The sequence below is a fragment of the Ixodes scapularis genome, unplaced genomic scaffold (assembly GCF_016920785.2).
Source record: "Ixodes scapularis isolate PalLabHiFi unplaced genomic scaffold, ASM1692078v2 PGA_scaffold0__279_contigs__length_252992795, whole genome shotgun sequence".
Taxonomy (NCBI): Eukaryota; Metazoa; Arthropoda; class Arachnida; order Ixodida; family Ixodidae; genus Ixodes; species Ixodes scapularis.
In genome coordinates this window covers 3,360,769-3,504,947 of record NW_024609835.1, presented here as the reverse complement: position 1 = coordinate 3,504,947, position 144,179 = coordinate 3,360,769, and the positions used below count along the sequence as shown (strand labels likewise).

The following is a 144,179-nucleotide window of genomic DNA, read 5'->3' as shown; positions in this document are numbered from 1 at the left end:
TCGGCCGTTCGCCACACGTCGGTCTTCGGGGGTGCACGGACCTTCTGGCAGGAGTACTGGACCTGGTCGTCGTGGCGTCGCCCGTACTACAGCGCAGGAGGAGACTGATGTCGGGGCGGCGCGACATAAGGTCGAGGAGGAGGTGGTGGCCGTCGGGCCGTTCCGCCGTAGGTTAACGTGGGTACCTGTGTGGCTGCCACGCTGATGGGAGGCTCTGTTTGGATGGCTCTCTGGACTTCTTCCCGCACAACCTCGGCGATGGACAGCGAAGATGGTCGGTCAGCGGCGCGTAGCAGCTTTCGGAACTCTTCCCGAACGACGTCGCAGGTGATCTGCCAAACGTTGTACACACCGATGATGTTCAGGTCAACCCGCGATGATGTTATAGTTAAGGCAACAGGGGTGACGGCGAGCAGGTGGTAGTGGTTTTCTCGGGCCGACAGTGCACGCTCAATGTTTTGGCTCCCGCTACAAAGTCGTCAAGAGTCGTTGGGTGTTGTGGATGCTCAGTGGTCCATCCATCCATTACACGTTCATAGTGCTGAAGCCAGCTCTCCACATACTCGTGGGCCTCGCCATGGAAGGTCGTCGGGGTTCGTGAGCGACGGGTAGGCAGACGACGGGCGGAGCGACCTCGGTCTGCGCCGACTGTCTCTTCATCGTCCGGGTTGTTGACAGCTTGGCCTTGGCAGGAAGAGAGCCGAATTTCGGGGACAGGCCTTGAGTCCGGTGGCTTCCTAGGGTCTCGGTATTTTATGTGGCTGGCCCTCTTGAGCCGGTGATTGGGCTCGCGCTGTGAGGCCTTGAAAGGGTATGCGTCATGGGCTACGTTACCCCGCACCTGCACCAAAAATGTCAAGAATGGAAAAGACTTCCACAAATGTGAACTGATAATAAAGGTTTAATGGGCGATCTTATGCCAGAAAACAAAATAAAGGACGAACGTCGAGACAGCAGAAAAGCGGGCGCGATTTGGCGGCGTAACAGCAAGCGAGAGCGAGAGGGACTCGACAAAGTTCCGCGAAGATCCTTTTCTAGTGTGTCTGGGTATCTCGAAAGTTCGGCCCAGAGTATTCGAGCGTCGAGCGTTCGGGGTGAAAATAAACCGGAACTTTCGAGAACAAGAAAGTAGGACGGAATGATGAAAGTTACGTCCCGAGTAAGAATAAACATAAATCTTCTCGAAGTCCGTGACCGAACGGTGGTTGCTCGGCAAAATTATAGACTGCTAATCGGCGCGATCGTCGAATAATTAACTAAAACGTGTAATGCGCGTGGGAAGCACAATAGTGCAGTTACTCCTCCAGCAACAGGCAAAAGCCTGGGGTGAGAGCACGTGGACGATAAAACACGAAAAAACAGCACGGGCGCGTTATGGCGCCGGTAGCCTTGCTCTTGCTGCACGAGTGCGAACTTTGACGCTCCACCATGCTTCCCTCATGCTCCATGTCTTCTTAAGGTTTGTAGCTTGAGCTAAAAAAGTCACAAACTACCTTATTAATCTTTACTTCGTATTATACATTGAAAATTGTTCATGATTTGTTTTTTGCAATAACGAGAAAGTAACAAATCGTTGATAACTATCTTTTTTTTTTAGAGAGCAATTGATCGTATACCCCTCAAAACCTCATAGGGAACTTAAAAAAAAAAAAGATAAGCTTGTGTTATAGCATTGTGAAATTAAATCACAGTCAAACAATTTAAATTAGTGGATGCATATATGTTCTACCTTATATATAAGGGTCCGGCTGCGAGATATGATTTATGGGACCACTGTGTTTTTTTATTAATATCCATAAATAAAATAGCTACAGAGATACAAAAACGAACATAGCTAAAGCTTTTTGTAGGTTAGGTTCATCTATACTTTCCTTTAAACAATACTGATATTTATTTACATCTCAACATGAATCTCAATGTTTTAAGACAGTGGTGCGAGAATCGGAGAATACAGATTCATCTTGGTAAACCGCCATATAATCATAAAATAAGCAAAAATGTGTTCCAGAAATTTGTAGCAGAACAAGCATGAAATGTCAACTAGAAGTACTGGGACATTGCTGAGGTCAGGGAAATAAAAATAGTCTGAAAAATAAAAATCCCCTAGTCCGCTCCCGCTTTGAGGGCACCGCAGACTTGAAGTCAAGACCAAAATAAAGTAATATGATTGTAGGATCAAGTGGAATTTCATAAAAAGCCAATAGGCAACGGGAATAAAAACAATCAGGGCCACAGCCAACAGAACGGCTCAGCGGAAACCAACGGGAACAGAGGACCCCGCAGGACTCGACACCAGCTCAACCCCGCGAGGGCGCACAAGAGGGCGACACTCGTGGGTCGACGATGGTCGCAGGGCTACAAGTGAGCCAAGCAAACCCTGCCGCGGGGATATTTGATATCCCCTCCCCCTTCCCCTCCCTTGGAGGAGCCCCATTGAGGGGGCCTTTCTCCGGGGGTGAGGGGGAGAGCTGGTACAGGTTCGCAGTGTTAGATTTTGCTAAAATTTGCAATGACGGACACATATCAATAACGAGTTATCTTCCGCATTACAGAGTATGCATGCCTTGCACGTGACGTCATATGGCACCGGATTAGCCGCCATTGGTCCGTATCGTTCCTGTGCGCGCTCCGTCTGCAGTATACATTTTGCGCCATTGAATTTGTTCTTATCGGCAAGGCTTGCCGAGAAGAAAAAAATTGAGGGTGTCAAATGTATGCTGCAGGAGGTACGGGTACAGGAGCATGGTCTGGAGCATTGGTGGCTGATGTGACGTCAGTGCAGACCATGTATATGCTTCATAAGATGGATACTGAAAATGCTGTTAGTAGAGCCAAGAGGTGGTCAACCAAAAAATATACTTTTCCTTTTTAGGATGTCAATGTAATAAATTTTAACAAGAAGTGACAAAAAAAAACGAGTCATTTAATACTTTGCTTTTTGTATTCTTTCTAGTTACAAGCGAAATGTTCTGCGACTATATGATAGTGATCAAGTTTGGACTTTACTTATGAGAAACAAAACGCGAAAGAATTAAAGGAATTTTCATTGGGTGATGCTAGGGAATTGCGTTAGCATGGCCCTGATTGTTAGCGTTTCCCAAAGGGGGACGTGTGTGGCGTTTCCGAAGCGTCATGCTAGAGCTTTCCTTAAGGATCCACCAATGGATCTTGCTTTAGTTTTTTTATGGCGGAGTGGGCCCTCCGAGTCCGCTTGGCCCTCTGTCGCACGAAGACCCCGTCGGCGCCGCTTCTTGTGCCGCATTTCGGCCAGCCGAGCTAGGCGCTGCTTCCTCTGCTCTGTCTTTTTCGCCCGCCTTGCAGCTTTAGCAGCGTCATCCCCTGCCTGACGCTAATTTCGATGTTCACAGGTTACTCGTGTGCGCATTGGCTTGCTCCCCGTTACGTTGCTTCCCTCTCGCTTTGTCCCTCCCTCCTCTCCTCCTCTTTACTTGGCGCGTTTCCATTTCTACTGTTTTGACTGCAGACCACTCATCTCTATGACAATTGCTGGATCACGTTTGCCCACTCCGCGAATGCGGCCACTGAGGGCCATCTTTTTGGTAGAGTTATATTACCTCTAGCCAAGGTATACAGATGCTGCAGCCACTATCATCCATTCACGGCAGACAGCATTGAGGCAGTTGAGGTAGCAGGCTGCCATCAAAATAGCGTGCGTGATATTTCGTGCTTGATGGAACTTGTTTTACAATACATATTTTTGAAACCCGGCGTGAACGGTAGCCCGATCTTTGAGGACCCGATGAAAGTTTCGCGAAATCGTAGCACCGGGGGAAAGCAGCACAGCACGCATCGAAAGTCGCATCGAGAGAAGCATTGAATGCAGGCGCCGGTACGGAGTCTGCTTTCGATGCGAGCTGCGCTGTTTTTCCCCGGTGCTGCGCTTTCGTAGGACTATCACGTGGTCCACAAAGATGAGGCTACCGTTCACGCCGGGTTTCAAGAATCTGCTTCGTCGAACAACTCCGATCAAGCACGAGTACACTGCACCCATGGTGCAGTGTACTAGATCCACAGCTATTTTATGGCAGCCTGCCGTCATTGCGCTTTCCGCCATATTACTATGATGCCTAGAGATAATATAACTCTACCAAAAAGATGGCCGACCTTGGCCGCATTCCCGTTCATAGGCGGAGCTGGTCAAACGCGATACAGCAAACAGACATAGAGATCAGTGCTGCAGACAGACGGCGTCAGCTTTTCGCTGTCATGTAGGTACTAATGCTAACTCACTACTAACGCCGTTAAAGCTGTTATTTTTGTATTAATAACAGGAAATTCAAAGTTTTCCGAAACTTCTTTTATACAAACAATTGAAAAGTTTAAACGGCTTCCAGTATGGGTTGTTAACCCCAACACGTGTATCAGTTCGATTCTTCGGAGCAGTTGGTTCCCTAAAACGAAATGAAATATATATCACATGGCTGGCTCTATATTGGCGTTAGCTTGAACTTACTATATTCAGCTTACATGTGTAGATGTGCTTAGCAATTCTATAATACCTTTATCATGCGTATTTATATGTGTTAATTAGTTACAAGTTGTACCAGTGATTCGACTGTACTGCTGTTACTTTATATAATGTCCTGTCTTTATTTTTGTTTAAGTAAAAATATCTTTATTCTTAAGTAATAAAAAACAAAAAACACACAACTTGAATTCTATCACAGGTGGGTTCTACGTGGGTAGTGACGCAAGTCAAGGATTTGACTTCAAGTGTTATAACGCTGTTGAACCTAACGCTAGCAACAGTCTAGCTGACACTGATCGCCTTACAATGAAAAGATGTATCAGAGTAGCGCTAGCTGTTCTCTGCGTTATCACTTCATGTAACGCCGGAAGACAATGTAACTGTCATCCAGAAGAAATTCTAGAAACCATATCGGAAGTTTTGGATTATCGAGACGCATGGCCTGTAAGTAATATTCACGTGAAATTGAAACTCTTGTTCTCGTACTCAGTGCGATGTCATTCAGTATAGTAAATTATTCAGAAAGGCACGTTTCGAAATTATTTCAGAGACACGCTAATGTGAGGCCCGACATACCTACTACAAGTTGCTTATTATAGCGTAATTTAGGAGGGCACTTATACCGTGTAAGAAATAATAAATCTAGATAGATAAATATTATTTACGTGTAATTTACCCATCGTAACAATATGCACCTTAGATGGAAGTAAAAACCGTGCCACCACTGTCAGTTTGGCCATAGCTACATAACGCTAGTCACATTAAATTTTAAATTATTGTTTTTTTTTACGGCGCAATGCATTATCCCGCAGATAATCAAAGTATTTGTAATTTTATATATGTTATGTCGGTGTATACAACTCCTAATCAGCATTATAAATCAATACACAACATTTAATGGATATTGACAAAAGATATTCATTATATATTTATTTGTTTACGTATTGAATCCTTTGTTTATTTCAAATAAACATATTTTATAAGACCCTCCATAAGCCAGTAGGTTTCTATGTAGAATGCGGCCCTTGCTGTTAGCTGTTTAGACTTAATAAAACTAAGGAGCATTTACGTGGGAACTAGCACTGAAGTCAGACGCGAACTCCTCGTTTTTCTGTTATAATGTCTTTATATATTACAAAAAGGCACACGTCATTCATATTTAAAAAGAATTAAAAAAAACGTATTACTCCCTTTTATGACACTTGAAAAGAGTGAGTTCACGTGTTATTGTGTTGATTGTGCCGCCTAATCTACTTATTCGTTTGTGTCGAAGAAATAGATGAAGGTCATAAGTTGCGTGCATTGTTAACTTTATGTTATGCTTCAGGAGAGTCTAGAAACAGAACGCATGAAACAGATGTAACATCGAAATTGATATACTCGGGCGTTATTTATACTTAGTGGTGCCCGTTCCAATTGCTGAGAGCGGAAGTCTTGAGATGAGGTCACACACAAGAGATTTCAAATATGACGATTGTCACGGGGGTTGAACAAAAGCTACGATGCGGTGGCGGCCTCGCCGTGTGCTCTCCTTCTATGCTCAGCTTCACCTTCCGATGCAGCGGATTGTAGGAACGACCGGGGTCATTCCAATGCTGTGCGAGTGCCACGCGATCATCAGGAAGATCGCAGCCACGTGAGGCGCTTAGTCACCTAACAAATTCACAGCAGTGAATTGGCTCGGATGCCTTGACGTATCCGCGGCGGTTCATCGTGAGGTGAAACGTATTATAGACGTTTCTTTGCCTTACATGCTACTCGCCATAGGTTTTCTCCCTGGTGTGTGATATCGGCTCGAGATGTCGGCTCCCTGTAATTGAATCCGCACGTAACGAACAGAAATGAAAACACGATTAAAATTATTTTTTTACGACTGAATGTATCCTACCTTGTTTAGCATTATGCTCCACGCTGTGTGTAAATCAATAACTACAGGTCAAAGCTCTATGCGCCTGCCCGTAAATATTTTCCAGGATACAAGCTTTCTTGTATTTCAATGAGTAGTTCAGTGAACGTAGTGGGCACGCAGTACCTTCGTATAGCTTCTCGATATGCTGTAAAAATCCGGGATTTAAAATATTGTGTGTGTGTGTGTGTGTTTTTTCTAAATCATTTAATGTTATTCTTACGTGTGAATGGCAGTGCTATACGTCAAGGACATCATTTTAAACATCACTTTAAATAGACGAGAATGTTCCCCGAACTTACGAGAATGCCAACTTGAAAGAATAAATAAAAGGACATTCCGCTGGCTGGAATCGAACCTAGATTTTCCGCTTGAAGTCCAGCGCGCTAGCCATTCGGCCACGTACGCGCTCGCTCGTCCACGCGCGTGGCAATATTCCTTTGCCCCTGATTAAAGCAGATTCCACAATATTTCAGCGTCAGTTCCAGGGAAATAATTGAAGAAAGTAAGTTTATCAAGACGAGTCTCAATTCAAGCAAGGGGAAAACACATATCTTATTTCCTTTTAAGCGTTATTGGAATTAGACAGATCGGCCGCCCTACACGGTCAAAAGTGTAAACTTTGACTCAAAATTAACAATTTGTTTATCGGAGAACCGCTTTTCAATCTTAGAGGAAGTACGCTGGACGGTGGAGGCTTAACGTGCGAGTTTGTGGTTCAAAGCAGAACTGAAAAGCGCGAAAAACACGACGACACAAGTACAAAACTTGCTAAGAAATTTAAGACGGAATATACCAGAATTGTAATTCAGCTTCCATATTTGTCTCTTTTGTGCGTCTTTTTGTTGTGTTCTCAGTTTTTCGTGTTGTGGGTTTCCTACCTAGAGAGAATGTTCTGAGCGAGACTAAGGGAATTAAGGGTGACTATTTTCCGAGTTTCACTGGTTTCAACTAGGGCTAGTGATAAGTTAGACAAGCATATGCTTAAAGGCAATTAGAATAATAAAAGAAACCAAAAGATTAGAGGCAATTAACGGGTGCATAATATGCCAGTGAATGAGTGCAACGTGGATATCCGTAACCAGAATCTACAAAAAGGAAATGTTAAGTATTCATTTTGCATTATACATTGCGGTGCCTACTGTAGAAAAAGCTGCTCGATGCTAGTTTTACCTAATTTAGAACGCTTCTGTTAAGTTTTGACTTCATTCTTGAATCTGTCGGGAAAACTCAACAAAAGACGGAGATTACCTGTTTGTGCTCGGTCGGAAGATCTATAATCCTATCATGTGAACCTTCGTTTCTGCTCTGCCTGGCACGCCATCTAGGGCAATATTCTTTTGGTGCAAATGAATAATATTTGTTATATTGTTAAATATTACTCATAGTCTATGAATAATATTATTATATTGTTAAATTTTACTCGCAGTCTTATTCGTATTAAATACAACAAATCAAATGCAAGTTTAATAACTCAAACTCAACCTCTTTTTGCCGCAGTTTCTCACAAGTCCAGACACTCTGTATTTGATGCGTCTCCCATTGAATTATTTTATTGGCGCCATCCAGTGCGTCATCAGCACACTGGACAATAAAAACCCACCGGCGTTTCCAACGGTTCATCGATGGATAGAGTATATTGATCCAATTCAAGGCGAGATATGGTAATTAGATGTCGGCCTTCAGCGAAAACTCTTTCGTTCAAAGTTTGTCAGTTTTGGGTCATTCAGATGCCTTAAATTATCTGAATAGACTTAAGGTGACAAGTTGGTTATTTTTGAGGGTCTATAAACATTTAATACTTCAATTAAGTAGTAAAATCGCCTCGCACGCGATAGATGGCGCATCTAGGTGACAGTGTGTTTGATTCTGGGCGACTTTTAAGTGAGATAAACCGACCCTACTCTCTACCCGCTGTGGCGCTTGCATGTGCTAATCCTGACGGCAAATCTGCCAAAAATAATTATTGGGCCATATTAGAGACGTGCAGCTGCGATATGTTTTGTTTACAGCATTAGACGTAAATAACGTGAATTAAGATAGACAAATTTCTTTATAATAATTTTTTTTTTGCTTTGGTAAAACTTAATCTTTTCAGGGTTTCAGACACTGCACTAAAGCGATGTAGAAATATGTAAATAAGTGAAGAGAAGAATGTCAAAATTTTACAACAAATCCTTCCAGCTTCTTCATATTTCGCAAAGCACCAACATTTTTTGCAATTGAGCAGAACTATCTCATAAACAGTTTATTAATTCAGAAGTTACTCGCAGCCTAGCAGTTTTCATTCAACTTATGCATATAAATGTTTCTGGAGTACTAAGCCCTACAGGAAACTTGAAATTATTTCTGAATTCTAAAGCAAACGAAACTTCAGAAAATTTATAACAAATTGACTAAACATGTGTGTCCCTTTTGTACTTGATGTTGTAAACAATAAATACCATGATTTTAAATTTCGAACAACTCTTTGAATGAAGGAATGGGCTGAGCGAAACATTTTACAATAACTAAAATATTTCACTAGTTAAACATATTACAATCTTGGAAATTCTCGAAGTGTACTTTTTCTTGCTCGCGATAAACTAAATTTCAATGTAATTTTAAATTTTCACTTAACTCCTTTTGCTTTCATTCTTTATTTTCAACATCGAAACATTTTACTCGGTTTAGTCTGTGTCCACATAACTGCAGGGGAGGCTCCCTCACCAATTTCCCAGAAAGAAACCGCTTCACTGTCCCACTCAGTACAAATGTAAAATATTTCTGAAGCCACTCAGAGAAAGGACTATCCATCAGCGCCTATTTTTTTTTTTTAAGATTTGCGCTAATAAAAACAAAACTTCGTTTAATGCGCAATGTGACTAGAGGTAATAGGCATTGATAGGATTGTTTTGTGCGTGTGTGTGTGTTTGTGTGCTATAATCTTACAATAAACTACACTAACCATCCTTTTATACCTCGTGAGGTAATAATTATACTGAAAGTATAATTTTAATTTGAATAGATTTGTCTTCCTGAAAACCGTGAAAGGTAGACTATACGGCCTTTGCAGGTGAATTACACGGCCCGTTGGACGTAATATAAGGAAATAATCCTTACGATCAGTCGAATATATAAGTAAAATTTGTTAATTATTTTAATTGAAAAAAAAACTTTTTTTAATTAGTAACCTGCTGGGCACTATCTAAAACAACTAAATCAGTCAACTTCAAAAAGTGTTGAAGGACTTGTTAAACGCATAGATGAGCTGAAGTTCCCACTGGTGCAAGAGGCGTAACGTTGTCGGTGTGCAAACGCTAATGGAAATATTATCATTCGCGTTTTCGGACCGCCAGCATTGGTTCTGCTGCACAAGTGAAAACTTTAGCGCACACCGCGCCTATCACATTATTCATTGCTTTCTAAAAATGAGTGATTTAGTGATTTTTGATGGCGCTTAGCACGACTTTATAACCATGTGTCTATTTGAAACCAATAAAAAGCAAATTCGCTTTTTGATTTTGTGCACTGGTTATGTGCAATACCTTTTTGATGCCTTCTAGGAAAAAAAAATGGGTGACGCTGACAATGCAAAACAAAACCGCTTCAAAATTATCCTCATCATTCACAACCACTGGTAAGTTTCTGCAATAATATTCAAGCACCAAAAGTTAAATTGCAGTGACATATATCAAATTATGATCTTAAAATAACCCGTATTCTTCAATATAGTTGCCCACTGAGACATATCCTGAATATATTTCTAAATTGCAAATACTTATTATACAAACATGTTATTGGTAGTACGACGAAGAGGTTATAGAATCGAACGTTGAAGATTTAAATAAATATTTATAATACTTCAAAAGTCTTATTCACCTCCCAACAACTTTGGTTTAAAAAGTTTAAAATCTAACATTTTAAATAATTGCGTATGTTGCTATATGTTTAAAAAGTTTGCAGACAAAAATGTCCGCTGATGCTTGCAATGCAGAAAAATCAGTTTGTTTCCAGCTACGGTAGTTTCCTCTCTATATACAAACAAGTTGGCTGATTAAAATATACCCTATTGAAAATTCCATCAAGGTACGTAATTTGGGACACTGACTGCCAGTCAGCAGCCTTGGTGGAAAGAGATGGATTATCAGACGTCATCTGATGGTCCATCAGATGACGTCTGACTGCCACTGCCAAGGGAATTTCATCAACAAGGGCAGCATTTATATAAGAGTAGAGCTATAAGCACTCATAAATATCGCCAAATGCCTCAATAAAACAAAATGTTCAAAAGAAAAAAAAAAAAAAAAAAAAAAAAAAAAGCTGGTCCACTGCGCATCGAACCCGCGACCACTTGCATACAAATCGGGCATCTTAACCACCATGCTGTGTCTCCGCTTTGGAAACTTGATTTGACTATTCGATTTATACGAGATGCTTCGGCTACAAATGCAGTTAAGTTGTCAGCGTGTTATGCAAAGCACTCGTACATCACTCGCCGTACTTCAGTTCTACTCACCTGCCATCTAGAGTACTTTCGCGTCGTAGAGCGATCCTTTTGTTCGCGCGTCACCGGCCCAGTAGACCTGGTACACCTTGTCGTCTTCAACTACACCGCTAAAGTCCCTTACATCGTCGGAACTCACAACAGGCTGGGTCTTGTCGAGTAGAAATTCTACTAAAACATAAGACATTGTAGAGCCCGGGTAGGATCGACAGGTTAAAGCAAGCGGGCAAACAAAATGAGTCGAGAGCGATCGTTCATGAAAGCTCGGCGACGTCTCTATGGGCGAAGCGAAGTCGGCGAAGTGTCGTGTTCGGCGCTTCGGCGGGCTTCTGACCAACGTTGTTGGTCCGCTGCGTGTCATATCTCTAACGTCAGCGGTTTTATGGGCTCACGTCCCGAAATCGTTTTCTCGTGCATAGATTCCTTTTTGTATTCATAGATTTGACGAAATAGTGGTATCCGAACGAACTTTACGTCCTTTGAACGTACGTCTGTCTGCACGTCAAAGCTTTTTTACGTACAGTCAGAGACAATCAATGTACAGTCAGAATCGCCACCAAGACATCCTGATGGCATTTCGCGGCGGCCGACTGCCACCAGGAAACCATCAGAAAGCCGACAAGCGGAGTCTGACTGGAGTTTGACTGTCGGTCAGAGTAACTTGTTGGCCAATCAGACATGCTTGACGTACAGTCAGGCACAGTCAGCGGTCCACTAGAAAACATTGACTGCCAAACAGCGTTACATTGAAGGATTTTTCCTTCGGGTATTTAATTCAGACTCGAACGCGATGCTAACGGTTAAATCAGACATACCACACTTAATACTTCCCAACTTTGTTGCGGCAATAGAAGTAAAAAAAAACAATTAATTTCTATCTGGATGCAATATTCAATCTTCTACTTTTATATGAAAGATTTTTCTTTTATTGACTAGTCTCTACCTTGCGTTTACTATGTCTACGTTTTCACAAAAAAAATCAAAAACTGCTTTCTGATATGTCAACCGCACCCAGCATTTTTTTTCTTTATTTGTTTGGCGGGTTTTTCCGCCCATTCAAGGCAATTACTTCTTTATTTTATTATTAAATAATGTCAAGATGAAATAAACAATTTCTTGGGAACGTCGCAGAACAGTTGATTTTCGATATGCGTTTTATTATTCCTGAGAAAACTAACACTAGTACGCTAGTTTTCTATCTGTTGGCACAATGATGGAGCGTCGGGCTAAAATTCTTAGGGTCGTGAGTTGAATTCCGCTTGAAGGACTTTCAAAGCTTTGTTCCGTCTTAATTTATTCACATACCACTGCTCCTCACACGCGCATTCCTTTCGTGTAACAAAAACAAACCAAAATGTTCCCACGGGGAAGCCAAAATCATTGCTGTAGGATTTAATATCGTATTAAAAAAAACATTAAACCGCAGGGAATGCAACGTGACCTTCCACTTTTATTATACGTTTATCTATTTGTACAAATTTTAACATTTTTCTACGCACTGACCTACCCTGAAAGGAAATAAAGGAGTAGCTTTTATCTGACCGGATTTAGATTCTGGCCGCAAGTCTAGAACACATGCCACGACAGTCTGTTATTTGTTATTACGGCTTCCCTAAACAAGCAAGCAGATAATATATTTATTTATATTTTTATCACAACGTAACCAACTACGTCGTTGTCAAAAAACATCTCGCTCATCAGTCTGAGACTATTTTCATCTCGATAGTCGAGCGAACAGAAAAGCTCGTTTTTCTTGCGCTCGAGCGTGGATGAAGGCAGTCACAATTAAATTACTATTCTGCCAGCAGGTTTCCCCTAATCATCCCTACAACGTTTTTTTTAGACTTCCCGAGCTTTGGTTCCGAGTTCCCCGTGGTGTTTGCCGACTCGAAGTGCCTGATATATCGAATTTTAAGCCACAATTTCGGTATGTATCCGCAAACTCGTACAGTACATCCCTCCATACTATAAACATAATTTTGTTTTTGTAACTAAACTTTAGCAAAAAAATATATTTCTATTCCCAATTGTGGTCGGTTCTCCTCTCTGCATACCCGATCTGGAGGAATAACAGGGAGCCAGCGGTTTCAAAAACAACAATCTACATTTAATGGAACGAGGACGAGAGCGGTTAATATACTAACACTGTTTCTACCACTTGGCGATAACTGGCCGACAGTCCCTAGTGTCGCTTCTGCCTCGCCTTAAAGGGGCCCTACAATAACTCTTTTACTGGTTTTTAATTTGCACCGAACTTGAGCGCACTGAACGTAGTAACTTAATGAAACTTTTCTTTACTCAAATCTTGCTGTATTTTAAAAGTTATAGGCAAATTAAAATTACAAAAACAAGCAAAAAATAATCTCCTTCATGACGTCCTTGGTTGCTTGAGTGACCGTGAACTAGAGGAGGGGCAGTGAACTCAGCGAGCGGTCACGGCTGCAGCACTCCGTGTCGACGGCTCGAGAGGGCGCCAATTAAGCATGTTTTCGATAGGCTCGATGAAGCGGGCAGCCAAGGCGGCTCGAATTGCATTTGCTGCCTGATTATACAGTAATTCGGCATGACACTTCATTGGCCACAAACGACAACAAGCACGGGGTAACGATTAGTTCAGAACGGGAGCCACTTCACGCTGCCATATATACCGCCAAAAGGCCAAACCGCAAACCAAAGCTGCTCGCCGAAGGCCTTGGGAACGCTCGGAACCGGTCGGATCCTCCAGTCCGTATGATCGCAGCGCCGCCGCGTACATCCGGGACCTTTCTACGCTCGCCGCTTGTTGGCGCCTGATCCCACTACACCTTTCTAGCATGCGCCGCCTTTTCCGCCGCTTGGTGGCGGTCATGTCGACATGTCATTTCTTGTTTTCGTAGTTTCTAAACTGCATTTGGTTCTTTTCTAAACTAAAATAGTGAACAAAAACTACATTCATAAACAACTGAAACGGTTCGCGCCAATTATAAAGAAGCTTTTAGCGGCTCTAACCAGTAGTAAGCCCAGGACCAAAGACGTCAGATATCGCGCGCTTTCGGCACCGCGGGTCGACCCGTAGGTGGAGGAGGTTTCCGCGTCGTCCGGTTAAGATATTACGCACTGATATTTAGTTTCTCTCTCCGTGCCCGCTGACTTACCCGAACCCCGAGGGACGCAGAAACCGCAACAAAGGTAGATGATTAAATATGATTACAGGGCCCCTTTAAGTTATTTAGGCAAAGCTAGCGGCACGAGGCGCGCGAAGCCGGCTGCTTGCCTCCACCTTGAGGCCGAATAATGGCCGCGATGTTGGGGGACTAGGCAACCGTGTAGGACTGGGCCCCCACACACTATATGCATAAGATACTTGTCAGCCGATCTTTACTAAAACTGCAAATTAAGATTGGTCAACCGCCAGGGCAACACACTCCCATAGGCTAGCTGGGGCCAGGATTTGGCCTTGGCCCGAAGAGATTGGAATGGGCCCGCCCCGTGAATTCGGTCAACTGCCAGCAAGGCTTTTCACTGTATTTCCCGGGCCCCGGAATTTCAAGGAACTGCCAGGGAAGGCATTTCCTTGGCGTTCCCTGGTGTCTTGGTCCGAGCCGAATAGCGTAGGTAGGCGGACACCAACATTGAAGGTTTATTTGCGCTGCGCTGTATCTCACGAGCTCCGAAGTCCACGGAACGACCAAGCAATGCGTTTCCTTGGCGTTCCTTGTTTTCCCTTGGTACGAGCCGACCAGGGTCAGCTCACAAAAGATAAGGTCACCCGAGTAAAGCTCGTCCACTTTAGTGTGCGTCCGGAGAAAAGCTCACCAGTCTTTCGACATACCCGTAGAAAACCTCACCTTGAAATAAATTATTATTGAAGGCTAGTCTCACACTGACTATACACCGTGCAGCAAAGTTAGCGCGAAGCGAACTTTGTAGCGTGAGCTACACTGGCCGAGCTTGAGCAGTTTCTCGTGGCTGTCAAAGAGCCGCGCTTCGCAAGCGCGAGGAGCAGTGACGTCACATGGCGCACAGCTGGCGTGCCGGAGCCGCCGCGCGCGCCTCGCAGGTCTGCACATTCCAGAAGAGTGACGTCATAGCCGCGGCAGACGCACTGGTGCCGCCGCGTGCCCAGCTGTGCGCCTCCGTTGCGCAGTAGCCAAGTCTGACGCTGCACCGCAGCCGCTTGATAGCGCCTCTTATTTTGAGCGCATAAGCTTACGGTACGTATATCCTGGCATAGCCGAGCTAAGCCACCGCAATTTTTTCGCATTTTACTTAGAGAAGGGGTCAATCAGCGTTAAACGTCTATCCCATAAGCTCGCGCCCCGGTTAAGCAATTTTCACACTTCTAATAGTTTTAATAAAAACAACTAAAATGAAAAAAACAACTTCGTTTGTTTATGTTGACAGTGTCACACAGTGTACACACTTCACATCAGGTCGCTCTGCTGTAAAAAGGATTTTAAAAATACTTAAAAGTACAGTTTTTTTATTCAGGTTAGATTTATTTTATTTACATCAGACTAATATCAATGTAGCTAGAAAATATTGATTATTTATCACTACATGCCCATTTGCACACAGGAGGTTGTTTTATCAATTCTTCCGATCAGCGAAAACAGAACGGGAAAAGGAATTACTACACTATTAAAACTTTGTGTTCATGAAAACCCCGCAAAACAACATAGAATTTTGTGAACAAAACAGGTTGTATTAGATTTGTTTTAGCGATCTCATTTTCTTGCAATACAAAACTTTGCCTATCTTCGTTTTTCATCTTTTGCGTTTTAATGTGATTGCAAAAAATAAATGCGACGTAAGTGACGAACGAAGCCGGAGGCAGAAGGGTCATCGCATCGATTTGCTCCGACGACCGCTGCTTTTTGCTCGCGTTCAGTCTGATTTTAAATCCTTCTTGTCTGATGCTTTTTTTTTAATTTAAATATGCATATCCGCATATGGAAAGCATCAAATAATACCAACGGTAAATAAAAAAATGTGTTCTACTAATTTTTGAGGGAAAGGTTTGATATGAATCATCCAAGTCAAACCGATCTCATTTAAATCACACTATAAATTGTCTTGATTTTTAGTCTCTACCATGGCTTCAGCCCTGGTTCCATTTTTATGCCAACTGATTTCGCGTGAGTGTTACTATATTTAAATGTGACGAAGGCGGAATAGAGGAAATACGACATTTATCTTTATTTTCCGTTCGAATGAGGTAAGAATTGAAATCACTGTATCTTAAACAAATTGTGAAACCTGAAGGTTTAACACTGCGGTGTCGGTATACTACATAAAAGGTTATTTGATAAATAAATATCCAAAAACTACTGAAGCTGCAGCCCTCAACACTGGTTATACTCCCCCGCCCCCGCCACCCCTTCCCCCCCCCCCCCCCCCTTCCCTCCCCGGGTTCATGTTTTAGTTAGCGTTCTCGTACAATTACTTATTTTATTTTTGTAGGGCAACGCGTGACGTGTTACAGGAAGTTTTTATATTTTAAGATAAATTTTGCGAGTGAAGTGCAGGATGAGCGCATACGCATAAGGCACCCCAGCATGCTTCAGTTGAGTGATCGTATTTCAGAGAACGCTCGATTCTTAGATTCGTAGGTGAGCTGGTCTCCCCATCTGCCGAAAAACCGGTCAGCTTTCCTCTTCTCCGTATTGGACAGTTTGTGATGAGCTTTTCTTCGGTAAGCCTTTCTCGGATGGTCTTATCTTCGGTGAGCTTTTCTCCGGTGACCTTTTCTCCACCGCCCGTTTATTTCGAAGGAAATGAACCAATCGCCATCCGTCAGTGCTGCAACAAAATCACGTGAAAAAATATGCTGCTCGAAAAAAATTTGCATATCTTGCAGCGGTGGTGAACACGCGTGCTTCCTTCGCCGTTTGCGCAGACCCTGCCTTCATTGCAGACTAATGCCTTGTTCAAACTTGCGAACCGCCGGCCGGATTCGCGAGAATTCTGGTGCCGGGCGGCGAAAGCAGGCAGAATTTCCGGCGGAGAGCGAGATCGCTCTGGGACCAATTTTAAACGCCGGAAAAAAACTTTCGCTCGCCGCAAGTCAATCAGAACGCACGGGGGAAGTGGCGCTTGCTAACGTCGGATCCCCGCTGACGAGCTGGCGACGATGCCGACGAGACGCGCGCGGGCAAGGAGGAGGTTTGGGAGCTCTCGTCAGCTCTCGTCTGTTCGGGAAACTGCGAGACGCTGGCGCCGTGCACTCCGCAGACCGCAAAGGATGTGAACGGCCCGATTTCTTTTCGGCGAGCGAATCCAGTCGGAGGAAAGTGCGTATTTCGCAAGTATGAACGAGCCATTAGGCTGTGGGATCGTTCGCCGGATGACAATTCGTCTCACGTCAACTGGTAGGAGCGCTATTCTTCTCATAAGGAAACTCGTCATAGGGCAGTTCGTCACTATGACAATTCGTCAACTTATTACAGATATTTCTTATTTTTGTGGCATTTCTGATGTTTATCGGGCATAGTTCTTCCAGGTATATGCAATCACCAGGGACCCCCTTCCTTGATTTAATTATCGTTTTCTCAACGTAACAAGTTAAATTTTTACTCATTTCGAATATGCAATGTCCAATTATGTATTATCCACCACAATCTGGGAACCTCTCTATCACTAATGCAAAAACTGAATGGCAGACGTTTCGGTCACGCATACCTGGTCTGTGTCTTTCGCGCACGTGGTCGAGCTACATTGTTTTTTGTGTCGCTCATGCGCAGTTTGTGGCTGTGCCCTGCTTGCGCAGATGTCTCTCTTGTGCAGGCACAATCTGTTCTTTCGAACGTGGACAAGATACATTATTTCCGCATTGCACTGGCGCGGCATCTATCTGTGTCGCACATGCGCTGAAAAAACTTGGAGGTCAATTACAAGGAAGTCCTCGAAGTTTTATATTCCATGGTTCCAAGGTTAACCAAAATGTTTATCAACTTGAAAGAAAACGAAAGACCAAGCTCTGTAAACAGGACACCACACGGAAGCTAAACAGCAAAAACGACATAAAGCTAAACAAAATCTAGCGCGCAGGCCACAAGATCTTCAAACATTATCTTAGGTTTTTCGAAAAGTGGTCCCAGTGACGAATCGCCCTATGACGAACTGTTCTGTGATATGAATTGCCCTGCTACGAGTTGCGAGGGAACGTCTAGCCCTGCTACGAGCTACGGCCTTCCTGAAACTTGGGAGGCCAATTTTGCTATCCCAAGAGCTAAAACAACTCATAACGTTCACTGCGTATACGCAGCGGAACCAGCTGATCACAACTGCAATGACAACTAATATATAGCGCGCACAGGGAAAAATATATTAACTAATTAAGCTGTTCAACGCTATTCAGAAACTAGAGTACCTTGGTCAGCCTTTGTGAAGACAAAATAAGGATTTTGTCCATTTGAACCAGGTTGTAAACATTTACTCTTCATGTGCTAAACGCGACGCCGTAGTCCTGCTAAGCTTCTTAACTTTAAGGTCAGATCAAGTACGGTTCTTTCATCCTCACATTTTCGAGCATTTCCTCCTTGGAGACCTCGTAACATTATGCAAGAGCCCCGTGATATATTTAACGTAGATCTTGACTCTCGCAGACGGTACAATGTTTCTTAAGTTCATAAACAAGAAACTATATATCTACACGTAACGGCACAAGAAGTGAGAGGAATTGTGGAGCACAACGAGCACGTATCACGTGCCAGCAAACGTCGTCGCGTTTTACGCGGCGGCGTGGGCTTCGAGAACAGCTCTGATTGGATACATTTCGTTTCGGCACATTAATAAAACAGTAAAAAAAAAATCCGAAAACATAAAGCGACGTAATGTAGTACTCAATAAGAAATAAAAAAAAGGCTGTTTGGTGTAGTGGCTAGCATACCCTGCGGCTATTTGGAGACCCGGTGTTCAAAATCCGGTGCCAGCTAAAATTTAGTTTTTTTTTTTTTTTTTTTTTTTTTGGCTTTGTAACCTTTGTTACAATCTAAGAAGTACGGTTCCTTCATCGGCATATTTTTAGTAATGACAAAATGATGCACGAACATCAAAATCACATTGTCGGTAGTTACGTGTTAGTCAGCTCAGTGGATATCGCTTGCTAGTAGAAGCCGACCTGCAGCAGACATGCCGATAAAGGGACACGCCCGCACTGCTTTACAACACAACAAAAGAGAAAGACAAACAAATTACCGCGCAAGTACTTAGTAAACTTGCATCTCTCCGAGAGGATCGCAACTGAAAGCAGATGAGACATTTGGAGGGTCTCAATTCCAGACAAAAATAAGTTTTTCTCGTGCACAAAACAAAGGTTCGCAGAAAACAAAATATTTTATATTTGAGCGAAATTAAAAAAACCGGGTAGGCGTAGCGTAGCAGAGGAAATTATGTCAATAAACGTCGATGTCGTCAAAACAACGCAACAATAAAAGAAAACTCAAGATAAATGTACGTTTGTGTTAACAATAAACAAAAAAGCCAAGAAAAAAGACAAACAAAACGCAGCTAAATGAAATGACGCAAAGGCATAGCGGATTAAAACGAGAAATAAAATTAGAAAGATATAACAAGTTACGAGACCGTCCACCGTGGGCAGGCATTTATATTAGAACAAAACACGTGAAATAAGCTAACCCAGTAATAAAAATCAGAATTGGCACGTATTCATTGCAACTGATAATCATCGTTATTCGCGCTACAACGCAGCTTTCTTTTTTCGCACACAAGAGAAGACAGCGCTCCTACCCGCGCAAGCTGGTATAGTAATATACGAATTTAGCAAGATAAGCCAGTTTGCATATTCTAAAAGACAAAAGTAAAACATTAATAGAAAAGAATGATCTAAGCAACAAAAGTGAGACATTATTAAGAGAAATGATGTAATGCTCGGGGAAGCAGCGTCTATGGGTTGTTCCTTGACTGAGGTAGTCTAGTAACGTTAAAGCGTATATTAACTGGTGTAGATTGTAGTGTCAACTGTTTAGGTTTCAATAACACACGAGGGGTGATCAATTACGTTTGCCTTCTACGCAGTAAAATTTTTATTCAGTGATGGAATCGAAAGATAAGAAACGCAACCATGGTCACCTACAGCTTAAGAAAAGCAAGGCGTGGCTTATTATGTTCAGCCTTCGGGTCTTGTAATTTGTTATCTCCTAATGCCGCAATCTCATTGGATGCAGACCAAAAATCAGATGCTTCCACGTCACCACGCCCCTCGTTTCTTAAGTTGTCAGTGAAAACAGGTATACGCTCCCTCGATGTCTGCTTGTTTCACGACATGCACTCTTGCAGCGAACTGTAGGCTCGTAAATTGCCATTGTCTATAATGACCATCCTCGCACATGGTCATTTTCAGTGGGATGACATCGGACATCCTATGCATATTGGGCTTATTTTAAAACTTTTTGATGTCATAATCGGGCATTTGTTTCTATATTTTAATCAGCCTATTTAGACAAAAATTTTACTTGGCTGTTTTAAGGCCTCTAGTAATAAACGTAGATATCTCGTTGACGGGATTTTGTCCGGAGCAAAGACGGGCTGACCGCTGCATTACTGTGCATGGTTTGTATTAGCCCTCTATGACTTTTGGATCCGTGTTAAGCAGCAATTGGTTTGTCTTGCTTTCTTTGACAGGTGGGCGAACAGGTTGTGCTTGGTGGGTGAAAGAAAGCGCCAAAGACAACCCTCTGTGGCATTGTAGATTGATTTTCGATTTTTTCTGTAAAATAAGTTACAAAGAAATTTACAACAAAAAGGCATGTGATCATTTAACGAAGCAAGGAAAACTCAGTAACAGACTTTTGGGAAAACTTTAGTCATTGCTCGCCATAGCATAATGTGCCCCGCGGGCGTACTTTCTATGCCCCGCCGTAAACAGGAAGGTAGCATTCTTTCTATATACTTCTGTGTTTGTTTCATAGTACTCTGCTTTTTCCAAAAATATTATAGCTCTGTCTGCAGTTCCTTGAATAAGCGAACATAAATGTTTGAGTGAAATAATAAAGAACATGGCTCAAAAATCATGCTGTGTGTCAGTAGTATTTTTGTTTTCGCCGGTGCGGGTAAAAATCACTTGTTTTATACAAAGGCTTTTATAGAAAGTCAATGTTTAACTAATAGTCAACCTGTATATATTTCATATTTGGAGTTAGATATAATGTACATCATGAGTGAGGTAGCTGTAATTAGAAACAAAAGAATCAGATTGGGCGCCGCTGATATTTATACATTGAGAGGTTTTTCCCCCTTTGAGCTCCATTTGGGTTCCAAACTCATATATTTCGACTTCGGAATACATGGACGTACGCCGGCATGTATTAGCGACAGATGTATTTTCATTCACGATAATTTTGTGAGAGCGACTATAATTATTTGTTTTATAATTAGATTGGAATTTTTTTTATACGTTGCGCTAATGGCGTTGATGACAACCAATGTCACAGACACGTCCCGGCCGATCGCTGCCACGGTCAGGGTAATGAGCTCCTAGATTTCATCAGAGTACTCATGGTGAAAAATTGATACTGTGAATACATACTTATTTCTTTTATGACTCTTTTGAAAATATGTGCTCTACGAACAACTATAGTATTGACGAATTGTGGCTCTTCGTCAAGGACACTATTCATCACTGTCTGCATACCTTTGTGCCGACTCGTAGGGTTGTGTCTGGAAAACGTAACCCGTGGATTGACCGCGAAATCTTGCACTTGACTAGACAAATTAAACGATTAAAAAAGAAGTCGGCGCCTGTTGCAGACTTGAATGACAGACTGAAATTCATGATATCAAACGCAAAAGATAAATTTTTCAGCGTTACTTTGCACAACTTCCTCAAGTCATCACCAGCAAAATTTTGGAGATACCTATCGCCGAAGAAACACTCTGTCAGCTCTCTTTCCATATCTCATAGCACCGTCAGTGAACCCGGCGTAATCGCGGAATGCTTTAATGATTACTTCTCGACTGTTTTTACCATTGACAACGATGATTCCCCCTGTATGACAGATGCCGTCAGCTTTGACCCCCTGCCAGATATTAACATTTCGTACGAAGGCGTCTGATCTTATCTTCTAAACCTTGATACTAAGAAGGCTCCTGGGGTCGACGGCATTCCCAATGCTTTTTTTGTCCTCTATGCTGAGTGGTGTGCAAAGTCTTTACATGAACTTTTTGTAGAATCATTGTCCTCAGGAAAGTTGCCACATGTCTGGAAGTCAGCCAAGGTCATTCCCAATCATAAAGATGGACCTCGCCAACTAGTTAGCAATTACAGGCCAATTTCTATTTTATGTTCGTGTTCGAAGCTTATGGAACACATTATCTTTAAACACATCATAAGCCACTTGGAGTTCAACCGGTTTTTTAGTCCCAACCAACATGGCTTTCGTAAAGGTCTGTCCACCACGACCCAGCTTATTGAAACGATTCATGAATTTAGTGCCTCTCTTAACCATACCGGGCAAATTGATGTAATATTTCTTGATCTATCTAAAGCATTTGACAAGGTCTCTCACATTAAGTTGCTTGTAAAACTGCAGTCCATCTTAAGTAATGATAATATAATTAACTGGTTACGAGGCTACCTAGAATCACGATCCCAGTTTGTTGAAATTAGCGGTTCTCGATCTTCATATGCTTCGGTAATATCAGGCGTTCCGCAAGGGTCCGTCCTTGGACCTCTCTTATTCCTGATTTTCATTAATGACATTACTCGTAACATCCCTGTGAAATTACGCTTGTTTGCTGATGACGCCATATTGTACACTGAAGTCCGTGATGTAAATGACCAAGTTCAACTTAATACTTGACTTTGCAAAATTCAGGCATGGTGCTCGACCTGGCAAATGTCACTAAATCCCATAAAAAGTGTCTACATGCACATCACTCGCAAACGCAACCTCCTAACTTATCAGTACGCATTGCAGAGTCATATCTTTTCAGAAGTCTCGTCCTATAAGTACCTTGGAGTTCTAATTAGTAACGATTTACGTTGGAATGCTCATGTTAACTACATAGTGCGTAAGGCGCTGTCGAAACTGTGGTACTTGCGTCGAAATTTCAAACAAGCTAGTGTGGATATTAAACTGACCGCTTACAAGACATTTATTCGTTCTACTCTCGAATATGCTGCAATCGTATGGGATCCCTACACTGCACAAAATATTTCCTTACTTGAAAGTGTACAGAAAAGAGCACTCCGTTTTATTTTTAACAAATATGGTCGTCTTGACTCAGTCTCAGCCCTTTATGACCTTGCAGGCTTGCCTACATTGCAGCATAGACGTAAGGTGGACAGATTGAAGTTTATGTTCAGTCTAAGTTCCGGTCATGTAAACCTGGATAAAACTTTGTACATAACACCACTTGGGGTTCCTAGATATCCTTCCAGAAATCGAAATATCAGAGCCTTCGCCGAGTTCAGCTGCAGAATAGATGCTTTTAAGTACTCATTTTTTCTGCGAACGGTGAATGAGTGGAACAAGTTACCCGAGGAAATTGTTAATTCTTGCAGCTCGCCAGAATTAGTTAAACGCTTAAACAACTACCTTTAATTTTATTTTTCCACTGCTCAGTGTGTGTTATGTTTAGGAGCTGTGATTGTGATATGTAGGCCCTATTCTTTTGTTTCTTTCTTGTGTACCTTGTTGCTCTATTATATGATTGGCGTGGTTGATCTTTGTATTTATGCATTGAGCTGTATCTACATGAAAACCCATTGTTCATTCTTTTTTTTTTTTTTTTAGGCACTGTCGGCTGTTGGACTGTTGTTTTCTGTATATTTGAAGTGTTTCACTCCTACCATGTCTCCAAATTGGAGTATGTAGTATTTATAAATAAATAAATAAATAAAATTTTGTAGTTTCGTGACACGAGAAAATGCACTTAATGTATATTTTGCAGAATATTGAAATATCTAGGGGGGCCCAATTCATCCAACCCACTTCCCACTAACCGCGAAATTCGGTCACTGAATGTAACGTGCTGCGATTTAGGAAGGCTGGCTGGCTAAGTGGTAGATTTTGTGCAAGAATTTATTAATACATAAACTTACCTTATTCAAATAATGAAAAAAAAGCTTGCTGTAGTCAATTTATGGCGTCGTTTCGAAGACGTTGCTAGCCTGCTTGGATGTGCTTCGGAGGGGTGGCGCAACGGGAGACAAAAAACTATACGAACCCTAGACCGATCATCTTCATACCAGAAACAAAGGACTCTGAGGAGCATAAACACCTGCTTCTGTGATTATATATATATATATATATATATATATATATATATATATATATATATATATATATTATAAAAATAAATTACTTCACACAAGCTTTGGGAGGGACGAAAATACGTCCTCGACTATGGGTGTCGGGAAAGAACATCTTTGGCGACTTACGGTCATGTTGAATATTGCGATCGAATGACTGAAAACTCAGGTAGCAGCATTCTTTGGGGAAGGCGATAAAAATTTGTGCCACATCATAATAACTGCCGGCATCTGTGTGATGATTAGGTGCAAAAGTAGCAAGGGTAGCTATCTGCAGGAAGCTGTGCGTTTCGGTCACGTGAGGGGAACATCACTGGCGCAAAGATACGCTCCGATAGGAAACCTAAGCCTAAACGCGTTCGAAATAATTGTTTCTATATTGTTTTCATTTTTATTTTTTTGGAGAGCGCAGCGCTGAGGTGTTTGTTTCCGGGTTGAGCGGCGTCGACATCGGCGTAGCCGCTCGTTGCGTTATAGGACGTTTCCCATAATGACGTTACATGTGATTTTTCACGTAAGGTGTCCCGTGACGTCACGTGTAACGTCAGACGTAACGTCACACGTGAAATTGACGCGTGATGCCACACGTGACGTCACACGTCAATTTCGCGGGAAACTTTCTATCGCGAAAAATTTCCTGCTAAGTTTAGCACTAAACCTTCCCGCGATATTTGCCGGAAAAATTTTCGCGCTTAATTTAGCGGGAAATTTAGCGAGACGTTTCCGCTAAATGGGAGGGAGCATGAGAGGTGGATGGGAAGGTACGGAGGGGCATACCTTCACCTTCGAACCCTCCCCTCCTCCTCCTCAAGTGTTGCGCTCAAATTCGGCATTACAGAGAATCGTAAACATCTTCATTTTATTAATTTTTTTTTCAGATCGCCGCAAATCCTTTCACGTGCCGTATATATTGTTAACATGAGTCGTTGAAGTGGTTTTCAATAATGCTTAGCATTTTTCTATTGGAGCCATATGCTTATTTTTTCTAATTGGAAAGAGAACTACCAAATATATTTAGTTATTTAGCTAATTATTATAATAGTGCAATCACTTACGTCGGTGACGGCTGGCAGTTTTTGTCCGTGGAGATTTTTTTAAACTCTTTTAGTCCGGGTTTTTTGTTTTAAGTTCTTCGTTGAAACAGCTAGTCCGTAGGTGGCAATTAAGTTCAAGGAAATCAAAATACGTAATTTATTTATCAGCAAAAAAAAAGTGACCTCCCATAAAAAAAAATGGAAAACTCAAATCTGGAACAAGTGAGCAAGCAAACGTTTCTTGTTGTATTCTTCGGTGAATAATCGTCATAGATTAGCAGAGATAAAAAAACTAACTTGTGTAATACGATTGCAAAAATATGCAAACTAACATATTTTATTCCGCGCTGGCTGGGAACTAATGTGTATTGAGTGTCAGCTATTTATTTAATTATTTATTTCGAACGCGTTTAGGTTTAGGTTTCCATAAGGTGTTAGAGAGGGGAGTTAGTGTTATGTACAATTAGGAAAACTGTGTCTCGAAATTTTATGGGGTCCTGGATGGTGACGATGTCTTCGGGAAGTTAATTAGTCCATAATATACCTTATCCGTAAAGTCCCTAGATAAGAGTATCAAGAGACTTTACTTATGCGAAATGAGCTGCGCCATCTGGTGAACGCGAAAAAAAAGAAAAGTTCCTGCGCCTTTTTAACGCTGCGAGAGGCGGAGTTTGTTGGGTCCGCGTGCGTATGCGACCGTTCCGTTTGTTGCCTGTAAAAGGCTTGGCCACTGCTGCATTCCGTTGTGCAAACAACGCGGAATCACAGACTGCAATGGGCGCGTTCAGTAGCGGCTCCAAAAGTCAAGGAGTCAGCGCTCCTTCCACTAGACGGCAGAAACAGACTTCTGGTGCACGTTATTCCGAGTTTTCGGAGTCAGGCTCTCGTGCACCGTCTCCGGAGCATGAGGAGTGAAAGGAGCGCAGCATGACGTCATTCCAGATCGTGACAAAGTTTTGGCGCTAAAAGAGAAAACAAAATGGCGGGATAAGCTGCGGCAGTTCTGACGCTGGTGTGGTTTCCTCGCTTTTGTTAATGAAAAGGGCTCAAGGTAAGACGAAGAACGCGTTCGAATTTCTTTTCCAGGTAAGGCTCTTTTAGGAAAATGCATTTGACCGTATTTCATTTGGTTTATATATGCTAATAAACAACGTAAACGTTCATTCGACGCCGTGTCTTGATCGCCGTCGCACGGAAACTCGGTGAATAGCGACGATTGTCCTGTCCGCGCTGAACAGAGCAAGGCAGGGTATGAACGCGACTTTGGTAGCCGGTTGGACACTCACGCAGAGCCTCATCCCGATTGATGTTTTTTTTGCGTAGAAAAATCGGAGTGCACGTTGGCTGACGCTCGCTTAGGCCAAAACCTTGATCGCCGAGCGCGGCGAACTTCCCGTGTGTGCACAATACATTTTATAGGAAGTTCGTTACGAAGGGCAGGACAAACGTATGGACGTATCAAAGTATCGCAACCGGCGGCGGAGATTCGCCGAGCTCCATATTTTGCGTGTGCTGACGACGTTTTTGTCGGTTTTTATAACAGCAGCTGCCTTTGCACAGCCAAGCGAAGGGCTTGATTGCGTTGGATCGCTTCGAACAGCAGCGCTGATGTGTACAATCACCCTCTTTTTCTTCAACGACCTTGTAAAGACTTCTTCAATACCGGCGTCAAATAAAAGCGATCGTGCTCGCCATTGTCTGCTTCCAGTCTATTCGAAGATCGTCTGGCACAGGGGAGGAAGCGGAAATTGCGTAGAAGCGGGTTAGGAGCCGTGGTTTTTTTTATTTTATCCGTTCAGTAGGCGCTCCGAGGACTCCGCCTCGAGTGACCCCGCTCAGAGCTGAGGGAGCCGCTACTGAACGCGCCCAATGGAAACAAGGTAAGTGGCACGAAGTCCGCTTTCTTAGCAGTAAACGAAGAACATGAGAGTGCCGAACAAGCGGTTTCGTAAAGTCCCTTAATGCTGGTCGTCCGCCGGTCCGAGTGTTCGCAGTCACGCTGATGTAGGGTTTCTAACGGTGCGCGGGGCATTGTGCTTGCAAGGTTAGATGGAGTCTCTCTAACTGGATGAACGTACAGGCGGACTAGCGGCTCTTACTGCAATGTAAGTCCACAAACAATAGTTTATATTTTCTTCGTGCTGGAGGATTTCGCAGCTGAGTTAGATGCATGCTTTCGAGAGACTAGCCCCCGCTCTTGTCAAAGCAGATGCACTCTCACGGTCTGGTGGGGAACGCTCCGAGTCTTTATAACTTCGTGTTCCACACATGCAAACTACTGCTACGTCGTATATTCGGTGGCAGGAGCGATTTGGATGTGATCGCACAGGCCGACGGTCGTGAAGTCGACGCGGAATGCTTACGCTGAGCGAGTAGAATGTGTCGTTGTTTCCTCGCTGTTTTCTGCCCCGGACTTAGAGAAATAAATGCGTGCCGTAAGCCCTCGGCTACCGAGGAAATATGTATCGACCAACGCTGGCGACCGAACCGCGCGATCGCGTTCAAACCGCACTCGACTGCACTATCGCGGACAACATGAGCTGAAACGGCCCTTCGTGTTTCTTTTGACTACATTCCAGTTTTTGAGACAGCAGATCGGTGCCTGCACGTGAAGGCGATCTGCTGGCCGGCCTCAAAAAATAATTTAAAAAACCGAGAAAGGCAATGAAAAGAAATTAGAATGTGGCATCTGTCACTAGTGTGTCAGCAGTGCGCCTCCAAACACCTCCAACGCAGCAACTCGTCTAAACGTGCCACGAAACGCATGCAGAGCGCCTATAATGTGAATACACAGTGTTTAAAGTGTTCGTCAACATTTCAGGGTCAGAAAGCGGAAAACACAGCTGCCGCGTCGTGGCACACTGCCCTCACGGTAGTCTCGGATGCCTCCACAGTGCTTCGGCACCGACGACACTTGCCAACATTAAAATGGCGACGCTCTCAGTGTGGTCAGACCACCGAGCAATTTCGCAAAAGGTCTATTGCGTCAGGAAGAGGAGTATGCTGGTTAGCTGTTGAAGGACACTGCGGCCGGGAAATTTTATTACAATGATCGAGCCTGGAAGAAAATGAGCCGGAGATGAAAGAAGGGACTGATTTAGAGATGGCGAATAAAACTCTTTATCCCGAAGGCACAGATTGAAGAATTTTCGACGTGAAAAAAAGTGATGGGAGAGAAATATCCACTTTTATTTGGGGAGATACCAGAAAAACTTCATCCCCCAAATTCCTGTGTGCAATTTTCGTTTGGAAAAAGATAACCCCCGCATATTATGGAAATGATAATATCTGTTACAGGTGGTGTCGTGCCTTTTGCGGAGAGAAGTGATGTGAAGAAGGGTTCTCTTTCCTTCCTTCTTTTTTCAACCCTATGTAAAGGGGTTTTACCTAAATAAAGGTTTATGTGTGTTTGAGACGTCCTCTGTCATTACCGCAGTCTCGGGTTTTTCACTAAAATGTTACAAGAAGTTCGCTCTTTCGGAAAACTGGATGAGGATACTAGAAATCTTGAGCACAAAATGCGCAACGCTTCTTTGAATAATAAAAAAAAATTATTCCTACGTGAGTCCCAGAATGAACACTAACGCAAGTGGGTAATAGATGGTAAAACTGTGCAGGCGCAGGAGAGCTGGTGTAAGTTTACCGTTTTTGTTAAAACGCCTTATACTGTGTGTGAAAAAACTTGAAACAACCAAAAGTAGAAGAGACAGCGAGAGACGCCAGTCAGTCGACGTCTCAAACGGAGCTAATACGTTTATTCAGTAAACCCCTTTAATAAAATCATTTCCCTTTCCTATCTTTTCTACAAACTTTGCAGCCACCAATGTACACACTTTTGACACGCCATGACCTTGCACGGTCACTCTAAAGCTGGAAGGCAGAGTCACAGCGCAAGGTCATGGGGTGTCATAAGTGTATAAATTGTTGGCTATCAAGCTTGTAGAAAAGATAGGGCAGGGAAATAATTTTTGTGCACGGACGTAAACCTGCACTGACTCCGGCAGCACAGACGCCCAGTGCAAAAGTCAGTGAATGTGTCCTGCGGATTTTCGACGGTCAGGGCGTCGACCCTTATTTCATTAATGAAACTCTTACTGTTAATAACCAACCGAGCACGTTCTCAAGGGAGTCGTGACGGAGTTCATAGCAGAGCTTCCCCTGGACAGTCTGAGGTCGATGTCCTTTCAGCGTGAGGCAGCACCACCACGGGTATCTTCGCAAGCTACCCGCTTCCTGACATTTTCCTGAACAATGGATTGAACCGGCGGACCAGCCGCTTCACCTTTAAAGTCGGCAGACTTATCTTCACTGGACCACTTGCTTTGGGGCTACATCAAGTTAAACGTGCATGCCACTGAGCCGACCAGCGTCGATGACTAGAAAGGGAGCATAGCGATCGCCTGTGCAAATGTTTCGACAGAAATGCTCGCCCGAGCAGTAACTGGGTTGAAAGAACACTTTTATATATGCATTGCAACCAGGGTGAACATATAAGCAGTTTCTTTACGATTCCTTATGCACTTAGTGAACTCAAATCCAAAATAAATCTGTGCACACATAAAATAATATTTTTTTAAGTGTTAGGAACATTGGAAAAAAAATAGTATTTATAATGGCATGACTAATATTCCACATTAGGCAAATTAAGCCAACCCTTATTGAAGTAACATAAAATAGCATAAGGTACAAAATGCAAGTGTGACTCACTACAATGTTGTAGGTTTCAGGCACAATAAATGGAAGGTTAAATTTTAAATTTGATTTCACTATAATAAGCAGATTGTGATGTCACGGGCACACTGATATTCGCTAATATTTAAATATAAATGGATACAAAAAAAAAACTCAGTGTTTTATTCGCAATAGACGAAATGCATATTGTATTTTATGCCATTATACTGTTTTATGTGCTTGAGTATAAGCTGTAGAATAGGCAGTATTTGTAGAACTCGAAATAAAAAGGAAATAGCAGAGAAACGCGGAAACTCCCAGGCGCGTTGTGCCGTCCACAATGAAGCGGAGACGGCTTGCATCAATATTCCCAAGAGATAGGCTTAAGCCTTCAATTCAGTTTTTTTCTTCTCTTTTTTTTTTTTCGTTGTACTGACGTGTACAAAACTGCCTCATTCTAAAGAATATAAAAGAGAGTTATGCTAGATGTTCAACACAAAATTAACGTTATTTTACTATTTTTCCTGAAACCTCAAGGGCCCATTGTTAAAGCTTTAAATAGTAAAGTTCATTGCTACCTTGCATAAGTGCACCACAAAAAGAAGCTATCGGCATAGGTAATAGGCAAAGGTGGTTCGTATACACATAGAAAATGGCGTTTTAGGCAGCAACGTGCCACAGCTGACGCACAAATTCTTGAACGAAATCAATAATTTTCAGCGCGTTTCAGAGCGCTGGTAATATCCAACGCCCAGAATGAATGTTTAGTTTTACATACGATAGCGAGGCCGTCGCGGTAGCAAGCTGCGAGCCGATCACGCAAGGCTTAAGCATTTTTAGTCACGTATTAACAGCAACACTCGTCACATTCACGCGGCAAACCACTCCTCCTTCGGGGGCGGTCTTGTTCGGGCTCGGTGCGCTCTTGTCGTCTGGGTTTCCATTTCTCTCTACTGCAGCTGTCAAAGTTTGCCACTACAAAACTCGAACTCGATTTTCATTTTCTAGAATCTAGAGTCTTATTAGGCCTATATTAACGAATGGCTGCAAACTTCAATAAAATATGAAAAGTTAAAGTTACTTGGCAGGTTTTCCTCAATTAAACGACAAACTGTTTGTTTCTACAAGAGTTCTGGCGTCCACCACGGTAAATAACATTATTTTGCAAGAATATCTTTGGTACCAGTCTTATTTTTGTTCTGTCCTGCTGCTGCGTGTAGTGGTGTCCTGCTGCTGCGTGAAACGCCAGACAACTACTCTAATAAAAAAGTGTTGCCAAAAACCGATAGGCCCAGCTAAATTCCTTCAAATAACCCTGGACACCAAAGCTGATTCCACTGCTCGTCGCAGATTGCGCAGCCTTACCTGAACTACAGCGCGTAAAAAAGGGTCTCTCTGGTCTCGAAGAAAAAGAAGCCTGTTGACCAGCAGTCTTATAAACAAATGCGAAAGACCGAGACCGCCGGACTTAACACGACGAAAACGATTCGGTCGACTTGATCTTTCCCACGCCGAACACCGAATAAAAACAGCGATATGCTGTTTTTATAAATCAATATGCATTCACTGCATATTGATTTCTGAACAATGCAAAGCCTGCAAGACATACGACGGCTTTGCATCGGAAAAAAATGTTGCACACAGTTGCACGTGAACAAAATGGACAAGCACTTCCCTCCCCATTTCATAGTCTTTGCACGGAGAGATTCAGTTTCAACGTGTCAGTACTAGTCGCCGGTGCGATAATGTTCCAAGGCACTCCGAGAAAACGCACTGGCATGGAAAACCATACAATGCCTTCAAACACAGTCGGTCAATTGCCGTGCCAAAAACTGGTAGACTTGTGCCTTTCTACCCCGCCAAACGTGTGCTAACAAAAACACTTGGTTAACTCAACTGCTCTTCGAACACGTTCTTCGTCAACACAAAAAATAACTACGTCATCTGCGTAAGAAAGAATAGGAACTTCGGTAGCTTGCAGCCTAAACACACGCAGATGACTTCGTTGTTAATGCTTAAGGAAAAAGGTTCAAGAAAAATACAAAAAGTAACGCCGAAAGTATAACCCTGTCTCACTGACGAAAAAGGCCTAATACGCTCACTGACACACTTGTTCACAACAAGGCTGGTGGCACAGTTTTGATATGCAATCCGCACACCATTACATAAAACGGAACTCAGATTCACATGCTTTAAAGGGCAACTCCGCTCAATTCCGAAAAATTTAGGCTTCCATGTGATTCACATCCAAAAAGCACTACTAAACAACTTCGGATTTGCGAAATGTGGACTATTATTTGTGTAATCCTAATTTAAACATCAGCAGATACCGAAACCAAAACTTCGTTTGCGTCAGGCAACATTGGTCTCGGGTCGTCAGAGTCATCGCCACGTCACCTCGAACCACTTGGTCTTGACGTTCGGGAGGGAGCGAGAAACAGGACACGCGACGCGGGCAGGAACTTTTCCTTCTTTTTTTTCTTTTTTTTTTTTTATTGGACGCGGGCAGGTCGCTTTGCATGGCGTGGATGGTGATGGCCCGGGGGAGAGGGGGAAGGGGAGAAGACGAAAGAGGAGAAGGTGAGCGGAGAAACCGACCGATAAGCGCGCAGGGCAGCGCAAACTAGCGCATCCGTGTTACGGTGATCACGTGAACGCCCGGTCAGCCAACACCGGGAGGAGAAACTCATGACGTCATCGTTCCATTTCACTCTGAGAAGTAAAAACAAGCAAAACGTGAGAATGACGTAGTCATGCCTCTGACGTAGTGGTTCAACGTTGGCCGCTCCAACTCCGTGGCATTGACTGCGCTGATTGCGCCTCGCGCCACACGCTAGAGTTGGCAGATTTCGGCGACTTGGCTCGCTTGAAGGTTTGCTGGCCAGTTTATTAAATATATAAACGGAATTAGATCGTAATTTTTGACATGGGGGTCTTCCTATATGATACTGAAGAGGGCTACATAGTTTTCTAGATATCAAAAATGAAGCGGAGTTGCCCTTTAAGATAGAAAAAAGATTTTCGTGAGTACACGGCCAAAAGCTTTCTCTAAGTCGATCTGCAACAGTGCCATCTAACGGTCCAAACATCGGCCATGTACGCGCTCGCTCGGCGACTCTCGTGGCAGTAAGTACAGCAGTGTGAACGGTGCTTTTTGTGTTTGGTGTAATCTTTGTTCAGCTGACCGATCGAAAGACTTCATGTATACATTCAACCAGCTCGCCTGCACCCTTGCTTTAACTTCATTTTGCGTTCTTTATCGTCTGAATGTGCATTTACCTTTTCCGTTTTCTGACTGTTCTATACCTACTTGTACTTTTTTTAAACGGAGTGGGACGATTTCCGCGGCCGAAAGCTGGCAAAGTCAGGTTTCTCGTCGATCAGCTTCCCTCCGCGCCAGGAACAATACTGATCAGCGTAATCAGCAGCTTTTTGAATAGACTTGACCTCAGGTCTGGCCTGAATCCACTCCCTGATAGTTGAAGGAATAAAACTGAAAAACTGCTCAAGAGCTATTTGCTCTATATATTTTTTTTTTGCTCTAGTTTTTTTCGTGCCAAAACGACGACTGGAACTCAGACGTTCTCACAATATTTCATTTCATTTCTTCATTTCATTTTTTTTTTCATTTCATTTGTTTATCTCAAGGGCGCCTTTGAGGACGTATTACATGAGAGGGGTAGGCGGCGCGTGCATTTGTAACAACCTAATCACACAATTTTCAAAACACAGTCAATGATATAACAAAATAATCGGGATCAGCCAAACACAGTTTACAAAAAAAGAAGTGATATCGTACGTACGTAATAGGAATTTTAAACTGGACGTAACTTTGTATAAAACAAAAGTTTCAATGTGGGGAAAAAGAAAGCAACTATGAAAACAACAAATAAGCATGTACGTGTACTATTCATACCATAGGCGCTCGCACATTGCTTTAAATTCAACGGGATTTCCGTTAGCAACCATTTGGCCTGGCAAGTTATTCCATTGTGTAATCAATATTATTAAGGGGGAAAACAGAAAGGAATTAGTGTTTGACTGGTATTGCTGTACCTTACAGGAATTATTGGTTCGAGGAGAAATATAATGTGCAGAATGACAATAGGTGATATTTAAAGGACGAGTTACTGTAGTATAAGTCATGAAAGAAACATATGCGGTTAATTTTGTGCCGGGTCGACAATGAAGTGAGACCCAAATTTTGTTTTTAAAGCTGACACACTAGTTTGAGGCGAAAAGTCATTTGATATGAACCGGACTGGTTTACTTTGGACAGATTCTAATTTGAAAGAAAGATCATTTTGATTTGGATGCCACATGATACTTGCATATTCTAGTTTTGGGAGAATAACTGTTCTATGTGCTAGCAGTTTTGTTGAAGTGGGGGCTAGGTGTAGGGTGCGCCTTAAGAAACCTAGAGATTTAAATGAGTTTGTGACTAAGCTGTCGATATGTTGTTTCCATGAGAGAGTTTCAGAGATGTGAACTCCCAAGTATTTGTGTAGTGAAACATATTCAAGTTTCTGCGTGAGTAATGTATATTGGCTGTTTGGTTTGTTCGAATTCGTAGTAACGGTCATTTGTTTACATTTGTCAGGGTTAACGGTCATCTGCCATTCTGAACACCAGGACGATATGGCATCAAGGTCATTTTTTAGGACGTAATGGTCTGTAGATTTTCCTATGAATAACACAATCATCTGCGAATAGGCGGAGAGTTGAGGTAATCGAAAAGGGATGATCGTTAATATAAATGAGAAAAAGAAGGGGGCCGAGAACGCTACCTTGGGGGACGCCTGAAGATACTGGGACTGAGTTAGATGAAGAACCATTCACTGAGACTGACTGTTGTCTGCTTGTTAGAAACGAGGCTGTCCATTTGATTACTACAGGGTCAATCTGGAGGAAAGAAATCTTCAGGAGTAGTCGTTGACAGGGTATGGTAATGAATGCTTTGGCAAAGTTTCTTTTGTAGTTAGGAATGACTATTAACATGAAGATCCTTGACAAACTCAAGCAGTTGACTAGTACATGAGTGGCGCTTTCTAAAACCGTGCTGGTTCGGAAAAAAAAGTTGCGTTCATCCAGGTATGACATAATATTAGAATAAATACCATGTTCCATGAGCCTACATGGCACACTGGTGAGAGAGATAGGTCTGTAGTTGGATGGATTTGATTTGTTGAACTCGGGCGAACCGCCAGTCAGCTGGTACATCAGCAGAATTTAGACTTTATTGAAAAAAGGGCGCTAAGTATTTTTGATGCTGAGTGCTGTGTGATTTTTAGTAGTTTAGCCGAGATACCATCGTTTCCAGGGGCGCTATTAGAAGACAGATTTTTAATTGCCCTGTGGATTCCTTCTGGGGTGAATAAGATTGAAGGCATGCATACTTGCATACTTCCTGATAAGATAGAGAGTGAGATGGCAATGGAAATATTTCACGTGTAGAGACGCTAAAAAAGAATGAATCTAACAAATTGGCCCTCTGGTCATCACCAAGTGCTTCCCACTGGTCATTTAGAAACGAAGGGCTATTTTTGGTTTCTTTTGGATTAACTATTTTTCAAAACTTCTTGGGGTCCGCGGAAAGAAGTTTAGGTAGGGTGACGGAAAAAAATGTTTATTTCACTTTTTTTACTTCGCGTTTACACAACTTTGAATGGGAGTGATATGATGACCAAGCAGGCGAAGTCATCTTTCTTTTTGTTCTTGAGAATAGCCTTCCTTTTTTTAACATACGTTTTAGACTGTTGGTAAACCAAGGAGATGCCAAGTCAGATGGAACAGCAGTTTTGGGCACAAAAGCATGGAGTAATTCTATAAACATGTTTTTAATAAGGAGCCAGTTTTCACTTGCGGTTCTCTTATCATGACATGACATGTAATATCTTTCAAAGTTTAGTATGGCTGCCGTCATCCCATAGATATTAGCACGCGAAAACACGAATATTTGCTTAGGAACATTTTCGAAGCAGTTAACTTTTTGTGAAGATTGAATGTAAATTAGAGCTTGGTCACTTATAGTTTCCATAGTACTGATTGACGTTACAGATCTTGGATTAGTGGCAAGAAATAAATCTTGTATAGCATCATTACGGGTTGCTGTGGTTATCATCTGGTGAAGTTCGAGCACACTGATTATCAAAAGGAACTCTGTACACTGAGTAGAATTTGGATTGTTGGGAAGGGGCAGTAATGTAGACCAGTTCATTTCGAGATAGTTAAATTTCTAATATCTCCTCTCCTGTTATATAGGCAACCTGCAATGATGTTTGGTTTGGCATTATCTAGCGACTGGAGCAAGAAACATTGGGTATGCCTGGGAGTGGCGGCTGCAGTGTTCAATCGTGAGCTATTAGTCTGGTGGCGATGCTTAGCAATGTTAGCATAGCGTCCGAAGCAAGCAATACTGGGTAGGCTAGGAAGCCGTGATCACATAACATGCCAGCTACGGCACTGGCGGGCCAATCGGAATGCGACTACGTATCATTGTAGTGCGCTTTTACTGCGAAGAACTATCAGGACTTTCGCTGCGTCGTACTCCAATATGTGTGTTTTGCGCTCGTATAGGCCTTTCCATCACTTATCACCCGAGCGAAAAATGCTGAGTCACTGAGCTGTGGACGCATGCGCAGCGCCAGGTATACCGCACAACAGAGCAATAGCGTATGCTCAAAAGGCATTCGACAGCCCAGTACACAAAGGTGGCAGCGTGCAGAAGGCGATTTTTTGCAAAGGTCTGTACGTAGCGCATATCAAAGCCGTCGACGTGATGTGATGCTTATCGTTCAGCCTTAACCAAGTTACACCGAGACAGGGTATAACCGTGGGCTCTCACTCTGCTGGCGCCGCCTGGCTCTTGCCGGCTGGCTGCCTTCTATGACTCGCTAAATTTATCCCTAAGATTTTAATTTCCAAATGATGCATTAATTTTTTTCTCCACGAAATGGCAGATGCAGAAAAATAAATATAGCAAAACGAACAGGCTTCCCACCCTCAACTCGGAGCCAAAACAAGCGGCCAGATAATCTGGTGTAGACTTGAGGTCGCCAATGTACAGTCTCCGGCGATATGAAAGACCCACTGGGAGCGCGTGGCCGAGGCAGTGGCTGGCGGGGGCGCTACGAGCGCTCCGGGCAATTCCAGTCTGCTTCGAGGGGAGGACGCTCACTCGGGGCTCAGCACAACCTGATAAGCGCGCGCTTTAGCTGAGCCCCGAGTCAGCGTCCTCCCCTCGAAGCAGAACGGAACTGCCCGGAGCGCTCGCAGCGCCCCCGCCAGCCACTGCCTCGGCCGCGCGCTCCCAGTGGGTCTTTCATACCGCCGGAGACTGTACATCAAAGCCCCGCCACGGTGCCCCGTGCCGGGGTCAGCAAAGAGCGCGGTGCACGTGATTAGATCCGCACATTGTAAGGATCCGGCGATTTCCGCCATTTCAGCGATTGAAGGCGAGCCACTACCCGAAACTTCGTTGAGTCTTTGATTGTCACGAGCCCAAATCGAGTGCTCACGAGCTGCTCGTGTCCAAACTGTGAGCCTCATTTAAGTATCGTCACATAGTGAAAATGTGTGCGCGGAAAGAGGGCGGGAGATTGGTGGCCGAGTGGGCTAGCGCACACCAGCTCGGATTACGTGAAGCGAAAGCTGGCGCTGTAGAACCCATGGATCCTTGGCTGAATCCCCACTCACTGCCCCATTTTCTAAGGTTAAGTTACGTTACAAAATATTACATTGTAGTCACCGGGACCTCTGTACTTCATACGAAGCGAGGCTATACCAGTTCAAGGAGAAGCATGACACGCGACATTCGAGACACGAATGTTTCGGTGACTTGTACGTAACGTAGCTCAACGTAAATGGGGCAGTGTGAATGAGCCTTTAGGGGTTTTCGGCTCATCCGTAATTTGCAACAACAAAAAAAGGTTATTTTAAGCACCTCCTAAAAGGGTTTGTTAGTAAAAAACCTATAGGGATTCTTTTGAGCTCCTTTTCTGATACAAAGGTATTGGGAGCGAAGCTTCTTAGGGTTTAGCCTCTCCGTCCGGCGTCCGTGCTATATCGATCGCCATCCCATCTGCCTTCTTAAAAAAAAGAAAAAATGTTTGCGCAGTCCACAGGATTCGAACCTGTGCGGGGAGACCCCAATTGATTTCTAGTCCATCGCCTTAACCACTCGGCTACGACTGCGGGACGAGCAGGGGGCTCTGAGATGTGGTAGTAACTCAAGAGCTGGGGATGTCATGGATGAAACGTTGCATGTAGCCGCTCAACGTCTATACAGGAGAGGGCGCTGCGGTCAAATGCGTATATAATCGCGTTAAACTTTGCATGCATCGGCTCAACTTTTATACACGTTTGCAAGTCCGGTCTCAGGGCGCCGCCATCTTCCTCAGTGGGGTGCGCTCTTGGGCGCGGCCGTAATCCAATTACGACGCCTTAGCAAGGCTTCGTAATCGGATTATGACTCGACCAAGCGCACCCCAGCTAGGCAAGATGGCAGCGCCCTGAAGCCGGACTTGCAAACGTGTATAGACGAGAGGGGCTACGTTCAAATGCTCAAATGCGTATATAACCACGTTCCATATCACGCATTCTCTCTCTGACATGGATGAAAACGAACGAAAAGCTCGGTGTGCTGCGGCTCAGCGTATCAACATTACCAGAGCTTCTCCCCAATCAACATCTTTTACCACGTGGAGATGTCCCGTAAGCCTGCAGCGGCTGACTTGACTGTCATCAGCTCACTAGACCTGCGTGCGCGAAGGCCTGATCAGAGGTGGCTGCCACTGCGAGCTTCGTAGAAACGGCAGCGAGGACGTTGGAAAGCGGGAGAAAATTCGAACCTAAGCGTTTTAGCAGCATTTTTTGTTGATGTTTTGGTGCAACTTCGTCACAGTGCATGAGCGGTGGAGGGAAGGCGCTGTGCAATGTGTTCTTTTATTTAAGTGTCACCTCAAAAATTGTTTTTGTTGCATAACAGTTTTCTTTTTCTTTTTTTTTTTCTCGCTTACACCATTTCGGTTTTGTGCATGTCACCTCAAAGTGAGTTCACCCCGAGGGCGTCGAATTATTTTTCGATATCTACACCAATATATTTTAAAATAAGAGATATACCCAAGCGCAATAATGTTGCCTGTTTTCTTAGCTGAATACAAACACAAATTTTACATTATTGGGGCTTACAGGTCATACATGCAAAATATTACATTTATAAACTATGATGCTCGGTAGAAAGCTATATTTCCTACGCGGACAATTAACTTAAGTTAAAAAAATATGATTCATTTTTTTTTTTAGAAAATTAACTTCAAACTTGCAACTTTCTCACACTTTACGATATTTAAGTGATGATATCGCAGGAAATAATGCTCACAACTGACGGATCCCTATATATCTTTAAATAACTCCTTTAGGGCTTTCGACGGACTGCAAAATTAGAAATACAACTTCAGCACGTCGCATATAGCAGCCCGTCAAATTTAATTTAAAAAATCGACCTGGAGGTTCGTTTGGTGATTCCTTTCAAGAAACATGAAACGACAAAAACTTTAAATAAATTACAACCTATTCATAGTGCCTACAACATTATAGGGTCATTACATGTCAAACGTCTCAGACGTTGCGCTCGACCACCTTCGATTTCTAAAAAAAAAAGTTCATGGCCTTTTGCCGCATTGTCCGTAGCCATGTCATAAATATTTTTGACAAAAAACAATTCTTGATGGCTTGAGCGCGGTTTTATCTTTTAAAAATTGTGTGAAACAATACTCCATAATCTATGAAAAATCTATTTTTTATGAAACACCCAACAATATTTTTTCTTAAATCTGTATGGCTTTTGACTTGCAATGTAGTTGGGCTTGTGCAGTTTTGTTCCATTTAAATATATTTTTTAAACAACTTTTATTTTGAAAATTTTAACATTTTTTATTTTAATAAAAAAAAATATTTAATTGCTCCGGGGACTCAATAAACCTTTTTACCGGCTGCCCTGCAGGTACATAATCTATAAAAAAAATGTTTAAACCGCTCAATTAAACATCTCGCAGTAAAAAAAATCCTGAAGTTGCCAAAAAGTGCGTTTTGACGCATAAACAGCCGTTTATTTCACCCTGAGGTGGTGCAAGTAAAAATACAAAATATGGTGGGTTTGGAAGAATAATCTATTGTCTTTTGATTATGAAAGTTTGATCAAAGTAATTTTTGTTTAAAGCGAGAAAACAATTATTGAAGTTGAACTCTCGCACCACAACCCGGCGTCGCTTCTTAAAGGCCGACGTACACTTCGCGCTTTCCACTCTTGCCCGCATTCTCCTTTCCCATATCCTCTCGACTTTTGACCCTGCCTCGAATTGGCTCCCCTCGCAGCTTAGGAGAGGGTAACGCCAACAAGATTATCTTCCCTGGAGAAAACTGAGGTTGTACGGCGGCCTTTAACGCCTCTTCGCCGCACAGCACGCCACCGGCGACAATAGCTGACACGATTAGGTCCAAAGAAAGAACGGAGTTTACTACCCCTTGCCCTAGTGCGTCTTTTCAGCCGCAAGGGTAGAAACGGCGGGCATCGTGTTGATAATCGGAGGTGCCGCCACTGCGTAGCCATAGCTGGCCCGTTGTGCCCGTTGTATCCGAGGGTGGCTCTTCAAACTCCGAAACGAGATGCCTAATCGATCGGCGGCATCAGCTGACGTGGACTTCTCAATGCGTCCATAAATATATCACCTCTCCGTGAGAAGTAAGATATGTTTATGGAAAGGTGGTATATTTTTGCCTGAGAACCACACGGTATTTGGACTGCTATGTAATAAGCATCATGAATATTGACTTGAAGCATTTAAAAAAAAATAAGGAATATGTAAGAATATTGCATTTTTGATAGTTTTGTTACAGACTATCTCGTTGCTGCAGGTGACTGTAAAAATTCTTATTCACAGCCATGTAGGTATACTGCACAAAACAAAAAGGCTTTCAGGCCGTACTATTAAATATCATGCAGAAAAGCAACTAAATTTGTGCAAAATTGCCAGACTTGTACGTAGTTCAACTACTCTACTCAAGTTACTGTAGTTTCACTACTTTCCTGAGTAGTTCAGTAACTTTCAATTACATTTTTATTTCGGTAATTAGTAGTTTACTTTAATTACTTTTTTCACGTAACTTCTACTCAAGTTACAAATTACTTTCGAATTTTACTGATTATTTTGTTTATCAACAAACATTCCTGCACAAAAGGAGATAAGGTGTTGGAAGGCAGCTGATATTTCCAAAGAGGGGGAAGCGTGTGGTGTAGGAAGGAGAGGGAGGGGGAGAAAATAGTTTGGAGGGTCCAAACCACCCCCCCCTCAAAAAAACAAAAAAAACAAAAAAAAAAGAACATACGACGCAAGAGAGGCCGAGTAACTGTGCGATTAGCGCCAAAGAAATGGCGTTTCTCTGTGTCCCGAAGCTCAAGGAGACTTGACCCATTTGAAGAAAGGGTTGGTCCCCGCTTCTCCCCAACGTAGAAACTCTCGCCCACTACAGAGGATTCATTGTGTGCACCACACAGTGAATCCTCACTCAAAGGAGGCAAAAAAATGCAGCACTTGCTCTGAAACTCATCTGGTGCTCCCATAGTTTGTACGGTACACGAAGATTCGACCTCTTGGCGAATATGTGCTGCCACCTAGACACGCGACTGGGTTCGAGGCAAAGTTGCAAGAAAACAACGCGCGCACAAGGCCCCTCCCACCCGTTCCACCCCCAAAACGTCAGCTACGTCCTGTTCACCCATTGAGGCGCTGTGACCTATAATACGGCTCCTCCAAACTCGCCTTTGTCCCCATCATGCGTAATTTTCCGCCCCGAAGTCGACACAACGATACCATCTTCCCTCTCTGCTCGGCCAGAAGGAAGAGAGAGAAGGTACTGGAACCATTTACTCTCGAACCGATGTTTCTACAAAAGGTAAGGGCAGCGCAAGGATACCTTTTTGCGTTGCCTTTGCTCCCAAAACTCAGAATATGCAGATTTGGAAGATTCAAAGATCGTTCGAGAAACCTGTAGTAATTCCCCCAAAGTTTTTATAAAAAAAAATTATAAACAACCAGTGTTGGGGAGTACTTCATGTACGTTGCACTTTAAGTACTACTGTTTAGAAAAATCAGACTTGGACGTAGTTCAACTAATCTACTCAAACTACTGTAGTTTAACTACTTTTCCGAGTAACTTGGTAACTTTCAATTACAACTTTATTTGGGTAATTAGTAGTTTAATTTAACTACGTTTCTTCAGGTAACTTCTACTCAAATTACTAACTACCTTCGAAAATAAATCCTTTTTTTTATAACAAGAATTTGAGCGCAGAAGTAAATAAGACGTCAGCAGATAAAGTGGGCATTCCCAAACAAGGGGCCCCCTCACATTCCGCCCCCACGCACTTATAGACCATTCCATTTAGCGCTCTCTGGGCGGCACCATTTTGTTCGACAGCAGCGCCCTCTCCACACATCCTGGAAATTCAGCGGGTTCGGCGGGGTAAAACGAGAGAGAGGGCAGGCGCCCGACTCCGCTAGCAGACGACAAACCGAGAGGTTGCCGTTCTCCATCTTTGGGCTGTACCGGCGGGCTGTACGGAACATCGAACTCTCGCTGGTGGCTGCCGTTGTGAAGTGGTTCGCGTTCTTAGAATAGTTATGGCTACTCCAAAATCAGCCTAGAGCTCTCTGTTGTTCTACTTCGGTAAATGATCAACTGACATATCTTGTTTCCTTTACTTAAATGGCAGTTGAGTCAGACGGCAGTACTACCCTCAACTACTCCGTGTAATGCGGCAGGAGAGCACGCTTTTATTTATTATTTCAGACATCCACTCATGGTCGCTAAAGGCCTACGCCAGTACGAATTTTGTATAGTAAAAAAGGTACAGCCACCGGATTCACTTTTCGCCGGAGAGACTGGCCAGTCTGACACAGTTTTCCCTATTTTTTTTTTTATTTGCAAGCAGATAACAGCGCAATTAGACTCTGTTAGTCTTTTTTATCTAGCATAGTAATACACGATAACTGGCATACCAAAATCCGCGCATCCGCGCTTGAAATTCCCAAAATGACGCGATTTTAAACGGAGCTTGTACGCCAGCAGGATGCTAGGTACTGCCCACTCGGCGGAGCAGGCGACATCCGGGCGAGAGGGGGAGGGCATTTTTTTCTCTTTCTACCCTCTCTGCTATGACCCTAATGGAACGGTATAGACCTTTCCAGCGGCAGTCTCGAACGAAGCGATTTACAGCGGGCGCGCCTGGTTTTGAGAGGGTACGTCAGTGTTGCCCGACTGCGCTGAGCTGTGGGTTTTCTAGTCAGGGGGCTGTGGCAGCCTGCGTAGGCGCACTTCCGGGCGCTGGTGGAGGCTAAATTGCCGCGTTCTATTTTTTATTTCGTGTTCTATCGCGAATAGAATTTCTCTGGGTTTTTAAGAATGCACTGTACTATTTTTTGGAAACAAAAATGAAGAAATGAAAGCTGTTTTGGTGAGCCCGTGCGCGACAGAACAAATGCAACTGGAAAACTTGTTTCATTTTATGTTGATTTTTTTACGGCACCGTACACTCAGCTGCGTCAATTTACAAAGGTCTAGCCGTCGAAAATATATGAACACACAAGATACCCGAACTGCATGGATATTCCTCGCCCACGACATGAAATTCAACGAGTATCATCAATCGAACAACATAGATATATTGTACGTACCCCACGGTGCCGCGTTATCCGAACAGGATTTGAGAAAGGTGTCAAATAACACAGCATATCCAATATACAGTGTCGACGATGGTCTCTTCACGACGATCGGACGGAATCCGGCGTGCTTTGGGGAACATGTAGAAGAGGGCTCCTTCTTTTCACAGCTTCAAAGCAAATGAACGAACGTGTCGTCCCCACACCCCGGACCCGACTCTATCAGCTATTTTACGCGAAAACCCGGAACACAGCCGGGAAGGCTTTTTGGAGATTATCTCAACGGAAATAATCCTCCAAGAACGTCGAACGGCCTGCGTCGCGGGCTGCTTGACGTTCGCTCTCTTCGTTCGTTTCCTGCGAAGGCCGAGTAGGCTACGAGCCCTGGTATTCTCTGGTTCTCACAGTGGAAGATAACATACAAAGGGTAAGCATCCTAAACAGGCGGATAGAGCAAAAACTTCCAAGAAAAGCCGGCAAATTCCGAATGCAAAATGCAGGGGGGGGGGGGGGGGGTCACGCTGACCGGGTTTCCACAGCTCAGGCGGGTGCCAGAAATTTCTGGCTGATAGGGGTCGCTCGATTCGCAAAATGGCGGCGGCCAGAGCGCTCGTTTTGGAAAGGTCTATAAGACCATTCCATTTAGCGCTCTCTGGGCGGCACCATTTTGTTCGACCGCAGCGCCCTCTCCACACATCCGGCAAGTTCAGCGGGTTCGGCGGGGTAAAACGAGGGAGAGGGCACGCGCACGACTCCGCTAGCAGACGACAAACCGGGAGGTTGCCGTTCTCCATCTTTGGGCTGTATCGGCGGGCTCTACCGAACACCGAACTCTCGCTCGTGGCTGCCGTTGTGAAGTGGTTCGCGTTCTTAGAATAGTTGTGGCTACTCCAAAATCAGCCAATAGCTCTCTGTTGTTCTGTTTTGCTAAATGATCAACTAGCATATCGTTTTTCCGTTACTTAAATAGCAGTTGAGTCAGCCGGCAGTACTACCCTCAACTACTGCTTGTATTGCGGCAGGAGAGCACGTTTTATTTATTATTTCAGACTTCCACTCATGGTCGCTAAAGGCCTACACCAGTACGAACTTTTGTACAATAAGAAAGGTGCAGCAACCGGATTTACTTTTCGCCAAAGAAACCGGCCAATCTGACACAGTTTTTCCTTTTTTTTTTTTCTTTTTGCACGCAAGTAACAGCGCAATTGGACCCTGTGAGTCTTTTTATCTAGTATAATATTACACGACAACTGGCATACCAAAATCTGCGCATCTGCGCTTGAAAGTTCCAAAATGACGCGATTTTAAACAGAGTTTGCACGCCAGCCGGACGCTAAATACAGCCCACTCGGCGGAGCGGACGACATGCGGGGTGAGAGGGGGAGTGCATTTTTTTTAACTTTTACCCTCTCTGCTATGACCCTAATGGAACGGTCTATACTCGGCAGCCGTAGAAACTGCATCACAGGCAGTCATGGGCACGTTACCAGTAAAAAGTAACAGTGTTACAGTTACAGTTACCTAGGAGGAAAAAGTAACTCTGTTACAGTTACAGTTACCGGTTTCAAAAAGTAACGTGTTACAGTTACAGTTACTGCAAAAACAGTAACGCCGTTACTTTCGCGTTACTTGCAAACGTGTATAGTGAGAAGAAAGGTAAACTGAGAAATTAGAAAATTTTAAACCCGAAGGGTGTTTCTTTTTTGCGCCATTCGCCGTTTCAGCATTTTGATGCGCAAAATTTATTTGCAATAATTGTTATAACTTAGAATCAACGGTTTTTAAAAATTGCCATCGACACGCGCCAGTGAGCGTTTTCGTTCATTTTTCACTCCGAAACGAATGAGGACAGATAATGTCACATAATAACCTTATGGAATATACTCGGTCGGAAGCAGGCCTAAACATAGCAGGTCAAACAGCTTCGGGAGAATAAAGGGGGAAAGGAGACAATTAGCTTCTGGTGCACTACATGTACGACGACCACCGCGGCGTCTTTGTCCGAAACGCCAACTGTAGAAGTCATATTTACTCGAGCGGCTCAGAAGAGAATACAAGCGCCGGCTTTCTGCACAATATGGGGACGGCTTCCTTGAAAACTTATAGGGGTGAGGAAACGGCGATCGGCTGGGTGTAAAAACGACAGTCCGAACATGCCCCAGACACAGCCCAGATGGAGCGCTCGGAGACATCGCGCGACCATGACACCCACAGACGGTCCCCACAAGAGAAGAGTGAGCCAAAGTCGATGAAACAGACATTGTTTGCCGCCCCTACAACCGCGGGCGCCGCTTCCTTTATTTCCCGGTTTCGTGCTGACTCGTCTCTCGTCCATTCTCGGTCGTGGGCTAAACCAGGCAATTTTTTGTTTCTTTAATGCGTGGCCACGCTTCTTTTTTTTCTTTTTGTCAGCGAGGAGTTTTGAGAAAATGCTTCAAGATGGCAATTTCACAATGTCCTGGGCAGTAGGTTCTAATTTATATAGTAAAACAAAAGTAACTGTAACGGCCTAAACAGTTACAGTTACCCAATAAAAAAGTAACACTGTTACAGTTACAAGTTACCAGTTTTAAAAAGTAACGCGTTACAGGTAAAAGTTACCGAAAAAAGTAACTAGTTATCGGTAACGCGTTACTAGTAACTAGTTACTGCCCAAGACTGATCACAGGCGTCCTTGGGCCGAGGTGGTGACGAGCAGCCAAAACATAACACCGGCTCGCACGGACGCAGGGGGAGAAGCTTAAAGGAGTCATGAAACGCTTTTTCAACATTTTTTCTGTTTAGCTTTCCTCCTCAACTCACAAATCGCGCATTGTACCAAACAGTTCAAGAAGTCGGAAAGGTCGGAGTCCCCTCTTGCTCCGAATCTCGCTTGTGTAGCCGGACACAGCCATTGTCCCCCTAGAAGATTAGCCCGTCGCTCAAAATTCCGACTAGTTGCTTTCCCCAACCCGTTCACCCCGAAGCTGACAGTGCTGTGGAAGCTACGTGCTCGTTGGGCCAGCCACACATTTTCCACGTGATCACGCTCTCTCGCGCATACCGACCCGCAGAGAGTGAGGTCAGGTGATGAAAGGGAGGCGGCTGATTGGTCCGGCAAGCGCGTAGCTTCCGCCGCAATGTCAGCTTAGGGGTAAAGGGATTAAGCGAGGTCCGGTGTCGTGTGACGTGCGCTTGGGTCCTGGTGGCGCGCTGCGGGGGCCCGGTTAAGCGCGAAACACATGTACGACGAAACCGTCCGATTCGACGTCCGACCGCGCAATACGACTGTCGGAGGCGAGGGTTTTCAACGCTCTCCGATGCTACGACAACCCTCTCCCCCAAGGTCATTCCGGCAGTCCGCACGTCGGATCGGAAGGTTTCGTCGTACATGTGTTTCCCGCTTTATGGTGGCTAGTAGCCCGGTGACGTGCTGCGGGGTCCGCGGATGTATCACAGTGAAAAGGCGGAGAGTTTACGAAGGGAAGGAGGTGAGAAATAGTCCGCTATGTTTTGCAAACTTTCGTATCGAAAGTCAGGCTTCTGACTTTCTACCTTTGTTCTTTTGGCCCACTGAACGATGTGCTATTAGTAAAATCCCAATATAAATTGATTTACTCCAGCCCAAAATTCGTTTCATGGGTCCTTTAACAAGCCTTGGTCAGGTATTGACCTAATCCGGTAATGCACGCAGGCGCCACGCCTCCAGCTGCAACCGTAAAAGACGGGGACACTCCGAGGGTTGTTGTTGTTTTCATGTTACGTGCCTTTAGTGAGTTCTGACTCAAGTGGTAGGCTCCACGGTAGGCGCCACTGGAATGACCTCGCCGCTGGGCGCCTGTTCTCATGGTCGCCTCGTCGTCAGCGCATACTCCTTCCGAAGCCGCACTCCCCCGCGCACAAACGCAGACACGGATAATCCGTTCATGGGAGGACGTTCCTGCTTCCCGCTTTTTCACGTAATCCTTCGCGTCCTTCCGACCTTCCACGCCAGGGAGACCTCCTCTTTGTTGAAAACGTTGTCCTTGTCACCCTTGGGAAATCCTCTTGTTGGACCTAGGGAGCCTTCATGTGCGCGTTGCTGAAGCGCACATGAAGGCACCTTAGTTGGACCCTAGTGTCAGCGGCGAAAAGCATTTTTTTTCTTCAGTGGCGTAGCATTAACATTGCAACGAGACGCGCAGTCGTCCGGATGATCTCATCGTCGCGGCGTGAGACTTGACCCCATGACGGTCAGGTGCACTCGCTCGGCGAACCCTCCCAACGTCGTGAGAATAAAGAGGGGCCAGTCATAACAATCTCAACGTGCCGAAGAAAAAAACGAAGAAGGAGGAGAGTTTGTTATAAAAGACCCTCTAGGCCGAGGCAAGCCTCATATGTTTCGTCATGAACACCGAAGACGCCGACACTCGCTTACCCGACCCTGCACAGCCTGCTTCTGAAATGCAACGCTGCCTTTGCATCCAGCGCCATGGTGGAACGTCTGTTTAGCTTGACTGAGGACGTCATAAGAAGGAAAAGGGGAAAACTCTCCGATAACAACTTTGAAAGACAATTGCTTCTGCGAGCGAATAAACTATTTTGGAATTCATAAAATTACTGCGTTTATTTCAGGCTCGCAGGGTTTTTCAGGGATGAAAACTGCTGTTCATTGTGCAACCACAAAAATATAAAAAGTAACTTCGAAAGTAACTTCAAAGTAACTCGCTACTTTTTTGCAGTAGTTAGTAGTTTACTCAATTACTATTACAAATGCCTAATTTCTACTCTACTCCAACTACTTTTGGCGTCGATACTCAGTAACTTAACTTAAGTACCTTTTTTGAGTAATGTGTACATGTCTGAAAAAAATTGTACTTTACTCGAAGTACATTTTCTGAACACGTATTTGTATTTTTCGAAGAAAGTAAATCTCCCGACTTTAATGTACATTCCCCGAATTTGAAAACAAAAATGGCAGTATCCTCCTGTGAAAACGCGCTCTTTCGAGACGTCATCTGGTCATTTGTCCGAGTGAAGTAATGGCGGCTGTAAGACTAATGGAAATAAGTGCCTTATAAGTTGATTGTGTCAAATAGGTCGTCAGCGAGAGTAAAACAACTACGCTGCGGCGACTTGACCTTATGCAATATTTGCTGCCATTCCCGTAAAAAAAAAAAACTGATGTGCCACCGATTACCCCTGGAGCAATGCCTACCAGTTCAAAAAAATACTGTACAGGGAATGAAAGGGAACCATGAAAGCTTGTGTTAACAGTGGTTGTACTTTACCTTGAAATGTATTGTATTTATATGCATTACTTCAAGTACATTGCACCCGGTTACTTACTGCTTTACTTGAAATAGATAACCTCTCATTTACTTTGTACTTTAGTTCAAGTACTTTTTAGATGTACTTTACACAGAACTGTAAACAAGCAAACGCTGTCTAAAAAAATCAAGCTTAGACAGTGCTAAACCTCAAAGTAGAAATGACCCATTCGCTGTACATCATTGACCCAACAAACAAGAAAGTACAAAACAAATAAGTATGCAGAAGCAGAACAAGCAATTAAAGCATTTCTTTGAAAAAACAAGCCGATTTATATTTGGCTAGCACAATTTCGCTAACAGATCAAAACCTCTGTCCTTTCTTTTTACCATAAAAAACATAAAATTAACCTCAAAAGTAATTCGCTACTTATTTACAATAATTAGTAATTTTCTCAATTACTTTTTATTTGAGTAATTTCTACTCTACTCAAATTACTTTTGACGTCAATACTCAGTAACTTAACTTAATTACTTTTCTTGAGTAACAATTGTACATGTCTGAAAATTGCGTTTTGTCGTTTCAAGAGCCGTCAATTCTGCCTTGAGGTGGCTCAAAGAAAACTACGAAACATGGTGACTTTTACAGAAGAGTTTATTTTCTTTCGTTCTTGAAAGTTTTAATAAAATAATATTGTTATAAAAAGGAAAAAAATATACATTTTGGGGTTGAGCTCTCGCGCCGCAACCAGGCGTAGTTTCTTGCGCCACTTCTCTGCACAGCACGCTACCGTCGAGCCTGGCAAAGCGTGCGACGGTGTCACGGTTTGCGCACGCAGGTAGACAGCAGTACTTCGAGTTGTCGGGTACATCTTGGTGGGAAGAAGCTTTTTTTCATTCTTGTTGCTTCATGGATTTTCCTATTTCGACTGGTTTGCGCGGCGGTGTCCTCCTGTGGTCTTCTACTGTCTTGATATCAGCAGATGCTTAGCGCTGCCGGGTCAGAGCATCCACTAGTAAGCTTGCTGTTTCTTACGTACAGATCGCAATCACCCTCTATAGTCAACGTCAGGACACTATTTAAACAGCAACAGAAAAGCCCAGTGAGCGGGCAATCTTAAACGACGAGGCGATGTGGTGTTGACGAATGCGCGCCGTCGGAGGCTCACGCCTCGTTGCCGTTTAAATCGGCTTTGAAAGGGCAAATTCTTGCGTCGCTGAATAGTTCCGCTTTTAACTGCAGTATGCGTGACGGCTAGATTTCGCGGCGATATTGTCGCGTTCACCTTTTAGGAGAAGTCCACGTCAGCTGATGCCGCACGTCGATTAGGCATCGCGTTTAGGAGTGTGAAGAGCCGCCCTCGGGTACAAAGCGCACAACGGGTCTGCTATCGCACTGGCGGCACCTCCGATTATCAATCCGATGCCCGCCGTTTCTTCCCTTGCAGCTGAAAAGGAGGACAAGGGGAAGTGGCAGTAAATTCCGATCATAAAGGGCAACTCCACTCCATTTTTACAATTTTTGGGTTTTGATCTGTTTAGTCGAACTCGGCGACCCTGAATCACGAGATATAATATGTTTTTCGGTTGTGTGCATAGTTTTATAAATATCGCGAATCCAAGTATCGTTCCGGCGGCACGGCGAAACCGAAACTACCGGCTGAGGCAGCCTGGCAACACTGATATAGTGGTGCGTCGTCGGCATGACCTAGTTCTCGTTCCGCGCTCCCGAGCCGACGCACCGACAATGTCAGCTCAGTCGCACGCGTAGCTTCAAAACTGAAGGTAAGTTGCATATTTTTTTTCCCCGCTTCACTTTGTTAATATGCACCAAATGTAGTAAGTTTTAGTGTGTATTTATAAATTTCCCGGCCAAAAAATGAATCCGACTGCTATAAATATGACGGGGTCAGTGCCGCCGCAGCGTGACTGTATTTATTTTTTGCTCGCGGACCGAGAGAAAAAGAAATAATGGGAGATATATGGACAGACGTATCCACAAGCGGTCTAAGCTGTTATAGCTAAGATGCCTTTATGTGCAGGCTAGTTAGATCAGCCGCGACCTGCTACGTTCGGCCGATCGTGCTGCAGAGCAACCGGGGGACGGTACGCGATCAACGACGGCACCGCATTGTTCTTCAAAGACGCGTGTTTCGTGGAGAAACAAGCAGCAGTCAGCAGCCGCAGATCCCGTGTGTAGGTGTCTGACGTAAAGTGCTGGGAGCAGAGCTTCGCGTTGGAGCTCGGAGTCAACGGTCTTCCGAAGTCTATCCGGCGAACGGCAGCGACCCACATTTTGTACTTCTTCCGGTCTCTTGGGAAGTTGTGGAACCGCAGCTCCGGGTTGCGCATCAGATTGTTGGTGCAACTCACAGCACTACAAGTCGTGCTCGACATTGCCCAACACGAGCCCGGCGAGTCTCTCCGGCTCCACGACACGCGCGTGAGCGAGCAGCACCGCTTCGCTCTCTTCCGCGCTGTCGCGGAAGCAATGCTGGAGTTAAATGAGCCGCCTGGACGCTAATAAAAATAGGAGAACGGAGGATAACGTGGTAAGCACCTCATGCCGTCAGCAGAGACGCAGAATGCCACGGGAAGCGAAGCGTCCGCGGCGTCCGTACGAGAGCGTAGGACTAAACCGACGTCATTGCCCAGTGTTGCTTCACTAGCTCACCCGGTGCCAGCGTTACTCACCCTTTTTGGGGTCGCTAACCGAGCGGGGAGAACATTTTTAATATTGGTTTTAATCGTTCATGCGGCGTCGGTTTGACGTGATATTTTGGGTATGACCGTATTTTGTCCCCCTAAAGCGTTATCAGTCATTTCATAGGGTCGACTTTTTGAGTGGAGTTTCCCTTTAAGGGATTCGCCGCACAGCACGCCGGTGTGCGCCGCACAGCACGCGGACCGCAGCTGTGCGGCCTCACAGCACGCCGCACAGCACCCCACCGGCGTGCTGTGCGGCGAAGATGCGTTAAGAAGCGACGCCGGGTTGTGGAGCGGGAGTTCAACTTCAATAATTGTTTTCTCTCTTTAAACAAAAATTACTTTGATCAAACTTTCAGAATCAAAAGACAATCAATTTTGCGTCCAAACCCGATATATCTTATATTTTTACTTGAAACACCTCAGGGTAAAATAAACGGCTGTTTATGCGTCAAAACGCACTTTTTGGCAACTTCAGGATTTGTTTTACTACAAAATATTTATTTGGGCGGTTTATATTTTTTTATAGATTATATACCTGCAAGGCCGTCGGTAAAACGTTCTATTAAGTCCCCGAAGCAATTAGGTATATTTAATAAAATAAGAAATATGTTAAAATTTTAAAGAGGTTGTGTTTAAAACAATATTTAAATTAAACAAAACTGCGCAAGCCCAACCACAGTGCAAGTCGAAAGCCGTGCAGATTAAAAAACATAATGTTGGATGTTTTATAAAAAGCAGATTTTTCATAAAATATGGAGTGATACCTTTTCACGCTATTTTTAAAAGTTAAAACCGCGCTCACACCATCAAAAAAATGTTTTTTTCGTCAAAAATATTTTAGGGTTTTGCTGCGGACGATGCGGCAAGAGGCCATGAACTCTTTTTTTTTTTAGAAATCGAAGATGGTCGAGCGCAACGCCTTGGACGTTGGACATAGAATGACCCTATAGTCAAAAATACAATTTAATGCAAAGGCGAAAACCACGGGAGGAGAGTCAAACATATATGCTACCTCGACAGTCGGGAAAAACACTCGTTTCCACCGTGGCCACTTCTGCGCTTCATAACTCGATAAAAACAATATCTCGAACACCACTTTTCACCTTTATTTTGCGAATAACATTTCCTACAACATGCACGTTTTTCTACAAAATTTAGAATTTTACTTTCTGCCTGCACGATATGTGAGGAAATCACCCTTTTATTTCTGCCGTTATCGTACCGCTTACACCTAGTTTCAGTTACGTCAGAATCCGTCAAGCTGACAACCAGCAGCTTTGGTTTTTAACCACCACGTCACAATTGTACCCTTAGCGCCTTAGCGCCGAAACAAATTGAAGTATCCATCGACCGTTTTCCGAAGCATGATAGCGTATAGAGCTTTACACACTCGCCATATTACAGGCGCATTGCTTACCTTCTCTTATTTTGTCGAGGTGCCGACCCACTGAAGAGGGTGTTGGCGAGCCTCTACAAAGGTTTATGGTGGGAATAAGAACAAAGTAAGGTTAACGTAATTTATGGCAGCGCCCAAGTTGCCATACCAGAAATGTACGTAACGCGTTAGTAGTAACGAGTTAGGTCTACCTAGTTACTTTTTCCGGTAACAATTAACATATTTAGTTACTTTTTGAAAAAGGAACGAGTAGCGTACTCAGCCATGCACTTTTAAGATCAAGTAACGAGTAAAGCTATTGCGTTACTTATTTGCGAGTAACGCGTACAAAACCGTTTAAACAGCCTCGTTTTAATCCTAAGCTCAGTATGCGTTTCTTGCGCCATAGGCAGATGGGCAATCTGAAAAACAGCTACGCAGTATGAGTATTGGAAACGTTTATCGCTGAACACGTAGTCGAACTCTACAGCTGGGAATGTCCTTCACCCAGCGAAAACAATAGGCAGCTTTAGAATAGCGCACGCTAAAGCAAAAAAAACAAAAAAAAAAACAAAAAAAAACGTTATCCTTACTGCGCATGCGCCTGACGCTAACACGTCTTTCACTCCGTGTGCGCTATTTTAGGGTCCGCTACTTTTCGGAAATTGCGCGCGTACGCAAAGTCTTTGCTCTCCTCGAAGGAGGATTTATGGTGAGAACTTCACTAAAGCCACGACGAGCACAGTGAAAAAATGGAGGCTCCCAGGAGGGCGACGTCGGCGGCATCCTCTCTACTGCGATGTTCAACGCAGGGCGAAATTGGACTCCTACTGGAGGTGCACGTCAGAAACGTTTTGGAAGACCCAGCAAGGTGGGGAACGCTTGCCGGCAACTTGCAGCCTTTGACGCTCGAACGGTTCTCGGCGAAGGTAGTACCGGTACTACGGTGCGTTGAGGTCAGTACACTAACTTCTCTTGCCGAGGCGACGCAAGCAAACACGACCGGTCGACCGCTCCCATCGCATTCACATATTTGAAAACATCTCAAAAGTGACTATGACGCAATAAACTTTTTTTTAATTTTTTTTTTTCTCAAGTTACAGCACTTCGTATGTGAAATAAAAAGTCTCATTGTATATTTGTGGCGTTGCAAGCGGGAGGTGCTTGGGCATTTCCGTCGCAGCGAAGAAACGCTCTTCTAAAACACTCCTGCTCAGCGTGCGCTAACGCAAGTGCGAAATTTAGCGCTAGCGTGCATAAAATTGCGTGCGTTATTCTAGAACTCCCTAATAAGGTTCGTTGATTGAACCTTCTAAACTCGTGTGCAGACCGAATGTAAACCCGAAGGTTGTCAACACGGGAAGGCATAGAACCCAATGTCAACTCGGAACTTCAGAAGCAGAGATAACAAGAGAGAGATGGGAATCCCAGATTCACCAGCTCTTCCTGAAGCGCAACACTGCCTTTCCTTCGAGCGCGTCAGTAGATCGACTCTTCATCGTCGCCGGAGATGTACTCTCAAGGAAGGGGCGATACATAACTGATAGAAACTTCGAGAGGCAGCTACTGCTTAAGTGCAACGAAAGCTGAAAAGAAATCAATAAAGCTGAAACAAACGCAGTTGTGCATTTGGTGCTCAAAGTAACCCGAAAGCTAACTCCTTACATCTAAGGCCAAGTAACGCGTCACTCATGAGAATCAGTAACGACTAACGTATTTAGTTACTTTTTGAGCGGAGTAACGGTATTTATTTAATTTCGGGTGTCACATGTACATATCCGGCGTCTATACATCCCAAGCAAGAAAGCATTCTAGGTATTCAACAATAGAGAAATTAAATATCTCCTACATTCAATTTGAGCTCGCAAATCGGGAAGCCTGAAACACAACAAAGTATTATAAACGCTAATTTTAAATTCTGTTGCAGTAGTCAGCATCTTAAAATATGATTAAAGACTACTTTCGAAATTGTAAAACGGCCCTAAAACCGATAACTGGTAAGAAACCAAATAAATTTAACTTAATTAGCCAATTTATTGTGATATTTACGTGACTAATAAAGGTCGCCAAGTCTATATGTTCAAATTGAAGACGGAATTCATCATTTTTAATGGGAAAGCATTATCTGTCCCATGGAGAAACCCGCTGTTCTCAGATCTTGAAGCTGCGCCGAATGGCACCTAAAATCCCCTAGTTAACGGAGCGAAGCCTGTAGTCTGTAGCAGCGAACTGATAGTTGAATTCCTATTCGCTCGGTATCACGCGTGCCCCCTGGCTCGCGCTCGGCCGCCGCTCTCCTGTCACGGGTTGCCGTGGCCGCGTCCGCTTCTGCTCCTCTCGGCGCCGAGGAACATGGCGGCGCCTGAGGCATCTATGTGGTCTGCGGCCGCAACCTCGGCAGTAGCGAAATGTGGCCGTACACCCCGGCACACGAACTAAGGGAGCCGAAGAACAACATTCGTGTTTTTGCATTCACAATCATAAAAAAGTGCGTAGGTGTCCTTGGAAATTTGTTTTTGTTTTTTTGCTAATGAACACAAACACTATACGCGTCGAAATCCCAAGCTGGTACGAGACTACAATTTCACACGTCAGTCTACCTCAAAAATATTGTAATGTCAAGACCCTCACTCAAGCTTTTGCGTGTTTTAGACGTAATTTCGATGACGCACTTCACATATATATATTTGAGGCTATTGTCGCAATATCAGCAATATCAACTCCTCTGGCTTCAATGCAGACGCACCTTTCAGATTGAATCTGCTGACATTGATGGGCCCAAAATGAAAACATTTTTTAGCCTCATAATAGCGGTTCTATACCCGTCTGTTAAATGCTCTTCGGAATGCAGCTGTCCTTCCCTTCAAAGCATGCTACTGCAGGATACCGAATTCAATATATTCCGAGATCCATGGCCTGTAAGTAATATTTTGATTTATTGAAAACCAGATTTTCGTTGCAGTATATGGCGTCTTCCTTAGATGCAACATATTATTTTATTTGGCAAACAACTTTCAAACTATCACGTTATGTAGCACCTATTGTCCTTCAAGCTTGGCATTAAATTACACATTGCGCTTTCGCTGTATTCGACTGTTATCTCCCCACGTGTTAGTATTTGGGAATGAATGTTTTCTTTAATACAGCGTTTATATACCAAAGATATACGGACGCGCGTCGGTAGGAAAGCAGTCGTACCGTTGATGTACTTCTATAAAATACAGCACTAAATCCAATATTGTTTTGTATTTTCTTGAATACATTGAAATTTTAAAAAGTCGGAAGACACCTAAGCACATCTTATGAGTTGTGAGTGCGTAAGCATGACTGTCCGACGATGTGGTGGCTGGAGGCGGCGCCATGTTCGTCGGCGTCGAGACAAGCAGAAGCACCGCCGACGATGTGGATGATGCAGGCGGCGCCATGTTGGTCGGCGGCGAGACGAGCAGAAGCCTCCGAGCGCGCGCCAACGTGTCCGTTCTAACCGGCGCGGGGACCGTAGTGGTATGGGGTTGCGGCGGTTAGTTTTATCAGCGCCCTGGCGGCACCAGAGCCGTATATGGGGAGAGTTTGGTCAGTCTATGATCTCGCCGCGGCAACGCTCTCCTCCCAAGTGAGCCAATGAGCACGTGGCGTAGAGGGAGAGGCATGAGCGCATGCTCGTGAACTCCCGGCTGCTCCCACCTGAGTGGGGAGGGCCGCCATCTTCGATCATTCTTCCGGCGGAATGCGTGGGATCGGCATCTAAATCTCGATTATTGCCTTTTATATTGCTGGCTCTGGCAAGAAAATGACATTCTGTTATTCCTCGGTGGGTTAAAAAGCTAATAAATGAAGATTTTTCGGCTTATGGCCCACAAACTTAAATTCAGGCGAAAAAGAAGTCTGCCCGTAGCAGACGACGCGTAGCCTCAGCAGTGCTCTTCTCCGACCAGTCTCCGACAGCGTTGCTCAAATATGGCGGTCATCTCGTCTCCGCTCCCTTCCTTCGCTCTCGCTCCTTCGGCGCTCTCCTCCCTTTCATTTCCTTTTCTCCTCTCCGGCGCCTTCGTCGCCACACCCACTGGCCAAACTCTCCCAATAGACGGCTCTGGGCGGCACGAACACGCAGCACCATCTGGTGGCGGTGGTTGAAACTGACGCGCGTAGCGGCCAATAGGAGCCTCGTTGCCGCGCGCCAGCCAATGGGACCCTTGGAAGCAAACTAGGTGTCGTTTTCGCGCTTCAAGCTGATGACGTTGGCTCGCTCCATGGAACAGTTAAAGCTTTCGCATCAATAAAACACTTTCTCAAAAATCTCGCAAGAAAGTTGTAGGTGAGAGCGCTTAATGTGGCCGCTCATTGGTTTTGTCATGGTTATAAACATAATACCTATTCATCAAGGTTGCTTCATTTGTGTTTTCAAGTTAAAATAACATTATTACATATTAGTCGCCTAAATAATTATTTGGTCGTGGACCTGAATGCTTCGAAATTGATTAACATTTTACCATACTCCACACCATACCATACTCAGGTTCTCGTGGTGGGGATGATCCGCATCCCGTGAGCTTGACGAATGACGGCTTCACAGAGGTCAAGCCTTGACGACGTGGCAAGCCTTCTTCTGGCACTGCTAAATCAGACACTGTGCAGGCTGTTGCTAGGCCCCAGCGCCGAATGGCACTCTTTGTATCTCGACTTTGACCGGATACGTCGGTTGCCGATGTCCAGGCGCTTGTCGAGCCGTTCCTAGACGGGAAGTCAATTGTCTGTTCCAAATTCCCCTCGTATTCTTCCTTTCATTTGTCTTGTGAGCAGGCCGTGTTTGACGCCATTAACAAACCGGAAGTTTGGCCGAAGGGCAGCATTTTCCACCAGTTTTTTGGCCAGCTTGACCATGCACGTACTTATCCCCTCGGAACGACATCAGATGTAAATGTCGGAAGTGCTTAGCATTTTTTACCAAAATGTTCGAGAACTGCGCACAAAGGCTGATGAGCTTATGTCTAATCTTATTACTTCCGACTTTGACGTTATTTGTTTATCGGAAACGTGGCTCTGCGATGGCATTCCGAATTCGAATTACTTCACACCTAACTACAATGTCTACCGCCGTGACAGAGACTACATAAACACGGGGCAAAAGCTAGGTGGGGCTGTATTAATTGCGGTTCACTCTTCGCTTTAGTCACAATGAAGGTTCGACCTAGAATCGTATTCAGAATGCTTATGGGTAGAAATTAAAATTGCCGATGGTTTTAATTACCTTATTGGAAACTACTATTTTACACCGCTATGCGATCCTTCAATTTTATCAAACATCTTGAAACGCTGGAACAACAAGTAAACTTCAATAGGTACAGAGGTCAAATTTACGGGGACTTTAACCTTTTGGAAATAGATTGGTCATTGGACGTTATAAACGGTGGCGACTTAATCACATCAAATAACGCAGCTGGGTTGTTATGTTTTATACATTTTTGTGGGCTGAATCAGCTTAACAGTTTCGAAACCTCCCTTGGTAACGTTCTTGACCTAGTGTTATCAAATATTCCAAGCGAATCAATTAGTACAGTTTCGGTCCCTCTAGTACAAATGGATGTATATCATCCAGCACTAAATGTTCAAATACGGCTGCCAAGAAAGTTGCAAGCATTGAGCAGACCCTGCGCCTACTGTTACCCCAAAGGAGATTATTTGGGAATGTATAAATACCTTCATAATTATAACTGGAGCGCTGTTCTAGCAATGGATGACACAAATCTCGCAACAGAAGCCTTTACGTCAGTTGTGCAGGACGCGATTAGCATTTTTGTTCCAAAACGCAATTCGCAACTTTCCAATTACCCGGACTGGTTTTCCAATGATTTAAAAATGTACCTTAAGAAAAAATATCATTTTCATAGACTTTTAAAAAAAACAGGCTCTAGCTTCTGGTACACTCAATTTAGTATTTATCGTTCTCTCGTCAAAAAATTGTACTCGCGCGATAAACAGTTACATCTTGATGATGTCGAGCGCAGTCTGAACCGCCGCCCCGAAATTTTCTGGAAGTTTGCAAAGCAGCACACTCGTAACAATTCACATGAAATTTCACTGCGGGATTGTTCTACTGGAAACACTAAGTATTTTTCGTCCCCACCAGAGGTGGCAGACCGTTTTGCAGATTTTTTAGTCAATGCTATACAGTTGGTCAGTCACCTATTCAGTTTATTGACATAGAAGTAAACTGCCAGGATGTTTTATCGGGCTTCAGAGTCGATACGGATGAAATTGAGGAAGGTATCAGAAAACTTAAACCGAAGTTATCTACTGGAGTAGATTGTATTCCGAGCTTTATAATCAAAGGTTGTGGTGACTTGTTCGCACCGATTTTAAACACAGTTTAAACTTGTCACATCGCTCTGGCTTATTCCCATTGTCATGGAAGAAAGCGGTTGTCGTGCCAATATTAAAGGGGGGCGATTCATCGGTTGTCAGTAATTATCGGCCTGTTTCTTTATTCTGCGGCTTTTCTAAGGTGTTTGAGAAAGTTATTTATCAACGAATAACTCATTACTTTCATCAAAAATTAACGACTTCGCAGCACGGGTTCATTACGGGACTGTCAGCTGAAACAAACTTGTGCTCCTTTTTATATTTCGCTGTACCTGTTTTAACCAACAGGGGACAGGTAGATGCCATTTATTTTGATATGTCTAAAGCATTCGATATAGTTGACCATGAGCTATTGCTCCACAAATTATCGTTACACGGTTGTTGTTCTGAAGTACTTCGCTGGTTTCAAAGCTACTTGTCATGTCGTACGGATCATGTTCGAATTTCTAGTGTCCCTTCTAAACTATTTTACTCAACTTCAGGTGTCCCCCAGGGGTCTATTCTTGGGCCTCTTTTGTTTCTGATGTTTGTTAATGATATAGCCTCATGTGTAAAAAAAGCTGAGCTTCTACTCTTTACGGGTGATATTGAGATATTTATGGGCGTTGCTACTCCTCTTGATTGTAATGCTCTTCAGCACGAAGTGAACAACATACTGCAATGGTCTTGGCGAATAATTTACTCTTAAATCCTACCAAAACTAAGGTTCTTCCTTTGAGCGGACGACGCACTGTTATGCATTTTACCTACTCTTTGGGAGGAACTCCAATCGAACGCGCGACTGTGATGAAAGATCTCGGTGTGTGCCTTGATAGCGCGTTGTCATTTAAAGGGGCCATGAAACGAATTTTGGGTTGGGATGAAGGATTTTAAATTGGGACTTTACTAATCGCATATCGTTTAGCTGGCCAAAAGAAAGAGGCTAGAAAGTCAAAAGCCAGCTTTTCGGTACGAACATTTGAAAATATAGCGGACTATTTTGTACCGTCTTGCCTTCGAAAGCTCTCCGCCTTTTCACTATGATACATCCGCGGTTCCAAAAGCGCGTCACCGGCGTCAAACTGACGTCAGCAGAGCCCAGCTCACGCATTGGACACGAGAACTGCGTCATTCGGACGTGTGCGCTCGTCAACAATCAATCCGTCGACGAATATTTGGATTCGCGCTCGTGGCCAATGAGTGCCCTGACGGAACTTATTGTCACTGGGGAATGACAAGTTCTATGGTGTGCATAAAAAGCACGGTGGAAGCTAGGAGTCATCGCACCGGTGCCGAAGGAATCTCACGACCATGTGATTTCACAATTCGCATTTGAGTTGAGGATTAAAGCTAAAAAGGAAGAAGTAGGAAAATCGTTTCATGACCCCTTTAATGCTCATGTTTCCTTTATTGTTGGCCGTGCGATGAAAACTCTTGGTATCATATATCGTATAACTAAAAAGTTCAGACGCCCTGCTTGTATGATTCGTTTATTTTGTGCTTTAGTTCGTTCACGGCTTGAATTTGCCTCTATTGTTTGGAATTCTCTAACAAGTACACAGTATTTAAGTATTGAATCAATGCAAAAAAGAATGATACGCATTTTATATGATAGACACTTTCAGCGTCGCTTTTATTATGATTATGAATTTCTTCTTAAGTGCGTTTTACTTAAGTTTTTGTCAAATAGGAGATTCGAGCGTGATCTGATTTTTTTGCCCAGGGTGATAAATGGTTGGACTGATGCTAACCAACTTTTGAATTCTGTCGATTTTCATGTTCCTTGTCGCGTTACCCGAACTTTTACTGTCTTTTATACTAAATTCATGTCTAAACTCTCACCACTCTCTCGTATGCAAATTTCATTTAATACAATCGCATCGTCTAGCTTGGACATCTTCACAGATCTCCTAGTTCTTCGCCGGAACTTGGCAAGTCTAGTTAAAAGTTGAAACTATTACATTTTGTGTGAAGTGTGCGACCTATTTGTTGTCATGCTAATTTGTACATTTTAAGCTGTGCGTGTGCTGTGTTTCTTCCTTTTGTTTTCTGTGCGCCAATGTGAAGACCCGCGTGGTTGTTTTTGGGCACATTAAATCAACAAATAATTATTATTATTATTTGCGAACGCTGTGGCATCTCCGCAGCGAATGCTGCGGAGATGCCGCCTAGTACGGACGAATGCACAATCTGCTCCCGTGTCTTCTACGGAAGACAAAAGTTTCTGCGATGTTCTGAATGCAAACTTCGTGCGCACACAAAGTGCGTATACTCGCCGGACAACGTCGACACATTCATTCAGTCTGGGGTAAGCTCTTTTCTCTGTGAGAGCTGTGCGATTGTCGGCGGTGCTGCGAGGCCTAACAGCGATGGCGTCGTCCGCAATCACGACAGCAGCGCTGCGGACTTTTCCCGTACCCCTTCGGCCCTCTCTCCGGCTCGACAACTTCCCGCGGGGCCACCCGCCTCTCCTCCCGTTGACCTTGGCGCCGGCGTCGAGTCCCTGCGGAGCCTGCTCCTCGATGCTATGGAGGAAATTTCTTTCCTGACTGACGAGGTCGCCGCCCTCAGGGACGAAAACGCACGCCTCCGACACGAGCAAAAGCGCGACGCCGAGCTACAGGCGGGTGCCATGGCCGTACTACGGTCTGAGGTCCGGGGTCTGCGTGACGCACTCGGCCAGCGACGACAGCCGGACGCGCCCGATCGCCGGCGGCAGCCCGTGGATGGGGCTGCGGGGGGTCTTTGGGAAAAGACACTTGTGCTGCCGCTCTACACAACTCTCTCCCCGAAGCTTCTCCTACGAAAACTGTGGCGGCAGCTCTCCCTTCGGATGGCCAGAGTGATGCTTCGCCGAAAGACGACATCCCTCCCAGTGGCATCAACTCTGCACGACCAAAAGCTAGTACCCAGGTGCTTATCTGGGCGTCGGAAACCTGCAAGTTGATCGTTGCCCCTCCATCAACTCGACGAAGAGCCCTGCTCGTCACCAAGCTGAACCCGGACACCAGCTGCGAAGACATCAGTTCTCATCTCTTTTCCGTCGGAGTTCAGGAAGTGGAGTGTCGGAAACTGAAGACGCGCTACGACTCTTACGCCTCCTTCCATGTGTCCGTGGCTGCCAAAGACTTCGACAAGCTTTCTGATCCCACAGTGTGGCCCAAATCCTGCCTTTTTAAGGCTTTTCGAGGCGCCCTTCGCGAAGACCTGCTCCATGCATCCGAGGCAGCCACCGCCGCCGCCCCTTGATCGTTGGAAAAACCAAGGATGAGTTTCATTGAGTTATTTTACCAAAACGTTTGCGGCCTGCGTACAAACACCGATTGCTTTTTCTTTAGTGTTACCTTATCCAATTGCTCTATATTTTGTGTAACTGAAACATGGTTGTGTTCTAGCATCGGCTCCTCCGATTACTTCCCTCCTTGTTTTGAGGTGCACCGTCGCGATCGTGATTCTACCCCGCGGAGCAGAACGGGAGGTGGAGTGTTGGTCGCAGTCGACAGGCGCTACCGCTCTAGGAGACGCGTAGACTTAGAGAAATTTCCCGAGAGCGTATGGGTCGAGGTTGAGGCTGCAAAGGGAGTACGCGTTTTAATCGGTTTATTTTACCTCTCTCCCCAGACACCGCCAGACGAATTTCATAGTTGTCTTGTTGGCATAGAAAATACAGTGAATGACTTACAGGGATGCGAAGTCTTAATCTTGGGGGATTTTAATGCTCCTGGAGTCAACTGGCCGCAGTTTGATGTTTTTACGGACAACTTTTACTGCAGGCAGAAAGGCACACAGCTCTTAAACTTTTCTTCTTTCTTAAATCTCACAAAACTCAATAATGCTATGAATCACCAGTTTAATGCTGTAGATTTATGCTTCTCAAATATGGACAGTGTGCGTGTAGCACGGGGTGAACTCCCATTAGTTCCTCAGGATACATATCATCCTGCACTTGATATAGTACTTTCTTCCGAAAATTCGTCTGTTCGTGCTCATTCTGGTGGCTCCCCGCCGCACACTTCATATAATCTGTCAGCAGGGGACTATGTCGGGATGCGTCATTACCTCACGAGTTTTGATTGGGCATTGATCTTGGAGTCGCCTGATGTAAATGACCAGGTAATGCTCTTCACGCGAACTGTTGGGGGGCAAGGGTAATTTTACTTCGTTAAGGACAGTTACTAAATCTCGCTTTCCTAACTGGTTTTCCAGTGAGCTAAAAACACTACTGAAAAGAAAGGACTTCTTTCACAGGAAGTTTAAGAAAAGTGGCCTTTTAAAGTGGGAAGTAGAATTCAAGAACTGCAGAAAGCAATGTAAGACGGTCCTAGATCGCGACGGCCAGGCTCATCGCTGCTCAGTGGAATCCGATCTTGTCAATAATCCGAAGAAATTCTGGAGGTACATTAATTCACGTTCTGGGAGGCATATCGAGTCGAAGATTGTCCTGGGTAATCACGAGAGCGATTTGAAATCCGTGCCTGAGTTATTCGCTGAGCAATTTAGGTCCGTCTACAGGGATAGTACGCAGCGTTCTGCACCTTCTCTGCCTCACTTAGATGGATTTGGTGATTTGTTAAGTTGCATTAATGTTGATGAGGAGCGTGTACGATCCTGTATTAAGAAAATGAGAGCAACATTATCAGTAGGGCCCGACGATTCTCAAAACGTATCAAAACATATTCACGCCGGTACTGTGCTCTATATTTAACAACTCGTTAAGGTTGGGAACCTTTCCTGAAACGTGGAAAGTCGCTGCTGTTGTTCCAGTCCTAAAGTCGGGGAAAAAGGTGATATTTGTAACTATAGACCTATTTCTCTTCTCTCTCCATTAACTAAGCTCTTTGAAATGGTCGTCCATAAATTCCTCTCTTTCAACTTTCGAAACTTAGTGATTCCCAATCAGCATGGTTTTATGAGCAGCAGATCAACAACTACTAATCTTGTTAGCTTTATGTCTGCCGCATCTCGTGTGATATGTAACAGAGGTCAGTTAGACGTTGTCTACTTTGACTTAAGTAAGGCTTTTGACCGTAGTCAATCACAATATTCTTCTATCCAAACTTTCCTCATATGGAGTATGTGGCTCAGTACATGACTGGTTAAAAAGCTACTAGTCAGAGAGAGAGGCGTATGTCCGGGTCAACAACATGAACTCTTCGTTATACAGGACTCGCTCTGGCGTTCCTCAGGGATGTGTTTTAGGACCCCTTCTGTTCACAATTTTCGTAAATGAAGTCTCTTTTGCTGTTTTAAATTCTTCATTTCTGCAATATGCTGGGGATATAAAAATTTATCGAGAAATAGTTACTGAACATGATTGTGCTAAGCTCCAGGAAGATGCATGTTCTTTCTGCGGATGGTGCTCTGAAAACGACCTTTTCTTGAACCCGTTCAAAACCAAGTTCATGACACTCTCTCTCGGAAAGCTCACAATATCTCTTTCGCATATAATATTCAAGGAGAGGCTTTGTCTCGAATAAGTGTAATGAAAGATCTCGGAGTCATAGTTGATTCTGCGTTGCGTTTCTCTGGTCACGTTGGTAGGCTGGTTAACTCGTCATTGCGAATGTTGGGTGTTGCCTCTCGCTTAACCAGGGAGTTCGAAAACCCGACGGCTTTTATCACTTTATACTGTTCGCTATCCAGGTAGCAGTTAGAATATGCCTCAGTTGCTTGGAATGGAATTTCTAAAAGTCACTCCTTGGAGATCGAGCGTGTGCAAAAAAACGTTTGTTTCTATCTTTAAACATCGCTACATAAAGGAGGATGTTCACTGTTTAACATATGAGTCTGCGTTAGAGCGTGTCGGTTTGCTTAGCTTGCACCGGCATCGGGAGAACGCAGACTTACTATTTTTGTTTAAAACGCGGCATGGACTCGTCAATTCTCCGAGCCTGTTTTCTGAGCTGTGCCTTGGGGTCCCACGTGTGCCGACTCGTCTTCTGGCACCTTTTTATGCTTGTAGAACGTTGAGTCCGGTAAACCCAATTGTGAGAATGGCCCAGCGTTTGAATCATTACTCGGAAAAACTTGATATTTTCCACCCTTGCTACAGGACGTTTGTCCTTTCTATTAAAAACTTGCCCGTGCAGGATGAGCATTGTTCAACGGCTCTGTTATGTCTGAATTTCGTCATCTCTATGGCGTGCTTTCTGGTGGTGCACTTGATATCCTACGGTCTTGTGTTCCGTGTCTACTGTTACTGCCTCGTTTTTTTTTTTCATTCTACTAATTACTCGTGCACTGGCTAGTATTATGCTTAAAAATGTATCTTATTTTCTGCGGAGACGTGTATAATGTTTTTTTTTTTATCCACCAGTGTACCAGCACCAAGACCTCAGGGTTGTTCCTGGGCACTGTATAATAAACATCGATTGATTGATTGATTGATTATTATATTATTATTATTATTATTATTATTATTATTATTATTACTATTATTATTATTATAACTCGCTCTATTGGCGACGAGATGTTTCACTGGCGCCCTCTTATGTTTCCTATCCCTAACGACACAACGGATATTAGAGAGTTTTAGAATAGGGGGCCCCAAAGCTTGGGTGCCCCAAAGAGATAGGGGCTCAACACTGCGCGTGCGCAGAACCCAAACTCCGTTTGGCGCTTTGGGTTGGCGCTTGGGGTCCGGTTGCGTCGGCAAACATGGCGGCGCGCTTTCCGCTCGCTTCGGAGCAAATACGTTATGGCCGCTGCAGTAATAGCCCATTTCATAGCCAATGAATAGTGCAACCGGCTTTCGCTTCGCTTTATCTCGCTCAAGTCACAAAGAATGAGCTTTGGGCTCGCCCCTTTTTAAAGATCGTCCCCGATTCTGGCCGTTTCTAAGCCTAAACATACGCGGTAACCGTTGACATGGCAACGTATGGCTAGTCCGTGGCTCCGAGTGGATTTCGTTCGTGGCACAATAGACCCTTTCCTAAATTCAGTGCCATCTGGTGGTTTGTATTGCAGTTTAGGTTTTGCCATATCAATGGCGGAAATGAAATTGTATCGGCACCGTCACTTTCGCAAGTCAACGGCAGGCGAAGAATTGTCCAGTGTGAGTTCTTTCTCGATCACTTTCACTTCGATGCTGATCAAGAACCTGCAGTCAGAACAAAGCTCCAACCCACACCGATGCCTCGAGAACATTCTATACACCAAAGGGCTTTAAAGCTGATTGTGTGCTGTCCACAGATTGACTGAATCTGAGTTATTATAAATGAACGCTTACGTAGCTATTGTGTTCCATTCCTACGTCCCGTCGTACAAATCCCCCGAATGTACAGGCCTCGCATCATCCGCTTAGGAGCATCTTCAACGTCTTTCTTTATCAGCAAGGAGGTTGTTTATCAGTCACTAGAAGGCCGCCATTGGTATGGCACAGATGCCGTTCCACAGATAATGATAGTGATCAAAGTGGCCAGACTGAATTTCGGGAAGGGTCTACACCTGCAGCTGGAAAACAAGTATTTCAAGGCTTCAAAGTCACTCCACCTCAGATCTAAATAGTACAGATGCTCGCAGAGTATGCACGCTCGTGTTCGTCTCAGCCTGGGCAGAGTTGAAGGCCTAAATCTTCGGCTGCAGATGGTCAAAGCGCACTCGAACACCCAAAAATTTGAGAACGAGCCATACCTCAAACAGCGCCCAAGCACAGGAGGAACAAAATAGAACACAGAAAAGAGCGCTGACTCCCAACTTATGCATTGTGAAAGAAAGAGAAAGAGGAACCTTCAGACATGAAGCCCACGCTCACCCACAAGGTAAAAAGAAGAAAGAATAAAAACAGATACATTACTAAGTTGCAGTAGAAAAGGAGAAAACTGACATTATAAGGTCACGACGAAAAAAAGATGAGAAAAAAGAAGAAAGAACAACAACGTGGGCTTCATATCTGAAGCTTCCTCTTTCTCTTTCTTTCACAATACATAATTGGGAACCTGGGAGTCAGCGCCCCTTCCTGTGTTTCCTTATCTTCCTCCTGTGCTTGTGCGATGTTTTAGGTATGTCTTCTAAGTACCAACTAGCTCAACTCTCTATGTTACTACGAGAACAAGCGCCAAGCTAGAGCGCTACGGATTGGATTGTTACGGCTACACCCGAAGCGGGATAACCGAACGATTCGAGGCCGATCCAAGGCCAGAAGAAAATGAGGGAAGAGAAGGCTTCCGCGCGCGCTCACTTCTCGATCGAGATGACATTTATGTGCTACGCGAAGTGTACTCCACTAACCCATTCCAGGATTCCAGGAGATGGGCTTCAATTGCCGAAATCTCCGAAGCAATCGGAAGAAATTTCTCCACGCGGACCATCCGCGACTGGGTCGACCTGCTGTTGGCATAGTTACGAAGCACAGATTTCCCGGTGACTTTTCGTAACGTTACGTAACAAAAGAAGAAAGAAAAAAAAAACGGGTCTGTGTGGACAAGCCTTTAGCCATAGAGTAGCAATACGTTACCATGTCAACAGTTACGACGTATGTTTAGGCTTAGGAAAGGCCAGAATCAGGTACGATCTTTAAAATGGGGCGAGCCCACCGCTCATTCTTCGTTAGTTGAGCGAGATAAAGCAAAGCGAAAGCCGGTTACAGTGTTCATTGGCAATGAAATTGGCTAATACTGCAGCGAACATGACAAATTTGGTCCGAAGCGAGCGGAAAGGGCGCCGCCATGTTTGCTGACACAACCCGGCCCCAAGCAATTGGGGGCCCCACGCTATTTCTTGAATTTCACGTTGGGGGCGCGCGCCAACCCAAAACCCCAAACGGAGTTTGGGTTCTGCGTATGCGCAGTGCTGAGCCCCTATTTCCTTGGGGCCCCAAAGCTTTGAGACCCCCGATTATAAAACTTTCTATAACTGTCGTGCTGCTTCAGCTACAGGACGGGCTAAAAGCAAGCTACACCTACCAGCGTCGTGACTGACCGGGGTATGGCCCGTCGAGTTCGCCGATAATTCCATTGGCGCACATGATAGCCCGGTATTTGAGGGCGTGCACTCTCTTGTGACCATAGTAGTAAATCGTCTGATTAAGAGACGGTCGGCAGATGGGTCTTGCTGTGCCGTTACAACTGGTGTTACCCTCCCTATTATTTGAACCTCAAGCCACAATAAAGTGCCGTTTCAGCGTATATGTTTTGTGTTTTAATAATTTTTCACTGTTAAGAAGTTCGTTCGTTGTCCACAATGGCGCTGCATGCGAAAAAGGCGAGCGTGCCACGTTGCGTCGTCACAAACCCTATTCTATAAGCACGCGGCGTGAGGTGTCGTGGCGTTGGGTACCCCAAAGCGTTTGGTTCCCCAAAGCGTTGGGGCCCCCTATTCTAAAACTCTCTATTATTAGTAGCGACTGACGATTTCGATGGTGGGTAAAAAACGCGGTGGAAGCCCGGCAATTGCGTTCCTAAATAAACCCCGCAAGAGTCTAGAGTTTGACGTTGCTCTTATTTCGGTCGACGGGAGCAGAAACAGTCCTACTCAAGACGTCAGAGTGAGCATATGACCAATCGCGGAAGGCCGATGACAGCGACGCTTTTGGTCGCGCACGCCGCCAATATACAATTACAAGCATGGCGCCTCACTGGTGCCCCATGCGTGCAAGCATGTGCAGCGTGCGCTAGACACTAGACAATTGCCCTGCTTGCAATCGTCTAGTGACACTAAGTAAGCTACGCTTCATAGTAACGACACTTACCGACCTTGGGGCTTAAAACGCCGGTTGTCAGTTATCTGAAGCTTTGTCTGAAATCACAGGAAACGCTTTTCCGCCCTCCACAACTGTTTTAACAGTTCGCGACAGAGCAAAGCCTTATTACGTGAACTTCCTAACTCCAGATCTAATGTTGAGGAAGTCGCACTCTTGAATCATGACGATCGGCAGTTGTGTTTGATTTGTACTAACCACCAAGATGGCGGCGCCCACAACAATGTCGGGGAACGAAGTGCCGACACTCTAAGCGCAGCTCATTTAGTGGCTCTACAATCTCTATACTCCGTCTCGACAAAAATTGGGATCTCTTTTCAATACGGAGTATGTAAGGAGACACTGAATGTTTTACGTGTTCGGAGCTGCGCTGGGTTGGAATGACAGATAGATAGATATATAACAACTTTAATGTTCCGCCAGTTGAGGAGACACCTAGTCCTCGTCCCCGGCACGCAGGCCTAGGATACGGGACCAGGGACCTCCGCGGTTAGAAGCAGGCAAAGAGGTCTTGGCTCTTCGCGGCTTCTTCCGCCAGGCGGATGGCTTGCTGCTGTGGAGCAGGGACCTCGCTCCGCAGCAGGGCTTCCCAGGCTTCTCCACAATTTATATTTGCTTTAGCCCCTGGGGAGCTAGCGCATTTCCAGATTATGTGGTCAAGGGTTCCTCTCGCCCCACAGTGCTTGCACTTATCGTGTTGTCTGTCATCTATCCGAACATGGTATGCCCAGACTGGGTTTATGAAGTTCCCAGCTTGCAGGAGCCGCCATGCGACTGCCTCCCTATTGCTTAGACTTTTGTCTGGTGGACGCACCTGTTTCCTTTGTAATCTATAATTTTCGACAATATCCGTATAAGTTTGCAGACGCTCGTCCATGTTCCGGCAGTCGGGCGGCTCCACAGTTACCCGGAAGTAGAGAGCTCGGGCTAACTCGTGGGCCGCCTCGTTGCCAGGAACGGACGTGTGTGCGGGGGTCCAAATTAGGCTAATTTTTCTGTTTAGCTGTCTACCGGTAAGATTCCTTGCCGCTTCCGGCGAGATCCTACCCTTCCCAAAATTCCAAATGGCCGTTTTGCTATCGCTAAAAATAAAATTGGCCTTCGTTCCAACGCAAGCGAGCGCTATCGCAACTTCTTCAGCCGTTTCTGCGTTGCGGCTTCTAATGGTAGCGGCCGATACGGGAGCACCTCGGCCGTCAACCACTGAGGCGACCGCCGCACCCGACTTGCCACTTGCCGCGTCCACATACGTAACCGACTTGCTGTCCATTAAATCGAAGCGTCTGGTTAGTGCTTCTGCTCTCTTCTCCCTCCTCTCCGTGTTGAATATGGGATGCATGTGACGAGGGAGGGGGGGAATGATTAGGTTTTCTCGGCAGTCCTGCGGAATGCTTGACTTGACTCGTAGTCCCCTATCTGTTTGTAGGCCTACCATCTCGAGGATAGCTCTTCCCGTGGTTGTTCGGCTAAGTCTTTCGAGCTGCGAAATTATGACAGCCTCCGCTATTTCGTCCCAGGTATTGTGCACTCCCATAGAGAGGAGCTTCACTGTGGAGGTGCTAATTGGAAAGCCCAGGGCCCTCTTTGTGCATCGTCGGATGAGCGAGTCTAGTTTCCTTCTCTCCTCCGACCTGATGTTTAAGAAAGGCGTGACATAGCTCACGCGGCTTATTACGTATGCTTGAATTAGTTTAAGCAAGCTTCTTTCCTTCAGGCCTCGTCCTTTCAGCGCGACCCTTTTAAATAGTCCAAGGGCTTGCGTGGCAAATCTTTCTAGCCTTTTGATTGCCCCATCATTATATCCACTCTCCTGAATGAATAGTCCCAAGATTCTGACCTGATCTACCTTTGGAACTGGTTTCTCCTCTACTTTAATGCTAAAATCCCCGCTGCGTTTGCATCGGAGAGACTTTGGGTTATAGACGAATAATTCAGATTTTTGCGGAGAGCATGAGAGACCCTTACTGGCAGCATAATTCACGACAGTGTCTGTCGCCGCCTGCAAGCGCTCCTCAATGCTCGCATCACTCCCCCGGTTAATCCAGAGGTTGATGTCGTCCGCGTAAATACTGAAATTCAGCCCCTCTATGTTCCTCCGAGCTACTGGGAGGCTCCTCATTGCCACGTTGAAAAGGAACGGGGAGAGAACCGAGCCCTGTGGCGTGCCCCTGCTCCCTAACTTTAGTGTGTGTGACTCAGTGTCTTGGAACATTATGCAGGCAGTTCTGTCTGACAAAAAGTCCTTGATGTAGTCGTACGTTCGCGTACCTACCCCGATTTCTTGGAGACCGCAAAAGATCGCTTCGTGTTTAACATTATCAAAAGCCTTTGTCAAGTCCAGGCCGAGAATTACTTTGGCGTCTCTAGATCGCGAATCGATTATGTCATGTTTCACTCGGAGCATCACGTCCTGCGTACTCAAGCCCGGCCGGAATCCGACCATCTCGCACGGCCACAGGTCGTTTTGCTCCATAAGGCGCCTCAATCTGGTCTGGACTACGCGCTCCATCAATTTCCCCATGCATGAGGTTAGGGAAATTGGTCTTAAATTTTCTAGTCTAGGGGGTTTGCCCGGCTTTGGCATTAGAATTACGTTTGCCAGCTTCCACTGCCGAGGCAAGTGGCCTTTAGTCCAAATATCTTCCATGTACTCCGTCAGAGCGCTGATGGAGTTATTGTCCAGGTTTCTTAATATTTTGTTAGTTATCTGGTCAGGGCCCGGGGCCGATTTTGTTTTTAGTCCCAATATTTCTGCCCTGACCTCCGCCTCCGTGATGGGTGCGTCGAGCTCCTCGTTGGGAGCTCCGTCGTACTCTAAGAGTGGGGTACTAGCGGTATCACCAATAGACATGTTGACTAGTTTGTCCATAAATTCCGCGTCTGTTCCCTCGAACGCGTGCCTGGCTTTTGATAATCTAATTCTTGATTGAGTTTTCGAATTGGTCGAATCGAATAGGTGTCTCAGCAGACCTTATGTTTTGGCAAGGCTCATGCCCCGTTCCATCTCGTCGCATCGGCTGCACCAATTTTGTTCGCACAATTTGATCGCATAATTTTCAATTTCTTTGTTATGTCTAGCAATCTTCCTTCTCAGATTGCGGTTCCATTTTTGCCTCTTTAGTCTGCGCTCCATACCGTGTTTTGCCTCCCACATGTGAAGCAGTTTGCTATCAGCTACCTCAGGGGCATTGTCCCCTTCAAGTGTCTTTGTGGCCTCCCCAACGTGACGTGACGGCTGAGGATCTCCGTCCATTTCTCTATGTTTGTGATCCTCACAGTGGCAGCTTTCTCTCGTTTATCCCTAAATAATTCCCATTCGGTAATCCTCGGTTTACGCGCACAACGCGTCTTCACTCCTTTTTTAATGATCGAGGCCAGAATAAAATGGTCGCTGCCGAAAGTTTGCTCCGAATTTTGCCACGTCAGGTCTGTCACTTTTTTGGAGAAGGTCAGGTCAGGGGAGGTGTCTGCGCACACGCTGTTACCCACCCTGGATGGACTACTAGGGTCGGGGTGTAGTGTGAGTCCCAGCTCATGCGCATCCTCCCATAATTGCCTGCCTTTAGGATCTTGTTTAGCGTAACCCCATTCCGGGTGCGCCGCATTAAAGTCGCCGACTATTAGCAAGGAGTTGGTGCCGGCTGCCTTAATCGCTTTGCGGAAGAGGGCCCTGAATGTCACCTTTCTCTGCTTTGGGGGACTATACAAATTTAAGAGGAAGACGCTCGGTTCCTCCTTTCGTCCCGTAAGTATTTCCAATAGCACTGCCTCAATTTCTTTCGAGTTTATTTCGTGCTCAATAGCTCCAAAATTCCTCTTAATCAACGTTGTGACGCGAAATTTCTCACCCCTGTCACTTGAAAAAGCTTGGTATCCTGAGAGTTTCGACATTTTGCCCGTCTCCTGCAGGGCTATCACTAGCGGTTTCTCATTTAATAGCGTCAGATATTGTTACACTAACGCCCTCTTGCGTTTGAAGCCGCGACAGTTCCACTGCCAGATTAACGACTCACTTTGTGCGCCTCTGGTCAGTTTGGAGCGGGTCGAGTTTTTCCTCAGCTTTTTGTTGCCGTTCTCCGATGGCAGCTAATTCTGCCCTTTGCTTTTGAACTTCACCCGTAAGGGCTTGTATCTGGCTTTGAGTTTGACTTATTGCTCGCATAATTTGGGCCATGAAAGAATCGAATTTGGCTTCGAATTTGGCTTCTAATTTTTTCTCCAGTGCCACCAACGGATCAGCGTCTTCCCCTTTGCGCTTCGGTGGAGGCCGTCTAGCCAATTCTAAAATCATCTTTTCCTCCTCTGGTGCCGCAGGCTGCGTGGAAGGCCCAGCCCTAAAGGCCGGGGGGGTTGGTTGCAGTACCAATTTTGGTTGAACTCTGGGGGGGGGGGGGGGAGGGGGGGGGGAGGAGGGGGACCCCGTACACTCCTGCAATCTTGGTTTCTGCAACTCTTGAGTGAGCTTATTAACGACCTCTTTAAGCTCCCCAACCTCTTTCCTTAATTTATCGATCTCCTCGTCCTTCTTATTTTTTGCCTGGGAAACATCACTGCCAAAGCTTACACCTTTTCGATCCCTGCTCGGGCTCCGCTTCTTCGTCCACGCGTTCGCCGGGACCCGGGAACTCGATCTCCCCCCCGGTCTGGATCCGGAGTGCGCCCTGGTGCGGGAGCTCGAGCGGTTGCGCTGCTGCCTCCCCCCGGTGGTCTCCCCCAACCTCGGGAAGGAGTCGCTTCTGGTGCGAAAGTCCTCGTTTCCGCGCCTGACCTTGGAACGACCTCGGAGATTCCCCTCGGTGGTTGCTCCGGCTTGCTGCTTTTTCTGAAGTTGCTGATGCTGTTGCATGTTGATCTTGCGTTCCCATATCTTCTTCTTCACCTCGTAAGGAACACGATAGAGTTCTCTACATTTTTTGTCACCGAGCGGGTGTCCTCTTCCGCACAGGTGGCACTTGGACTCGCATAAATGGTTTTGTGGCGGTTTCTCCATGCCACAGCCACGGCATTTCACATTTCCGGGGTCCGGGCAGACGTCTTCGCGGTGCCCGAGCCGGCCGCAGGTGTTACAAACCTCGTACTTCTTGCGGTAGAGTACGCAGCGTTGCGCCACGGGCGTGAGTCGCACCCAGCGCGGTACCTCTCTCTCTTCGAAGAGTATTAAAACTGTCCTCGATACTCTTCCGAGTCTTCGCACTCCTAGGACCGGAGGATTCCCGTAGATTTGCAGCCTGTTCAAAATATCCTCGTCCGAGAAGGACAAAGGGACTTCATGAACGACGCCTTTCCCGCAGTCCTCCGGCATAGCGATGTACGTAGTCATTTCTATCTTTACCCCTTCAAACATGAGGAGCTTCAAGTCGGCGTATTTTCTCTTCCTCTCTGCGCTGATGGTGGCGACGAGAATGGAATGTTGCTTCACGTTCATCAAGATGACGTCCTCCCCGGCCGCGTCTGGGCTGACACCAGCAGCCCTAAGTATTACGTCGGCCAAATACGCACTTCCGTATTTCATCATACGTGTGAGACCGCCGTGCGGCCTCATGACTATTTTGTCGGCGCCGTCCGGAACTCGGGCAAACTGCCTTTCAACCGACTTTGCCGCCAGCTTCCTCCCTGCGAGCTTCTCGGCGGCTCGCTGCCGTTCCATATGGCGTGCCTCGTTGTCTACTAGGGGGGCAGCTTTTCCTTTCTTTTTACTAACGTACCATTGTCCTGGCACGTTCAACTCTTCCGGATCAATCTCCGTACCTTCCACGGTCTCCATCATGGCTAAATCAGTCTCCGAGCGGAGCCTCAGCCGCCGCCGACGACTTCTGGCCGGTGGGTCTAAGCTTAAGCTTAGCTCACGACATGGCTCGTCGAACACTTCAGAGCCTCGAAATTCGTGAAAGACAAGGGCCCACCTTGACAAAATGATCATAGTCTAGGTGTCCGTTCGTCATGTGCTGTTGATTCCAGTTAAAATTTAAAAAAAATACCCGGTGTCCAAAATCAGAGGAGCATAAGCGAGACACGTCCACACTCCATCCAATCTTCTTCCTTTTTTTCTCTTGGAATGATAGGGACAAGGTACCACGTGACGCGGTGTCACATGACACCACAACCAACCACGTGACCATATCACGAGATGTCCACGATGTCAGGAGACTTTCCGTTTGTTTTTTATTCATACGCGGTCGTAGGTGTGTGCACAGTACAGCGAGTATTAAAAAGCTCTTGGAGACCCCGAGAAAAGAAAGCACGACCATGATAACTGATTATTTATCGTGGTGCGCCATGTCGTATAATGACATGAGAAAGAAGAAAGGTGGCAATCTCCTTCGTAGTCTCTTGTTTGAAGACACACGTTTCAAAGTAGCGCGAGAAATTACCGATGACACTAGACCCTTTTTAAGAAGCAATCAAGCAAAATTGACGGTGCCCATTTTTTTCGGTATAAAGCACTTGATAGGATGAGAGTACCGCTGAACGCTTACGCTGTACTCGACTTCAATACGAGCTCAGCGGAGCTCATGCTGAACGCTGACAAAGTCCTCGTGTCCAACACTTGCTCAGAGTAGGTGAGCAAAGCAAGGGTGGACAGGTGTTGGCGCGAACCTTTGAAAAGGCTCTGTTATCACCCATTACTCGAAAAAGTTGCATTAATGGGTCCGAGGGGGTCGATGCCCACTTGCTCAAAATGTAATGGGAAGAGGCAGCATTTGAACGCGACCAGACGGCGGTCGGGTAGAACTTTTGCGTCACTGGAATTTTTCGCCGGATGTGGCATATTTGAAGAAATCACTATACATGCCTTGCCAGTGAAACTGGTTGTGTGCACGCACGTACGTCCTGTAAAAGCCCATGTGGCCAGCGGTGCGGTCGTCATGTAAAGTTAAGAGAATATGCTTCAGAAGTTGCTTCGGGAAAACGAAGAAACCAGCTCCGTGTGGCTGCCAAGTTTCACGGATAAAGATGCTATTTTGGAATGCATAAAGTTTGGTTCCTCGCATTGAAAGAGTAGTAATTATATTGTGTAACTTGGAGGTCCTTCATATGTTCGGCCTCAGAAATGAAGGCTGGATGTGAGCGACGCGCCGTCGGTGACGAGAACTCAGTATAGTTTTCAGAGAAATAATCGACTGAAATTTTGGTCAGGGTTTATGCTTCTTGGCTAGTTTGTAAACGTGGTATTTCTTTCTTCTTTAAGGGAAACTCCGTCTAATCCTTAAGTTTCTGGATAAAGGTTGATATTGCTCGAAAAAGTCATAGTAAACGACAATACGTCATTTGCTTCGCGAAAACTGGTATATATACTTTTAAATCTAATTTTAAACACGAGCAGAAATCGAAACCGAAACTTCGGCTCCGTACGGCATCATCGGCGTCGGGCACCAATAACATGGCCATCACGTGGTACGACGTGTCACGTGATCCTCTACGGAACAACGGGCGGGATTGGGGCGGGCGTGTGCCAGGCGCAAGTGTTGTCTGCTCCACACTCTTCACCACGTTTTGGTGTCTACGACATTCTACGACGTCTGCACAACTGCGGCATAAGTCTGCGCACATAGTGTCCGTAGCGTGGATGAAACTCCGAGAGACAATAATCATGAACGGTGAGACGACGACGGCGGTAACGGCGATACGACTGCGGAGTGGCCGGCGGCTCCCAAGAAGCGCGCTGCGCAGGCGCGTTACGCCAATCATGTGGACGCCGCTGAGCGCCGAGAGGAAACGTTGCTTACGTCAAACGTTACACTTGCCCGGAGAAGTAGAACAAGAAAAGGGGGCAATGGTGATGGGAAATTCAACTCAATGTTGGCTACGCCCACGCCGTAGCCTTGGCTGCGCTGTTGGTTGCGCCTCAATTCGGGCGCTCAAGTCAGCTGATTTCGGCAACTTGGCGAGTTGCAAGTTTGCCGGACTGTTTAAGAAACATTTAGACAGAACTAAGTCGTAATATTTTACGTGTGGTCTTCCTAGGTGATACTGAAGAGGACTGCACTGTTTTTTTTTTTTTTTTTTTTTTTCTTAAATCAAAATTGAAGCGGAGTTGCAATGCCTTTAAAGCGCCAATCGTCTAGTGGTCCGCTAAGATTATTAGGGACGTCAACCAACATTATGGATAATAGTCGGTGATTACTCCAGATGTGCGTTCAAAAATGTAAGGTAGAAATTTTGTGACCGCCTAAAATACAGCTATACACTCCTTTTCTCACACAGCACAGTTCCTTCGGTCTTTTACAATGAGCGGCTAGCAAATGTGATTGCGAGCTCTTGACCCAGGAGTGTCTCAATTGAAAGAGCTCCAAGGCCGAAGCTATACTCGCGTCTGAATGTATTTCGGTATCAGCTACTGGATCAGAACGTGCTATTAGAGGCTTTGTTATAAATGCGGATTCTAAGTAATTCATTGCTTCCACTGGAATTTCATACCGCACCAACAGTATGCCCTTTCTAAGTGCCTAGTTCCGCGGCGCACAAATGTTGTCAAAACCAAAGCTAAAATTAGTAAAGCATAAAAAGGAACAATAATTTCGTGTTGGTCGAACGCGGAAGATTAGAGACGGTAGCCAGCTTATCGGAACTTGCTGTTATTCCGTGCATATACATAACAGAACCGAATAGTTTGAGCGTTTTAACGCACACCGGCCTTTTTGCAAACTTCACAGCATAGAAACATTTCGGAAACACGTCAGAACTGCGCGAAGTCGAGATAAACGCTCATCGAAGGAGGATCAGTATACTACCACGTTGTATAAGTAACACAAATATGCTGTCCACCTTGCGCAATGCAAGATGGTATAAATATTTTTTAATGCTTCGCAGCGTATTACGAAGTTCAAAATACATTACACGGAATTGGAAGGGACCATCAAACATTACGAAGGCTGTTTTTTTTTTTGTATTTCTTTATATACACTTTTTTTCTAGGGCTGGGTGCTGGGTAAAATTCTAACCCGCTAGACCGACTCCCTTTAGACGATTAATCAATAATTTAATCGGTCTCCTTTGTTTTCCTAAATAAAATTTATAAAAGTAAATTTTCTTTTTTATATGTCAGGTAATGATGGTATAAACAACGCAATATACAATTTCGATTATGAGTCAACCTCGATCTGTAGTTGAGATTGCTTCAAAGGCACTCACGCTCAGAGATTATTACTTCTGCCGCACGAGGCAAATATGTTCGTTGATACTCTATTGCAAAAGCGACCTCCTTTGAGTGTTCAGAATAGTCTCTGCTACGCTAAACTGACACTCGCACGGCGTTTAAATGGTCGGGATACGTGTAACTTTCTGCACATTTATGGAGCTACATGTCTTGCCGTTACAGTTTCCTTTAGGTTCATATTCACGCTGGTGTTTTAGTCCGCGTCTGCGTAATGGAAGCTTTTAGTTTTTACTTTCTTCTGGTTCGACTAAAATTTACCGTTAAAAAGATTAATCGCTATTAAATCGTTAATCGCCTAATCGGTAAGTTAATTGACCACTTGCACAGCCCTGCGAGTACTTTTCCAAAATTCAGACCACATGTCGATTGATCAAAAGTGCTCGGCCGCTTCCAATGGATCAAGGGCATCATCTTTACGCGGCAAATTATCAACATTTTGTTTTGTGGTGATGTTTATATCTACGTGGTCGTCACTGGATATCCAACTACCATCTTTCTATTTTACTGCAACCGGTAAAGATCCGGGACTGGATGGCCCTTCAATTAGGCTAATACGTATTGCCGTTAATGTAGGCTTGAATAACATGTCGTTCAGTTTGAGAAGCGTGATAGGAACGACTCCGTAGTGGGCGGTCATCTGAAGTGTCATTAGTGTGATGTACAATGGGGATACAGTATTATAACGTTCTCGAATGGATGCTGAATATATTCCTGAACTCATCAAATAGGTTAAATAAAGAATCACGCTTGGAAGCTCGAAAACAAGAATCAGTCATTGCATGGAGAGCATCGGTTTCGAGCTTCTAAAGTTTGGTATGTGAAGAACATGACGAGGCCGAGTAAAGGACGACACGTCTACTGGACGGCGGGGTTTAATTCGAACTTACCGCCGTGGGTGCGACCACTGTCGCTACCACGGCATCCGCCAGAGCCCGTCTTTCTCTTTCTCGTAGCAATGGTAATACTTATACAATTATTATCTATTTGTGTGCCTGCAATCAACAAAAAGTCCTAGCGAGATAGCCTAGTTCATAAATGATAATGGCATAAAATGCAAAGGTGCAAGCGAGCTGGACAAGAATGACGAAAATTTGTGCTTGTTCATGGTCCTTTTGTTCCCTTTCTCCAGGGATTATTTTCGTCGTTAGACAAATTCAGCATGTCTTTTTACGAAACCGATACCGACATTCCTCCACAAAAATATTTGCACAAAGTTTATGCAACGTGTGTGCAGATAACGACGGTCATAGGGGTGTCATGTGTAAACGCTAGGTCTGCTAGGCAAGTTTGTACTGGACATTCATATTAAAAATAGCGCAAAAAAGTCAGGACAAAAAGACGAAGAAGCACACAGGACAAGCCAGTTAGCGCTTGTCCTGTGTGCTTCTTCGTCTTTTTGTCCCGTCTTTTTTGCGCTATTTTTAATGTGAATGTCATGTGTATTTCTTCTTCTATTTTCAATCGAAATTTTATGAACTAGCGAAACGTGTACAACGAGAAAGAGCGCGCTTTTGTTCAAAATTTTTTTTCTATGAAAACAAAAAGCATACGACAATAGCTTGGAAAAATGACTTTCCTAATTGTGTGTTGACTCGTAATTAGGAAAAAAAAAAAACTTAGCTGCTGTAGAAAGAAATTTTATTTAGCTTTAAGTTTGTTATTTCATTTAGCTTTGAACACATGTTCAAATATAATAACTAATTCTAGTGTATTATTGTGTATGCGATCTACATAAAACATTTGACGGCGTTGAAAGTTTAATTCTCTATTCTTGTTGCCTTCAACTACTTTCAAAATCGATTTGTCTCACGAATACTCGGAAGTATATGTTGAATTCTCAGCAGCAAAACTAAAGTTGAAAAAAAAAAATTAGTCGTTTATACAGCAGGAGTTTAGTCTGCCAGAACATGGCGACAATGTTACCCACTGTAGATAAGCAATTTAGCCAGTGCAGTACGACTGCTAGCCTGAGGTCTTTAACGTGCACCACGCAGTAGTAATACACGACCGCACGCCGGTACGATGCTTATCCAGATCGAAACGGGCAGGGGTGAGGATTGAACCCAGGATCTCTGGGTTCTGCAGCGCGAGCTTTCGCTCCACGTGCTCCGAGCTGGTGTGCGCTAGACCACTCGACCACCGAGTGGTCTAGCTTTGTTAGAAAGTTGATGAAGAAGAGAACGAAGAGTCGAGCAGTGTTCAGTCGCAATTAAAACCACCAACTGTGTTAGTCTGCTTTCATGTTTTCTCTTGGTCATGCAGAAGGACTCCGATATTATTTAACAAAATTTTGCAAAAATAAGGTCCGTCCAGTTGTGTGAATTCGCTTTGCTGCCTCAAATAAAAATTTCATCGATTGTAGAAAACCTTACTTGACACTCCCTATGACTGTGCATATCTGGTTGCACCCTGCATTGTTTTGACTTTATCTCCTTCTGGATGTAGTGTGCTATAACGGTTGTTATAGCTAGTAAATAGGCCTATAGTTAAATAACATATTTTGATTAAAATATCGAACTCTCTATTAATTTAAAAGGACACTGCAAGGAAAATTGTTTTTTAGGGCGTAAATGGAAAACGTACCTTCTATAATAACATTTCCATGAAGAAACAAAATCGCAGTATATCTACGTTGTTAGACGTAATTTAGATGGAGAAGGTGGAGGTCGCAGCCCGGCTAAGCCCCGCCCCGTGCTTACAAGTGCTTACATCTTTCATTGGCTGGAAAGATGATTGACGTGTGAAAGGTTGGTTGTAAATATTTATCTCCGTCCCGTAATAGTATTTTAATCGATAATGTAATTTATGTTTCAGAAGCAAATAATCAAGATAGAGGCATTATTGTGTTTCAATGTATTCTGAGATTGCTTCTCCCACTTTGGCTTGCAACGTTAACAAATATGGCTGGCGGCGACTGTGGAGGGCTGAACGAACCAAACTCATTGAGGTCGTCATTTGTTATGTGTGCGAATGGTTTTGCGTTCACAGAGGTGTTTAGAGCAAGATCTCCTCAACCGACGTAGTTTGCAATAAACAAGTGCCGCAGGTACGCGCCTTCGGAAGCCATGTAAAGATGCTTGTGTTCGTAGAGGTACTGGTATGAGCCTTGCGTCCCAGATCAACTATTTTGATCGATCTAGATTGATATCTTTCTTTGCGCGTGTTGATGTTGAATAAAAACGTTGGTTCGCGTAAACGCGGCCCCACTCATCTGTAAATTGTGCAACCGTCGTAATAGACCTATTACTAAATTACCAAAGCACCAAGAATAACGCAGGGAATGGTCTTCCACGCGCCACACGCGCACACCTTCCCCGTATAAAAGATTTGAAGTATATAACCAAAATTAAGCGCTAGCAAACGCGCGTGCAAGATGCTGTTTGTTTTCGGCATTTGCTTTAAAGAAGTAACCACTGCTGATGCCAGCACGTGCGGCGCGTGGAACACCATTCTCTGCATTCTTCTTGATGCATGCGTAATTTAGCAAAAGGTCTGTAGGGAGTATTCACTGGCGGCCATAGTTGTGTGCGTGACAGCTCAGCGCGTGTTGACGGCGAGCTTCCACAGTTCTTTTGCAACGGGCATTCCGCACCATCAAGATTGCCGGTCTTAGCAGCCCATTAATGTGAGTTCGTTGTGAGCCTGCGCTCTAAACATCGCCTAAACTATGGTGTCTAATGAAAACTTCCTATTGCGACCATGGTTTTAATGTAGCGAAGATACCTACACAAGTAAAAATGTGCAAGCCATTTGGTTGGAGGCAATCGGGCGTTCGTCTCACATCAAGTTTGTCTAGGTATTTTCCCGTTGTTGCGCCTCGAAAGGCAAGCTTTTAAGTTTTGCAATGCACCTGGGTAGCTCAACTTCGCTCAACTTCGTTTGGCAGTGCACCTTGGCGCTCAACTTCGCAACCTTTGACGAAAAACCCCCGCGATCCCTAGGCGGTGCACGAGAGCACGAGTCAGCGCGGGGAGGCGAGCGTTCACGCCGCTCGCTGTACGTTCTCTTTGAGCTCTCTAGCGCCGACAATCCCGTCATGCCTCGCCCAGGCGAGGAGCGAGAGCAGACGACGAGAATCCGTCTGCTACGATGCGGCATTAGCACAGCGGAACTGAAAGAAAAAGTGAGTTTTCTGCTCGAAATCGCGTCCCGCGGGCCAAAAACTCAAACGCGAGCTTCAATTGTAAGCGCCTGATATTTCGCTATTTCGCGATGGGAGGAATGGACGACCCGTGTTTTATTTGCAAAATTTGAGTCGCATTGTTGCCGAACAGACGCTCAAACCTACCAGTGTGTAATGATAGGCCCAGGACAACCACAGAGGCCGCTAGATCTCGCATCATCTGTGTGCGGGTTAAAAGTGGAACATTTTTCGACAAAGCTCCCACAGCAGAAACCTGTGACGCATTCACTCAGCGTCCGGGAAGGCTAAACATGGAGACGTTGCCCGAGGCTCAAGCAAAGTCATATTTGATCGGCAGCTACTTTGCTCCGTCGTATTTTGTTTGAGAAAGCTCTCGTTCTCAATGCCCTCACCAGGAAATCAAAAAGTCTTACGAAACGTATTGCTGGATGTTCCAAAGAACTACATTTAAGCCGTATCCTTTCAGTGGTTCACTCATAATACTATGCTTAAAACGAAGCAAGCTCTTGCGCGTACACTGCCATCAATTTTCTCAAGTGTATGCTGATTTGTAGACAGCTGGTTTCGGCAACTTACGCCGTCTGTAGATATCTCTGACGGCCGAGTTCCTTAATTGGAAGTCATCGCAAATATAAGTTACACGTTGCAGCAACCAACGTTTATAGATAAACGATGGCAGCGACTGGCGCTCTCGCATTCCCACCCATCACGCCGAACAAAAAGGCGCTAGTTCTGGTTTGAGGTCGGTACTCTTCTACAACACCTACGGCGACAGCATCAGTCTGCACTCGGTGCATTCGGTTAGTTCGTCCGGGGCCTGTTCTCCGTGCAGCACTCCGCGGGTGCAATGCATTAGAACTCTCACAGTGCAAGTCTAGATAGCGTTTCGGGAGCCCGTCACTGGCCTCACCGGCGGCCATTGCTTGACAACAGGCAATACGCCGCGTCCTGATTAGCTCTCCCTTCATTTTCGTCCTTGTTGTTTTGGCATATTACATTATGAGGCAATACACGCAAGTCTAGGGGAGAAACACGCAAAAATAGGAAGCTTGTACGCGGTACTCGAGGGCGAGTTTTTATGACGTGCTGCGATGATTATATCGGGTGCTTGGAGATCAAATAGACATTCGTCAAACATTCGAACATCGATTTACAAAAAGAAAAAATGGGCCGGAGCACTACCGACTTTACCGACGTCGCTTGCTTCGGTTGCTAAATAAATGGCACGTTCAGCGAATGAACGGCACGCTCCAAGGTTCAGTTTCAGTTTCAGTTCCAAGAAAAAGCTTTCACCATGCAGTACTATGTACACGCAGTTAAGACGATGCGAATGTCCCCAGTAAAGACCTTCTAACTTATCCTTTGCTGAGCTCTGATGACTCCGAGATCACGGATGACTCCACAATAACTCTCAGTAGCCCTTGTCTCATTAAACACATCACAGTTAACGCCCAACAAAGTCGCCCTCCACCCTCAACCATACAACATTCATTTAAACAAGATTGGTTTTCTAACGCATTTAATATTCTTGCCCACAATATTAACCGTTATTTTCGGAAACACAATAGAAGTTTCATGATCGAGAACAACTTACTAACGTAATAAAATTGAGATTTCCTGTTTCTCCTATAGCATGCATTAGTTCGTGTCAAGCGATGACTGCCGGTGGTGCCGCTCGACCCCAGCAATACAGGCCTCTATCCGCGATCTAGCCTCCTAAGAAATCAGTGGTGCCAGTGCTATTAGACATAAATCGTTTATTTGCATCGGTACACCCATACCTGCCGGATGTCGGGACGAGGCGCAAAACCGTACATCCGGCCAATATCGAAGCCAGTTTTCGGCCGAAATTGCCTCGACACTCGCTAAGAAGCAACGTGCTGTTTTGGCGACTCGTTTGTGTAATTTATTTGTTCAGTCATTTTATTGGGTCCCGGGCCACTGTTTACACCCCAAAAAAGAAATGTACTGTGGTAATTACACCTTGACGAGAAGCAGGCAGGTAGCCAGGATTTTGTTTAAGGGGGGGGGGGGGGGGGGGGGAGGGGGGCCCGCCCATGACAATGTGCTCTATGAGGGGGGGCAGGCCTTATGCCCCCCACCCCCCTTCCCGGCTACGTGCCTGACGAGGAGGGGTATTGCAGTTTTACATCTTTATAAAAAGGTGTGGTGCATTATCACACATTTTAAGAAACGTGTTTAAAAAAGCACACATTTTTAAAGGTGTGAGTTTTACATTTTTTTATAAGGTCTATTGCTACACTTATTAGGGTGTTAGTTATGGGCTGGTGGTTTGTTGTGGGTGTTAGTTATGGGCTGGTGGTTTGCTGTGGCTGGTGGTTTGTCCCCAGATAGGTTCTTTTTTTTTTTTTGACCACGTTAATGTTATTCAGTTTTGAAAGTCTTCGCTAAACCCCCCGGTATTTCGCAATACAATTTAATCATAACCCAATTTCTTTGTTATAGTATATTCTGTCTTTTTATGGAAAATCGGTTCCTGTACGTGTTTTGCCTGTGCCGCTAGCTTTCTAACCCTTTCGAAAAGTGTTAATTTTCTTCGTGTGACGTCGTCTCTATACCACTCTTTATTCAGCTAGCAATTAGGATGTAATACATAAAAAAGTAAAATGTAATTTTTAAAACTAGTATTTCTCTGTATATGCTATTGTTTATTTTTCATGAAGTTTTTTTATTATTATCGACATTTTTATAGGGGTTCTATACTCGCATTCACCTAAAGAATCGCAGTAAAAACAAATTCTGGCTCCTCGCAGAGCTTTAATAATGTCCTATCTGACAAGGTGAATTAAAATATATTTTGGTGCATTTTAGAACAGCCATTTGTTGGTTTATTAAGAAGTATACGTTTCAAATGGCAAAACCATTGTTTCTTCGCGCGACAACCAAATTGTATAATCACAACTTCGCGCATCGTGTGAAAAACGCACAAAACTTTTTTTTTTCTTACTGTGACAACGATAATAAATATCAGTACACTTAAATTAAAGTGTAATAGTGATTCGTTGCAACAAAATAAAACGTGTGCTTAAATACTCCAAAAAAATATCTTTCACAGTTCCTCAAAAGTGCGGACCGCTTATACCTGAAGTATATACCGTTATTGAAAGAATTAGAAAAAATAACCTGTGTTATCAGCGACCTTGTAAGAAACGATGGTTCAACCTCCGTCGAGCGAAGCGTCTCCTGGACCGATCTAAGTACAACACCATACACTAGGTAAGCAAGATTTATTTTACACCAACATTATTTAAAAATATATGCGTCGAGAATATTTTAAGTTGTTTTGCTTTTTGTGTAAGTCAGTGCATTCTAATTTCCTTCTCCGCCTATGTAATGCCACTGTTCATTACATTAATTTTATTTATGTACTTTGAGGACCCGTTTCCATGTACTTCCCAACAAAGGGTAATTAAATACCGTTTATAGCCAACAAAAAAAAAAAAAGAAGGAAAAAAAAAGATGGTAGAGATGTTAAATGGCGATAACAAGTTAACGAATCGCTAAACAATTTTATGACTTGTTCATTTGATCCAAGAAAGCACTGAGAAGTTCACAAAACTAACAGGTGTTCATTTCTATAACAAGAGGTAGCTAGGCATTCGGGAAAAACCAGGACGAGTGTGGATGAAACTGATTTTACACACATGGTCAACCCTAGCGGAAACTCGATCTGGGGCGCTTAGAAAGACCAATGAAATAAATGTCAGGACACAAACGAGCTGACGTACATTCAACATGATTAAAAAGAAAACCGAGACTGCAGGTAACGACACGCACCCAAAGGTCTCAAGTGAGATTTTAGAGTGTGTATGTCGTTACCTGCAGTCTCGGGGGTTTTGAATCATGAGAAAGACCATTTTCATCTGAGAATTGTGATAATATATTTTATGAATGAGGACAAGTCGGGATAGCCTTCGACAAAACGAAAGTGTTATGAGCCTAGAACGTAGCAAAGTTAAGTGGTACTTCCATTAAAAGAATATTCGGAGTAAATGCACCTCAGTACTTGTTTCGAATTTTTCCTAGTTCGTTATAAAGATAATTTTGAAATGGTGACCAAATCAAAGATACGTATTGTTGTTGGGACCATACAAGGCTTGTGGAAGATTGTCTTTTCATTTCGGGTGAACAGAGTCTCTGGTTACGTTTGAAGTTTTAGGACAACTTCGTTAGTTTGTTTATGTGGCATTTTGGGCCAGTTGGTTCATGATCGTAGACAAGCGCCGAAATAAAGACAGGGACAAGAAGTTGACGTAAACATTGGCGCCAGTATTTGGGTCAACTTCTTTTCCCTGTCTTTATTCCAGCGCCCGTCTACGTTCGTTAATGTGGTTGCTCCATATGAGATTGCTGCTCAGGTAAGGTCCTAGGTACTTACATGACGTGCAATGACCAATATGCTATTGATACCTAGTTGGTAAGAAAAATTAGACGAGGTGGTGCGACGAGTGAATGTTAGTAACTTCCAGTTTTCCATCGGTTATGACCATTAGGCGGAAACTGAAATGAAAATTGAGCTATACCTCTCACGCTAAGAAGTAAGTTAAACATAATCAATATAATTAGCTAAAAACGATTGCGCGCTCTTATTTTCAGCGAATGGATATACAGGTTCCTTGTTTTTTTGTTCTTTACATTTTTTTAAAGAAACCGAGGAGGCTACAAAGACACGGTTTTGCAGATGAGTTACACCGGCAGGGGGACATAATATTCCAGAAGGAATGCAGAAAAAAGCAACTAATTAACAAAAAATGTAATTAAACGTTTTAATCATTAGCTTTAGGACACATGTTTGTATTGTGAAATTAGTGTTGCTTAACGTGTAAGGCTAATTCCTTTATTTTTATTCTAGATCAAGCGCGTGGAGATATCTATCCCACAGGTTTCCTCTGGATACCAGCTTAAAGCCAGCCGATCCCGAAACCAAACGCTTGAAGCCCACCGGAAGGACAACCCCTGTTTAGTCTGAAAAGGCACGTTTCAATGGCAATATCTGCGTCACTATTTTAAGTTACAGCATGTCGGAGCTGGTCATAGTCGGCGTTCCGCGGCTAGTCGGAAAACGTGAGCCACCTTAGCGTCCATGACAAGTTGCTTTTCTTTGCGGCGCGGTATCAATGACGAATGGTTTTAATTATTGGTGCGAGTCAATGTGTAAGTAAAGTAAATAAACCTTAACCTACGCTACTCCAGAAAAATTGAATGTTGGATTGGTGTTTGCAGCACGGGAACAATAAAGGCATATCTGACAAGGAAGCTTCGCGCGTAGAATGACAAACCACAGACGCTATAGCCCCTTCGGCTGCAGCCACTGCGGTAAACCTTAATGCTTTAGAACAATTGTGTTCCGCTCACATACAAAAATATCCCCAGGACAAAACATGAACAGCTAAAGATTAGTTTATTGACCATAAATCTTTAACATTTAGCAGCAACGAAAATTCAAAATTAAAACGCACCTGTCTGAAAGGCAAGCTTAAAGGTAGTGCTAAAAGTGCCCTCCTTCCACCGCAATGCAAGCCATACAACGCTTGTGCATTGAACGGATGGTTCGGTGTACTTCATCTAAACTGGGGCTTGTACCCCCATCAACGAGTCTTTGCTTAGGTCCGTGATATAATGAAGTTCCGTTACATAAACTAAAGCTTTGACAAAAAAAAAAATCAGGAGGTGTCGAACTGGGAGATCATGGGGGCCAAAACATAGGTCCGGCGCTCCCAACTTACCTATCTCCGAAGTACTGACCAAGCCAACCTTCTAGCACAAGACGAAAAATGGGGTGGTGCTCCGTCATGCTGGTATCATGTTTTCCGCAACTCTTCCAGTGGCAAGTTGAAGGCAAATTCCTCGACGACTCCATTCAAGACATACTCTGTGTAGCTCTTATAGGTGAGGTTGCCTTCAACGGAGTAAGGTCCTATAATCCTGTTGCCGAAGATGCCGCACCAGACGTTAAAGCACCAACGAACCTGATGGTTACGTTGTCGCATCCAATGCGGGTTCTGGTCTGATCAGTAATGTGAGTTGTGTAGATTAACATCTCCGTAGCGCGAAAATTTCGCCTCATTGGTCCAAATCATTTCGTGAAGAAAATCCTTGTCATCGTCTCCGTTAATGAGGGCTCAATTGCAAAATTCCAGCCGCTTCTCAAAGTCCGCTTCGGTGAGGTCTTGGTGAAGACACACGTAGTACGGATGGAGGGTATGCCTCCTAAGCACCTTGCACACTGATGTCACGCTGCTTCCGCATTCAGGTGCTATCTATTGGGTGCTGGCCTTGGGATGGACTCGCACATATGCGATGACATCAATTTTGATATAATTATTTACGATTACGGCCTGTAGACACCTTCTCCAGTGCACAGAGCCAGTCCTCCGGAACCTTGCAGAAATGTTCGCAATCGTTGTATGGGTCAGAACCGGACGGAGCGGGGGACGAGAAGCGTAAAACCGTGCGGCCAACGAGATTTGCCGTTCATTTCAGAGTACGCTAAACCATGTACACTTTTTCTACGACTCAGTTACTTAAATGAGCTGCGTAACGATTTCAGTGCTCTGCTTAAATAATTTTGGAGTTGGTATCTGAACCTTTCTCAAGTAAAGAACAAAAAACGCTTTTGCCGGCATGCCCTAGTTTTTATTTTAAAAATGGACAAAGTTTGAGGTTTTCGGCACCTCTCAACTTCTTCAGCATCCTCCGAGTCACGTGCGCTGTAACGTGAAAGGAGAACGCGCGGGGTTCCGGCGAAGCTCTCTCTCTAGAGCCATCAATGAGCAGCAAGAACTCACCCGTTCGCAATCATGTGCTTGCGCAGCGTTACCAACATGGCGAAAGGAGGAAAGTGCCAACGTGCTCGTCCGGGTCCGGCCATCCCCGTCCGGCTCTGCCTCCGTCCCCCTCCGACTTCTGGCGGCTGTTCGCTGTAGCAGATAGAGCTGATGGTTTTGTTGAGCTCAGATAGATGGCGCCACTAAAACTCCGTATAAAAAAAAGTTTTGTATATGATACCAGTTTTTTGACAGATTTATATTTATGTTGGAACAAGAAGATTTATAAAAAAATTACCTTTTATCGAGCAGGTAATCGCACAACTTCCTGTATTTTTACAAGTCCCCCTTCGACGTCTCGCCGCGTGGTTCCCATGGCCGCCGCTCGCGGCTGCCAGGTCGGGAAATATAATTTTTGCCTCGCGATTACGCGGCGGAATCGAAGCATTTCGAAGAAAGAATATGTGCTTTCTGTCCTTTGTGAGAAGATAAACAATGTCAAAAGTAAAAGATGGCAATTCTTTCAACGTTAAAATAGTTGCACAGCTCACTTTAAGTTCAATGGAGAAGCCAAATCGCAGCACTGTGCGGTGTTACGCTGAAGATAGGGCACCTAAGCCTACAAGTGCACCAGTCCGTCGCACGCTAACGGCATTGAAACGTAACGTGAAGTCAAGAAGCTGTCCTTGCACTAGGACGACTACGGATTGACAATCACGCTGAAATCTTGGAAGCAGAACTAAAATTATGTTCTGGCCGCAGTTTTGAGTGAATGTAAGTTTCATATTCCAAGAAATGTATCGCTCTTCAATTATTTCTCGTGGTTTGAGGCCGTTCAACGTTTTCAAATAATTCAAGAAACCATTCGTCATCGGCACCGCGACCCAAGCAAAGCAACTTGTCATGGCCGCTAAGGTGACTTATCACTTTTTCCGCCTGGCCGCGGAATGCCGACTGTCATCAGCTCCCGCATGCTGTCTCATAAAATAGTGACGCAAATATCGCCATTGACACGTGCCTTTCCGGTGTAAAGGGGGTTGTCCTTCCGGCGGGCTTCGCGCGTTTGGTTTAGGCATCGGCTGGCTTCAAGCTGGTTTCCACAGCAAATTTTGGGGACGGATATCTCAAACCACGCGTTTGATTCAGAATTTTATAATAGTTTAAGGCTAGTCCCAGCCTTAAACTTTAAGGAACTCTAATTTCACAGTACAAAAGTGTGTGCTAAAGCTAACAATTAGAAAGTTAATTGGTAATTTTCGTTAATTAATTACTTTTTGCCTGCATTCTTTGTGGAACATTGTGTCCCTCTGGGCGTGTAACTCATCTGCATATACCATATCTTTGTAGCTTTCTCAGGTGAGGCAGAGTAGTTTGAGAGCAATGGACCGGGAAAATGTAATAAGTCAGAGATCCGTACTTGCGGAGTTGCTATGCTAGGAGTTTATTGCATGTATTACGACAGTTTCGCCAAGAGGCTCGGCTTCGTCAGGAGATGGCATACATGTCAGGGCATCAGACTGCGCAAAGCAGTAAGCGGCCAATGGGGCGAGAAGGACGTGACGTCAGAAAAAATAAAAGTAAAAAAACATATGAAAAAAAGCAAACATATTAAAACAAAATCAAACGCCCAAAATAAAAAAAAATAAAAATTGACTTGGGCGCGCTCCCGCGGTAGGGCGGCGGGTTTTAAAGCTAAAGAGGCATATATGAGATCTCCGACACTGCGGTGGGTACAATAGGTCATAAACGGACGGCACAGGCTCTGGAACAAAATCTTCGGTACTAATTGCCCGTAAGGCTAAGCCGATTTTGAATTTAATATTGAATATTTTTGGGCAAGTCAGCGGAATTGCTATGGACACTAAGATGGCCCCCAGTTATGCCAACTTATTTATGGGAAAGATAGTCCAAATTTCTTTCTGAATTCCCCCTAACGCCAGCTTTCTACAAGAGATGCATAGACGATATCTTTCTTATTGGGACACACAGCGAGGAGAAACTGCTGGATTTCGAAGACTGATACAATGTCTCGGGCCATTCCTACCCTCGACATAAGGAAACCGATGAATAATCGTCGCAACCGATTATCTCACACGGTAAGCCGAGACAAAAGCCCTTCCATCAGGAACGGTGGTTGAAGTCGCGAAATTTTTCATCGAGTTCATTGTCCTCCGGCACGGCGCCCCCGAAGTCCTGATCTCAGACCGCGGATCCTCGTTCATGGCACAGCTGACACAAGATGTCCTTCGTCTCAGCCACACCAGCTATCGTTGCACCACGGCGTACCACCGACGGACCAACGGGCTGACGGAAAGACTCAACAAGACCATCGCCGACATGATCTCCATGTACGTCGACGTGGAGCACAAGACATGGGACGAGCTGTTGCCGTACCTCACCTTTGCCTACAACACGGCCGTGCGAGAGACCACCGAGGTTACACCCTTTCAACTGGTTCATGGTCGCAAAGTAGTGGCAATCCTGGACGCGATGTGCGTGATGTCTCCGCCGGAGCGCTGTGTGCGATAGGAAGATGTGGCGCGGTACTTGGAAGAATGTGCTACGTGTAATAATGCTTCCGCATTCTTTCACGTAAGAAGTCTTAAGTGTCCCCGTGAAATTTTTGTTTGCGTCTTTAAAGTGCCGACGCCGCACCAAAAAAACAGCAGAGGTGAAAATATGCTTTTACAAATGTCGCTTTTCATACGGCGTCCTCTCGCTCCCCCTTTCTTCCCCCTTCCCCCAAACCCACCACCACAACAACAACAACAACAAAAAACTACAACAACAACAAAGAAAGCCATTTGGTCGAACCAGAATGAACTCCCCATCAACGCGCTTGTAAGAGCAACAAACACAACAAATTCCAAACCAATCAGAAAAATAAAAGATTTGCAAAACATGCTTCAGGGGACGTTGAACAGACCTAAAAAAGGGGCATGCGAGTGGTTCATTGTCGCGCATTAACATAAGAATAACGTGCACCTGAATTAAAGGGGCCATGAAAGGATATAGGGTTGGAATGTTCATGGATTTGCAGAGGCGCACTGGTCGTAGTCTGGCCCAAGTATAGTCGTTCAGACCGCCACTGATTCAGAAGCTTCCTTGGTGCGGTAAAATTGCGTGGACAAAAGGGGACCATTTCTTGTAGTTTTGCCTGAGCAAAACTTAGTAACGTAACTGTTGGATCGAAACCACCCGCCTGACGACAGTAGAGCGGGGCTCATGGATTGGACACGAGAACTGCGCGAGCACTCGACTTTGACTCGTATACAGTCAATGCCTCTGCGGAAATTCGGGTAATTGCTCGAGTCCAAACACTGCAGGGATGGGAAAGCCGAACTGTAACCATGCCTGGTTCTCAGTACGCGTTTTCTACTTTGCCAACCGCAGCGCATGGTAATGATTAACGTTGGTGGCATATGATAGGCACCAGGCCACGTGGCCGCTTCTTCTGGCTCCGAGTAAGGAAATGAATAAAGCCCATTTCCCGATTTTTTTTTTTTTTTTTTGCAACTGCCATAGTTTAGAAAGAAGAACTCAGGCCAGTTTATTCAATTATTAACGCTAGGGAGTGATTCTAGTTAGTATTTAGCGAAAGTAGAGAAATCATTTACTGGCTCCTTTAACTGTAACTATGAGTGTGTGTTCACAAATGGTGGCGCTGGGTAGATAGAATAATAACACCGCGTATTCTTTCACCGGAGTGCACACTTGGTTATTTCTTTTCACTATATAAATACCTAGGAACAATATCTTGTTGAAAATAAATGCAGCAAAACAATTCGCCTTCCCCAACGCATAATCAAAAATCGTCTTATTGCCTCTGGTTTCTCCAGGAGTGCTCATGCATCACAGGTCGAAAAGAGGGACATTTTGATGAAATATAACGTCCCATAAATATCCCTAGCCTCAAAACCTGAAACTGTGCCAAAAAATTGCATATTTATAGTCCTTAAATGAAACCTTCCCCAAGTCAATCGGTCCGAGGGTTGCTAAGCAGTTGGACCAGACGTTTTCCATTGGAAATTCACTGGCAATTTTGTAACATACGCATAGATTAACCTAAAACCAAACTTCCACCTCGTTATGTTTCTCGCAAACTTACGAACAGTAAAATATTTAAAAGCTTTTCGTGCGGCCGGACTTGCTAACATAATATTGTTTATAACAGAAAATTGATGATAGGAATATGCGGCCAGATAGACTAGCGAAGCTTTCCATGCAATGGTTGCTTTTTGTATATATAAATTGATAATATCGCTGCTGTCATGAAGTCCTGACATCCCTGTGTATCTTGTTTCCTTTTATGTTCTCGTTGCTTTTGTTTTCTACTTCCCCCCCCCCTTGTTTTACTGTACTGCACCTGGGGGATTACAGGTATTAAAAAAAGTAAAGCCAAGATGCCCAGGAATGGACGGGAATTCTAATACCCCCCCCCCCCCCATTTTTTTCTTTATTTGTTTCGGGGATTTGTTTCCGCAGAGGGGGCAGAGATAAAGGCTCAATGCCTGACATTGCTTCTGCCCCCTTCCCCCCCCCCCCCCCAATCGTACAGCTCAACATAATAGCAATTACAATCGAACCAACAAAAAATAACCGCTGTAACGAAATAAAACACGCTATGAACAGATAGCATAATGATTGGTATCCTGAATAAACACGAAATGAACCGTTCACAAAACAGGTCAAACAATTCTTTGAAGATAAAAACATCTGCACACTCTGTTGATGGGTAAATAACACAATATTCAAAAGGTCAAACAGGCACTGCAATGCAAATTTGAACTGTAGAAAAAATTACACAATGTTACACCCAGAAAAAAAAAGTTTTTATACCAAAAAAAATGCCACGCCATTTGCCACTAGAATTTATCTGCAAAAATGTTTGAAACTACCAAACGGCTGGTCAAAGTTTATGTTGATCTGTTCTATTAAGCATTTTAGTGATTGGAAAATGTGATGCTGGTCGATCATAGTTTGTTCTTACGTATGGTGTTTTTCGAATTGGGTTCCGTAATAAGTATGGATTAGAACTGGTAATGGGCGTCGAGTGTAGCCTATTTCTATGTATCAATTGCAACAGTTTTAAATAATAAATTTGATTTGCCTTAAGAATATTATACTTGATAAAGAGTGGCTGCGTTCTTAAAATCATTATGTCGTCTCTATAATTTTAACACATCTGTAGTATCTTTTCTTGTAAAATCATTAGTTTATTGTAGTTTGCAGCTGTTGTTGTACCCCAAACCATGATGCCGTAACTGATCCTAGAATAAAATAGGGAGTAATACACCGTTACTTTAAGCCAGGCAGGAATTATATTTTGAATTTTATAAATAATGCCAGTAACTCGGGACAAGTCGACTTTTAGTTTGCTGACGTGCGTATTCCAAGAAAGGTCCTCAGTGAACCAGACACTTAGAAGTTTTGTTCAACCACCTGCTCAACTACCGTGCCTTCAAATTTGATGTTTATAATGCTGTCATCTCGGTTCCCCGTCGGCTTAAAAATCAGATACTTCGTTTTATTGGTATTGAGGCTTACTCTATTCATTTGTAACCATTTGGATAATTTTGTAAGATATTCGTTGGCTAATTTTGTTACACTCTTTTTTGTTAAATGTGGAAAAAACACATTTGTGTCACCTGCACGCATTGTCATCTCGGGGCAACCTGGTATATCCGTTATATCATTTATATACACTAGAAACATCGTCGGCCCCAAAATAGAGCCCTGAGGAACCCCGTAACGTATTTTCATTTGACTAGATATCATATCATTTACGCACACGTATTGGTACCGATTTGTGAGATATGTTTTAATTAATTTTAACGCCGCTCCACGTACTCTGTACATTTCAAGTCTTTTTTTAAGTAAGATACCGTGTTGTACGGTGTCGAAAACTTTCTTTAGGTCTAAAAATGAACCTAGAGTGACAAGTTTTCTCTCAATATTCTCAACTCTTTTATCTTTTATTTCAGTCAGGGCTGATTCGGCAGACTTGTTTTTCTGGAATCCATACTGGAATTCAAAAATAATTTAAAATTTTTGAGAAAAAAAGTATTTAGCCTCTCATTGATAACGCGTTCAAACATTTTTAAAAACACAGAGAGAACAGATATCGGCCTGTAATTATTAACTTCAGTTTCTCCTCCGCCATTATACACAGCGACTACTTTTGCAACTTTTAGCTCATCAGGGAATTCACCAGTCTCTAGCATCTTATTTATTATATTTGATAACACTGGACTTATTATGCAAGGGGTGAATTTAATTGGTAAAGCTTTAATTCCATTCTCACCTGCAGCCACAATGTTATATAAACTATTTATTATTTTGTAAACTTCTTCATTCTGCGTTGGAGCAAGCATAATTGAATTTTGTTAATTTTTTTGTCTTACAGAGTCATCATTAGTTGTATTTTTAGCCGCGCACGTGACAATATTGATAAATGCGAATTCATTCCGTCTGCGAGCTCTTTCCCTGCCACACTTACATTATCAATTATCAGTTCCGTGACATTAAAGAGTTTTTGCTTTTTGTTTGTTAGTTCGTTTACTGTATTCCAAACTTTTCGATGGTCATTATGATTATGCTGAAAATTATTTTTATAATACTCACATTTTGCTTGTTTTAAGTCAGAGCTCAACTTGTTTCTAAATTTTTTAAACTCAGACAGTAACCTTAGATCGCGATGATGTATGAAGGCATAGTACTTGCGGTCTTCTTTTTTTTATACAAATCATTTGTTATCCACGCTTTTCTAATTTTTAGGCTTGGTTTTAGTTTCATACAGAGGAAATACTATATAATAACAGCGTTCAAATTTAGACAGGAAGTAATTATAGGACTTTGTCGGATCATGTTCATTATAAACGTCTTCCCAGTTTTCTTGATTTATTAAGTAACTAAAAATTCTTAGCGTTTCTTCGTTTATTTTGCGTTGACAATGTTTTTTTTTTATTTAGATTACTTTTCGCGGTTGAAAGAGTTGCAATGCAGAAGATAGGTAAATGGCCGCTTATGTCGTGCAAAATAACGCCGGCTGAGATCTGGTTACATTCTATGTCTGTTAGACAAGCGTCAAGTGATGTCGCAGTGGCTGAGGTAATCCTAGTAAGCAACGTAGGCCTCGGAACGCCGTTGTTAGGCGCATTCATATGCTGTATTCGGCAATTCCTATTGATTTTCTTTGATGCTTCGATCTAAGTTGACCCAGCGAAGGACTGCAGGATATTTTTTACGGCCTTCGAATTCTTAGTTATTTCACTTACACGACATCTGTTCAGCCACTCACATCTGTAAAATTTTGGCAAGTCACTTGAAGTTTTAATTCCCTTTGGGTTTCAAATTCGGGCAGGTTGCCTCAGAATCGGCGACACATAATTAGGAAAACAACAGATGTAAAATGTGGCCTTTTCTTGTGCAGTTTCTTGTGTCATCTTTACTTTAAAAAAAAAAAAAAAACAGGACTGCGTTAATAATTCGGGCAGTAAAACCTACGTTTTTTTAACATCCCTGCAATTGAGATACACATTGATTGGAAATTATATAATTAATTTGTCTTTTTTTACATTACGCTAATTCTCAGTTAAGATTTTCAATTGTATCTTTCAGAAAACACGTAAACGTAGAGATACAGGGAACTAGCAAATCAAAAACTGAGTTTTCTGGTGAGTACTCACTTTTACTTAAAAGCTTCGAAAGAGAAAGTAAATTCACACTCTTTCGAAGGCCTAGTTTTGAAGAAGTTCGTTCTTGCCCTATGAATTTTGTGCAAAGACGAAAATGTGCAATTTTTCATGTTCATCAAACAGGGTATCGGTGAATATAAAATTTTAGCGCCGATCTTCTGGCTCCAATGAGCACATTTCTTTTAAAGGGCATCTCTGGTCAATGTATTTTAATTTCGGATTACGACTGTTTCCAGCTAAATGACTGTCCCGAGACTACGAGGTATAATTGTTTTTTAGATGTGTGTAGCTTTGTAAATATATCACGGCTCAAAGTTTGGTTTCGGGCGTTTACGTCAAAACCGAGACTATCTGCTAGAGGTATGGCAACACTGATCATCAGCCTTACACCCGCGACGTGACATAACAAGTGTGCTGCGGTACGTGGTACAACCAATCAACCGCACCTCCACCGCGACGTGACGTCGCAAGGGTGCTGCGCCAGTGTTCCTTACTGAAAGCTAACCCGCTTACCGCCCGCTAACGAATAGCTAATCGCACCTTTAAAATTTATTTTAGTGGAGTACGCGGGCCAAAGTTTGACGTAATATTTCGGCTGTGTTTATATTTCCTGCTACTAAAGCGATAACAATCATTTATTTTGGTTTCGTTTTCGACCTGTATTTCCCTTTAAATAGAGAGTTTTGTCGTTAGCAAATAATGGAAGAAAATTTATGATCTTGCTCCTTCTAAATGACGCGCTCGGTACAATACTTTTTTAACGCTTGTTTGTAAGTTCTTCCGAGTTCCCTTGCTCACGGGCAACACAACACTGGCAAAAGTTTGTTTGATATAATAGATCTAATTGAAGAAAGATATCCAACAAAGCTTTCACACAGTGCCCAACTGGCAAGCGAACAAAATATAAACGCACGTTCGAGATGGTTAAAGGGTTACACCGGCCATTTTAGAGCGCAGCTCTTAGGCGCCCGTTGCCGGCTTGAGCGGCGTCGCCGTCGCCGTGGCCGTCGCCGTTGGCGTAACCGCGCGGTGCACTATGGGTAAATTTTCCCGAAGGAACCCGAGGTCCTCCCGAAGGACCTCCGGTTCCTTCGGGAGACAAAGTCAACTATACTTCGTTTCAGCTTCCGTCCGAGCGCAGCCAAAGCTACGTGCGGCCGGAGCCAATCACATGCCGGCAATAGGTCACGCGATCTCGCCTGCACTTTTGTATCACTCCGCTGCGCCGCCAGTCGGCCGCGCCGCCCGCGCTCGCCGAGTATTTCGTCTGCTACGGGTGTATCAACGATATCGACTGCTACAGGTTTAAAAAGTGCCCTTTCACGTTCTGAAATTTGGTCACAGGGGATGTCAGTACGTAGGCTGGCCGCTGGCATCTGTGTCCGACCTTTCCACCTGTTCGGCGTAGTTTCGAGTTGTAAGTACACGTTGCAAGGTCCCCGATGACCCGGCCGTTGATGTTTCCTTGTATTGTCTGGATATACCGGGCTCGAGGCGCAGTCCTTTCCACCAGCTTCTCGGCGTTCAATGTGATCGGCAGGTAAAGGGGTTCCCTGATTTCGCCGCGTATCTGAATTGCAGTGGCCCGGACGTTTTGCTTGTTTACAACGCGTCGGTACGACGCGGCCGGAGTCTCCTGCCGAATTTGAAAGTAGACATTCATCCCGACTTCTCGCGCCTGACGCCCAAAGGTGCCTTTGCGAAAGGACGTTTTGAAGCGACTCGGTGAGGAAAGCAGCGAAGCACATGATTCGGCGATTACGGGAACGAAATCACACAGAAAAACCGAGCGCTGCAGCCGTGTTGCCAGCGGATATACAAGTTTTCACCAAACCACATGCATTTACGTATTTAATAAAAATATAAACTTCAAAGATTTGATTCCTTTAGTTGCAAATCATTCTCAGCAGTACACATCTGGAATATTGTGCAGTTTTTACGCACAAAGCAGTTATTTTAAAAGAAATTACGTTTGTGAACTACTTTGTGGTGCGTAAGAATGCTCTTCTCGAAGTTGCGAACCGTCCCTCAGCCTTTGGCTGCGCTCGGACGGAAGCTGAAACGAAGTATAGACAAAAACAGCTTAGGGGGACCGGGGAATATAATATTCTGAGAGTATATACAAATTATGAAACACGATCAAGAAACTAATATGTACCAAATCTCTTCAATCAACTTACTAACAATTTGCAAGAAATCCAGTCACTACATGTAGTAAAAAAAGAAGAAAGAAAAATATTGAAATGGTGGCCAAGCAGGGTATATTTGAATCTGCAAGTATGCCCTTATATTTTATCCATGATCCTGCCTTGTCACTCATGTCAAGTAACTCTTGTCGCTTCTTTGCTTCTTTACTAATTCACGGCCGCTGCTTGCGTTGGTTTTTGTTGAGATTACTTTGCTGTTAAGCTTTTAGTCTCAAATATTTCTTGTTGCTTTTGAGTTTCGTTATCTGCTTTGTATATGGCTGATTCTCGACCAATACTCACGGTATCTTTCTTATATATTTATATATTTTTCATGCTTCTTTTGCTCGGATAGATATTTTTTCGTATTGAGCGTTAATTGTCGTTTTTGGTTTTCGCTACTGCTGCAAGCGGTGTTTCTTTTTTTACGCGGGACAAAAGTAACATATACTATTGTATAACGACGCATAGTTATTCGCAAAGAGTTCAGGATGAACAGGCCACAGCATGACACATCACGGGTTCCTGCATTTTAGTTTTTTTCGTTTGTTTTATTCTTGTTGTTTCCCTCTTTTTTTTTTCTGTAGCAAAGGCTCCGGGGGGGGGGGGGGGGGGGGGGGGGACATTTGCACACATGGACTGCCAGTTCTTACACACACGCACCTATGTGCTTAAGTGAGACGGTTTTGGAAAGTTTATTGAGGACGGAAATTGAAATAAACTATTTTATTCTATTCTAACTCTCTCACGTCACGCCACTGCGGTGGCGCTGCTGTCACCTTTACGCATGCGTGGATGTTTGTCTTACCGGAATCTGGTTTCTGCGCACGCGCTATTGTCCACACCTTGTGTGGGCAAACGCGGGCTTGTTTACAGACAGTGAGTTGGTCGATTCCTTTTTTATTCTTATCTTGTCTCCCAAGGTCTAGAGGTTATTTTCTAAGCCTTCAGAATAGTATCGTATATACAGGGTGATACAAGGAGACGCCAGGCTCTTTAAATCGACCGCAAAATTCGGTTTCTTAACCTATCGCGCTACGACTTTGTGCAGCGCTGCTCACAGATGGTGCATTTTTTTTTTCTAAAATTTGCAAAGAGCGAACTTACTTGAGGGAAAAATAAAGAAAGAAAAAGGCTTGGCTTCTATGGAAACGCAGCGACGCCACCGGTCTGCAAACAACACGGTGCCGTTTCGCTCGGGAGACAAGAGATGGCGCAACGAACGCCGCCAACGAACGAGCATACGGGCGCCGAGAGCCGGCCTCTTTAGCAGACGATATTTCCCATTCAAAAGCGGCCTGCGTTCCGCAGGCGGCGACAGTCGCAGAAACGAAAACAGGCGCGGTAACAACAAGAAACTGCAGTTCCTTGTCTGCTAAAGACGCCGACTCTCGGCGTCGTATGCTCGTTCGTTGGCGGCAGTTGGCGTCGCGACCGCTTGTGCCATCTCTTGTCTCCCGTGTGAAACGGCGCCGTGTTGTTTGCAGACCGGTGGCGTCGCTGCGTTTCCATAGGAGCTAAGCCTTTTTCTTTCTTTACTTTTTCTTCAGGTAAGTCCGCTCTTTGCAAATTTTACAAAAAAAAAAAAAATGCACCATCCGTAGGCAACGCTGCACAAATTCGTAGCTCGATAGGTTAAGAAACCGTATGTTTAGGTCGATTTAAGGAGCCTGGCGTCTCCTTGAATCACCATGTAGTTCAAAATCATTACCTTTGTTTAATATTTAATATTTTCGTTTTGGTCTACTGTGCTTTAGTCTTTTTAGCCTTAGAGCGCCCCGGGGCGCTCTAAGGCTAAAAAGCCTCTGGTGTTGAAAAAAGAAGAAATAAGTATATTTCTAGCCGGGGCGCTTCTTAGAGCGCCCCGGCTAGAAATATACTTATTTCTTCTTTTTTCAACACCAGACACTTCCTTCACCTTCTTCTTTATCGTTGGATGTAAAACCGTCAGTTGTGAGTTAGCGCCTGTCCTGTCCACTTCTTCGTCTGTCGTTGTCTTAGCGCTATTTGTAATTTAGTATGTATAACCAACTAGCCCGCGAGAATATTTTGATTTGGTCGATAGACCTCTTGTAAAACAGCACTGGGCAAGGCGGCCGCTTGTGTACATCAGCTCCGCAATATTTCATTACTTCTTGAGGATATCAAACCTGCTTCTTCAAAACCCCACCCGTGCCAGCTACAAAAACATTCCTGGATCACTACCGGTCAGTTTTTTTGTTTTTTTTTCGTGTCAACCTGTATATTTCGTGTTCTGGATGCTTGCGTCTGACATAGTGGCCTCCACCCCCCATTACTCATCAAGCTTTAATCCGGGCAGTCGCGCTGCCATCTGCTAATATCGGAGGGTTCTGCTGTGCGCCCGAGTGTCCTCGACATCCCTATTTTGAGTAGTGGGCGGTCGTTCCGACCTGTATATGATTTGGGCGCTTGCCTGTGGTGAACTTGGCAGCAGTGAGATGACATTAGGAGGTCAAGGAGGCAGTGTTATCCCTGCGAACAGAGTGACAACTCTGAGTGTGATGGCCAGTAATTTTCCTAGACACCCCCTGGTTGGGGGGGGGGGGGGGGGTATACCCCCTGGCTTTTCTGAAGGCACCCCCGTAATTCGCAACGACTCCTCTATTATCAATGCCCCCCCATAACCCCCCTTAAATTTAGACCCCCCCCCCCCCCTAATTTCAATTACTGGGGAAACCCCTGATGACGGCAACGCAGCGCGGCGTCACCTCGCCTTGTTTCGCGGCCTCAGGCCAGTGGTGCTTCCCCCTTGTGTAACTTGCACTTGCCGAGATTCGGAGACGCATGATATGTACCGGCTGAGCGACGACTACGGGTGTGCCGCGAAGCCATGGGTGTCGACTTGTGCACCTATCCTGTCCGTTCCGGTCGGTTCTCCAATCGTGGAAACCGGCAGATGCGCGGATGCTGTGGTGTGCCGTCTATCTTCGTAAGGTGCCCTAGTGCGAAAATGATTCTGTTGACTTTTTGTCTCGCGCAATTTTTGTTGTGCGCTTGTGATGTCGAGGCCAACCCGGGTGTTGACAACGTTGGGACCAACCCGTGTCCTGACGACCGCCTGGATCAGAGCCTTAGGACACTCCAGGACGAGATTGCGTCTAACATCACGCACCGAATGAAACGTCGACCAAACTAGATCAAATCAACTTGCGAGTAAACGACATCTCACAGCGTGTATCGAAGCTGGAGGAAAGGTTCTGCGAGGTTGCCCAGCTATCAGGAAGGGTTAAGTCTCTCGGATTGACTGTTAACGGTCTGAGGAGTGAGATGAACAGTTTCACGGAAAGGCGACATGAAAGTGAGGGTCTGGCCAATGTAGCTGACAACTTAAACAATCGCCTCCGCGGGAAGAATCTCATAGTTAAGGGTCTGCCCGAACAAGATCCTGAAACATAGGATGACACAAGAAGGAAGATTCAAACGTTTTTCTCAACACACTAAAATATAAGTTTCGGAGAAATTGAGCGCGCTCACACACTTGGACCCTATAGACCCGGATTTAACCAACCGATAATGATAAAGTTCCTCAACTACAAAAGCAGGAGCGTGGTTCTTGGCAATGCGTACAAGCTAAAAAAAAACAAAAAAAACTTGACATCGCTTCCCCGGGCAGCACACAGTATTGCACCAATATTGTAGTCGGATCGGAGAAATCGGGCGAATATCATTCGGATACTGCCGATAGGCGCTGGATCCTAAAGATCGGGTAAGTATTACTGTGATGTTGCCGATGCCGGTGAAACATCACTGGGGTCGGCCAACGCCACGCTGATATGCAGTATCCAGCGCCATTCTCCGGTACTTCGTTGGGTCTGAACCGGCTTTATCGGCCGGTATTAGGAATTCTTGACCGTTTCTAAAACGATACCAATAATTTTTTGGGTCAGACCCGGCTATGTCGGCCGGTGTTAGGGATTCTTGACCGTTTCTAAAACAATATTGACTCGGTCAATCGCGCCGGCCAATCGCGGCGGCCGCCGCTGTTGCCACGGGCCGCGCCGGGCTATGAGCGGCTGGGACTGGGTTTTTCCGTACAGACAAACGGAAACAACTTTTTTGTAATCACTTTTATTGGATATTAGTACGAAACGGACGACGCGTGATGTTTTCTAAAATCTCTAGTTCAGAAGCTTTTGTGACACAATTAATATTGTTTTTATACAACAATGTCTCAGCGGTGATTTCAGGTAGCGCGTCCTGACCAGGCGCATCCTAACTGCGGCAGTAATTCGCGGCACGTCCGCTTGGGAGCCTGGGGGCGGCACCCTTGAAGCCCCTTCCACCGTGTATGTTTCGGCGCCAAAATGGCCGATTGAAGCCAAAATAGATGTCACGTGCAGTTCCTCGAGTGGCCGGTGAGGGAGAAATTGCGGCGTTGCGATCGCTATTAGCTCGGTTCTCGAGTACGGATCAGTACCACTTCTTCAGAGCAGGCTCTATGGTAGTTTACCAACTGAGTGGCTCTAGTAACGTTGGCTTGGCCCCAAGTCCACTGACACGGCAGCGGCCGCGGTCATAGTATTACGCCGGTACTGGCCCATTTTCAAAACGATCGTTTACCGATATTCGTCCATCTCTGCCCAGTACTCGAATGATATCGCCGATTCTGGCCCATTTTTAAAACGATCGTTAAGCAATATTCCCCAATACTTAGCCGTGGTGCAAAACATTAAACTGAGCCAATATTGTGAGCAATATTCCCCCGACGCTGGCTCAGTGTCGCCGTGCTTCCTGGGCTAGAGTATGGGTCGAAAACGATTTCTCACCTAAAATGCAACTCATCCTTAAACAGCTGAGGGATTTCGCAAGGGCGAATCAAGGCGAAAACAGATACCGACTCTCCTACAACAAACTGTTTTCTTAAGAATGTGGTTTACAAATATGATCATACCACCCGACAGGTACCCTGTCAATATCATCACTCTTGGAACGTAACCAATCGGCAGCGTTTTCAAATCGAGTCCCGTTGAAAAGTTTGGTCAGCTGTCCTTTCTTGTCGCCAACGTTCGCAGTCTAATACCGAAACAGGATGAGTTTCTCTCTTTTATTGATACATGTTCCGCTGAAGTCATTTTGGGAACTGAGACGTGGCTCAGCTAAGATATAGCAAACTCAAAGTTGACGTTTGCAGGCCTGTTTTCAGCATATATCGAAAGGACCGGTCTTACTCCAGGGGAGGTGGGGTGATGATCGCCGTAAGAAAGTGCATCCCATTGCCATTTATTCCAGTTGATTCTGCGAGATTCTGAGGGTTACAATCGGAATAGGCTTTGAAAGGTGCTTTGTCAGAGTGTGCTACAAACGGCCGGACTCCGGAGAAGAGTTTACTGACCACTTAATGGAGGACCTGCAGAAACATTCTTCCGCCTGGCGGAATGTCCTCCTTGTCCTCTTTTTGCCATTTCTCTCTTATCTATACTTCGTTTCAGCTTCGGTCCGAGCGCGGCCGATGTTACGAGCCGAAGGGCCAATCAAACAGCGAAAGAGGCACGACGTCATGGAGTGCTCTCTGCAGTTGATAGGACCAGCCGGTATTCGCCGTCTCTCTCTGCGTGCTCCTCCGCCGGCTAGTCGTATGTAGTGCAGGGAGCACGCCATGACGCTGCGCTTTTTGCGCTGTTTGATTGGCCCTACGGCTCATAACATCGGCCGCGCTCGGACAGAAGCTGAAACGAAGTATAGTCGCATGGAAATGTGGGGGGGAGGGGGGGGGGGAGGCTTTTGTACTTGCTTCTTCTGAGAGGATAAGCCTAGAAAAGCTCATAATGCGCAGCAAGCTCTCTGGCCCCCCGCAAAGCCTAGCCCTCCGGGTGGATGTTTTAGGAAGCTGAAAGGCTGCGCCTGGCAGTCACCTATTTTAGCTGTCAAAGTTGTTTGGCTGTAGCCTGTGGCAAAGTCGACGCTTACTGGAAAGCTGCGATGCATCCCCACATCATTTGACCGTACTTTTCAAACTTATTCTCGGTTTCTCAAATAAGGAGTACAAAACGCATGCGCGAGATGTGGTAGTTTCAATATGTAAGAATGATTTTCATGTTTCCAAATCATTCAGAATCCTCAAAATGCCAGCCTATCACGCTCGAACCTGCCTCAAATGGGGAACGATAGAAACGATAAATGTGACCCAGCCGCAATCACCTTAGCGGATCTCTGTTTTCGTGGAGCGCGCACAAATTATTGTGTGCCCAACTCGCAGGATATGATGGCCAGCAAAACGTGGATGAATTTATATTTACTCATCCCAACAACCACATGAGTTGAAAGGGCAACAAGGGCAAGTGTTGATATTAGGAAGTTTTAGTGCAACATGTTTAGCTCTTGGGTAATGGCCGATTCACACGACGGACTGACCCACGGACGGATTGATCACGTGACGACATGTCCGCGTTTGTCAGTCTCCCGAGCACATCCACACGAGGGAGACGACGAGCAGACGCCAGCGAAGACGGACCAAACCTGTTCGCCACACCACAGTACCACGAAGCTCCGACATCGCACTGTGGCTCCGTTGTCCAAGAGAGAAATCGACGTTTGCTACCGCGATAAAGAATCGTACGCTGCTGTTACGTACAGATCGAGTCAAAACACCGTGTTAGGCTTCGCGCCAAGTGCCACTAGCTTTACTAACCCATGTCATGACAGTAACACGATCATGGTCCTGCTCCAGACGGGTGCGGTGTAGAAGCGACGAAGGTCTGGGCTCGCGGAGGGGCGCTTAGAGATGCCTTCACGTGCTTCGTGCTCGTGCACAACACTCAGGTAAGTACACCACAGCCACAAGAAATATCTTGCTCGGTGAAAGCCTGATCAGACGTGCATGAATTATCGCGCCCTGCTAGACGAGTTTTGACGGAAGCTTCTGGGCACGGACCCAGAGGAGTACCGGAACCTGCGTCGTATCAGCCGGACAATGTTTCTGCAGTTTCTTTCACACGTGAAACCAAGGGTCGAGCGACAAAATGAACCAGCGAACGCAAAAAAGCAAAAAACACAACAATGCGCCATTTTTGTTTTAATCGTCTAAAAAAAAAAAAGAGAGAAAACATTGTACCTTTGCCATACTTAACGCGTCTCAAGTCAATCTCCCGCCTAAAATCCGCGAGTGAAAAAGGCGCTCGACTTTATCAGCCCGCGCGTCCGCGGACGAGGCGCGCATCGCAGGAATCAGTGACGTGACGGTCACGTGGCACACGGTCCGCGGACGAGAATTCCGATTCGGTCCGTCGTGTGAATCGGCTATAACCGTACCCCACAACAATATGTAAGCTAGCCTTGCTGTGTGTATTCTTTATCGAGCACGGATATCGGAGTGGAAAACTGTTTTTTCACAACCGATACGGCACGATGATCCCTCCGGTACGAACTGTGCGTGCGCTCCCGCAGAAGTCTCCCATACGCGCAGTTCGTACCGAAAGACCCATCGAACCTTATCGATTGTGAAAAGCGGTTCCCTAAAAACTACCTAATAGGTAGTTTTCGTAGATCGTTTCCGCTGACAGGCAACGCTTTCCGCAATCCCTCTGAAGGCAAGGCTAGCGCCGCGCATGAGCAGTAGTGGCGTCTTCGTTCCAGAGAGCATAGCGGAAGTCGAAGAACAGTCTACAAAGACTCCCTATTAAAACCCCTATTGGGCAGTTTAGCGTGTCGTGTTATCGTTCAACCTTGCTTGTTTCGGTACTACAACATGGGCTGCCACTTTAGAGCATTATTTAGAGTCTTCAAGAAACTAAAGCAAAAGCAGCCTTTTTTTAGTGTCACGGGACTGTAATTTGACATTGTAAAATAATTATAGGCACAGTGAAACCCGTTTAGAACGAACCCACGTACAGCGAATTATTGTAGATATTGAACTCACAGAAAATTTAAATTAGAATGCATGTAAAAAGTGCTTTTTATAACGAACAAAATATTGGCTATATCGAACTTTCCCCCCAGGAAGGCTTCCAAAACACGCAAACAATTGCCTCCTAGCCTGTCCCTTCCCCCAACAGAAAAGTAGGAAAGAAAGAAAATTCCAAAAGCTTAAGCGGTGAACAAAATTGAGCGAAGAGAAGCGATTCAGAAGGGGAGATAACCTAAAAAACAAACTCTGCACGCATGCACAAAAGGAAAAACTTTTTGGCGCTTCGTTACAAGGAGGAATTGGAGGGATTTAAATGAAAGAGAATCTCTTGTGGAAGTTCGTTGTAAATGTTTTTTGCTATATCTTACAGTCAAACCCGTTATAAACGGGTTTCACTGTACAATCCTCCACCCAGTTAGCACGAACATACTAGTGCCGGATTTTCCCGTTTTTGATTTCTCCTTAGAAGTTAATAATGTTTGAAAACTTTTATATGCGAGTACCCAGGGATGGGCAGTATTTCAAATACAAGTATTTCAAATACGTATTTCAAATACTTTGTGTATTTTGCATTTGTATTTAATTACAAATTGGGTAATGTATTTGACGTGTGCATTTAAATACTAAAACGCGGGTATTTAAAATACAATTGTAATTAAATACAAATTTGTGGGCGAAAATACATCTTGTTTTTATGCATGGGGTTGTAAGATATAGTCTGCATCCTTTATTCGGCCATGGGGCTTTTTTTCTTTTTCTCCTCCGACTTTATTTTAAAGGCACTGTCCAGAGCAGGAAGAAAACTACGTTCTGCACCGAATGCAGTGTCTCTCAATCAAGCACAAGCGTTGAGTGACTTTGTGATTATGGTGCAAGTCCAGAGCAAGAATAGTGACGAAACCGACGTTCACAGGCAGACTGGCTAAATAAGTTCCTGTTACAACTTGTGATGCTTTCCAGCCTGATTTCCATCCATATTTTTGCCTAGAACATTCTAAATGCGCGGTCGTCCAGATTTTCGTAACTGGTGCGAGTTGCAACAATAAAAAATTCTCTAGCTAGTGTTGCGCGCCTTGATCGTCTCGGTTCTCTGTTGATCTATACCAAAATGTAATCGACAAAAAAAGCTGCTTGAAGCTCTGTACTTTTTTCACCTATTACGTCCAAGCTTATTACATTTTTTTGGTGATTATATTTCTATCACGTTACTAGAGCCTCGCACACTGACTCCTGAGTGTGCGATGCAAAATTAAAATGAGATACCCAGAAACCCGTTGCAGGTGCCCTGAAGTCGCTGACGCAAATTTTGAGGAATGAATTTGGAAAAGCATTTGGAGGAGACCAAATACGTTTGGTTGTATTTGTATCTTGTACTTAAATGCTTTTTTAGAAATGTAATTAGATTTGTAATTAAATACATTTTGACGAAGTATTTTGTATTTGTATTTCGATGCATATTTGCATGTATTTCGCCCATCTCTGCGAGTACCCAACCTAAGCGGTAGATCTTAGTGCAATACATTGCTGGGAAAAAATAGCAAACAGGGCCGATGTTGTGTTCGCGCTGACAGTGTCACGCATTGTAAGCATACCTCTACATGACCAGAGTAAATAAATGAGTTATAATGTACAAAGGAATTTGTTTTTGTTATCTAGCTTGATAGTTATTCATATATAAGCAATTCTGCAAAGAGTGTCAAATCGCTTGACGTAGATAATACTCTAAACTAGCAGTGTAAGAGAGTAGTCGCAAAATGTCTATCTCGCGTACTGGAGGTTTGTTCAAATGTTCGAGAAATAGACTTGTCCTTTACTCTGCATGGCACAGCTAGAACAAACACAAAATGGACATTTTAACGCAAGGGTCATGCAGATGTTATTGTACGGGAACCAATTGATGTAATGTAAGTTGGTGCCCAATAACAGCACTCTTTGCCGAAGCGTTTGTATTAAAATGACAAATATCAGCTGTAAAAAGAAACATTGTTTTCTTGTCTAATAAAATTACTTAATTACTCTGCTTGCACTAATCGTGTAGCAGTATACGTACATTGCGCCACACTGCTAGCGCGAACAAGACATCGGAGCTTTTTGCTTTTTCCCCCAGCTATGTACTGCCTAGTTCTAAGATCTACCACTTATGTTCAATACTCGCATTAATTATTTTTTAAATAAAATTCATTTCTCAGAGGAAAAAACTAACGAAAAATATCGCTCATAGATTGTTCATGCAAACCTCGTGGCCCTGTGTACCCATGTTTTTAAAATTTCAAACTTCTATCCTGTGTCAGCCCGTGCAATAGCACCGATACAAGCCGCGTTGAAGGGCAACAGAACACGTTAAACTCTCCCCCCCCCCCCCCTTCCTCCAAATAGGGGTTTAATATTGCGTTTTGCACTCCGATAGCCGTGCTCAACAAAGAATGCTCACAGCAAGGCTTGCTTATATATCGTTGTGAAGTAGGTTATCGGAGAGCTAAAACCAATTCACTAAAGCTCCCCTAATATCGACGCTCACCCTTGCCGCCATTTAAACTCATTTGGCTGTTAGGATCTGTAAATATCAATGTCATAATCTTACTGCCCTTTCAACTCATGTGGTTGTTGGGATATGTAAATATATATTGCATCAACATTTCATTAGCCATCGTATCCTGCGAGTTAGGCACACAGTAATTCGTACGCACTGTACCAAAACAGAGATACGGTAAGATGCCCGCGTCTGGTACGCATTTATCTTTTACACCATTCCCCATTTGAGGCAGGTTTGAGCGTTTGAGGCAGGCTGGCTTTTTGATGATGCTGAATGATTTGGGAACATGTAAATTATGCTCACATATTGAAACCACCACATCTGGCGCATGCGCTCTGCACTCCTTATTTGAAAAACCGAGAATAAGTATGAGAAGTACGTTCATTAGGTGTGGGGATGCATCGCAGCTCTCCAGTAAGCGTTTACTTTGCCACAGGCTAGAGCCAAAAAACGTCGACAGCTCAAATAGGTGACTGCCAGGGCGCAGCCTTTCAGCTTCGTAAAACATCCACCCTGAGGGCTAGGCTTTGCTAAGGGCCAAAAAGCCTGCTGCTGATTATGGGCTTTTTTTTGGCTTATCCTCTCAGAAGAAGCGCTACAAAAGGGGACCTTTCTTCCTTGCTCGCTATGCAGCTAGACAAGAGGGAAAGGGGAAAAAGGGAGAGGAGGATTTTAGACGTTGCCTCCTCTTTTTCTACCTTTTGTTGTGTTCTCTTTTCTGCCCCAGTCTCAGGTTTACAATCATGTTCAACTTACACCAGCTCGCCTGCACTCTGACTATTTTTTTTGGAGAGGAAGACTTTCCGCGGGCAGAAGAATATTTCTGCAGACCTTGCTTGAATAGAAATTGTAGACGATTTGCAGTCAAAGGTCCCGAGAACTTCTATAGTCCCGGTAGGTGATTGTAGCTATCCTGGTATAGGCATGGACAGCAAATGAAGTTTCTAACAACTGTACAAACAGTAAGGAATGCCTAAAAGCTCTTGAGATTTAGAGGTATTTCCAACTAGAGCAGATTGTCACGACCCCTACACGTAGAAATGCTGTGTTGCATTTAATTTTTACAACGTAGCCTGAGCACACGTCACTTAATGTTATTGACGAAATTAGTGATCACCGTGTTGTACATTGTATCTTCTATTTATACGTTGCAAAGCGTGATATTTTAGAGAAACCAATTTTTGATGACAGGAGAGCAGATGAGGAATCTTCGATGTCAATATTGTCTCTGCATGTTTTCTAGCTCTTTCTTGGGTGGGTTTGATGAGCGTTCCGTAAATGAAAACTGGATGTTGTTTCGCAACAAACTGCTAGAGTCTCAGGCTGCCTGCATTCATGTTTTAAACGTTGCATCTTGTCTACGTTCCCCATGGTTTTCTTCTAAAATTAACCGAAGTATACAAAAAAAAAAAGCGTTTATATAAGCGAACAAAGAGCTCCGACTTGGACCAGGATTGGACCTCTTAACATGCGTATGCCGTTTGTTGCAATAAATTGATAAAACTGGCCAAGCAGGGCTTCCTTGACGTTGACGTTGATATCTTGAATATGCTACGGTCAGACCCGAAGACGTTTTGCAGGGTTGTAAACCCACACCCTCCAAGTGTGCTTCCGTGCTTGGGTTCTGGTGACACCTTACTTGGTGAGTCTCAGCCAGCCGACCAGTTCGAGTTTTTCAGCAGTGATTTCAGTGATAATGTTCTTTTAGATCCGACTATATCGGAAAGGTCAGTTGAAAGCAATATGGAAGATATTGTAATTTCTACCTATGGGGTTGCATGTGCCATTGACCGATTGCCCACTACCTCTAGTCCTGGCCCAGATGGCTTATCCACAAAGTTATTACAACTAATCAAATCAATTTCTGGCCCTCTTCTGAGAAGGCTGCTCCAACAATCCCTCCCCATGGGTGAATTACCAGACGATTGGAAATATACCCTTCTTGTTCCTATGTGTAAGACGGGGGGTAAAAAGTCCTTTGACAGCTACAGACCCACCTGACTCACCTGTGTTTCATGTAAACTTCTAGAGCACAATATATCGTCGCAAATTTTGACCCACCTAACTACCAATCAACTTCTTTTTATTAGCCAGCACGGCTTTTTTCGTGGACATTTATGTGAGACGCAGCTGTTTGAGTTGTTAAATGATCTTCATTATTCTGGTCACCTCTCCAGACACGTTGATGCCGTTTTTATTGACTTCGCGAAAGCATTTGATCGCGTACCGCATAACCGGTTGATGTATGAGCTCACTAAACTAAACTTATGCACAGGTGTTGTTAAATGAATTAAACACTTTTTGACTAACGAACGCCAATCCGTTGTGATTAGCAAACGCCTCTCCTCCCCTCTTCCCGTGGCCTGAAATGTCACGCAGGGGTCCGTATTGGGTCATGTGCTTCTTCTTATGTACATCAATAATCTTCACTCTAACATCAAATCGTGCGCTGGTCTATTCACGGATGATTGCGTCATTACCATCCCGTTATGAAGCCTCACGATAATACAATTTTACAAGATGACTTAGACACGGTTTCAAACTGGTTTAACACGCGGCTGGTGGAAATAAATGCCCACAAAACAAAACCTTCACCTCGAAACGACATCTCACCCCTCACATATACTTCATTGGAAGTGACGCCATTTAAAATGTCTCATCCTTTAAATATCTGGGCGTTCATTTCTCATCGCACTTAACGTGGGACCTTCACATTGATCGCATTGCTAACAAGGCGTCGCGTACTCTTGGCTTTTTTAAACGAACACTGTTCCAAGCAAGCTCAGATACAAAAATTCTTGCCTACACTGCTTTTGTCAGATCTCAACTTGAGTATGCATCAACCATCTGGCACCCTCATCAAGCATATCTGGCAGATAAAATTGAATCTCATTGAATCTATTCAAAACAAACCTGTTGGATTTATAGCTTGCGACTACTCCCGATTCACATGTGTAAGCATTTTAAAACTTCAACTTAACTTGTCACTTCTTGATACAAGAAGGCACCTGGCCCGCTTATCATTTATTGATAAACTTTTACAGTCTCTCGCCTTTTAGGGACTCTTTCCAACTTCACCATATATCGTCCCGCCTGGATCATCGCTTCAAAATTGTTTTGTTTCAATCTTACCTTTACGACTGGAAGCAGTGTGTAGCAATGGATGATAGCATTTCATCTTCCCAATTAATGGCGGCCGGTGTTCCACGAGGAAGTGTTTTGGGACCGTTATTTTCAGTGCGTATATTATTGATGTTGTTCAGCAGGAGAAGTAACGCAGTCTACGTGATCTATGTGAATGACATGAGCCCGTTTATTTCCCGGTTGGGACACAACTGAAATAGTTTTAAAAGCTGAAAGGAAACTTTCGAAACTGTGGCACTGGTCCAACGTAGATGGTCTAAAATAAATAGAAATAAATCTAAGACTATTTTATTCAAAACTACAGATAAGCAGACACGAATAATACGATTTATTACTCGGTGACACTTCTATTGGAATAGATAACAGACACAGGATCCTTCGAGTTGCCCAATCTTTGGACAGATCACGATAAAGCTTTAGCTAAGTCCTTATCATCGGCGACAGGAGCCTTGACACGATGTCAACAAAACCTTCCAGACAATGCAAAACTTTAAATTTATCACGCCCTATTCAATTCAAACATACATTACTGCACGCTCGTTTGGGGCACGATCATAGCAGGAAACACGCACACCATACTTGCCCTTTAAAAGAAAGCGATTTGATATATTGCTAGCGTGCCCCGCGTTTAATCAACTGCATAATTGTTCACACATTATGTATAATGAGCGTAAAAGATATTTATGAATTTCCCCCGCAGGGGGCACCTGTGAAAGCAGGTGTTTGGAGAGTGGCGTCTCCACGGACCCCGAGCGCCGCAGGGGGCACCTGCACCTTAGGTGCTAGGTGCTTGGTGAGTAGCGTCACCACGGACCCCAGCCACGTGGGCCACCATACCCGCACGCAGGGGGCATCTACCTTTGTAGGTGCTTGGTGAGTGGCGTCACTACGAACCCCGAGCCATGTGGTTTCGCCCACCCACGTCTGGCTGTGCGTGGCGTACCCGTGTCCGGGGAAAAGGGGACCCTGGTTGTTGAGCTGAGCCCGGGGTATGTTTGGACCCTTCGGGGCCCCCCGGGCGAGGCAATACACCGCTTCGACCCCTGCTTCTCGTAGACGGGTGTCCTGGCTTGGCCCGACCAGGATGATTCAGTCAGTCGCCTCTTCTACCCTCTTCTTCCTTCTTTCACTTTTCCTTACACCTCTTTCTCTTTTCTTCTGCACTCTCTTCCTTCTTTTTTCACCTTCTTAGGCGGCAAGGGCTAACCTTGAGTGGAAACAGGTCCTGTCCCTGCAACCACGCTAGGGTATAGTGCCCGGGCAGCACTGGTAGTGTAATTGTGTCAGCCAAGCCTTTCTTGTTATGGCACATTACCTACCCCCTTGTTGGGCTCCGTGGTGGGCGGTGCACCCGGGCACTGAACTTTTCTCCCGTCTTTATGGGTTCTAGGCAAAAAACCACTGATCGGGCCCTGAAAAGGGTCCGCACCGAAGCCACCACTGCAAAAACACCTGACCTTCCTTCGAAATTTTCCAAGTTTTTAGTTATGCATTCTGAAGGTGATAAACGACTGTCACAAATGTCCCCATTCTTAGTAGCAAAGGTACTTGAAGGTGCAATTGGGAGAAACTACAAAGCAAAGAAAAGGAGCTCTGGGGATTTACTTGTTGAGGTGGAAACAAATCAGCAGAGTAGTGCGCTATTAGGCTTAACGTCTGTTTCTGGCTATGACGTCTCTGTCTCTTCCCACCGAACGTTAAACAGCATTCAAGGAGTTATCTCCGAGGATGACCTTCTTGATAGCTCTGAAAGTGAAATTGTTGAAGGCCTTTCTGACCAAGGTGTCACAGCTGCAAGGCGTATCACCATGCGTCGTGACGGGAACGAGCTGAAGACAAAACATGTGGTACTCACTTTCCAATCGACCGTCCTTCCTGAAGCTGTGAGGGCTGGGTACCTGCGCTGCAGGGTTCGGCCTTATGTGCCAAACCCCCGTAGATGCTTCAAGTGCCAGAGATTTGGCTATGGCTCTCAAAGCTGCCGTGGAAAGGCCACCTTTGCGAAGTGTAGCAAGACCGACCACGAAGCCGATGCATGTACCAACAACCCACACTGCGTAAATTGCTCAGAACCTCACCCAGCATACTCCAGATCATGCAAGACATGGAAAGACGAGAAAGAGGTCCTCACCATGAAAGTCAAAGAAAACCTTTGTTATCCTGAAGCACGCCGTCGCTTTGCATTCGTGCAAAAAGGCGGCTACGCCCAAGTGGTGCAGCGAAGACCTGCACCACTGAAGGTTGCAATGGCAACCCAGACGTCCTTTTTGGACTATGGGAAGCCACGGCAGTCCCCCACGCCCCAGCTGAAGATTCAGCTTCCGGGGCGTGCGATCTCGGCCGGGCGGTCTACCGACCCTCCCGGCCAGAGTGCGAACCCTCGCGCTCCAACGGGACAACAGCCTTTGTCCTCTCTGGCTGTTTCCCAGACCCAGGATGGGCCGGTGGCTACTGCAACCGTCCCTCCTCCGCAGTCTCCTTCCAGGGAGAAGGGTGTACACTCTCGCCCACACTCCCGGGAGAGAGCATCATCGAAGGAGCGGCATGGCTCTCGTGCCGCACCTGCAGCGCCTAAGGGACAGGAACGGGTGGACTCGGGTGACGCTCCGCCCAGCACCTCCTCTGCCCCTTTGGCTGGGTCTGGTCGCGGGCGGCGCATGGCGCCCCGTTCCCCGACCCTAAAGAAACCAGCAGGAAAAGCCTCACCTCAGGAAACTGAGGCCATGGATGAGTGTGAAGAAGTCTCCACTCATGCGTCTGACCAAGACGACATGGAGTGGCAGACTTTTAAAAGTAAACACAAAAGCAAAAAACCTGTGATCCCTCCAACGTGAGATTGTACATTAATTAATGCCACATGCAGCAGCTTTAGAACTTTCATTTATTCGCCCAGTGTTTCTTCTTTATTCATATTTTAATCTCCTTTTTAAACAATGACCAATTTCCATTTTATGCAGTGGAACTGCCGTGGCCTTATCAGAAATATAGATGATGCAAATTATTTTATGGACGAGTTGAGACCAATCGCCCTCAGCCTGCAAGAAACATTTAAATGACACTCATACACAAATTTTACGTCGGCACCAAGTTTTTAGGAAAGATAGACTCTCCCCAAATACGTCGGGAGGAGTGGCACTGGTGGTGCAGAGTGGTGTTGCTTGCTCGGAGGTACCCCTTTCTACGCCCTTGGAGGCTGTAGCGGTCCGCCTTCTTCTTGACCGCTTGATCACTGTTGTTTCTCTCTATTTGCCACCTAACTCTCCACTGGATATCAGTGAACTTGAGTCACTTGTAAAACAACTACCTCAACCTTTTTTTTTTTTGATTTTAGGCGATTTTAATGCCCACCACCCTTTGTGGGGTAGTGCTCGCCAGGATTCACGTGGAGGTGTCGTAGAGCGGTTTTTATTATCATCTGGGTTGTGTCTTTTTAATGGGGAGAACCTACATTTTTTAGTGCAGCACATCAATCATTTACATCTATTGACCTTTCTATTGCATCACCAATTTTACTTTCATGCTTTTCATGGACTGTTTTAAATAACCCTTTTGGGAGCGATCATTTTCCTATTGTTTTAGAAAGCACAATGCCAATTCCTTCCATTCCGACGCGACTTCCAAGGTGGAAATTGGAAAAGGCTGATTGGTCTCTTTTTCGTTTGGAGGCTTTTATTGATTCATCTGTTCTCGTAAATATGAGCCCTGAAGATACCACGCTGTACGTTACTGAAGCGATTATAAATGCCGCATCACACAGTATCCCCCAGACCTCTGGACGACTCCCCAAGAGGTGCAAGCCATGGTGGAACAAGGACTGCTCCACAACACGCAAGTTGCAAAACAAGGCATGGTGCATCTTCAGACGTTATCGCACTCAAAGGAATCTACTTGAATTCAAGAAAAGAAGAGCCAAAGCTCGCTGGACACGAAGGCAAGCTAAAGGCAGTTCGTGGAGAAAGTATGTAACCTCTTTGAGTAGTTTTGTTTCTTCAAAGGAAGTGTGGGATCATCTTAGGAATATCAGGGGAGACTATCGGTCTTTTAGGATACCTCTTTTTCCATCAGCAACATCGCTTAAAGAACAAGCAAGTGTTCTTGGTCAACACTTCCAGGAAGTGTCTAACTCGGCCAATTATAGTGAATCTTTTAAGAAGTTTCGATCAGTAGCAGAAAAACAAACTATTCCTTTGTCTGGTGGTCAGGGTGCTCCTTATAACAAGCCATTTACACAGTGTGAGCTTGAACTGGCTCTCGGCGTCAAAAAAGACTCTGCGGCTGGGCCAGATAGGATTCAATGCGAGATGTTAAGGAGACTATCGCCTGAATGTTTAAACAGTTTGCTCAACTTTTTTAATTTATTGTGGGATGCTGCTTGTTTTCCTGACTGCTGGAAAATGGCGCACATAATTCCTCTACTGAAACCCCTCCTTACCGACGAGCTATTGCCTGATTGCATTGACAAGCTGCCTGGGCAAAACCTATGAGAGACTTATTAATCGCCGTCTTGTCCACTTTTTAGAGGCAGAGGGTGTGTTTGATAGAAATCAGTGCGGCTTCCGAGCGGGCCGCTCCACGGTTGACCACCTTGTCCGCCTGGAAACTTCTATTCGGGAAGCATTTGTCCATCGCCAGCATTGTGTTTCTGTCTTCTTTGACCTAGAAAAGGCTTACGACACGACTTGGAGATATGGGATCCTTCGAGACTTGTACTCATATGGTGTCCGAGGTCGCATGCTTCGCTGCATTCAAAGTTTCTTGACGGGTTGGACCTTCCAAGTGCGGTTGGGCTCCATCTTGTCGGATGTTTTTCCCCAGGAGAATGGCGTCCCTCAGGGTGGAGTATTAAGCGTTACACTCTTTGCCGTGAAAATTAATAGTCTGGCTAAAGTTATACCACCATCTGTATCCTATTCAATGTATGTGGACGATGTGAAAATATTGTTTTCCTCTTGTAACTTGTCCAGCTGTGAACGGCAACTGCAGCTCACAATCAATAAGATGAGCAGGTGGACTGATCAAAATGGCTTTAGATTCTCCCCCGAAAAGACAATCTGTGTCTCCTTTCCTCTCCGCCGTGGTCTGTTTCCAGATCCAGTGTTGCACTTGAATAATGTTGCTATATCTGTAAAGGAGGAACACAAGTTTTTAGGAATAATATTTGATAAAAAGCTCACTTTTATACCCCACTTGAAAGAGTTGAAACATAAATGCTTACTTTCATCAAACATCCTCAAAGTCCTGTCGCATACGTCCTAGGGGTCTGACGGATGGTGCCTCTTACGACTCTATAACTCCTTGGTGTGGTCCCGCCTGGACTATGGCGCGATTGTTTATGGGTCGGCGCGTCCGTCTGCCCTAAAGATGTTGGACCCCGTCCATCATCTGGGGCTCCGACTTGCCACGGGGGCATTTCGAACATCTCCTGTGCTGAGCTTGTATGCTGATACACATCAAATGTCCCTGGAAAGACGAAGGCAATATTTGAGTCTTTGCTATGCTTACAAAATACTCAGCTATCCTCAACATCCCACTTTTGGTGCCCTCCAACTTTCTAGATCCTTCCGAGTCTTTGAAAACAAGCCTAGTATTGTTCGGCCACTGAGTTTCAGAGTTCAAAGGATGACAACATCGCTCCATCTTCCCTTTAGTGACACTGCTTTGCTGAAGAGCAATGAGAGAGTTGCACCATGGGACCTTCTACCAGTCTCCTGCGACTGGTTACTGTCCAAGTACAGAAAGAGAGCTGTTTCACCATTTGTTCTTCAAGAGGAGTTTTTCGATTTACAACAGGAATACAAGGACTATTTGCATTTATACACTGATGGGTCTAAAACCTCAACTTTTGCGGGATGTGCGGTTTATTCCAATGCTTTCAGGAAAGTTCGACAGCTCAACACTCTTGCAAGTATTTTTACAGCTGAATTGTATGCCATTTTAATGGCTGTGGAGTATTTATTAGAGAACAATATCACGAAAGCAATTCTGTTTGTCGATTCCCAGAGCGTTCTTCTAGCAATTTCGTCCTTAACAGACAGCAAGAACCCTCTTGTGCAACGTCTTCGGGTTCAGTTAAATCGAGCTCTTCAGCAGGGACACCTGATCAAATTCTGCTGGGTTCCAAGCAACGTGGGTATTCCTGGCAATGAGAAAGCAGACTTGCTTGCTGCCTCTGCGAAAGAGTGCCCAAAACTGCCCCTTGGCCTGTTACACCAAGACCTGAAACCGTTCATACAGAAATTGATTATGAAGTCATGGCAGCTGGATTGGGATATGGAAGAAGATAACAAGCTCCACGTCATCAAGCTCCATCTGGGGGTATGGGAGAGCTCTTTTGATAAAGACCGTCACGTTGAAGTTCTTCTTTGCCGCTTAAGAATTGGGCATACCCGTTTGACTCACCTGCACCTTCTTTGTAATGAGGATGTTAAGCTCTGCGACAATTGTGGTAAAGCTATGACTGTCCTGCACAACCTGTGGCATTGTAAATCTTTAAATCAACAGCGCCAATCATGTTTCCCAGAACTGTTCCGGGATCATCTTCCTTTTCATCCATATTTTCTACTTGGTGATCAACCCTTGGTACCGTTCAATCGAGTTATAAAATTTCTGCATAAAACTGGCCTTTTACACCAGCTGTAGCTTGCAGTTATTTTAGATTGCATTTCTAAGCTCCTTATAAAAACCTCTGTTTTGGCGCAATATGGCCTAGGTTGCTCTTGCGCCTTTAAACCCCCAACCATCAATTATGAATTTCGTTTATTGCATTCTTTATTATTGTCGAATGAAAGTTTCACATCATTTTTAAATATGACATCTTATCTATCGAAAAAAATAAGTGAGCCTCGCACCCGCAGCTGTGACAGGAGGTTTGTGCCGCGCAGGCGCACTGAATACTTCTCGCAGTCGCTGCCATATAACTAAGGTTTGGAGTTTTCGGTTTAAACCGATAAAAACCGATAAAAGTACGCCGAATTCATTTTCGGAAATTCGGTTTTAACCGAAAATGGTCAGTTTGTAGGTACGGCGTTTTCAGTTTAAACCCATAAAAACCGATAAAAGTACGTCTAATGCGTTTTCGGAAATTCGTTTTAATCGAAAAAGGTTGGTTTTTTAGGGCCGCGTCGAGGTGGGGGGGGGGGGGGGGGGGGGACAGAGAGGGGGGGCTTCGCAAGGTTCGACATTGTGTGACCTCTTTGTGATTGCCCTCTTCCGAGGTTCAACATGGAGCAAAATAGGTCTTGGATTGGCCTTCAAGGGACATCTGTGTTCTTTCCGTGATCGGGCTTAATGGTCAAGTTCCCGGTCCTAAAAAAAAAAGTTTGGATGTGGGCTAGTATAGGTTTTTCACTTCATGCACTTCAGAGGACATCGAGGAAAGCCGCTAATACCTTTTTAACACCCTCTCTCAAACTTCCTTTTGGTTAAAAACATAAATACAATGGATCTTTTTTTTTCTTTTTTTTTTGCAATTCTACTGGTTTTTTTTCGGTCATCACCTTAGACTGTCACGTCTACAGAATGCGAAAGAAAAAGAAGCGTGCTGAAGATTACGCCCGCGAATTATGCAATATTGAGGTGTGTCCTGACGGCAGTTGTAGCAAAGACCACGTATGTATATGTGTAGCTATTCTTTGAGTGATCACAAATATCACAGCTACAAGAATCATCTGATCCGGCATCCAATGGTGTTTCTTTCATATTCACCGAAAAAAACGGTAAACTTTTTCCGAAACTAAATATACACAAAAAAAAATCGAAACTTGAACTTTAAAATAAACACTGAAAAAAGTACGCCGAGCTAAAAAAAAAATACGAAAACGCGGAACCCAACATATGACTAACTACCTTTCATTTTAAACAAATATCTAGAAAAAAATATTAACTTTGATACTTTTAATAGAAAAAAAAAGCGAGAACGTTTTGTAAGCAATAGGGCCAACCGGCAGGTCTCGTGCACCTCCACCAAAATGTCACGAATGAAGAAGTGAGGACACAAAAAAGAAATGAGGAAACTGAAATGTTTAATGCGGGCGAACTTGTGCCCAAGACAAAAAAGTGAAAACCGCTTACCACTCCCTGTAACGCCGAATTGGAGCGCAGCTCTTGAGGAGGAGGAGGGGAGGGTACTGAGGGCCACGTCTTCTCGGGGGGGGGGGGTCACGTGACCCCCCCCCCAGGGCACGTGACCTTGGGGGGGTCACGTGGGGGCAAACACGTGCCCCCCCTCAGAGGTCACGTGACCTTGGGAGGGGGTCACGTGACCTCGGGGTGTCACGTGACTCCCCAGGTCACGTGACCCCCGGGTCATGTGACCAACATTTTTCCGCTAGATTTAGCTGGGAAATTTTTTCCGCTAGATTTAGCGGGGAAAATTCTCCGCTAGATTTAGCGGGGAAACTTTTTCCGCTAGATTTAGCGGGGAAGTTTTTTCGCTAGATTTAGCGGGGAAATGTTTTCCGCTAGATTTAGCGGGGAAACTTTTTCCGCTAGATTTAGCGGGGAAATGTTTCCGCTAGATTTAGCGGGAAATTTTTTCCGCTAGATTTAGTGGGGAAATTTTTTCGCTAGATTTAGTGGGGAAATTTTTTCCGCTAGATTTAGCGGGGAAATTTTTTCCGCTACATTTAGCGGAGAAATTTTTCCGCTAGATCTAGCGGGGAAGTTTTTCCGCTAGATTTAGTGGGGAATAGTTTCCGCTAGATTTAGTGGGGAAATTTTTTCCGCTAGATTTAGCGGGGAAATTTTTTCCGCTAGATTTAGCGGAGAAATTTTTCCGCTAGATCTAGCGGGGAAGTTTTTCCGCTAGATTTAGTGGGGAAATTTTTTCGCTAGATTTAGTGGGGAAATTTTTTCCGCTAGATTTAACGGGGAAATTTTTTCCGCTAGATTTAGCGGAGAAATTTTTCCGCTAGATCTAGCGGGGAAGTTTTTCCGCTAGATTTAGTGGGGAAATTTTTCCGCTAGATTTAGCGGGGACATTTACCCATAATGCACCGCGCGGTTACGCCGACGGCGACGCCAACGGCGGCGGCGACGCCGCTCAAGCCGGGAACGGGCGCCTAAGAGCTGCGCTCTAAAAAGGAAACTGAGGACAACAACAGAGCGTCGCGGGCGTCGAAGTCGGCGTAACAGCGGGATTGAACGCTTGGGCGGAACCGACGGGAATCGAACCTAGACTTTCCGCGCGACAGTCAAGCGCTGCGACCATTCCGCCACGCGCGCGCTCACTCGGCGACGCGTGTGGTGATATCGCCCTATAGCCGGCGATAACGGTCTATAGCCGGGTTTACACTGCTTATACAACATACAAAAAGAAAGTCTGCAAACAAGAGTCAACGAAAATTCTGCGTAGCTCAAATGCCGCGTGCCAAGTTACCCCTTGAACTCATTGTCATGTGGCATTTGAAGCACGGATCTCGGGGTGACTCCGCGCGCAGATTAAAAAGTTGTCTGTCCAGTTTAATATAAAATAAATACCAGTGAAAATTGTGGAAAAAGAGAACATTGTTTTTAAGGCGAAAGCTTTACTTGTCCCATTGAGCGAAAAATGGAAATAAATGGCCATAAAAAGGCAATTGCGTGGCACGCGCCGCTCAATGGGTGGCCCTACTTGTCCCATTACATTGGTGTCGTCCTTGAGGTCGTACTTGAAGTCAGCCTAGACCTCTAGGACGACCTCACTTGTAACAGTACGTGAAAAACAAGCGAAATAGTCGGCGTTGTGATGTCATCATGCGTCATCACACGTCATCAGCGTGATGTCACCGCCGGAGCGCCGTGTGCAAAAGGTGCCCTTCGGACTTCATCTGTGCTCGTTGTGTGCATCGTGCGATGGACTGTGAGGCGACCGTGTCAACATGTACGGTGGCTCCCGCTCGTTCTCAACGTCGTCCTTAAGATCGTCCCAGAAGTCGTCCTAAAAGTCGTCGTTGACATCGTTCTTGATTGGCTTTCGCCTTCCTGCATGTAAACAGTCTCAAGTGTACTCATGTAATTTGTTTCTCTACCGTGGGACAGTAGGCTACGGTATACCCTTCTGTAATGTTCTAATCCCAGACTATTTTTAGTGCAGCTTGTCATGGAAATCAGTTTTTATATTTAGTCATCATTGCATGTCAAAACGTTTTTCGACATAGTTAACCAAGAACACGCCCTAAGTTATGAGAACTTGGCATTGATTGGATTACATGCCGTTTTGAGTTCTCTACTAAACTTACATTGCTAAGGGAGTGGGATGAACCCTCGTGGCAGTACTTGATTCAGAATAGTCGCTATACACGCCCTTCAACTAAAGGTATAATGCTACCTGAAACTGACTTATGGAAACTGTCAAGTCCCGAATAATATAACACAATTTCAACAAGCGAATGTACGAAAAATAATTTTCTCAGCACGCCATGTTTGTTTTCCCTTTGCCCCTTGTGACTACTTTTATATGTACGGCACATGTGTATGTACTTTATCGTCAATGTTACAGAACTACGTTCCTAATTGCATGGTATTTTATGGTGTAGTCAAAAGTTACCCACTTGCGTATTATCTAAGACAACTGTTTGAGCCATTTCAGAAGAAGTGAAGACCGTACACGTAGTTCACAACTTTGATCGGCGCTCAATGTGCCGTGCGCAAAGATACCCAGTTTTAGTTTTATTGCTAGGAAATATTGTCGCCAAGTATAGTTATTTTATAAAGTAAATATGATGTTCTTTTTTGTTTTTCTTTTTTGCAATATAAGAAAACAGTTTATTAACACCCTGCAGCTCGAAGCACGCGGAGCGAAAGCTGGCGCTGCAAAACCCAGGGTTCTAATATTCAATTCCCGCCCCTCCCCGTTTTGAACTGAATGAGCTCCCTACCTGTGTACGGTGGTGTATCCTAAAAAAAACTGTGTGATGCACATTAGAACCACCGATTAGTAGTCATACTAAAATGTCAAAATGTTTTATGTACATCGTGTAAGACTTTCACCAAAGTCTGGCTGTCTAAAGTAATGCAGTCTTAACATCGAACTTTTATTTTGTTGTGATTATTACGATCGACCTTTTGCTAAATTACCCAAGCGTCAAAACACATGCTGATTTTAGTTACACGCACGGCACATTCTGTTTAATGTATCAAAAACCCTTTTAATGCAAAAACATTAGAAAATGGTCCGTTGCACGTGCACTCGTCAACGCCTTATTTCGGTTATTTATTCTGAATATTTCATACAGATAAGGCAAGCATGTTCAGCGCGTGTATGCACGTTCCCAGTATTATCTTTAATACCTGGGCAATTCGGCAAAAGTTCTATAATCATACTTCATGTTCAATCTTAGTGCCTTTCTTGTTCTGTCTCTGAACGGGGCGGAAATAAAACTGCCTGAAAGGGCCCTTGAAAAGAAAAAGAAATATTTTTTTAAAAACAGTCTGGTTGGGACACGCGTGTCAAGAAATTAATTTTACGCAAAAATAAAGCAAAAACATTTTTTTTAGAGCAATGTTGACGGCGCGAGACGTGATTTAGTCGTTAGTCACCTCCTTTCCACTTGTTTTCTCTCTCAGCATTTCGGGCGCGTGGAGGAGAGGTGGATCGGCTTGGACATCACGATGAAGTGGAAAAAGTGAATTACCATCTCTTTGAGCGAATGACCAGTCCGTGACGTCATGGACTTGGTGTGCAGACTTTCAAAGAAATCTCACGCCGTCAATATTACTCCAATTTTTTTGTTTTCGCGTAAAATTCATTTTTTGACACGCTTCTCCCAACCAGACTATTTAAAAAAGACATTTTCTTTCTTCCCAGGGACCCTTTAAGAGCCAAGACACCTTTGACATATTTATTTATTTCTTCGTATTTCTAGTGATCAAGGATGAAGTTTCTTATGACTTCGAAACTGTGTACGCCGACTCTAAATGCCTGATCGTGAAAATTTCACGAACTTACACGGGTATGTACACGACGCTTACAGTCCAGTAGATAAATTTAGTCCCCTTAGTTCGTTTTCTTTTTCCTCTTTTTGTTTTTTTTTTACAACGGGAACTGTTCGTTTTCACATAAACTGGGCAAACATTGCCGACCACTGCCCAGTAAAATATTTTGCAAATCAAAAGTATCAGGCTGAGGTTTTTTTTAAGTTTGTGTTTATACGCCGGTTTTCCATCAAAAACCTTCACACTTGACCGCCCCGCTGGACTGCTATATGTTGGTTAAAGTTATATAAAGCATATGGTTGGTATTCAAGGCGGCCATAGTTGAGTCCGTTGCTGCTCAGCGCAAGGGTATAATGAGCTTCCGAAAAGTGCACTTTGTACCACGAAGATTGTAGGTACCCTTAAAAGATAGGTGGGGTATCGTTCTGAGCATGCGTTGTGAACGACGTACTCAAGCATGGCGCCTAGTGAATACCACCTATGTACCCCATGGGGCCATTTTAAGATACGAATACGAGAGTACTCCCGACAGGGATTGAACTTGGGACCGAGTGATTCGCAGCAATATACCATACCAGCTAACAACGTCAGGATTCTCAGACATGGGAAAGCTGCAAACTTGCGCCATCTGTCAACCGTCGCATAAAAGTCCGAGCTTACTGAAAGGATGGAAAGATGTTTTAATTTTTTTTTATAACAAAATTACGAATCTTATTGCTTTCCTGGATCCCTGAAACAGGAAAACTTGCCCACAAATGTCCTGAACTTCAAGTTAATCGAACCAGTATATTTACTTTCTGAAAAATTTTCAAGATCCCAGAAACCATAACCTAAAAGTGAGCTTAAATGTCTAGCCCCCGAGAATAAAATCATAGCACTTTACAAAACTAAAAGAAAAGTGCGATTGTTTTATATGTATTATTTTTAGCTTATTCCCAGAGAGCATCTTAAAATTGTCATATATTGTCGAGTTTGAAGCGGTGGACGTGAAACGTGCATAGAGGGGCAAAAGAAAGAAGAAAATTAAGAACGAAGTAGGAACACCAGTTGCAGGATACATACCACAGTTTTTCGGCCACACGGATCAGTGTTGTAATCTAGCGGTGCAACGAATGGCTTGTTCAAGGTGGCCTCTGTGGGACCGCAGCCATAAACATGATAATTTCACACTACCTTGATTTTGCTGACAAAGATCAGGGGATACAGAATGTCTGGAAATACCTCACCACACACCCCGCACATATCAGCACCAACCGCGATCCCACACAAACAGCGTCTGCGACACACACCATACGTATCTCAACTAATTCTGTAGTTAAACTAAACTTGAGGAAGAAAACGTGAAAGGACGGATAAACAAAGACGTCACCTATCGTTTTCTTCCTCAAGTTTAATTATCCCTACCAACCCACTCGTTCTGTCCTTAATTTTGTAGGTTCCCATTTTTGTCCACATGATTAAGCTAGTGTAAATCTTTGTACTACTGAAGTATGAGTGTCTTAATATCCGGACATAAAGGTCGACCCTTGACTTGTTCTTTAACCTGGCTCTAGTGCTCATGAATTAAGCATACTCGGTGCAAGCATCTTGATGTCTGTACGCCTCAACTCATCATGTGGACTGTGCTGCCCTTCATAATAATTATAAACTCATATATTTCCATACACAGGATGTTTAATGTTTAATTAGAACACATTCTTTTTAATAAGCGAGAGTTAGAGGCATGCAGTCTTTACCATTCATTTATCTGGCTCGGCGGACGGACATTAGACGGCGGGATAATCACCATGCTAAGTCCAATAATTAAGAATAATTTTTCATCACCTTTTTAAGTATTGGATTTAGGGGTCATCCTGGAATCGAAATATAGATGGTAGTTACTACTAGAAACCAAACCAATTTAAAAGAACTTTCAGCCTTTCCACTCTAGTGAAGAAGGAAGAGCAGCGGAACTGTACTATGTGCCGCCATCTATGAGCGACGGTGGCAACCAGACAACCGGCAAGCCGGTTTTCTGGTTGCCACCGTCGCTTATATATGGCGGTAGATGTCCAGAGGGCTGTATCGAGATTTATTTGTCCACGAACACGAAACTGGAAAAACTTGCCCCTAACAGCCCCGCTGTAAAGAAAGAAAAATAATAAAGAAATTGTAGAAAATTTAATAGTTATTGAGATATTGCCACTCGCGTCGCCGAGCGAGTGCGTGCGTGGCCGAATGGGTACTGTGCTTGGCTGTTGCGCGGAGGCTCCTGGTTCGATTTCAGGGTGCGGACTCTTCCTTTATTTGTACTTTCAACATGGCGTTCTCTTAAGTTCGAGAACCTTGTCGTCTGACCAAGTTACGAATGTTCTACGCGCCAAACGTTTTAGGCCGAATGTTCCAGAAGCCCACCTGGTACAAAAAATGCTCCGTGTAGTGAGGCGAAGTCAGTATCGCCCCAGCGCTCGATACTGCTGTCGAAGCCTGCAACGCCATCGAAGCCTGGAACGCTAGCCTTCTCCTATTTTGATTCGGGCCCAAGTTTGCCCCATTAAACGTTTCGTTTCCTTCAGTAAACCGTCGCCTCATCAGTTGTCATTTGTGACATTTTGGTGGAGGTGCTGGGTATCGCATTCTATGCCCGTGAAGCGCACCGCTCCGAAAAACACCCCAGCCAAGTGAGGTGCTCAGGCCTGGAAGGCTACCTTACGTTGAAAACGCCGAAGCCCAAACAAACCGCCGTACTAAAGGCCGATTCCCGGAATTCGGACCCCCGCCGCAGAAGCCAAAGAAGAAGACCCCGACGATGACTGCCCCACCCGTCGTCATCCTGCCCGTCACTCGTCGCACTTCGACGCCCTTTCAAGGCGAAGCCCACGAGGATGTAGAGGACTGGCTGCAGCGTTATGAACGTGCAGCCCGCCACAACGGATGGACGGCTGAGCAGTGCCTCCAAAACCTCTACTTCTCGCTCGGAGCACCTCAAGGCAATGAGTTGAGAACCTGGAAACCTCCCTTACTCCGTGGAAGTCATCTGCCACCGAGTTGAAGCGGACGTTTATCAACCACCACCGTCGGCAGCGAGCGGAGGACATTCTTCAAACAAAGATGCAGGGCCCCAACGAAAGCGTGAAAAGCTGTGTTGAAGATGTCCTGCGCCTAAGCGCCCGAGCCGATGCGGAGGCTGCCAAGGAGAAGAAACTTCGCGCCCTCATGCGTGGCGTGAAAAGTGGAGTTTCCGGAGGCCTGTTACACAATCCCCCAAAGACTGTTGATGGTTTTGTAACCGATGTCACTAATATTGAGCGTGCACTGACGGCCTGAGCAAGCCACTATCACCGACTCGCCGGCGCGCTTACTGCTCCAACCGTCGCAGCTTCCTGTCTGGACCTGAGCCCCACCAGTGCCGACAACCTTTGGGAGATCGTCCGGAATATCGTCCGGGAAGACGTCCGCAAGCTCCAACACGATGCAGATCGTCCATCCTCACTCTCACTTGCAAAAGTCGTCCGGGAGGAGGTTCCCTGAACCTTCCGGCCCGTGACTCCCTTCACCATAGCAGCACAGCAGGAGACTGCTCTTAGCTACACCGCAACGGTCCGACGACCACAGCAGTACCGCGTACGTACATGGCGCCCCCCCTCCACCCCCCTCCCTCCCCCCCCCCCCCCTCCTACCCACGGACGTGAGCCTCCAGCGCCGCAGTGTCCCAGACGCCAGGAAGATCGGGCGCCCGTTCGCCCAGAACAAGCTGTGGCAAGAAATACATCCGTCGCCCTCCGTCATCAGTGCCGACAGCACCACGAGGTTCCCGTTCTCCATCTTCCCGACGTTACGCATCACCTTTCCGTCGGTCGCGCCATGGACACCTGTCTCCCCTGTCCCATCAGAAAAACTAGGTACGGCAACGCCTGGAGGTGGTGTTGCCGAAGACGGTAAATGCAAAGACCCTCCAAGAACGCCGAAAAACTCCCACACCAAAGCCGACACGAATCGGGACGACTCTTCCGCAACAGTGCCAACCAAGCTCAACGTTGCCATCGACGGCAACGACGCGTCGGCATCGTGGACACCGGAGCGGACTACTCCGTTTTTAATGGGAGACTCTCTCGACGCCTTCGGAAAGTCACTACAACGTGGGATGGACCGCAGATATGCACTGCCGGAGGGCACCTTATTACACACATTGGAAGGTGCACTCCTCGGTTCAAGATTCAAGACGAGACGTCTCCTGTAAAATTCGTCGTTCTACATTACTGCCGGAAACGTCATTCTCGGCATGGACTTTCTATGCGGATACGGCGCCGTCATCGACCTTGGAGAGAACATATTGAAACTACGGACACCTGTTCCGCCTCCAAAGAAGCCTCAAACAACGTCATTCGCCGTCCGAGTAGCTGCCGACCACATAATCCTGCCACCGCAACCAAGCTTTGTTGTACACGTCGTGACCGATGCAGGAACCTGCGGTGAAGTTCTTCTGGAAGGCAACGCTTAATTGCAACCAGGAAAAGAAATAAGCGTCGCAAGAGGAGTAACTGAACTTTAGGATGGGCGCACTGTGGTTTTCGTGACGAACTTCCGACAAGAGACACAACGCCTCACCAAAGGTGTCGCTGTGGGACACGTCGAGGAACTCCTGAGCTCCGCCAAAATCGCTGCAATTATTAGAGTCCTCGTCACCTCGGCAAGACAGTATGTCGCCAGCGCAGCTCGACATTCACCTGAACATTCCGGGCCCGAAACCATGGCAGCTTTTTAATCTCCTCGCCGAATAAAGCTACTGTTTTGCGACGTCTTCGCTAAGCACCACCGTTGCGTAGCACCGCATCGTCACCAAGGGCGGCGCGCTCCCTGCGCATCTATCGCCGTACACAGTCTCCCTAAGAGAAAGAGGTAATCAAGGAGCGAGTTAAAGAGATGCTGAACGACGACATAATCGAGCTTTCAAGCAATCTGTGGGCATCTCCAGTCGTACTGGTTAGCAAGAAGGACGGAACGGTTAGGTTCTGTGTCGACTGCTGGCAGCTGAACGCGGTAACGAAGAAAGATGTTTCTCAACTCCCCCGTATCGGCAACACGCTAGACCTGCTGCTCCACTCTCGATATTTTTCATCTATGACCCTAAAGAGCGGCTCCTGACAGATCTAAGTCGAGGAACGACACCGAGAGAAGACAGCTTCGTCATGCCGGATAGACTGTACGACTTCAAGCTGATGCCCTTCGGACTATGCACGGCGCCAGCAACTTTCCAGGGTGTCATGGATACCGTGCTGGCAGGACTGAAGTGGCAAGCAGTTTCTCCAACCTTGATGACGTCGTAGTGTTTTCAAGCGATTTCGACGAGCACCTGTGGCGACTCCAAGTGGTTCTCCAAGCAATACAGACCACTGAACTCAACCTCAAGCCGTCAAAGTGTCGGTTCGCCTCTGACGAACTGAAGTTCTTAGGCCAGGTGGTTAGTAACAAAGGCGTCCGACCAGACCCCGAAAAGACTCGCGCCGTTCCGGCGTTTCCAGCGCCGACAAACAAAAAGACCGTGCGAAGATTCCTTGGATATTGTGCCTACTATCGACGCTTCGTTCGGGATTTTGCAAGTACTTTTGCACCGCTCACACACATCTCGAAGGAAGCCGAGAAGTTTGAATGGGCTGAGGAGCAGCAGCAGGCATTGAAGGAGCTGAAGCGAAGAGCGAGGACTGCAGACACCTCCTGGTCTTCGACACTTTGATCAGGATGAGGAATCCGAGATTCATACGGAGGCTAGTAACGCAGGAGTTGGAACGATACTGGTTCAAGTGCAAGAAGGCACCGAGCGAGTCATTGCCTATGCAAGGCGGACACTGTCTAAGGCGGAGAGAAATTACTCCACGATTGAAAACGAATGTCTTGCGGGCATCATGGCAATCACGAAGTTCCGCCCGTATTTGCATACGGGAGCCCGTTCCGCGTGGTCCCAGACCATCACGCCCTCTGCGGGGTTACGAACCTCAAGAACCCCTCAAGACGTCTCGCTCAATAGAGTCTCCGACTATAAGAATTCAACATGACTGTGGTCTACCGGTCAGCCCGCAAGCACAGCGACGCCGACTGTCTGTCCAGAGCCCCTATCAAAACAACTTGCGGCAGCAGCTGCGACATTGACGACAAGCTGTTCCTAGGCGCAGTGAACACCGACGACATGGCACCTCATCAAGAGGCGATCCTGATCTGCGCGCACTAACATAGCACCTGGAAAGGCGCGGGATTACCATTCCACGTGTTATCTCACGAGTCCCGCCGACCTTCGCCATTCGACGAGGTGTACTCCGCAAAAATAACTTCGGGGGCAACAACTCGCCGTAGATGCTGGTAATCCCGACCGACCTTCGAGAAGAGATCTTTCGAGCCGGCCACGACGACCCGACGTCCGGACACGTGAAAAGTATTACTTTTCCACATAGGCGTAGACTACGGGGGGGGGGGGGGGGGCATCGGGGCATCGGGGCTCGTGCCAGGGGGGCAGAGCCCCCCCTCCACCCCGGGCCATGATTGTTACCGAGACGCTGTTTACATGCCATGTAACGAGCTTCTAGTAGTGGCAGGTAAACAAAATAACGCACACAGCGACGGACACATGGTGATATATATACGCTGTAAAATGTACCCCTAAGATAAAGTACTGACAACTGCCGGTGTAAAAAAGATTGCGCAACCCCCTCCCCCCTGGAAAACTTCTCAGCCTGCTGCCCTCCCCCCCCCCCCCCCCCCCCTCGGAAAAATGGAAAGTCTACGCCGCTGCTGGCCCAAGTTCTCACTACAAATCGTGGCTCGTCGTTCATGGCGCAACTCAGCAAGAAGATACTTCGTCTAAGTCATGCCGAACACCGTCGGACCACGGCATACAATCCGCAGGCCGACGGACTGACGGAGTGGCTCAAGAAGACCATCGCCAACATGATCGCTATGTAGTACACGTCAACATTGAGCACAAGACATGAAATGAAGTATTGCCGTACGTCACGTTTGCCTACAACACTGCAGTTCAAGCACCACCGCAATGATGCCATTCCAACTGGTGCATGGCAGAAACGTAACAAAGATGGACGAAACACTACACTACGATTCACCAGACAGCGGAACCGACGACGCGTAGTTAATAACCCAACGAGCAGAGGAGGTACGCCAGCTCTCGCGACAGCTAATCCATGACCAACAACGTGTTCACGCTGGACGGTACAGCATTCGGCGTCGCGACGTCCACTTTCAGCCCAGAGACAGAGTGTGGACACCCATTCGCCACCACGGTCTCAGCGAGAAGCTGTTAAAACGATACTTCGGACCATACAGGGTGCTTCGTCGACCAGGGGACCTGAACTACAAAGGTGACACCCGACAGAACATGGACTTCAACACGCCGCCCTCCACGGCCGGAAGTCGTCCACGTCGTGCGCCTCAAGCGGTATTACACTCGATAGGGCTGTGAACTGTGTTTCCGTACTATACGCTCGACAGGACTGTGTGTTGCCGTTATTTGTGTTTATTTAGCTGTTTTGTTTTGGGGCACGTTGAATGGAGGCGATGCGCTTTTAAAAGGGGGGAGTATTGCGACGCGCGTCGCCCAGCGAGCGCGTGCGTGGCAGAACGGTTACCGTGCTTGGCTGTTCCGCGCAAGCTCCTGGTTCGATTCCAGGAAGCGGACCCTTATTTTATTTATTAGTTAAACTTGACGTTTCTTAAGTTCGACAAGCTTCGTCTGATCGAGTTGCGAATTTTGTACGCGCCGAACGTCCTGCGCCGAATGTTCCAGATACCCACGTGGCTACTAAAGGTGCCCCCCGTGGGGAGGCGGAGTCAGTCTCGCCCCAGCGCTCGATCGTGCTGCTACGCCGCCATCGACGCCTGCGACGCTAGCCTTCTCCTATTTTATTTCGGGCACAAGTTTGCCCCATTAAACGTTTAGTTTCCTTCATGTATTCGCCGCCTCATCAATTGTCATTTGTGACAATATTAATCGGTCAATTTTTGCGTTTTTTAGCTCGATTTAGAGACTGCGCTCAAGAAGAGCGCGATTTCTAAAGAACAGTGAAGTAGACGTTTACGCTACTCTGTCACTTGTGTTGTCGGCGCACCCACCAACGACACGCTGCCGAGATAGTGACAACATGATTGAAACGATGACGTCACTCTTCGAAGTGTCATTGTCAGACGGGCATGCGACGCTCTTTTTGAGAGCAGTGTCTAAATTAAGCGAAAAGAGGCGAAAACTAATCGATTAATATCTTAAAAACCACTACATTTTTCGAATTATTTTAACTGTTCTGGCCTATAAAAGTAATTGCCGTCAATAGTGCAATTCCAAAATCGCCCCCCCCCCCCCCAAAAAAAAAAAAAATTAAAAGTCAGGTAAGAGTTTTTAGTTAAGTAGAGAACTTATCGTGACGATTATTCCCTGTGCTGTGCCGGATAAATGCATGGTGTGCTGTGCCAAATAAATGCATGGTGAAAATATAACTCTCCTAATTTGTAAACTTTATTTAAAGGAAGAAAAAAAGATATGTTCCAATTAAATCAAATATCCTGTATATACGTGTACATATACATCCGAAACGTTTACAACACTACTCCTGTCTGGAAAATATTAAGGATTGCAAGCGACCTCATGGCGGGATTAAATAAAATATCACATTATATGAGAGATTGACTCTAGTATTTCTTAATTTTCGAGAGGTTTGACTATATCTTTTTTTTTTCCATTTGGGACATCATAAATATGGAAAACTGAGTTCCAAAATTCTACGTTTGCAATTCCATTCTTGATTCCTCATAACCTCAGAAATGAAATAAAACCACAGTGTGGTCAAGACCGGCGTTACAAGCCTAAGAGCCAAAAATAGACAAGAAATGAGGGCTTTCTCAGTGAACACTAAAAACAGTTACACTTCATTTTTTTTTAATACGCGCGCAAGTTAGTACTTTTTTGTCTATGTTATGTCGACTATTCTTCCACTTCGCATAAATCTTGTTTGAGTAGTTAAAGTGGAACGCAGTCAGCAAACTGATATTGCTTCTCCGCTTTTTTATTATTATTTTTTTTTTGTTTTAGCAACTGATCTATATCTAGATTGTTGTGACAAATTCGAAATCCTCGCGTAGTAGCTCTACGGAAATTCGACTATTTCTACAGTATGTCTGTTTATTTATTTATAAAGGCTGTCCATTTAAATGTGTATCTTTCTTTACTTGTTTATTTTTTATTTATTTATCTATTTTTTTGCGTGTACTTATGTTCGAGCTTTCTTCTTCCGTTCTTTTGTTGTCATCTTCCGTATTCCTCAGTCTCAGGAAACGTTACTAAGACATTCAGTTGGGAAACTGCCATAGAGACTAATCTGAAAAAGTGGCCCCGATCTGTCCTCGAGAACCGAGCTAATGACGAACACAACGGCGCCATTTCTCCCGCAGCGGCCACTCGAGGAACTGTACGTTACTTCTATTTTGGCTTTAATCGGCCACTGTGGAGCTGAAACAGATACAGCGGAAGAGTTTACAGGGGTGCCACCCCATCTGCCCAGCGGACGCGCCGCGACTTACTGCCGAAGTTAAAATGCACCTAGGTCGGGACGCGCTACCTGAAAGCACTGGTGAGGCAAGGTTGTATAAAAACATTATTAATTGTTCCGCAAAACCCTGCAACCTAAAGGTTTTGAAACTCTAATAAATTTTATATCTAATAAAGATTTTGATTTTGGTACTAAACTCTAATAAATTTTATACAAAAAGAGTCTTTTCCGTTTGTTTTTACGCAAAAACATGCTTTCTAAAAGATCGAGGTGACCACAGTACAGACAAATGATAAAGAGTGGAGCTGTTGTCGTATTTAGCTCGGTCTCGGTGGACGCCAGCAGCCCAAGTTTCGACGGCGAGTTTCCCAACTGAGTGTTCTAGTAACGTTGGTCTCGGGTTACTTCAAAATGTTCAGTAGACACCCGCTTAATTGCGCTCTTACGTACTGTTCGTTAATTACGTTTCGCATCTGTTGATGGGAATCATATGTGTAGCAGAAATGTACCTGCAAGTAAGTATGAGGGGTGAGCAAGAAGTTTTGCCTCATAGGCAAAACTTCTTACTGAGTTATGGAATTAAAAGATATTAAAAGCAAATGCAAGTTTGGAATGTCCTCTTTTCCAGGAGCAGATAACTTTTCAATATAGTCCCACCGGCGCCAATGCACTTCCGCCACCGGTGCACTCCTCTCCGCATGCCGTCATAGAGGAATGATGGCGGCTCTTCACGACAACAACGGCGGGATGGAGATGCTGCATGTCCAAGATGTTTTGCCTCATTCACCTTACAGCCTAACTTCGCGCCATTAGACGTTTGACTGCTTTCCAAGATAAAAGAACTTCCGAAAATTACACGGTTTGCGTCTGAAGACAAGGTTACTGATGCCGTGCGCCGTTGGTGTCGTGAAAAGCCGCCGTCAATAAACCTACGACGCCATAGATAGAGTAGTGAACCGGTAGTGGACGTGCATCACCGCCGGTTGAGACTATATTATGTGCTCCTGGGAAAGAGGATATTCCAAACATCCACTCGAATATAACATTTTTCAATTCCACCACTGAATAAAAGAGTTACAGCCTAGGAGGCAAAACTTATTGATCACCTTTCGTACTTAGCAATAGATACTTTAAACATGTCAGTAAATGGTGCAATTATCAAGAGATGGTCACTCATACGGCAACTACGTATATAAGACATGATTAAAATAGCGCAAACTTGACAAGGACGAAAAAGAAGGCACACGTACAACAGGACTGGCGCTTACTTCCAACTAGGTTTATTTCATCATCAACCAAGCAATATATGCCATCGCCAGCGAGCATAGAAACCCCAAAACACAAAAAAATTATACTTTAAGATTATATGCCTACCACGCGCCGTTCTTTAGATAAAACCATCAAGAAAAAATATTTCTTTGTCAATGAGACACACCGACGGCATGCTGACGCACTTGTCTCCCTCTTTTTTGATAAAAAACGCCTCTATAACTTCCCTCTCTGTCTTGTCATTCGCTTTCTTTAAGAACTTCGTCATATTCAAAAGCGGTTTACACCCACATCGTTTAACGTGCTCAGCAAGATGACCACCCGAATTGCTTCGTACAGACAGATTATGTTGGCGCCCTCTCTCATTGAAACACCGACCCGTTTGTCCAATGTAAACGCGGCCACAGCTAAAAGGAATTTCATAAACAACCCCACTTGTGCAGCTAGTGTACATGACAGCATGTTTTTTTGCGCATTGATCACTTGTTTTCCTTGTAAGCATAGGACATATCTTGCCAAGCTTGCAGGGAGCCGAAAAAAGGAGATTAATACGATATCTACCAGCTATCTTTTTAAAATTATGCGATACCGTGTGCATATAAAGCACAACTCGCACTCTTTTCTAGTTGATCTGTTCTACAGTACGTTTTTTTATTCTGTGATCCTTTAAGTTTCTGTAATAGGCTCTCGCAAACGCTTGAAAGTAACATGTTAGGTTACCCTGCAGATTTTAACTTCCTAAACTGCTGATCGAAGGCGGTTGACATTTTGTGTTCGCAACTTTTTGTGAGGGCAGCCAGTAAGCAATTTGTAGCTATTCCTCTTTTTATAAGTTTGGAGTGGGCACTTTCAAATGACAAAAAACTTTTTTTTTTTTTTTTGGATCGCGGGTTGTACATTTAGCACAAGTGTTGCCTAGAGAAATCAAGCTGTAAATCTAAAAACTGAATGCAATTCTGGTTTGCAAATTCGCAAGTGAAATTTAAACCTCCCGAGTGACTATTAAAAATGTCGATAATGTTCGAAGCAACATCAACTTCATTTGTCCCAGTCAAATTACCTAAACCAATTAAAAAATCGTCAACGTATCGATAAACCTTAAGCACAGGTACAACTTCAAGAGACCCAGATATACGTCTATCCATTCCGCCCAGATAAATATCGCACAACACTGTGGCGACAGAAGACCCTATACATATACCATTTTTTTCTATGTTAAGTCGACAGCTGACGGCTGTCGACTTAACATAGAATTCCAGGAGGGTTAGAAAGTTCTCACAGTTGGTGCCAGCCGAATTCTTGAACTTGGTCCGTCCGGATTCCTCGATCTTGTCCCTCACAGCATTGAAGAGTCCATCATGTAGCACTGAATAATCCACTGAGAAGGCTGATCTGGCCGTTATAAGTCCGTCCTTGATGTCCTGTACAATCTCCATTGAGTTTTTTACAAAAAAAGAATCATCACATGCCAACGTATTCAGTTGACGCTGTAAATAACGGCTCACTTGGACTTGCCAAAAATTCTTCTCTAATACTATTACCCGTAGAGGGCACTCTGGTTTGTGAGTCTTTCCGGAAAAGAACACTTCCAAAACACCACTTTCTGCTTTGTTAATACCCTTTTTTAGGCTATTCAGGTTCAAGTCCGTTAGCATCTTGAGTGCTGCTGTCTTCTGTTGCTTAGGCCGAAAGTTACTTGTTTTAAAATTCTTCTCTATTGCCGATTTCGCCTTGTCTTGAAACATGCCTTCAGGCATAACCACGAATCCGCCTTCCTTGTCCGCTTGTACAATGGTCAAACCACTCTGCTTCAAACAATTGACTACTTTCTGGAAGGGAGGTTTTCCTTTAGGTTTCAGACTTACTGTGCGACTCAGGCTGTCCACTGCGTCACCGATGACTCTCTCCCTGTCCTGTTCTCCAGCGCTTCCTACAACACGATGAACTATGGCTAGTAGCTGGTGCCGACTGGTTAAACGATGTGGGTGTAAACCACTTTTGGATATGACGAAGTTCCTAAAGGAAGCGAAGGACAAGACAGAGAGGGAAGTTATAGAGGCGTTTTTTATCAAAAAAGAGGGAGACAAGTGCGTCAGCATGCCGTCGGTGTGTCTCATGGACAAAGAAATATTTTTTCTTGATGGTTTTATCTAAAGAACGGCGCGTGGTAGGCATATAAGCTTAAAGTATAATTTTTTGTGTTTTGGGGTTTTTACGCTTGCTGGCGATGGTATATATTGCTTGGTTGATGATGAAATAAACTTAGTTGAAAGTAAGCGCCAGTCCTGTTGTACGTGGGCCTTCTTTGTTGTCCTAGTCAAGTTTGCGCTATTTTAATCATGTCTAGTAAGAACCAACTAGCCCAAACAAAAGTCGTTTTACGTATACAACTCTAAACAGCAGCGTAACAATGACGCTGATGCGGTTTGGAGAATAATCAAGGAATTCACAAATGGGCATCAATTTAATAAGTAAGGAGCCATTAATTAAAAAGAACCCAGTTGCCAATCTTTCTCACGGCGTTTCTTTTTCAATGTTTCAGGCCTAGAAAGGGCGTGCTTTCTTTGGGTGAAAGAAAAGTATCTGAAAAATCCGCTGAGGCACTGTTCTTTTTTATACTTCATGTTCTGCAACTGGCAAGGCGACGATCTCAACCCGACAGAAGGATGTGACAAAAATGTAAAAGAAGCCGATAAAAATTTAAAAACTACTGAAGGCGACAACAGACCCCCTAGATAAGAAGCTTTTTTTAATAAAGTGGGATTAGTAATGTAATCTGATTAACCACGAAATCAAATAAACATGTTTTAAAATGTGTCATAGTTTTCGTGCTGGCCCTCACTGATTTCGCCAGTTATGGCTTTGATGCCCTGCTAGTTTATGGTCAAAAATTTTGTTGTTATAGGAAGTATTCACTGGCGGCCATAGCTGTGGGCGCGAATGCTGAGCGCGTGCTGATGGCGAGCTTCCACAGTGCTTTTGCAACGTGCACTCCGCACCATCAAGAGTGCCGGTCTTAGCAGCTTATTGATGCGACCTCGTTCTGAGCATGCGCTCTAAACAGCATCCACAAATATGGCGTCCAGTGAATACTCCCTGTAGTAAGGATTTACTTGCGGCCATAGCTGGGTGCATTTCACTTCGGCTGATGACGTACCCTTGAGCCGTGCAATATTACGGGCGCAGCCGCAGTCGCATTCGAATATGTGTTGAACTTCAGTGCGTGAGTCATCCTTCTATTTCAAGTCAACCACCGCCAGGCTCGTGCTGCAACGGGCTGTGACTCAGCTTTGCCGGCTGGGAAGACTGTATCGCTAAGCCAAGCGAGACGGTTAGCAGCGAACTTTGGATGCTAGCAAACAAGGACTCAAGAAACCACTGCCTAAGGACTTGCGGCACAAGATGCTCTGACTCCACTCCAGGCACGCCACCTGGTTCGAGTCCCCTACTACGCAACACCTCTCAGAAGAGAGAAGAGGACGCATAGAAAAAATAGTTTGGAGAATCGGAAGGAACCTTGGTCAGCATGGTAACAATGCCCCAACATCTCCTTGACTCTGGTGCCCTCAGAAGTAAAAAAAAAAGAAGTGCGTTCGGATTTGTGTTTGTTTTATTTTTTTTGGGGGGGGGGGGAGGGGGGGGGGGGAGTATTTCTTAAGAGATGTAACGAAATACATTTCACCCTGGTTTTATGGCGATACTAAGAAACATTCCAGATGTCTTTCGATACAGGAATACAGATACGAAATGTATTTCTGAAATACTATTGTGATACATTTGTATCGCGATACTGCCCAACCCTGCTATTAAGTGAACTGCTGAATAGTATATTTGACAGACAGAGAGCTACTACTTAAACTTAGAAAATGGTTCTAGCCGGTAGCACGGAGACGAATGCGGACAAACTGAAGAGAGACTTCATCGGAGATTCACGCAGAACCTCTCTGCATTGAACTTGACTTCGAATTTTGAACAAAAAAAATGAGTATTCCTTGGCTGGTCAACCTCAGCAATGTAGACGTATATTACTGCTGGCTTCGACGGGGGTATATTATAAATATTGGCAGCGCGATAGATCATAATGCCGTGACAGCTTCTAACTTTGCAAGACGCGTCCCCCACCTCGGAAAGCCGATAATTTTCATCATTAATCATATGCAGTTAGCAGGTTTTCCTGAATCAAGTAATTGCGAAATCAGTCCAACTCCTTCGGTGTGGTCCAGAGGCATTTTCGGCGAAAAGCAGCCAAAATGAATAGCCAACGTTCCGACCGGCGTGGGTGGCTCAAACTTGAAGCGAATCGAACACAGCCACACTCAAGAAGAGCATGCAGCTATCGAACCTTTCCATTCACTTGACTGGAACACCTCGTCTGCCGTCCTCAGCCCACTATTCTATATCCTTATAAAGAAACCATTTATCAGTTACCAAGTAGTCGTCACTTTGAATGGGATTCGAGACAGACAAGTAATCAAAACGCTTTTCCGTGATTCCTCCCCATCCAAGAAATGAAAAGCACGCGACCGTGTGTTGTGGAGTAAATGGGATTTCAAACACGTAATGGAAGGAAACAATCTACTGAGGCTTCACTACAGTTATGAACACTCAGGCAAACTTAAGAAATTTTCGGACCTTCGTCAAATTACATTGTTCACCACCGCGCCGACAACACGTCTCCGCGAAAGCCACCAGAGACGCGGAGGGGTGCGGAGCGACCTGGTCCGGCTGGTTCCCGGTTTTCCCGCTTGGTGGCGACCGTTTTGCTGGAGTCGCGAATAGAGGTGACGTGACTTCAATTTCCCCGCTAAATTTAATTGGTTAAGTTTCCCCGCTAAGGTTATTTGGAAATTGAAGTCACGTGACCTCAAGTAATTCGGTTTCCCCGCAAAATTTAGCGGGGAAAATGATGTCACATGAGTTCATGTCACGTCACCCATGAACAAATTCCGTTTCTCTGCTGGAATTTGCAGGAAAATTGACGTCACGTGACCTCAACATCAATCCAATTTACCGCTAAATTTAGCGGGGCGGTTACGCCCACGGCGACGCCGCGAAACGCGGAAACTCTTAAAACAAATAGGGCAGCGCGCTCCCGAGCGTGCGCCCGTCCGAGAGGAAGCTATCGAGCTTTCTCACCGGAAAATGATGTCTGCAGGAGATACCATAAAAAAGTGACGTCACGCGGTGATGTCACGTGTCTGGTACGCTTCGCTCAGGAAGGCTAAAGCTACGCACTACTGACGTTACTGCAGACGACATCGCGACGACGAGGAACAACAGTGGTCACGAGCATCAAAATACAACTTCGACAAGCCCCCACAAAGTTCCTCCAGTAGCCCAAATCGTCGCACGAACCAGCATCAAGGTTATAATATAGCTGCGGAGCCCCGCTACTACCGACAGCCTTCCTTCGCCGTATCGTTGTTCATCTTCACCCATGCTTCCTGTATCCATTCTTCCAGTGAGGTCACCAAGGGAAAACCAAATTGCGCAGTTTCCGGACGGAAGTGAAACTGCCGTAGTCGATCATCCAAACAATCCTCTCATTGCACGTAACTGCATCAACGTTTTCGTCGAGGGGCTCATATTTTCCGCACTCATTGACACAGGTGCAGTTGTTTACGTTATGCAAGAAGACGTGCGAAAGCTACTCCGTAAAGTGCGCAAATCAGCACAGCGCCTTCATAAAGCGGACACATTCAATGTCCTTTCTTCGGGGGGTACTGCTCACATTTTTATCGCAGACCCCTCTATCAAGTTCAGTTTGTCGTTGTATCGAAGTGCATAACTTAGGTAATACTCTGTTGCAATTTTGTTCAGCCTAGTGAAGCATTAATAGGTTGCGGTATTTCTGAACTACAACTGTCCAGCTAATTCTGTGAGAATAAAAACTATAATCACACAGCTTTGTCTTGTCTAACTTTTGATGTCGAACTGCTCCCAAATGCAACATTCTCGTCGAAGCATTTCCGTCCACAAAAGTCGCTAGAGATTTTTTTTTAAGTCACCAATTTACACATTTTGCAGAAAGGAATGATTCGTCCCTACGCCGTGACTTTTATCATAAATGGAGCCATTTGGGTAGTTGTCGATAATACAAACTCACACCTTGTAGTTCTTCCAAAAGGGTAGTCACTGCAGAAGTGCAGCTTGACAAAGCCCTTCCCCTACTTTGAGATCGGCCGACAATCAAAAAAATAATACTAAATGAAAAGGCAGAAGAAACGAATCGGTGCTACGCAGGAAAAAAAATTAAACGTTTGAGGTAAATATATGGCGCACTCTTTTCTTATTAAATGCACCAAGGCAAAAATGTTGGTGTTTTAAAAATTCAAGCACTGTTGGTAGTGTATAGCAGACCATTTAAAGCCCGTAGTTTGTTCTAGAACATGATGCGCTCAAGAATATGTAGGGTTTAAAGCGCAAAAAAAAAACTACGGACGAGTAGAAGAGGCACACACCAAAGAGCGCTTCTTACAGCTGCATTAATGTAGAGAAAACATACCCACCCCGAAATCGACAAAGTCACACATTCCTTTCACTTCCAATCAACACTCATCAAATTTTCTGCTTTCACACAGTGCATGATCGTAAATACGATAGCTCTAATTCATACAGGGTTACCAATGGTGCGCTAACACAAGTACCATCGACACAATCTGAAATTAAAAAACGCTTCCGCTATCCTCCTTGTCTTCTTATTCTTGTTTCGAGCCAAAATACCAGTGTTGTCAAAATAAGGTATACATTTACACCTATTACAATGCACTGCTAGATTACCAGAGGGTGGTGACCTCAACGACAGGGCATGTTCCCTCAGCCTTTCGTTCACGCCTTTCCCCGACTGCCCCAAGTACATCTTCCCACAAGACACAGGGATTCTATACACAACCCCAATTCGCAGCCCACGTACTTTGTCGCGTGCTTTTTTGACGCATATTTACCCGTGCATCTTCTCGTTCCACCCTTCCACATAACTTGCTTAATTTTCGTGGAGCTGAGAGCAGAACTGAAATGCCATGCTTTTCCCCCACCTTTTATATGTTACGGCTAACATTATGTATATACGGAATCATCACTGGTCTCTTAGCTGGCTTGACCCTCTTCACCCTCTTTCCTCCTCCAGGAAGCTTCCTTAACAAGCCCTATACCACCCCCTAATGATCTCAAAGAGGAAGCCCCCCTCCTCCAGTTTCTTCACCCGTAAACCGAAGCTATCGGCTACTTTGTGCAAACAGGACTTCGTTAAGGACGCGCTCAAGCAAGTCATGGCTCTACACGTCTTAATAATCTTAAACTGGTTAGAGTCATAGGGTAAAACACGTTAAGTATAAAACATTAAAAAAGTTTAAAAATTATGTAAAAATACAACAAACAGGGAGTGAATGCTCGCCGCGGGTAGAGGAATAAAACAGAAAATAGTGGTGCACATGTTTCAAGGGACTTGTTGGAAATCGCTTGTTTCAAAAGATGTTTTGCTTCAAGGGAGTTCTTTAAAATCGGCTGTGATTGAACCCGGGGAACATGGTTTCAATCCCCACCTTGCCTGCTTCGATCTCGATGAGCATCGTCCTGGTCTGTGATCATGTATCCCTACTGTGTGATGCACGTTAAAAACCCCAGGCTAGCGGTTGTACTGCACTGACTAAGTTTCCCATCTACAGCTGAGACATGGCCCGTTCGCTCCAATCTGGTTAACTTTAACCGCGGCAGAAAGTTAACCGTATATCCCTAGGAGGGGGAATTTTAGGTTACGTGACCGGCGGGGTAAGACCATCTGGGAAACATGGCGGTGCCCCTGCGAGCGAGTATTGCTCGCTTCGGAACGAAGATGTCGTAGTAGCTGCAATATTGGGCGCGTTTTTCAGCAATCAATGGTGCGGGAGGTTTTCGGTTTGCCTTGCCTCTCATAGATCATAAAACACGGGCAATGATATCGCCCTATTTTTACAACGAAGCTGTTTATGGCTCTCGTTCCGCGGATTTTTTGTGTGCGTGACCAAAGACTCTACGCTCGCACCGCCGCACGCGCCGCAGGCGCAAGCCTGCCCCGTATAAAAGATTCGAAATAAGTAACCAAATAAACGTTGACGAACGCGCGTGTAAGATGCCATTTGTTTTACGCTACTGCTTTATTATAGTTACTGCTACAGATGCCGACACGCGCGGAGCGTGGAACATCATTCCCTGAATGCTCCCTGACCCCGATGCTTGGGTAATTTAGCAATAGACCCTTTTACCTATGCCTTGCCGCCTAGCGGCGCCGTTTCAAAGCAATCCACAGGCGCTGCTCGCGGCTGGCGGCCTCCATTATGTAATATACCGCGGCCTGTTGCAGTACTCTGCAGGGCCCACCCATCGGGCCTCTCGGCATCCCCCAATATTGCTGCGCGCCTCTTTGCAAACGGAAAGGCGTATTGAATGACCTCGGAGACAAGGTGTGGCTTTGTGTTTGCTACGAAAGTCATTAAATGGTGCGCCTCCTTTTTCTTAAAATAAGTACCACGCTGGCGTGTGCACGAAGAAGCATGTGAGTTCGCGCAGCAAAAATAACCGTCCTATTTACGAGCGTGCACACAAGGTTTTAAATTCGCAGTCTTCATTTGGGCATTGAGTATTTGCGACACTAGAATTTGGGCACTCTTCTTCTCCAGGTGCACTTTCTTTCTTTCCCCAGCAAACCTGTTGTTCGAAAGAACTGGGTGATCGCTATAAAACGCGACGAGGGAAAACTCTTCCAGGTCACGAGTACACGCGGCTGTGCTCAAAAGCATTTTCAGCAGAGCGATTACCTCGCGAACTATGCTGGTAGCCGCCACTTTTTGCGCCAGATTATTGTGCCGAGCATATTTGCTTTCAACACTGCTGCAAGGCCTCAGAGGAGGTAACCCCTTCAAAGGCTACCACTGCCACCGAAACAGAAGCTCTCCACTTCTGCTGCCGAAGGATCGGCGAGCGACGACGTCGCCGACTTAGACGCGACATGCGACTCAATCGCCGACGCAGAAAGCGTCGCAAACGCAGAGGACACCGGCAGCTTGATCACCGACGCA

The 144,179-nt window shown here is 44.8% G+C and overlaps 2 protein-coding genes across 2 annotated transcripts; both read left to right on the top strand.

The window, feature by feature from the left end:
* The first annotated feature begins 4,795 nt into the window (after positions 1–4,795).
* Positions 4,796–20,687, top strand: LOC120848724. The gene is made up of 5 exons (XM_040220736.1): positions 4,796–4,933; positions 7,896–8,059; positions 9,941–10,014; positions 12,725–12,808; positions 20,506–20,687. Exons 1-5 carry the CDS (start codon positions 4,796–4,798, stop codon positions 20,685–20,687), a joined length of 642 nt encoding a protein of 213 aa, XP_040076670.1.
* Positions 20,688–55,654: 34,967 nt separating this feature from the next.
* LOC120848723 lies at positions 55,655–137,865 on the top strand. The gene is made up of 5 exons (XM_040220735.1): positions 55,655–55,789; positions 85,285–85,445; positions 96,617–96,672; positions 124,264–124,350; positions 137,669–137,865. Exons 1-5 carry the CDS (start codon positions 55,655–55,657, stop codon positions 137,863–137,865), a joined length of 636 nt encoding a protein of 211 aa, XP_040076669.1.
* The last annotated feature ends 6,314 nt before the right edge of the window (positions 137,866–144,179 follow it).

Coding starts and splice junctions, on each gene's coding strand:
- LOC120848724 (XM_040220736.1), top strand. CDS start 4,796: ATGAAAAGATGTATCAGAGTAGCGCTAGCTGTTCTCTGCGTTATCACT. Junction 4,934..7,895: donor ATTATCGAGACGCATGGCCT/GTAAGTAATATT, acceptor TTTTTGCCGCAG/TTTCTCACAAGTCCAGACAC. Junction 8,060..9,940: donor CCAATTCAAGGCGAGATATG/GTAATTAGATGT, acceptor GATGCCTTCTAG/GAAAAAAAAATGGGTGACGC.
- LOC120848723 (XM_040220735.1), top strand. CDS start 55,655: ATGAAAACATTTTTTAGCCTCATAATAGCGGTTCTATACCCGTCTGTT. Junction 96,673..124,263: donor ATCAAAAACTGAGTTTTCTG/GTGAGTACTCAC, acceptor TCGTATTTCTAG/TGATCAAGGATGAAGTTTCT. Junction 124,351..137,668: donor AATTTCACGAACTTACACGG/GTATGTACACGA, acceptor TCAATGTTTCAG/GCCTAGAAAGGGCGTGCTTT.